The sequence below is a fragment of the Neolamprologus brichardi genome, chromosome 23 (assembly GCF_056152115.1).
Source record: "Neolamprologus brichardi isolate AB-2024 chromosome 23, ASM5615211v1, whole genome shotgun sequence".
Lineage (NCBI taxonomy): Eukaryota > Metazoa > Chordata > Actinopteri > Cichliformes > Cichlidae > Neolamprologus > Neolamprologus brichardi.
Window position 1 is genome coordinate 8,377,481 of NC_142125.1, and position 126,787 is coordinate 8,504,267.

The window sequence follows — 126,787 nt, forward strand, 5'->3', positions numbered from 1 at the left end:
ATTGTGCTGGAAGCAGCCATCAAGAGCCATCAACAAAATTCTCACGTGTGGGACTAATAAAGGTTATCATATCTTATGACTGTGATCATAAGGGAATGGACATTGTTATTGGCCCTGGCCTTGGAAGAAGTGAACCAGCCTTCCTTCAAGCAAATTAAACCGTGACAACACCCACATATGATTAGCTGTCTGGGAACCTGTGTCAGCCTTCCTGCATGTAAATTCAAATTTGACAATCCACTCAGACAATTTGTCTGTGAAGGTTCTCAGTCATCCAGGTCATCGTAGTCAAAGGAGCTTGCAAAGAAAAGCGTCTGGACTTCTTTAAGTTACTTGAAGACGTTTCACCTCTCATCCGAGAGGCTTCTTCAGTTCTAAGGTCAAATGGTGGAGAGTCCCAGATATAACCCTAGTGGGAGTGTCCCCCCACAGAGGGACAAAAGGACCCCCTGATGATCCTCTAATCGCCTGAGCCAAGGTGTGGAACTGGGTGTGGGTCCCAATCAGCCAGAGTTTCGGGTAAGTTCATTGTGAAACCTGGCCCCACCTTATCATGCGAATTCCTGAGGTCAGATGGCCCAGGGTGTGAGTGGGCGTTAAGGCGTCTGGGAAGGGATCTCAAAACTGGATTATAGATGGCAGAGAGTTGGTGTCGTAAACCACCGCCTCTGTTCAAAGATGGTCGCTCACAGTGGACATAGATGGCTTCTTTTACTCCTCTTTCAAACCATCTGTCCTCTCTGTCCAAAATGTGAACATTGGCATCCTCGAAAGAGTGTCCTTTATCCTTAAGATGCAGATGGACAGCTGAATCTTGTCCTGTGGAGGTCGCTCTTCTGTGTTGTGCCATGCGCTTGTGAAGTGGCTGTTTGGTCTCTCCAATGTAGAGGTCTGGGCATTCCTCGCTGCACTGTACGGCATACACCACATTGTTAAGTCTGTGTTTTGGCGTTTTGTCTTTCGGGTGAACCAGTTTTTGTCTGAGTGTGTTGCTGGGTCTGAAGTACACCGGGATGTCATGCTTGGAGAAAACCCTCCTGAGTTTCTCTGATACACCGGCTACATAGGGGATGACAATGTTGTTGCGACTTTTTTAAAGTCAGCAAAGAGGCACAGAAAAGAAGATCAGACACCAGCGAGGGAGGATAAGAAGGACAGGCGCAACAACATTGTCATCCCCTATGTAGCCGGTGTATCAGAGAAACTCAGGAGGGTTTTCTCCAAGCATGACATCCCGGTGTACTTCAGACCCAGCAACACACTCAGACAAAAACTGGTTCACCCGAAAGACAAAACGCCAAAACACAGACTTAACAATGTGGTGTATGCCGTACAGTGCAGCGAGGAATGCCCAGACCTCTACATTGGAGAGACCAAACAGCCACTTCACAAGCGCATGGCACAACACAGAAGAGCGACCTCCACAGGACAAGATTCAGCTGTCCATCTGCATCTTAAGGATAAAGGACACTCTTTCGAGGATGCCAATGTTCACATTTTGGACAGAGAGGACAGATGGTTTGAAAGAGGAGTAAAAGAAGCCATCTATGTCCACTGTGAGCGACCATCTTTGAACAGAGGCGGTGGTTTACGACACCAACTCTCTGCCATCTATAATCCAGTTTTGAGATCCCTTCCCAGACGCCTTAACGCCCACTCACACCCTGGGCCATCTGACCTCAGGAATTCGCATGATAAGGTGGGGCCAGGTTTCACAATGAACTTACCCGAAACTCTGGCTGATTGGGACCCACACCCAGTTCCACACCTTGGCTCAGGCGATTAGAGGATCATCAGGGGGTCCTTTTGTCCCTCTGTGGGGGGACACTCCCACTAGGGTTATATCTGGGACTCTCCACCATTTGACCTTAGAACTGAAGAAGCCTCTCGGATGAGAGGTGAAACGTCTTCAAGTAACTTAAAGAAGTCCAGACGCTTTTCTTTGCAAGCTCCTTTGACCACTCAGACAATTGCCTGCCTGAGGACCTGTGGTTTGCACCTTCAGGGAGAGAGACCAATCTGCAACCAATTGTGCACACCTGTGCCTTCAAAAGGGCTGAAGAACTTTCATTCAGAGGCTGCTGCTTTGAACCGAATGTGCAGTTTGCCCCACATGCTTCTGTCTGTGAGCCTAGCTTGTGAAACCCTGTTTAAGGTGTGGAATTTGTTTGAATAGCGTTTCTACTTGTACGTGAGCAAGTTATTTTTGTATTGGTTATTTGCCAAGTAATTTGTTGTAAATGTCGCTATCGGTTTTCAGTTCTGAGTTTCTTTCTGTAAATAAAACTTTGTCTTAACTGATCTCGTTTATGCTATCTTCCCTGTCCCCTAGCAAAATCGGGTCATAACAGACATGTTCAGCAACAATTCTCAGGAAGGCTATGGTGCTTAAATGATGTTCAGTAAGTGCTAAGGAGCTCAGAGTGTTTCATGAAAATATCCCCCATGCCATTACATCACTCCAACCAGCCTGAACCATAAATGCATTTAGATCAAATTCTGACCCTACCGTCAAAATATGGCAGCAGAAATCAACCAGGCAACATTTTTCAAGCCTCTCTTATTCACACAAACACAAACAACCAAAGTCACTTAAATCAGCTTTCTGCCACATTCTGATGCTCAGTTTGAACTTCAGTAGGCTGTCTTGAACACGTTTAAATGTCTGAGTACAATGGGCTGCTTCCATGTGATTGATTAGATATTCACTTGAACCAACGGTTGGACAGCTGTGCCTAATTAAGTCACAGCTGAAAACAGCTAAAAGTCTTATACCATTAAGCTCACATTTTATCCATATATCTCTTTTGTAGATTTTAGTACAACAGTTTAATGGTGGACAAATTAGCAGTCACTACTACTACTACTACTACTACTACTACTACTACTAATTATTATTATTATATTGTAATTTTTCAGGAAAATTTCAAAATACAGTAAAATATTTTCTTCCACACAACCACACACACCTCATTCTTTCCTCTCCTTTGCTGAAATGCGTTAAACTATGAAAACATTTCTCTTTGTCTGTGAGTGGGCCAGAGTTCAAAGCAATCACCTCTCTTTGGATTTAGAAAATAAACAGAGATAGACAAATGGAAAAATGTTTCTGATTCCAGCTTTTCCAGAAGGGAATTCAGTGTAGACTGTCCTCCAGGAAATGATGGTTACGAGGCAGCTAGGCAGTTTAGTATTCAGAGAGTCCCAGTAGAAGTGACCAGGCCAGGAAACATGTGGATGCAGTGCATAACACACAGCCCTCAATCATCTCCCTCAACCCTCCTGAATCCATGCCAGCATCAAAACACAGCCTCCTCCCTCCTCATCAAATGAAGCACTACATTCATCACATGTTTGAAGTTCTGGAAAAATACAAAAATGGGACACAATCTGATGTTAATCAGTTCCAGGTATTACCTTTATCCCTTTCCTCTTTTCAAGGCAGCAGTCCTAATGTAAATGTCATTTGGGTTTGGTATAAGCTGCGCCCTGCTTTCCTGACATGTTTTTGGCACTGTCCCAGATTATCTGTTTCTTTTTCCAAACCTTAACAGATATCTTTGGGTAGGTAATGGAACCCGATCCACTGATATATTTGACCCTGTAAAAAGGCCCAGTCTGTGTCACTAGTAAAGCTTAATACTTTGATTATTTTACAGCTGTAATTTATTTCCAAGTATTAAAAAGCTACCCGATCAGCATTGGAGGGACATTAGTCATTAGTAAGGTTTAGTCAGTACTGCATTTCACCATTACTGCTCCATTTTCAGCCTGTTCCAGGAACTGCAAACTTACATGAAAAAGCCTAAATATATATATATATATTTTGTGAATAATCATGATGACTAAAATGCCCAAATTGTAACACAGTTGTTACATTACTTAATGTCTGTATTCAGTAATCAAGAGATCCTGTAAATTTGCAGGTTATTAAGGTGACATTAATTACAGAATGACATTAATTAATTAACCGGTTAATTAATTGTTCTATGAATATCTTAATATTGTTTTATTTGATTATAAAATAGCAATATTTTTTTAATGCATCTTCAAATTCATGATATCAATGCAGTCTTTTGTTACACAGTTAGACAACACCATACTGTATTTGTAAAGAGGGGGACTTCATATAGAAATTACATTAAAATCATATTTAACCAACATCCTTGATATCCATTGTCTTTGTTTTAAGTTCACAAGCTGCAGCACACACAAACAAAATGTTTAAATATTTTTTTACTCGTCGAAGAATACATTTTTAACTGCGTCTGTAATATAGCGATTTCAGCGCATTTATTAATTAAACGTATTGTGCTTTCCACTGTTTCTTGTATTTACAATCCTCCCACTGAAAACGCTGCGCCCAGATGAAAAGAATCGACTTTCCAGTTATGCACCAAAACTGATTGAAGATTTGCGTTAAGGAACAATTTAAAAGTTTTTTCCTTAACAAAGTGGCTGTTAAGCATAAGTAGCCAGTTTGTTTTGTTGATTGAGAATCACGCAAAGCAACTCCAGCAGGATACACGTGTGGAGCACTGTGATTGTATGGGAATGCGTGGGGTCTGTTCGCTGGGAGTTGTACGCCTCTTTACGGCGCTGGCACGGCTGGCAGCCTTAACCCAATTTCCCTCGGGATGAATAAAGTATGATCAACATGAACTTTCACCCGAAGTGTGGCGTTGTAACTGTGTGTTCTAAAAGAAGCGTAAAAAAATAAAGTTATTCTCATTCAACCATAGTAACCTGTTTATTTTAAAGTTGGTTGTAGCAATAGGGAATCTACAATCCTTAAGGATTTAGTTATTATTAGGCCTCATGACTTTGGTTCTGTGACCTACTGCCTGTTACTGTTTTTTTTCGTTCTCATCGGTTTCTATTTTGACAGCACTTGGCATTTATTTAAAACTCTTGCGAAAAGGATCCGAAAGCACATTTCCTTCAGCAGATGGCAATCAAGGCAAAAATGGATCTTGGTGTTGGTTTCATATCGGTGAGACCTGAATGCTAATGTTGCTTTAGGTCACATGGAGGAGAGAAAAGCAACTCTTGGGCTTCTTTCTACTTTTATGCAGGAGTGAAAACAGGTCCTTAACCCTAACTTATGAACACACGTTTTCTTAATGCTTTTGGTAATGGGATTTTCCTTTTAATAAATGTATAATTTTTATGATTATCACTCTAGGAGTCAAAGTTATGGTGTAAACAGTTTTACGACTCCTCAGCAGGGGGTTATGCATCCTGGCTGTCACTAGTTCTTAAGTCTCCCAAGTTTCTCTCAAAGTTCAGCAAGTCCTCCCATCAACTTGGCAACAAGCCCAGAAGTTTATTGCACGCTGCATTCGCCTTGGTAATTTTACAGAGAGTCAGAGAGAGAGAGACTCCTCCCCTGCAGGCAGGCTGCTCAGCCGAGGCGCGTCTCTCCATCCTCAGCCGCAAAAGCTCCATGGGGACACGCACAGTCACACTTTAGCCACTGCTGATCACCATCCACTGCAGGCTGTTTTTATGACTTTCAAACTTTCTCTGGGGTGGAATATGAAACAGCTTTTTTTTTTTCTTTAATGGATTGGTAATGAGGCAGTAGGATTATCATTATTTCTACAGTAACGTTATTAATTGGACTTTGATGAGGACTTTGTCCTTGTCTTTTGTCGGATGATGGCGCAGACACTGTCCGTCATTCCACTACTGGGCATTATTCTGGAAATCACTTGTTTTGCTGGTAAGATAATAATATTATCCCCATTTAATCGTCTACCTTAAACGTCTACCTTAAAAAAAGGATTAAGATGAGAAACATGAAATATATTAGATTATGATCTCTGTCTGATCTTTTTTTTTTTCTCGTTAAATCTGTTAACTCAAAGTCACCCTCCAGCTCTATAAAAGCTTTTGCCGCTTTTCTAAGACATTTCAAACACTTTGTCCTCAGTTGTTCTATAGTTTTTGTCTTTGCTGATATCACTTTAGAACTGCAGTCCAGTTTGAGGAAACATTTAAGCAAAAGCGTTTGAACTGTGGCCTGATTACTTGTTTTTATGTTGTAAAATGTAAATGATAAAAGTACCCCGTTTCTGCTGATGTGCTATGTTGTTCAACAGTTTAAACTTTTTTTTTTCCTTCTGAGATCATTAAGGCCCACTTCATCAGCTCAGCTCAACACTTAGTTTTTTTTTTTTTTTCCATACAATGTATTATGTCCTTTAGGGCCTCACGGGGAGGTGGTGGGCAGGCTGTATCCTCAGAAACAGGAACCCCACCTAAGGCACACTATGCTAGACTATTGAGCCTGACCCGGCCCATCTTCTCCTGCTTCCTGTTTTCACACAGCTCCGCCATTTGCTGCAGCAATGGAAAAAGGGCCCTATGTAGCCAGAGACTCAGATACAAAGCACATCTTATAATGGAGACTGTTTTTTTCCTGTGCTCTACTTTCAGTTTTTACCTTGTGCCGTTTGATTTAATCTTATGTGCATTTGTTTAAAACAGCAGGGCCATGATCTCTGAAACCTTCATTTAATCATTGTTTGTAGAGACTTATGTCATCACCCTGATTGTGTTAAAAGTAAGTCATTGCTGTGACTGATTTGTACTGTTAATCTCTCCAGCAGCGGAACTGCGGTTTATATCTGATCCACCGACACTAAATATCTATGGCATCCATAGGATGAACAAATCTGACAACCTTGAACTAACATGCAGGTATGTAAGGCTATGCATACACCTTACAGACGCTAGTGTTGGGGAAACTGGTTTTACAAACTTTTTACTTCACACCAAAAGATTTGCCAAACAGCAAAACTACCCTAGAACTTATTCATGCCCCCGTCACATGCAACAAATGTGTGCGTGTCATTGTCTCTGTTCAAAAGGTGCCTGCGCAGTATGTGTTCTCAAGAACTCCTTATATAAACAACATGAACATCTGACTGGAGTAATTGTTTTTTTACAGGAAGACCAAGTCAATAAATGAATAACATTTAAGTAAAAACATGGCCATTTGATAACATTTTGTAAAAGTTAGATGTTTATGGTGTTGGTAGTTTTTGCCAGCTGTTCACTGGCAGGCTTGAAAACAAAGACCTGGTTTTAGGCTTATTATTACAATTAAGGTAAGGTAAGGATTAGACATATACAGATGTGGCCAGGAGTTTACATTCATCCTGGAGATGAAGGTCATGCTACATTTTGGCTATTAATGATTACACAGCATTTGTTTTTAATGATTAAAACAAAACAAGAATAAGGTGCACAATTTTTCCACTTTATTTAGTCTTTTCTTTAATCCACACTGTCAAAAGTAAGAACATGCATGCTCAAATATATACATTGAGATAAATCCTTTAATAAGAGATGCTGAAGGTTCTACAATGTCTTTTAACTTTACATGTCCAAGGCCTATTAACTTGTAATCATGATTGACTACAACTGGTAGTTTCGCTAGGCTCGCATAAAAGAGATTTATTTGACAACACTCATTGGACTGACCAATACTCAGACCAATGGGAAAGCCCAAGGAACTTAGGATTTAAGATGGAGAAGTGTAGATTTACACAAGTTTGGAAGGTATCTTGGAGTCATTTCTAAAAATCTGCAGTTTCCAAGATCATCAGTTCCTACAACTGTACATAAACACAAGTTATTAGGATGTGTCACCACTTTGAGAGGAAATTGGTTAGGATTTTCAAGAACAACCCAGGGAAACCACTAAGGCTCAAACCTGCCATAAAATGGGAACTGCTGGAACAACAGTGTCATTGTCTCCAATGAAGTGAGCTGTACATCAGCCTGGTGGTCAGGTGCTGATCAAGAAAGAAGCCCCTGCTCTTAAATCAATACCTTCAAGCTTGACTGAAATTTGCAGCTGCCCACATGAACAAGCAAGAAACCTTTTGGAGAAAACTTTTATGGTCAGACAAGAGAAAGATTGAGTCATTTGGCCACAATGACAAGAAGTATTGTTGGAACAGTAAATACGAGACTTTCAAATCTAAGGGCGCTGTACCATCTGTCAAGCAAGTTGGTGGTAGCATGATGCTCTGAGGGTGTTTTGCTGCCAGTGGTACTCTTACATTGTACAAAGTGGATGGAATATTGATGAAACACTATCTCTAAATTGTTCAGCATCACTAATAGTGGACAATGATTCTTGGAACAGGTAAAGTAGGCTAACATTAACCTTCTAGAATGGCCCTCCCAAAGCCCTGACAAAGCCCTATTAAAGATTTATGAACTACTCTTAAAAGAAAGATCTGTGCAAGGAAACCAACCAGGTTAAATAAAATTTACCAATTCTGCCAGGAAGAGTGGTCAAATATTAACCCAGAATTATGCCAGAAGCTTGTTGATGGATACCAAAAACATTTGGTCCAGGTGCAACTTGCTAAGGGACATTTCCCCAAATATTAGTGGAAATGTATGAATATATATGAGCCTCTATGTATAACTTAGACCCTGTGTGGATTATAAAAATCCCAAGTAAATTCAAACTTTTGTACCCAATCTTGTTTTTAAAGTAATTAAAGGTATACAGTTTCAAGAGTTCATTAAAACCCCCCAAATACCATGGCATTCTTGCCTATTTTGAGTGTATATTGACCATAGCCTATGCTATTTAGTGTGATTTTCCCAGAACTGTAACTACACTTTTCACCAATAGAAACCTCAGCAACTGTCTATATATAGCAAAATGTGGACTAAACACAGTATTGATAGCACAATGATAGTGCCGTCATGAAAGTGTAATAGGTTATTACCGTATAGTTGACTAATTTTGCTAATGCAGTAACTAGCGTTCTTCCAGTGTAAACATTCAGCTTTTTCTATTGTCATAGCTCGGAAAGTAAGTGTATAGTTTCAGAGTTGTTTATGACGTCATCTCTCCTTCCTGTGTTTCAGTAAAAGTAAGTAAGACTCAAAATTTATTAGCTTCATGCCTACATGAACAGCTCCGTTTCACTCTTAATTGTAGAGCAAACTTTCTCCGCAATCCTCAATATAGCCCTTTAAGTTCCACTTTACTTTTAATCATAGACTGTGGACGCAGTTGTAGATTCTTAGATATGAAGCTAATGTGAACGTACCTTAAACTTGCATTCTCTCTGATGGTTAGCAGGGGGCAGCTACATTAGTTGCAAAAACAACCATGTAGCTATATTTAGGAAAATTACAGTCTGCTCACTTGATCTCTCACATTAGTAAAAAAATCATGAAGAAAATAAAATGGAACTTTTCATAGGCAGATATTACAACACTGGAACAATAATAGTAATTAGTAAATACTATAATTTAATATACTGTACTTTCTTTTGCTTAAAGTTTAATGTAGTGTTAGTAGTTGACTACTTGAGTCAAAATGTAAATAAAAATTTTGATAAATGGCAAACTAACTCAAAATGCAGATAAACTACTAGATGTTGTTTACTGCTCCCCATCACTGGCTAAATTCACCGACTCGCTCATGTAACATGTGCAGTATAATTCTCTTGTTTCTTCTCCTGCAGAGGTCGGCAGAATTTGAGGTGGACCACACCTGCTATAAGCACTCGTTACTCTATCAGTGACTGCAGCGGATCAGGACTGTTCTGCAAAAGGCTCACGATCACCAATTCAACTGTCAATGAAACTGGACAGTATCAGTGTTTCTACATAGGCCTGAAAGCTGAAGATGGTAAAACCTCAGCAGCAGTTTATGTGTTTGTTCAAGGTATAACTCTATTTAAGTTTCTTCTTCTTTTTTTGTTGTTGTTGTTTTATTTTTTTTTATGTTTATTGCACTGTGTTTTTCAAGCATCCATTTATATAAAGGAAAATATGGGATTTATCAACTTCACGCACTGAAATACATCTACTATTGTGATTTGTTTGTTAATTTTTAGATTATAAGGTGCCATTTGTGCCATCTGAAAAGGAATATGAGGTGGTGTTTATCCGTGAAGGGGAGCGAGTGGTAATACCATGCCGGGGCTCGGTGGAGAATCTCAATGTCACACTAAACATCGTAAGAAGCTGTTTCTGGTCTTTGTTTCTTGTCACTAAAGCATTTTTATGAAGATGTAGGTTGGTAAACAGTTGTGTTTACCAGATGTGGTGTTTTATTTACACGCTGTGCTCATGTGTAAAGCAATTGGTGTGGAATTCTTTAAACATTTCTGTTTGGAATCATGAAATTTGTGTGTTTGTCAGAAGTATCCAGTAAAGGAGTTTCATCCGGATGGGAAGGATTCTGTGTGGGATGCAAGGACGGGCTTCACTGTTCCCACTCATCTGATCAGCTACGCTGGTGTTGTGTCCTGCCAAACTCGTATTGGAAACGAGACATTTAAGTCCCCGCTCTACATTGTGGCTGTTGTTGGTAAGATGGAAAAAGATACAAAGAGAAGTTATCAGTTGTCAGTTCCATGGCTGTAAAAACACCCATATGTGACTAGAAATAACACCAAAACTTACTGGGAATTCTAATTTTGACTTTGTAAGGGGAAAGACTCTCTGCACCAACACTCTGAGCACCAGAGTGTTGGTGCAGAGAGAGTCTGTAGTCTCCGGAGAACAATAGTATGTCGATTTACTATCTTCCCTCCTTTTTCCGCAGGATACAAGATTTATGACCTCACCCTGACCCCCAACAATGTAAGGCTGTCTGTGGGGGAGCAGCTCATACTCAGATGCACTGCATTCACAGAGCTGAACGTGGGCATCGAATTCAACTGGACACACTCTGGTGGGGCTCTGGTCAGTACCCCACACTCTTCTGTTCGCATTATCGTTGTAAACCTGTAATGAACTTATGTAACAGTCTTAAAGAAAAGTTATATTGCTCATGTCAAGAAAGTACTAGCTGTGGATTATTTACAAATACAAACTACAGAAAAATAATTATCAGCACCGGTGAAGCCCCTCAGTTTATCCATTGTCTGAAAAAAGAGACACGTCAGACAACTTTCATAGTTTTGGATCCCCCTGAGAAACAAAAAACTTAAACTTATTTTGGGCCTAAGATGCCAGTATCAAAATTATTAGAGGATATCTGCTCTCAGAGGCATCGTAAAGATCTAAAGAGTACAAAAATGGTCTGAAATTGATTATTTATAGCAGTCTTAAGCCTGAACTTTTGGCTCACAATAATTGTTTTTGTATATACACTGATCTCATTATTTGGAGCTTATTTGGAACATTATTTGGAACTTTTTGGAACATAAAATTTGAGCATTCTCCATTGTAACAGTATAAACATGACTGAAAATAAGGAAAAGCGTAACAGTCCACCTTTAGGTTGGCCTCTTTGACTTACTGATGAGAAGAGACTGAGATACCAGAAGTGCTGTATCTCTCTTCCTGCTGTCCTTGCACAAATTCATTACTTCCTGCTTTCAGGAATCCATCAGCCTTCATCTTGTACCACCAAAGTGCAAAGGTGACCAGATGTGTTTTTGATGTTCTGACTGCTTACATTACTGGGAACAATAAGCTGTCTGGACTGAGGCAACACTTGATCTTTAATTTCTGTAAAACTAGAAAAAAAAACCCTCCCACATTCTGTTATCACAGCCATTATGAGTGCCACGTGAGTTTAAAAACTGTGTGTTTATACATTATGTCTTCCCTCTGTCAGACTTCGGTCAATGGTTCAAGGCCGCCCCACACAATTCCCCACAAGAAGAAGCTGTGGAACTCTCTGGAGCTGTCAAACACGCTGATCGTGGAGAATGTGACGGTAGCTCACGGAGGAGAATTCATCTGCTCTGCTTCGAGTGGGCAGATGGAGAAAAGCGCTTCGGCATTTCTTACAGTTTATGGTGGGTGCTCTGAAAACAAAACACCTGTTATGTTGGCTGAAATGCAGCCTTCTGGTTGAGCCAAGTTCAGCCTTTACTAGTTTGTGATGTTTCCAGTTAGGATGCTTTCTGTTCCTACTTAGTAAAAAGTTATTCATGGGAATTTAACATCACTGGTTTCCTGAGGAACTACAGATGTTACTGTAGATGGTGTTGACTGTAGTACTTTGGATTGTTAGCTAAGGCAGATGCCACATCTTTAATCTTTGTCTCTGTTAGAGTGGCTTTGCCTGATTTACAGTTAAAAGTATTCCTTATAGACAAGTTGTTTTAGCTCCTCTATCTTTAAACCAACTATTTGTTTGATTGACTGCCCTTTGCAAACACAAGGTTTGAGCAGCAGGTGGGTGAGGCTTTGTGCTTGGAGAGATGTGTCTGAGATGTCTCTCCTCACTGACATCAAACAGATCCTAATAATTAAAACCCTAATTCAGCCCTCTTTGAAACCCCTGAATTTCTGCTAATATTTTTTTTAACATTAATAATATTTTTCATCTTTATAAACTTGTTTGTGTTCTTTTCTCAGTCTTTTTTTTATTTTTTATTTTTAGCTTTTTTGCACAAATTTAATCTCTCACAACATGCTGTTTATTATTTGTGCATTTATCTTGATGACAGTCATATGGGGCAATTAATTTTAAGTATCACACCGATGCAGTTGAATTGTAATATTATTATTAGTAATAATAATACTTGTTCTTGTTCTTATTCCTATTATTGCAATCAGTTATGCTTTTAAGCCATCTAATAAATTTTAATACCACTTTCAAGGATTTGGAAATGGTCTAAATTGAAAATCTCTAACTTCCATTTCCTAAAATTACATTTGTTCAGCATCAGGAGAAAATTACACGTGAAGTTTGAGATAGATTTTCCTAGAAACAATTGCAAAATCATAGAATCAAATGAATCATTTTGTATGGTTTGTATGGTCTCAGATAGTTTTGGGTTTTTGCTTCATTTGAAGCCAAAATAATAATTGTAAGAAAGTCATTAAAAAATTGATCTTTTCTTTAATTTTGTGATTTTTGTATTTCCAGAAAAACCTTTTATTGATATGGAAGAGCCCTGGACAAAGGTGTGGGAGGTAAATGTGGGAGAACCATCTACATACATCCCCGTGAAGTACTCAGCTTACCCTGAACCCATCATTAAATGGTGTGTTCACAGCAGTACTTGCTTTATGCATAGCAATTTCCATGCATTAAAGCTACAGTTTCAGAACTGGATGGATTTTGTAACTTTACTCTTACTTTGTGTTCCCAGGTTTAAAAATGACCTCCCATTGAATGACTACAGAATAAAACAGAAGAGTGATGCCCTCGTCATACGTGAAGTTAAAGAAACAGACGCTGGCATTTACACAGTTATCCTGACCAATAAAATTACAAAAGAGGAACAGAGGCGCTCTTTCCAGCTGCTGGTCAATGGTGTGTTTTTTTCCTCTTCTTTCCCTTTTGCATTCATTTTCGGCTGCCTGTTGTGGATATGACTCTACTTCTTCCTTTGCAGTTCCTCCTTGTATCATAGAGAAGGAGATGGCAGTGGACACTGATGTGTACCTGTACGGCAGCAGCACGACTCTGAGCTGCACCGCTCGTGGATTTCCTGTACCTACACACATCCAGTGGGAGTGGATGTCCAAAGAGGACTGCCCAGAGGCTTTCATGCAAGTCAACTCTTCAGTGTGAGTGTAAAAGAGAAACAAAGAGGCTATTTTCATACTTAAATGTTAAAGTTGGGACTTTGAACACAGTTGAACTTTTTCACATGTGGCACAGTTAGGTTCAGGGCAGAAAGATACATTCGGTTCGGAGCTTTTTTTTTGTGTATGCATGGAGTAGTCACATGACTTTGAGTCACTCATTGTCAACAGGTTGTTGATATAGAAGAGGAATAGCTGCTTTCGTGATGTTGACCAAAACAAGAGGGGAGACAATGAGAGCACACTGTGACCCGATGCAAATCAGCGGATGTGATTCATTCTCTTCACAATGTCCATTTTTAGAACCATGTCAATTATTCAGACTTAGAATGTGCTCACTAATTTTGGACAACTTGTACCGACCTAGTGTCTGTGCTCACTCGATCAGCTGTTTAAGATAACAGCCCTGCCGATGCAATATTCAGCCGGTTACACAACCACCTCACGAAAGACTCCTGTTGTGATTTCACAGTGTTGATAGAAAGGAGGATGGTGTGTGTGTGTGTGAGGGACCAGACAACACCAGCAGCAGATTCCTTATCATCTTTCTACACATCTGAGCACTTCCTCTGTCCTGCACTACGTTTCCTGTTGTTCCTGTCATGTTCTTTTTCAAAAAAGAGGTTCTTCCTGCTAAAGCTAAACCTCTTCTTATTACTTACTTACTTTCTTTCCCTGTTTACTAAATTTTATGGTGTTTCTCGCTGTATTTGGGTGTATTAGCAGTTAAAAATGTGAATAAAAATTAAACTAGTAGGATTGGTAAATAGAAAAAAAGTGGAAAAACAAGTACTTAGCCGTCATTCTGAAAGACCTGCCAGCTTCTTTTCATCTTCTTTTTGTGTATCACTTGTCAGTGCTAATTCGGTGTATCAGAGTGAAAGAGGAAACCGCTGTGCAGCTGTTTACACAGCTGGTGTTTTTGCATTTAATAAAAATGTAAAAAAAAGATCAGAGCTGGATATTTGTGTTTTATGATTCTTCTGCTCACTTTTGTCCATCAGGTCAAGACTTGTTAGGTCTGAATCACAGCTGAAGGAGTGCACAAATTGGAGAGATGTCAGCAACAGAACTGGTCACAACCACGTACAACCAATTAGAACTGACACTGATCAAGCTCAAAAGGTAACAAAAAGTCTGTGATTACACCATATTTTCCCTTTTGCTCCAAGAATTTTACGATATCTGAACGATACGGTATTTGGAGTTCAGCTAAATAATAGTTACTCACAGATGAAATGTATTTCTCTAGAAAATCACGAGCTCTTTAAAGATTCAGAAAGCTGAGGCTCACGCCCTCTACAGATGCACGGCTGCGAACAAAGTAGGCAAGGATTCACGTGTCATCTTTTTCCACGTAACACGTAAGTTCCATCCTTTTTTTTACCTCTTAAAAAGCATCTTGTTGTAATCGTTTTGTGTCTGATGGTGTGGCTTCTGTCATCATTATAAACAGCCTTTTCAGTATTCTTCTTCTTCTTATATCCTTACTCATTCTTTACCCATGTGTTTCCATCCCTAGGTGGCCTTGAGGTGACTATGTCTCCCTCTAACAGGCCTTTGGAGGAGGATCATGTCATTCTGCGGTGTAAGGCAGACTCACTGATCTACGGCAACCTCACCTGGTTTCGTGTGACCAACGTTTCCAAGTCAGAGCAGGGAACATTGGCGCAGCCTTGTCGCTCATTGACTCTGCAGCCTACTCCACTGTCGCATGCTGTCCTGACCCCCCAGCCTGGCACCAATGTGACTCTGGAGCTGTCACTTCGCAATGCGTCCCATCAGGATGAGGGCCTGTACGCCTGTCAGGTGGTAAACATCATCACTGGGGAGAAAACCTGCCTGCTACACAGTGTTTCTCTCAGAGGTGAGATGTACTCACAGCATTTTCTTTTTGTAAGGAATAGGTCAGGGTTTGTTAAGTGAATCATACATTTGTTTCAAAATAATCTTTATAATTCTGATTTTTAGACCTCGAGGCTCCAAGGATCCTTAATAACTTCACTGACCAAAAGGTTAGAGTAAGTTCGACAGTCACTCTCCGCTGTATGGCTGCTGGGACGCCAAACCCGACTGTTGCCTGGACCAAAAACAACCACACTGTTGTGGAGAGCTCAGGTGAGACATGCGCAGCGTTTCACTGAAAACTGATTTACTTCATGAGTTACAAGAGCTGCAAAACAAAACATTTGGTTGCCTTTCAGGTGTTACTCTGAATCAGCAGAACCGTAGTCTGACAATTCAGCGTGTGACGAAGGAGGACAGTGGTCTGTACACCTGCACTGTATGTAACAGCCTTGGGTGTGACACAGCACAGGCCTCTTTGAGTACTGAAGGTCAGTCACTAACTAAGATGATGCCAAATAACAAGTAATACATTTCATTAAAAGTATTTTATTGTAACTCATGTCTGCTTCTTGCAGATGCTTTTTAAAGTGTTTTTGTTTCTCTCATTGGGGTTGTGTTTTGTCTTGTTTTTTGTCCATCTGCAGATGGTTTTTTTAATATCTTTGTGGTTATTTCTTGCAGTTTCTCTGCGTGTTGCATGTCATTGTCATTGACTCAGGGTCTCCCTGACCTTCTGGGCCCTTGGGCCTGTCCCGGGTGTCTTGGGTTGTTTGTAATACATTCTCAGCTTAAAATCAGGAATATCTTATTGTCTGTGTGAAAGGTTTTGGCCTAAACCCTTTGGCAATTCCACCAAGAGTAAAAAGACTGGTTTCACAAATTCACATCGCACATAGTTTTTCTTTTTATATGTCAAAGATCTAAATAAAAATAGCCTCGCTTCCTCATGACAGGAAGCTACCCCAGTTAACGCACATCCTTCTGGGAGTATCTAAATCTAAAACAATTAAGAGACGGCAGGACAAAGGGAAAGGCCAGCCCTGCCTGAGCTCCAGCCTCTGCTCTCTCGTCCACAGTCTTTTTGTACCAAACACAGGGACACAGCGAAAAACAAACAAATGAACTGACTAGACGCAGAGCCTACGTGACCGTCTCCCCGCCAGCAGAATGTGCACCCGGTTACAGTAGCTCACAATTCTGCTCAGGCGCCAGCTCTGTTAAAAGAGGGGGTAGAGGGACAGACCTTCTGACAACAAAAGCCCTGTGTATGAGGATGGGGGGAGGCAAGCAATTGCACGTCACTTTAATAACATTTTTTTTTTATTTTGCATATTACAAAAAAGTAATACTCACACATATGACCAGCTTTTAACTAAAAAAAGGAATACCTAACCAGTAAAAATGGAGAGCTTCTATTACAAATATAGCATAATGATGTAAATGGCCAACAAATAATATAGCCAGAGAGTAAGTGAAACTAGCACATGTGTCTGTGGGGGTGTGCTGTTAACGAACAATTTGTGATCAGAAATCTGACTGTCCATCATGTCTGTCATATTCACAAAGGGATGAGAAAAATCCCTGCAAACAACCCTTTAGTGTAACCTTTTCTGACCCCATCTGCCCCCCAAATAATTCAAGCTCAATAGCAGTGGAACGAAAGGGCCCATTACAGCAGCGACACACTACAATGGCTCTGATAGACCTTTTCCAAGTTGTCTTTGGCAGTAGTTATTCATTCTGACTCCTGACCATTTGTTATGACTAGATAAAATATCAGTTTGCTTACAGTCCAGATTCCAACAGTCTCCTTTCTCCAACCTAAACACAGACATACACATGTGAACAGGCCAAAAACAATGATAAACCTGTCTGAACTTTAGGAAATGCTGCCAAGGCACCTCACTGAAATTATAACCAACATTCCACTGCGACTGTTTTTTCCTCAAACACGGGCCTCAAATTTGTCATGCATGCAGTAAAATCTGTTCTGTGATACCATTACACATTTTATGTCGTGTACCTTTAAATTCTTATTTTAAAAATATTCTTTGTGTATATCTTAGGTGCGGAAGAGAAGACTAATGTGGAGCTGATTGTTCCTATTGGGTCAGTGGTCATCGCTATGTTTTTCTGGTTACTGATCGTCTTCGTCATCCGCGGGAGAAAGAGAGTAAGAACTTCCTCATCCTCTTTTTCCTGTACTTTTCTTTCCTCGGATTTCCCCTCCAGTTACGCACACGGATGATGTCCATTAAAAAAAATGACAAACACGGTAAAACTGACGAGTACAATGACACGCACTGTAAGGCATTTACGGCTGATTGGAAGTGACTGCTCTGGCCCTCAGTAGCCGCTCTCTTTTGTATCCAGGAACAACAGGGAGTCTCTCTGCTCCCCTAAGTCACGTAGGCCCACCACACTGAGTAGGCCCCTTTTATTGAATGGCCACGGGAGTCACTGGAAAACTGTTGTACACTTTGATTGCGGTGAAAGGGAATAACTGAGAGAAATGGCAGCTCATTAATTTACATGTTACATCTCTGCTTGTCTTTAAAATTTGCCACTGCGTCACTGTTTCAGCCAAATGGAGTGGATCTGAAGACCGGCTACCTCTCCATGATCCTTGACTCAGAGGATATGCCAATGGATGAGCAGTGTGAGAGGCTCACCTACGATGCTAGCAAATGGGAATTCCCCCGGGACAGGCTGAAACTTGGTGAGACATGATTATCATTCAAACAATCTTTGAGAAGACTTGTTAAAACAAACATCTGCACTGCTACCAACCAGTGTCTACCTTATGAAAGTTTCTAAAGTTTCTAAAACATTACATGAAGTTACAGCCCACATTTGATTTAAACCGTGCTAACAACAGGACCAAAGAATCATCGATGTCTGTCTTTCAGTGTTTTGATCACTGGCCAGCCAGAGGCAAAAATAGGCAACCATGAGATTCTAAATATTGTTTTAAAGCCCATAGACCAAAATGTGGATATGGCCCCAGTGACAATACTCACAGATGACGTTCCCTCATAAAATTCTAGGTGAACACTGATGTTAACAAGCCAGTCAATCAAGACTTGCACCATATACATCAAATAAAACAGAAAGTTCAAGATCAGTGCTGTGATTTGAAACACTTGTTTTTGATACTTCCTGTCACAATGGCTGATAAGATGCTTGAGATGGTCAAAGCAGACACATTGACATCCCCCCCCCCCCCCACAAACAAACAAAAAACAAAACAAAACCTGATGACTTTTTGTCTGTTGCCGTTTTGTCGTTTTGAAACTGTGCCAATATTTGGATAGGAGAATGATATTTAAATGGCTAATGCTAGCACTACCAACTTCTGAGTTCTGAGCTGCTATTTGAACTGGGCTGATAAGTCTAGCTGATGAAAGCGAAGTGGTAATAAGTTCCAAAGAAAAACTGCATCACACCTGAAGGTTCTGGTAGCTGTCGTGTTAAGTTTGAAGCGAGGAGCAGTCAATAGAGCTGCTGAGTGTAGGACAGCACAGGGCAAGGGTGTAAGGATGAAGGAGGTATGATAGATATGGGGTACCATGTAACTGAAAGCTTTAAAGTGAGAAGCAGAATCTTTATTGGATATGTTAGCAAATGGGGAGCTAATGAAGGTGTAATATTGTCAGTAGACTCTTGCTGTAGAATTCTGTATCATCAGAGTATCTCAGAGACCTTTACACTTACCTAGAAGTGTAGAAAGATCAGGGAACAGCTCAGCTAACATAAATGGCCCTATAGCATAGTGGGTTACACATTTGCCTAACATGTGAAAAGTCCCTTTAGTGTTGTGTCACGAAGGCCATCTGAGCTATCTGTGGGTGGCTGTAGCTCAGGTGGCAGAGCAGGTCAGCCACTAATCAGAAGGTTGGTGGTTCGATCCCAGGCTGCCTCCTGGCTGCATGCCAAATATCCTTGGGCAAGATACTAACCCCATGTTTGCCTACTGGTGGTGGTCAGAGGGCCCGGTGGCGCCTGTGCCCAGCAGCCTCGCCTCTGTCAGTGCGCCCCAGGGCAGCTGTGGCTACAATGTAGCTTGCCATCGCCAGTGTGTGTGTGAATGGGTGAATGACTGAATGTAGTGTAAAGCGCTTTGGGGTCCTTAAGGACTAGAAAAGCGCTATACAAATGCAGGCCATTTACCATTTTACCATTTACCATCTGCTGTGGTGACCCTTTGTGAATAAGGGAGCAGCTGAAAGAGGCTTCTCCTTCATGTTCAGCATGCTAACAACCATCATACCTGCCAAAAGCTTTTTTTACCACCTTAGTTTGGCATTTTAAAATTTCTAGCACTGTCCTCACTAGTTGCAATATTTCAATTAAAAACTAGTTGTTTTAAAATCATAAGTACTAAAAGTATTTTTTTTTAGGGATTTTGGTCATGACAAACATTTTACTTTAAAGGTGACCCACTGGGACGAGGGGCATTTGGCCAGGTGGTAGAAGCAGCTGCATTCGGCATTGAGAAAGCGACCACATGCACCACAGTTGCAGTCAAGATGCTCAAGGGTTTGTATTTTGTCCTCCTTTTATTACACACAGCGAGCAAACACAATAAAAAACCTTCAAACACGCAGAACTAATGTTATCTCTATGTGCAGAGGGAGCCACAGCAAGTGAGTACCGCGCCTTGATGTCAGAGCTGAAAATTCTCATCCACATTGGACATCATCTTAATGTGGTCAACCTGCTGGGGGCCTGCACGAAACCTGGGGGTCAGTCAAACCAAGTGCATTATTTGCATTATTTACTTTAGCTGACTAAGCATGTCCTAAGCATGAATTTGAATCTTATAATCTTTATAAATCAACATCGGTGTGCCATCTGTTGTCCTTTAATGTGTTAATGTTCATTCTTCCTTCTGATAATTAAACTTCTTTCTCTTCCTTCTGCTTGCAGGACCGCTGATGGTTATTGTTGAATACTGTAAACATGGAAATCTATCCAGCTACCTTAAGAGCAAGCGCGGAGAGTACAGCCCCTACAAGGTAAATTATGTGTAACCCACATGCACCCAGTAAACCACAGTCAGTCCTCTGATGTGGTTTACAATCCAGATGGTTGCACACAATCAAATAGACTGACCGATCATTAAGTGGTAGTGCAGTTCTGTACTCTCCACAGATTGTATCTAACATGAACCATATTGCAGGAAATACAAACAATTCCTGCATGAAATGTTGGGATTTTTTCATTAGTTTAACCTTTTCTGTGCTGAACAGAGGAAGCGAGTAAATAGCCAGAGGTGGGTGACTGCAGAGGAGGATGTGACTGAAGGGGATCTGGGTCTGGGGAAGATTGCCCAGCTGGACATCTGCACAGGAACAGCGGTCTGTTCTACCACTTCAGACAGGGCTTCAGGCAGCAACATGGACATTCAGAAAGGTTCTGAAGACAACTTAGAATAACATTACTGTGGTGCCACTCAGGCTTCGTACTTATTCCTGTGAAATCTCGTTATTACAGAGAGTTCAGATGATGACCATCTAACCATGGAAGACCTGATAAGCTACAGCTTCCAGGTGGCCAAAGGAATGGAGTTTCTGTCTTCTCGCAAGGTGAAATCACAAGTGTCTGAATTTTTTGGTGCACAAATCTGCATTGAAAGTGGAGATATTACTTAATTCTTCCATGCTTTGAATGTAAATGTCTCTGTTTGGTCGATAGTGCATTCACAGAGATCTGGCGGCCAGAAACATCCTGCTTTCAGAAAACAATGTGGTGAAGATTTGTGACTTTGGTCTCGCTAGAGATGTCTACAAAGACCCGGACTATGTCCGCAAAGGAGACGTGAGTCCTCTTAACCGATACTCCACCAGTGTGTCCCTTCATTAGAAGCACTAATCTAATAGTGCTTGGGCTGCCCTCTTGCTGTAAATCAGTTCTGACCAATTGAAGCTGAGACTCAAGGTATCCTGTCACACCATTCACCAACACATTACCTGAAGTTCATTTTAGTCAATGTTAGTGCCAAATAGGATCCTGTCTTGGCTTCTTCAAAAAGCTCATCCTGTTGCTTTCTCCTCCCTAGTTAAATGATCCTTGTGCACCCAAGTGTTCATATGATTGAAAAGACAGTGAAAGTCACCAAAGCTATCTGCCATTCTTCCATAGTCAGCTTCTGATGCTCTAGACCTGGGTCAGCATGGGCGTTCTGACCTGTCTGATATCTTTGTATCATGTTCACCTGCCATCCACTATATCCATGCACATTAACAGATACCACTGTAATAGGATAGTAAACGTTATTCACTTTACTACATACTCATTTACACAAATAAAGCATAAGAAGGAATAATTTACTGTTTTATTGTTACCACAGGCACGTCTCCCTCTAAAGTGGATGGCTCCTGAGACCATATTTGACCGCGTATACACCACGCAAAGTGATGTTTGGTCCTTTGGCGTCCTTCTCTGGGAGATCTTTTCCTTGGGTAAGGATTAAGTTTAGAAGTAATCAAATAACACTGCTTAATGACCACTTTATATCTGCAATGAAACTTCTGTAATGTCTTCTTCAGGGGCTTCTCCTTATCCGGGTGTTTGCATTGATGAATCATTCTGCAGGAGGCTTAAGGAAGGTACCAGGATGAGACCACCCGAATACGCCACCACTGAGATGTAAGTAGACAGCGACGGTTGAACGATTTACAGAAATGTAACTTGAATCATTTGCTCGTATTGCGATCCTCATTATCCGTATTCACAGATACCAGACCATGTTGGACTGCTGGCTGAATCGTCCCACAGACAGGCCAACATTTACCGAACTGGTTGAACACCTGGGAAACCTGCTACAGGCTAGTGCCCAGCAGGTCAGTTCAGGCCTAAACAAAAAGGCAGCAGTGTTCATAAGTAATAGGATATTTAAAACATTGTCAGCTACAAAGAAGCTTCCTTAGTTTCATCTCTTTCTCTGTGCTATTGTTACATCTGTGCAGCGTACCCTGAATGCCTTTTATGGGAGCTTTAGCAAGTTTTTTTAGGTGAAACAAAATCAAAAAGCAAATGACAACAAATATGAAAACATCACATATATTTGAAATGGATTTATAATGTGGCTTATGTATTAGATTTTTAAAGGTTATATCTCTAATTGTTTATGTATAATTATTTAATTCAGTGTGTATTTTGAGCCAGTAACGTACTCTGTATCTCCAGGATGGGAAGGACTATATACCTTTGACAGTAGGTGAAGCAGAAGAATGCCAAGCAGCCCCTGACCCCAGGAGACCGTATAGCAGGCCCCAAAGTGGCGAAATTCTTGAAGCCCGGCTTAACTATGACAACCCATCATCTCTTGGGTCAGCGTCATGCTCTTACCTCCTTCTGTCCACTGCCTCTCTCATTTTGTTAATGCTAGAGCACTCAGTTGTGGTTTTATTGACACATCCTCTTTGTACAGGTTGTCCCAACAGAATGAGAGGTGCAGTCGTCCCCTCAGTGTGAAGACATTTGAAGACGTCCCTGTGGCGCACAGCAGTGTCATGGTTAGTGTAAAACTACACATTTAACAACCACCTCATTCATAAAACAAGAGCACAGTTTATCTACTTAGTACAAAAAGTCTTCAAAAAGTCTACAAAGAGCAATCAGCACCTTTAGAAGGAACAAGATTTTATCTGTCCTGAGTTGTAGCTCTCCTTTGAAATGTTGAATTGTTGAAACGCTCAGAAGCATTTCCAGTTTTACTGGACTTTACACTTTTGTGTTGTCTTGTGTTTAAAGGTTTTCTTAGAGTTTAGTTAAAACAACAGGATCACTGATATGGGAAATAAAGATTATTTGTTAGCCAGAGAACACTTAATGGATGTGACATTTTAGCAAAACCCCTGACTGACATTTTGGAGAATACAAGAATGCAAAAAATCTTTTGAACTAGGACGATAACTTTCAGACGAACAAAAAAATCTAATTTGTATTAAGCAAAACCTTTTGTGTAATAGAGAAAACCCCCCTCAAATATCTATTAATGAATTTTCTTAATTGCTTAATATTTTTACAAATACAGCTAATTGATAATTAAATAATCATTCAATTCCCATTTCATAAAAAAACAAAAGTGGGCACTAACAAATGTGATTGAAAGTTAATACCTTCCCGCCATGCAGCAACCACTTAAGTTCATTTAAGTGCTGTCCTCTTGGCAGGAGGGTCACACAGACAGTGGCATGGACTTCTCACCAGAGGAGATGAAGGGTCTGAATCAACATCTACCAACCACACCCAACTTAAGGTGGGGACTAAGCCTTTGCATGCTTTCTTCGAGTGGTTTATTTCATATTGTTTTTTTACCCTGTGAATCTGTCTTAAATGTGTCCTCATCTTGCTTTGACTCTTTAGCCAACTGTTGCGGTGCAAGAGTAAAGAGTCTCTGGGTTCGGAGTCATCCAATCAGACGAGTGGATATCAGTCAGGGTACCACTCTGACGACGCAGACACCCCAATATATGCCAACGAGGAAATCATCATGAAGCACAAAATGCTGAAGAAGCCTCCTCTGCCCAAGACGCCGGATAAATTCAACATGGAGATCCGCTACAGCACGCCGCCAGTCTGACCCCATTTTTTCCCGCAGTCTTTTCACTGTACAGTATTCATTTACTCTCTGCGGGTATTTCACACAAGGAACGATACAAGTAATAGAACTTCACGTGTTCACTGTGGAGCTGAGATATTTTCACAAGCGATACTATAATTATTCAGCAGAGAAAAATGAAGGTTGTATGATAAGTTTGTAAGTGCTCTCTTTGGACAGCCGGAGAAATGCTATCGTGTTTACTCAGCGAGTAAAAAAAAAAATGTCTAAGGTGCCCAAATGTGAAGGAATGCCTACTTCCTGAGGCACAATCCGCCCACTTCCTTTACTACAGGAAATGGGATCTGGAATTTTTAGATAATTAAACCAGCAAATATTTTCTTTCAGTCTTTTATCCTTTTTTATTGGTGGCACATTGAATGGCTGGTAAGGAGGCAGTTCTCTGATATCGATATTTTTAGAGTATTATTTGTACAGTTTCTTTATTCATATTACTTGCATTATTTTATTGAAAAAACATTAGTAAAATGGCATTAAATGTAAGTAGTTTCATAAAATAAAAATAATCATCGATGAAAGCTCTTCTCGTGTGTTGTTATTTGTTTCCTTTAAATCACTTATCACTTATTGTTCATCCCAGTATGATAATTCGTGAGTGTTTGTCTGTTTCTTTGTGTCATACATGTCATTTCCTTTCTGCGTCAAAGCAAACAATGTTTTCCCAGCCTTGGTCATTTATTGTTCATGTGTGTGGGTGTCCTATTGGAACAATGCCCTTCTGCCTTGGTTATTTTCTTTGGTGTATTCAGGTCTCGGTGCCCATAATAACAACCAAGGTCACTGTGGCCACAAACACATTTAAAGTGCATATTATTAAAGCAGGTTTGCAGGCTAATGGCAACGGTTGTATGCCACACTTTATTCTGAATCTTATCATCTTCCTGGGTTGCTATATGTATTTTTAAATAGCTAATGTTTTTAAGCCTTGTTGCTGCAGTCACTGAGGTGGGGTTTAAAAGCTGAGTGGGTGATGAATGAATGGGATGCATGACAACAAAACATATTTTGTCTACAATCAAGGACAACAAGCCCAGCTAATTATAGCATAGACTGGAGGAAACGATACAGTCTCCCTGGAGTTGTTTCCAAACTTCAACGCGGTTATATTGTAATTCAATTTAGGAGGATAGTCCAATACAGATTTACTGAAAACGACAAATTAGAACTTTTAAACCTAATTTGTGTAATGCATATTCTAACTGAGATCTGATCAAGGGTACCAATAAAGCAAACCTTATTCATATTAAAGAAAAGTATTGACTGTATAGGAATTAAGCACAAGTTGCATTAACCTCATTCTATTAACTATAAGTGAGCAACAGCGCCCTCTGTTGTGGAAATGATATAGCTACACCCCCCCCCCCCCCCCCCCCCCCTCAAAAAATACACCACCAATTAATTGTATGAAAAAGAACTTTGCTGGAACATTTAAAAGACTGAACAAGATTTATATCTGCAACAAATAAACGACAACTGTCCACTGCAGGAACTTGGAGCAGTTTCCTCAGGAATGGATTAGCAGGCCAAAGACAGAGCTCTGCACGGGCAGGAAATACCTTGGCATCCACAAACAGACTGCCTGTGAACATCATCTCGTGTTACACCCCCAACAAACCAGACTGCCAGCTCACCAAATGTACCCAGGCATAAAAGAAAACACATGCAGACAGACATCCTTCCCCAGCATTAATGCCTGAATTATGTTTCTGATGTAATAAAGTTACAGGAAGACTGCAGATGTGAAATGGCTAAAGATGGTATTCTGAAACATAGACACAGAGTCTGAAAGGTGTAGCCAATGTGGAAGTGCTGTAAACCTGCATTCTTTTATGGCCAACAGAAAGATGTGGGAAGAATGATCTCTCAAATGATCTCTGACTTCTATAAACACTCTTCTAGGGAGTTTATCATTTTAAACACTAGTTTCAAGAGTTCTTTGCAATATGATATTCATTTGATCAAAACAAAAAAACTTGTAAAGTAGCTTGTCTGATGGCCCTCCACTCCTCAGTGGTTCTTTCCGCTTCTCTCGTCTGTCCTCTTTTTTTCTCTCTCTCTCTCAGTATGTTTGTGTGAGTGTGTTTGGGTGTGTGTATCTAACCACACCCTTTTCTTGCAGGAGTGGAATAGCTTTTGGTTTCCTGCCGTTTGTTTCTACAGACCTGAGGCTAATAAGCTCTCTTGTTTGTCATCAGGTGATTGTCTCACCACTATTTTGATTGAGGAACGCCTTCTGTTGTTGACTGAGTTTTAAGCTATGTTAGTCAAACTGGCTCCTCATGTGGTAAGTATGATCTGCTTTTGCACCTTGCCTGCAACTTACCAGTTTTCTCCTCTGCATAGAACACCTGGTTTTGCCCTTGTGAGAGAGAATATTCTGGTAAAGTATCTGTGGAGGAGATTTCTGACTTGGACCTGAAGCCAAGTGGACCCTCTCAATATTGTAAATTAAGTTAATTAAGTCGCTGAAACTGATCTCTCAGAGTCCTGTGTTTGGGTCCAGTCTGCACATTAGTTATGACAGAGTGTGCTTACCATTGGACTGACAAGTTTCTAGGCATGTATGCAGTGTCTGCACATCGTGGACACACAGGCATCTTGTTTTAATGACACAAAACAATAATTTTCTTTTAATGATGATTTTAGGTGGTTTGAAAATGATCTGCTTTAGGTTTCAAAAGATAAACCTTTTCCAATGGTAGACAGCTTGAAAACGACAAAAGTCCAGATTCTATTTCATTTTAAAAAGGACAAAAAGCACTCGTAGAATTAAATTTGATATACAGTACATGAAATCTGAGCTCTTGTGCTAGTAGCAGAATTCTTCTGATATGTCTGTTGGGGTACATCTATTATATTGTTGTTCTATAAATATAGCAAACAAAAGTTATCACCACTTAAACTATAAAACAAGAATTCTCATTCAGGGACTTTGATCTATCATTTACACCACTGAGGGGCAGTAATGTTCTAACATCCAGTCTAAGATCACAAAGAGCCAAAGGGCTCTTGATAGGTAACTGTGCACCTCAATTTTGAAACCCCAAGGTCCTGATGGTATGCAACATCAAGTATGAGCATGAAAACAAAAGAGGGTAGCAGCACCATTCTGGATCATACAGGCGATCTACCTTGCTCTTTCACTCATCTAATTATATTTGAAAAGATTAGCTGAAACATTTGTGCACACACACAAAGTCTGGAGTTGACAGAATGCCTTGTTAAACTGTCAGACCTGCGTTAGTGCATCACTCACAGATAACAAACTGTGAGGTCTTATGACCAGGATGTCATCAGTCTGTCAGTGTCTAAATGCCTGCATAGATCGAAAAAAGAGTGAGTCAAACTTTTAACAAAGAGGCTTAGGTGCACGCACCGCCTCACTTGCAACCGCCATCAACCTATCTATCTCTGTCTATATATGTACATACACACTTATTTACCGTTTCACTCATGCTTGTTTGACTGACACCTTAATCTGAAATGCCTCTCATTTGCCCTAAGCGTTCAGAGGCTGGCTGTCAAGATTGCTTTCCATGATACACATACAGTATTTAGCAGCAAATTAACTCCTGTGGCATTTATCGGAAGAGGTAACCTGGAAGCAAAATGTTATGAAATCTTCTAAGAAAAACCATGGGAAATGGATGCCAAGGGAATATGATTGAATTACAACATAATTAACAAATTAAATCAACCACAGCAAAGAAAATATCATACCGAGTGTGCAGGGAGACCGTGGGATTTAAGCTACACTGTCGACTGTGCCTAGAAGGAGAGCTGAGGTCTGACAGGAGTGGGAGATGATATGGAGTACTGTTGGAGCCTCTGGGCTTGGATTGGAAGCAATGTTTCTATCAGTCTGTCAGTCTGACCTTCCAGCCTGTGGGATATGCTGCTCAGTCACAAGGAAGATCTCCCTCCAATATGCAATATGTGTGACAGACTGAGACCTGCCAACTAAGCTGCTGATGCAGTGCTCACTGAAGTCATACCTGTGGTTTGCAAACTTTCCAATGTAATCAAATGCATTTCCGTTGCAGGGATAATTATTATTAAATGGTGAAAAAACAGCTTTACTTTTATTCATTCATTCTTGATTTAATGTTTATTTATTTAACTGATGTGCCACCCATCCTCTAGTCAAACCCAAGATTCCTCTTTAATGAAAAGCAGACATCAGAATTAAGGACAGGTACAAGCACACACACTGATTATAATTTGCCACCACATGTTTGAGCTCAAGTCACAACATAATCCTCAACTGCCAGAAATCCAGACCCACCAGGTATAAATGTAAATTAGTGGTGTGATTGTAAAGACTGATTTTATTCTCGTAAACACTATGCTAGTGTTTACGAGATTAAATATCATGGGTGATATCAGGAACTGTTTACAAAAGCAGAAACATACTTGTATGGCTTTGATGTGTCAATTATTCACGTCACAGCGTTGCAGGAAGCTGTCGGGCATTTGTGAGCAGAGACCTGTATTAAATGGTGCTTAGAATCATACACATTAACAAGCTGGAAATTTTCTTGAATCAGATTAATATCCCAGACAGCAATATGAAAAACTGTCATAAATTACATTACAGAAGCTTTCAGAAAGAGATAACATCCATAATTTGAATACAATAAGATTAAAGTATTTTTTTAAGCAAGAGGTTCTTTTGTCTGGGAGAAAAACATGGATGTAATAAAGTTGTTTTATCACGTCAGATGGCTTGGGATAACGACATTTCAGAGGCACATCACATGAATAATGCATGCTGAAGAAACAGGCAGGATGATATTTGAATGTACGTTTATTTAATGACACCAAGCCTCAGATTTCCCATGGTACTTTTTAGTCACATCGCTTTGTTTTCAAAAGGGAGCATGAATAAAATGGCCCAGCTCCAGCCCAACATTGTTAGTGCAATACTGCTATCTCCAGCTGGTATCAGGTTATGAACTGAATGATTCCTTCACAACCGTGCTGTATATTCACAACAATTGATTGCACAATTATCCATTATGTATTGAGCAGAGCAGGATGTGCTGCCACACTGTTATTGTGTGTCTTCCTACAAGGGGGTTGAAATCTGCAAAGCCAGATAAGAGTGCCGGCCGGACTGTCCATTCACAAATTTCTCATGAGGTCACTCAACTGTTGGATATTAAAAGCCAGTGGGGTGGCTGTGGTAGTGCTGGTAGAGGACGGGCAGTAAAAACAGTAATAACCCAGAGGATGTTTTTCTCACTGTCATGATAACACTGCTAGTTCCTTCCTTAGAAAAAGGAATGTCCAGGTACTGTAAATACACTTCATATCAAGGAAAAGAAGACTATCGGTGTCACAATTACCTCTTTAGGTTTGTGAGTGTGCGCACGTGTCTTTGGTGAGTAATCGCTGAGAAGTGTTTTTGTGCCGGTCAAACACAGCTGTACAGGAAGTAGACCCTCTTAGGTTATCACTGCTCTCACTGGACGCTCACGTCATTGCCCAGCTCCGCTGCAGATGTGTTTTTCTGTGCCCCAGGAGGGAAAACACGGCAGGAAAACTATAGCGGTGACAGGGACATTGCACAGAACGACAGTTGCACAATTCCTAAACACAAAGTGATAGTCAAAAGATCATAATTCATAACTGTTGCATTCCATTCCTGTTAAACTGTATGTTCATGCATAGACATCAGAAATATTTTGTCTTTCGCAAGAGATAAGCAGTACTGTCAAAACACTGTTTGATGTGGGGACCACATGCCTGTAGCTGCTGTGTTTATGCTAATTCCAAACCAGCAAAGCATGACTTTGTAAAGAAGAATTTTGCAATAAAATCCCTAAATGTGAATGTTCTTGTTTTGCTATTTAAAGTGACTTTTTTAATGAAGTGAAACAAGATGAAACTATCTACATCATTATGGTAACAATTATGTGTTGTGTTTTTTTTAAATGCAAGTGTGTTGTGGGTTACATAGAGGGTGGTGATGAGTTTAATAGCCCAATTGCTGGAGAAATCCCATAATTGGAGAGCAGATTGTGCTTTTTATGCTGCACTACTTCCCTTCTTCCCTTTTCACATTTTTTTAATCTTCACAAGATTGATTTTGTATCTGGTATTTGCTAATGGTGCGTTTTATCATTTAATCTGGAATACTTTTTAATGCCACACAGATACCTGGCAATGTTAATCTGTTCTTTATTTTGAAATGCACAGCCCCTGCTAACATTTTCTTTCACCAAACGAAAATGAGAAAAATCCTGCACTTGTGTCCTTAATGTCACCATCTTTAAGGGATATTTTGACGGTTTGCATGGGAGAAAATACCATGTCGGGTTGTTGCAATGACAGATGTTCAAAAGCTACACAGCAGAGCATGACATTTAACAGGTGATTTGGGCATTTTGCAATATTGTACTGGGGAAAAGGTGTTGACTTACTTTAGCCTCCCCCACCCCACCACCACACACACACAAGTCTCACAAGAAAAAGCAACAAACCCTCATACATCTTAAATTAGCACTGTAGTCTCCAGCTCATTTTTTTATTTTTTTTATCAGACTAGATTCTCAAGTGTCACACAGTCACTGATGTTGCTTATTTAAGAGAAACTGCTTGTAATAAAAGAAGATGGCCTTCCAGGATTTGGAACAGTCAATCAGGGAAAATGCAGAGTGCTGGGTATATTTCTAATTCAAACTGAGTACATTAATGGAGTTAATTTAATCTAGACATAAAATACAGATTTTGTTACCATGCAGGTTATTGGTTGAAGAGTAAGTTCTTTGGTTGACTAATAAGCCAGAAAGCTTTACTTTGGTAAGAAACACTTGTATTTGTTTACTTAATTCATGTGAATATACCCCCTGCCTCAATAGACAACACGCATTAGGAGGCAGTCTTATTGTTTCAAAGTAGGCTCTCTCATCCTGAACCTCTGGGGCCAATGTCGTATCCATATGTGCAAATCTATCTTTCCTGCACAATGTCAGAATAGTCATATATACGTGAACTGGGCTGTTAGTGCACTGACACTCTGATAGTCTCCACATGTTTTAACTTATTCTGTATTTCGTGAGATTGTGAGGTTTTGATCAGATTCTTCACTGCTTGTCCATCACTTTTCCTGTTTTTCCAGCCTTGGTAAAAAATAGGGCAGGTAGCAGAAGCCACGGAAGAGTGGGACACTCTGTCAAGGATGGCACAAGATTAATTTCCTAATCTGCTACAAGCATTTTCTTGTCCTCTCTTGTTCGTTTTCCCTTTAAAAAGGTTCACTTGGCACCAATATTTTACTGTATACTGCAAAGTATTCTCCCTTCACTTCTTCGTTGTTATGATTGAATATGATCTTTATCTCTGTGGGACCTAAAATACTGGGAAGTACCTCTATGTTTACGTGCCTGAAAAGACCCGTGTGAAAGAAAGATCTCTATGATTATATGTGTCCATTCACTAGTGTAATGGAAAACATGTAAGCATACATGTTGACATACATGCAGTTTAGTTCAAGTGGGAATTTTCTATCCAGTAACTTGAACTCCTTTATTTTCTGCAGTTGTGATAGAGTGAACATGAAAGAAAGTGACTTGGAGCAAAAGTATATGCAAGAGTCACCAGCCAATGCATTGTTATGAGCATAAATAGGATTGTGAACTACAGCAGTTGGGCAGAAGATCTCACTCACTGGCAGATCAGAGTTTTAAAAACTTTAAATCAGGAAAAAGAAAAGAAGACAATTGTGAATGTTGTACACCAACCCCATCTTGACTCAAACCAGATGACTCAACAATGTGCTTATTGGCTCTGAAAGTTTACTTTATTTCTACGACAGTTTCCTCGCATTGTAACAACTTAAAAGCATTCCTGTGGTTGGCTCAGCTGACAATTTGACATGTTTCATCAGGAAAGGCACAGGTGTCAGCAATCATACTGATGATGACTGATCTGCATTTGAGTTCCCTGTGCATTGTGCCAAATTACCCACTAGCTAGCCATATTGATATTGGGGCGACCGTGGCTCAGGGGGTTGGGAAGCGTATCTGTAACTGGAAGGTCACCGGTTCAATCCCTGGGCTATCTGTCCTGGTCGTTGTGTCCTTGGGCAAGACACTTCACCTACCGCCTACTGGTGTTGGCCAGAGGGACCGATGGCGCGATATGGCAGCCTCGCTTCTGTCAGTCTGCCCCAGGGCAGCTGTGGCTACAACCGTAGCTTGCCTCCACCAGTGTGTGAATGTGAGACTGAATGAATAATGGCATTGTAAAGCGCTTTGGGTGCCTTGAAAAGCGCTATATAAATCCAATCCATTATTATTATCATTATTATTATATTAAAGCACCTTATAAAGTAGACTGGGCTTTAATTGTGTTAGATAAGACATGCTTTTATAAGTCCAAGTGTTTGCTTGTATTTGTAAGTTGCTAAGAAGATCTTAATTTAGTTTATTTAGTTAACTTAGCCAGGTGTCATATAACAACAGTGGTCCACACATTCAGCAGGTCGCTTATGGCACTTACAAGAAAGTGGTCTAAAGTTAATGGAGTAGTTGAACATATTAAGACATGCTTGCTCTCTCTTAGATGGAGCTTGGTTTTAATTGTTCTTTTTTGAACTTGTCTGAGGAGGGTGGAATGACATTAAGATGAACATGACACACAAACTCATCAATGTAGGATTGGAGGATGCGTGCATGCATGTGCATGGATATTTATTTAGTCGTAAACAGCTCAGATTGGAGGGGAAGGAAGACCGATATCCTAACACTGAAAATAAAGAAAGCAGAAACAGGATGTTTGGTGTGCACAAGGGGAGATAACGCCATTGTGTCCAGCATGGTCAGTATGACAGCTGCAAGTGCTGTGCCTCCAGTCAAGTCATTTAATCCATCTAATTTTATTTGTGATAAAGAGTTTTATTGGTAATAATAATATTGATAATAAAAATTGTTATTATAATGCAATTCCTCCAATTTTTGAACTGTCAAAACACAGATTAATTTCATCATGTCATCCATGCATCTCTTAACCACTAATCCAGTTAAGGGGCTTTGAGGCGGCTGGCGCCTATCCCAAATATCATGGTCATGGAGTGAGATTTGTTAATCATTACTTTCCAAAATCTTATTTTATTGAATTTATCTTGCATAAACAATGTCTGATTAAAAAAAAACATTCAATAAAGTCTTTTTTTCTTTTTAGGTCAGTCACCTCCAAACCACTTGTGGAGTGTAAGTCAGATTTAATCATGTTATTATTGTTGACATTGAATGTCATCTGGACAGTCGGCCTTCTAGGAATCCAATAATGTTCAGTTATAATAATTCTATAGATGATCCAAAAACATTCACTAATGCATTCAAAAACATATCACAGTTTAACATGTCTGGCAAAGAGTAAAAGGAGAGACCAGGTCAAATACTGATTATATGATGAGACACAGGTGAGAACAGCTGAAAACAATGAAAATCAGGTGAAAAAATGAGGGAGGGGCAGACAGGAAATAAGACACAGGTGGAAAATATCAGCAGAAGGAAAAAAGACAGGGTGTAAAAGCATAAGAGAATGGTAAATGGCCTGTATTTGTATAGCGCTTTTCTAGTCCTAAAGGACCCGAAAGCACTTTACACAACCTATCATCCACCCATTCACACACTGGTGATGGCAAGCTACATTGTAGCCACAGCCACCCTGGGGTACACTGACAGAGGCGAGGCTGCCGGACACTGGCGGCACCGGGCTCTCTGACCACCACCAGTAGGCAACGGGTGAAGTGTCTTGCCCAAGGACACAACGACCAACCGGCAACCTTCCGATTACAAGGTGAACTCCCAACTCTTGAGCCACGATCGCCCCGTGATAAGAGAAGAACAAAGAAAAGAATTTACCAGAATATACCATGGGGCGACAGCACAAACACATAGAAAAGACAGAGGACATCTGAAATAACAAAATCAAAACAGGAACCAAAGCTCAATAACATCATAAAAGCAGAACAATAACAAAGGGAGTCCTTCCCACAGACAAGGGTTTGAGGGGTGAAGCTGCGGTTAATGTGGTCTCGAGTCACATCCAAGTTTTTCCTTCCCACTGTCGCCAAAGTGCTTGCTCATAGGGCGTCATATGATTGTTGTGCTTTTCTCTGTATCTACTGTACAATATAAAGCGCCTTGAGGTGACTTTTGTTGTGATTTGGCGCTATATAAATAAAATTGAATTGAATTTTTAAAGTATGAAAGTGATGTTTTTCCTTGAAAAATAAGAGCTATTATAATTAGAAGAACAATTAGAATGATAACCTATCATGCTTATTTCTAGCTCCACATATGTGTTGTTGGACTCTAGATTAGCTTAGTGTGATTCATATTCAAACAGTTCCTGACAATGAAGAGCAGTCTGATGACGGAGCTTTTTGATGAACCCATTATCTGAAACTTTAGCACTAAGCGTCCACCCTTGTAACTAATACACATGTAACAACTAGTCATTATATATATTTCACCACGCTTGCACATCACTACTATGTAGAAAAAAGTCTTCAACAGTGACTATTCATCTCTATTAATTTAGCAGAGCAGTCTTCACATGAATCAAAGCTGCAATAAATGACATGTTTATGTCGTTCTGGAACGCTAACGTCGTTATTTGTTGTCTGTAGTGCAGAATAGATTGAATTTTAACCTGTCATGACAAAAGTTGGTCAGCGTTCTCTTCTTAAATACCACTTGAGAATGGAAAACAGCCTCAGGTCTTCTTTTAATCTAAGCAAACATCTAGATATGCCTCTATCTAGATTTGTCATCTTTGACGTAAAACAAGCATGACATCACATACACAACATAATTTAAACTGTCGCAAACTAAACCACTTGAAGGTGTCAGTATCATTACTGTGCCAAGTTTTTTCCTCGGGATATTTTTCAGTCAACTACTTGCCTGAGAACTGGAGCCTCTCCCTGTCATTGGGCTAGAGGCAGCACCCATCCTTAGCAGTTAGCCATCTAATCACAGGGCTAACACAGAGAGAATGAAAAGAACATTCATACCTACAACCAATTTAAAATCACCACGTAACCTAAAAAGCATGTGCTTTGGGAAGAAGCCAGAGCACCTGGAAGGAATGTACACTCCGCACAGAAAGTCGTGAGCCCGGTTTCAGACACGCACAGCTCTTCTTGCTGTGAGGTGGCAATGCTAACCATTGTACTGTTGCACTATTTTTATCATTATTATTACTCTTTTGTCACATTATAGTGTTGCCATTTGCTTTTAACAACTATGCTGTCAGTACAGCCTTGCATAATATTACTAAACTAAAAAGATGATTCTTTGCCCTCATAAAGATGAAACAATAATTTTGAGTAAAATGCAACTGAAATATATACAATCAAAGGTTTATTTATGCAACTGATTAATCATTACGGTAAAGTACTTGCTATAAACCGAATGTACGCCAATCAAATGAATTTCATTTGATCAGAATCTGTTAAATTTAAACGTTTACAAAAATAACAGAAACATATAAGAACAGCGGTGAACAAATAAATGATAAGGAAACATTTAGGATAATGAAATTAATTAAAGTATTTTTTGAGTTTTAAAAATGCAGTCTGTGTTTGTGTGTTCCTTCAGGTACAAGGTACTAGTGAAACAGTGAAGTACAAATCAGGAAGTGATGCTCAAGTGATTCATGTTTGAAACAGAATATTGTTCAGACATACAAGACACTGCACAATGGTTTGTGCTGGGGTTTTCCAGCCCTGGAAGGCATATATTCTGCAGTTAGAATTACAAGGTAACAAATAATAGTCTGTCAACCTTCGACAAATACTTTCAGAAGTTTACTGTACAGCAGAGTCAGGTTTGGGTCAGGGAGCTGCTCACGTCTCATCTAATTGATGGCATTCTCACTCCAGTTTATTGCCTTTGGTCACGCGTGCTCCCACAGCTTTCCTCTCACATTTAGACCATATTTGAAGGGGATTAGAGGCTCTGACAAGCTGGGCCCTGCAACTGTGAAAAGTCATTTCACAGTCCTGTGCGTTCATCACCTGACCTGAGGAACTACATATTACGTGCTTTACAATAATTCTCAGTAAACAAGAATATTGCTTCAAAAGTAGAATACATGCTTTACGTAATTAAGTATAAGTATCAGTAACACCAGCTTTTACAGATAGAGTAACCCTAACCCTTTACCCCATGGTTTAGAGATAATTTAAATTATTATTATTATTAGTAGTACTAATAATAATAATAAAATAGCTTTGATGAAATGTATTTATTTGCTTGGTCTGTTATTCCCAAACTGTGTTTGGGGTTACTTGCAAAGAGAGAGAGTATCTGAGCTGCTCTAGAAGAATTTATCTTTAAGCTTCATAGATAAATTTCATGTAATATATCTGCCATCTAATAATAAAATGGGCCATTAAACTTTCTAGGAGAGAGAGAATTTAAACATATACATACACAGTGGAATCAAGACAAGTCGATGTTAGACAAAACAGTGGATCGAGCAAAGTTAAACTTTAAATGGCATGTTTGACAAACTTAACTCCGGGTGAACGTCATGAGCTGTGTGCAGTTTTCAATGAAACTGGAGATTAAAATGAAATGAACACCTTGCTTCAGTCAGCCTTGAAACACAAACTAAATATTTAATGAGCAGACAGGTGATACCTGCACATACCAGTGGAATGTTCCAATGAACAAAAAGGCTTAAAAACATGTCACAGAAGAAAACACCGAACATCGAAAATGTATCTCCTGATAAGATAAACTGATAACCTCTATAGGTATAATTATTTCAAATTCATGAAACTATGAGGCCTGTTGACAATTTATAGGTTGAATGTGAGGGAACCAGATGTTTCCATGACTCACACTGGAGACTGAGAACTGTTTTGCAGAAACTTTGGCTCACTTTTATAGAGATGTTGCCTGGGTCCAGGAAAACGATGTTTAACGAAGTGATAATTCTGTTTGATATCTGGCACAGAAATGTTAGCTAGCATAGTTGCCATGCTGTGCCGTGAGCTGGCACCAACAATGTGGCATCAGGTTAATGATTACCTGAACTGCACAAGGATGTTGACTTCTCTCACTTGACCTTTGAGAAAGATAAACACACTGCAGGAGAGTTTTTCAACTACCCCTCTTTATAACGCTGATTATAAATTTCCAGTTCGCCTTTTGGATTAACTTTAGCCTTTTATAAGTAAACAGAAGTAAAAAGAGGACCTGAACAAAAACAAACAAACAAACAAACAAAAAGAAAAAACCCATGACAAATACAGATGTTTCCACTCAGGTGCACTGCACACTGTAATGTAACGCCCGTAGTTAATTGGGTTTTTGACTCTAACTTAATTTCTATTACATTTTTAAATATATAGATCGTGCTTCAAGTATTGTAGGGTCTTTGAAATAAAAAAGCACTTTGAGATGATATATATGTAAATAAAATTGAAGTGTAAGAAGTACTTATGTTGAGTTACTGAGTTGTACTATCTGCCCCCATACTGAAGAGTATAGCTGTGCATTCTTCTGCAATGGTAATTGTGAAGATTCATGGTCCTGTTAATGTTCAAATCCTTTATATAGTATTGTTGTTAACTTGTGTTATGTTCATATTTAGATTCTTGTGAATTGCTTTGTGGTTTCCATGGTATGTGTAGTCCAGAACAGTGTAAAGGTTTAGCTGGAAGTGAAGAGCTACAACCACTATGTGGTTATTTTTTAATATATAAGCCTTTACAAATTTTGAATACATTGTCATTTAAAAAACAGCCTCATTAAATTAAAGTTTTTTACATATCAGGACATAATAAAAATAATTAACATATTCTGAAAATGAGGTGAAAACAACCTCAGATGGACTACAACACATGACATATTACACTGTATCATTGTTTATTCCACAAATATCAAGCCAAAATGCAGAAGTACTTTATGAAAAACTAGGTACACTCTTAGTGCTTCCATAGGAAATAAAAGGGTACATAAGTTAATCAGTTGCATTTGGTTATCATGAGCAAGGTGTGAGCACCTCCATAAAAGCAGAAGTTTTGACTGATCTGGAACATGCAGGTGTGCTTTAACAAAGAGGAAAGATACCCATTAATCTGAGGAAGGTTATAAGGCCATTTCTCAACAATTTGAAGTCCATTATTTTGCAGGGAGAAAGATTATTCACAAGTGGGGAACATTCAAAACTGCTGCCAGTCCTTCTAAGAGTGGATGTCCCCAGCAAATTCAGCCCAAGTTCAAAGAAACAACAACAATTCCAGTGCTACATGCCAGACTGTACAGGCCTCAGTGAGCATGTTAAATGTCAACTAAAAAAAGACTGAACAAGTATGGCTTGCTTGGCAGGGTTTTCTTCTCATAAATGCTAAACTGCATCTAAACAAACTGCGAGACGTACAGAACAATGGCCTTTAGACAGTTGAGACCAGCATTCATGAAGAGAAGAAAACAACAACAAGTTTTCCACAATCTTTCTGCAGTTTGATTTTCTTTGTGCTAAATAAACAATGACATGATGTAAAAACACTTGGCTCAAAGATTAAAATCTGAAGTTACCATCCACCAAATTCGTGAACTTACTTTACTGTATGCCTGCTAGATATCAGGATTTAACCTCTGTGAGCATGGTAATCTACTGACATATGCTTTTAACTTGTAGAAACACTGAATATAAGTTCAGCTTCAGTCCTGTTTAAACCAAGCAATGTGAACAGGTTTTAGTTTTTTTCTGCAGTAGTGATTTATGTTTGTGGTTCTGTTAAAAGCACGTCCCATCGTGTCATAAATTAGTGTCATAAATCTCTTATGAAATCCAATGGTAGGATCCAAAGCAGGATGTGAAATTTTGTGAGGTTTGTCATGTTATATAAGTGAAAACTATGCTTTGATTGAATGGCACAAAGAAAAAGCAAGTATTTCCTTTTGTAATTAAGTAGAAAGATATGCTCTCGTATATAGTAAACAAGATCTACCATGACCATCACATCATGGCCCCGGGAAGACACTGTTCCTGATCAGGAAACAGTGTGGCATTATATCTCCTATAAAACTCCTATTTGTGGAGCAAATAAAGCATAACATGTTCATTAGTGAGGTCTTCTGACTTTATAAGGTAGAATAGATCTCCTCGTGTTTACACACTGAATCAATTTAATTAAGTAATTGTACATCTGTTATGAGAAAAACTCTATAAAATACTGCAAATTAAACAAAGTCACGCTTGAAGTTTGCTCACTGTTTTTGTATTTACAACAGAGTTATGGAAGCCATCTGCTGGGGCCCTGAGCCCTTCTGCCTGAGAGTTGCCTGTTAATGACCTGATACACAGTTATAGGAACAGAAGGTTCACTCTTAACACATGAGGAAGTGCAGTGTACCTTAGATAAAAAAATTTTTTTTACCATACCCACACACACACACACACATGCATACACACGCTCCTCCTCACCCACCCAACTCTGCCCACTCCCTCTGCGGTCTGTGTATCTCAGAGCTTCTGGCAGGCAGGCCACAGGAGCACCCTTCTTCAGCCCTGACAGGGTGCACAGAGGGGTGCATGTTTCCTGAGCAGCTTGAGCAAATATGGGAAGTGGTGGTGACCCAAAAAATTACCCATATGCTACGCTCCTTTCCATTTTCAACCCGACACATCCGTTAACTGCTAAATATGTGCAATAAAAACAATTTGGAGGCTTCTAGTGTTATTCAATTTGTGCAGTTTAGTTTGAGAGGTATCTTTTTCTGAGAAAGACATTATGTCACGTTATTACTAATGAAGTAGTAAGCTCCTCACTCAAGTCATGGGAGTCTTGTGGGTATGGGAATGTGTTTTGGTGTACATCAAGACAACCCTTTTTTCTCTGAGTAAAGACTCGATGTTATCTCTGTTATATATTCGCTCGCTGGCGAAAGACAGAGCTCGCGCATCACATGGTAATGCATGAAGCATCACATGATGCTGAGTAAAGACACTGTGGTCAAGGAGGTCATTTAATAGAGGCCCCGGAGGGATATTGCTGAATGTTTCTTTCTGGAAATACAATTATGATTAGTCAACTTCACAGATACTGGAGGCAATTGTGTTACTGGGTATTGCAACAATATTTTACTTTCTGGAAAAAGAACAGACTGTTATCATTGTTTATCTCCTGAGAAAAGGCATTGAGTCTTTGTAATGGCCACAATCCACTAGTTTTTCTGTTTCCTTCTTACCATAAGCTTAGAAACACACTGGAGGTTTTCATATTAAACCGCCAGATTTACCACAAACAGCTTCCAAATGAAAGTGACATGCTTATCAAATTTACAGCCGCAGCAAGGAACCGCAACGCGTTGAGCAATTGCAGACACAAAATATTGACAGGGACGTTTTTGCACACAACACATGGGTTACAAAGACATGCTTTGATGTTTTTATTTATTTTATTATTTCTTTCTACTTTATGATGAAACGTATCATTTGTGTCAGTTTTGTCTGAGCAAAACAGAGGATTATTAAAACATTTTTTGATACTGATTTTTGTTTAGAAAGAAAAGCTGCATTCAATGTCATTGTAAGGGATTATTAAAGTATTCTGATTCTGACTGATTCTGATTCTGATTAATAATGGTGTGATATGCTTTGGCAAACGTTTTTGCTGTCGTAGCAATAGTTTTCAAAAGAGTGCAAACCTGTTAATCCTAGAAGAAATGCGTAAGCCTAGAAGTCAGTATATCTATACACTTGCATAAGTTATGCAAAGAGAAAACCGGTTTTGTGACTGTTGTTAAAATGCAAAACACTAGCCAATCCTGAGGGTAAGATAAATGTACTGTGGGATTAGTTATATGTGTGAATTTAAAATGTCTTGTTTTATGCTGTGGGAAATCTGCTAAAGATCTATATTTCTACCAGTGTCCTAATTACAGATTCATCGTAACCTTTCTTTCTAAAACTTCCTAAAGTCTGACTAACAAACATCTTTGCCTCAATGATGGGATTTCCTGGCAGTCTCTTATCAGCTAGATCCTGAAACAATGGACTCTGCCCCCGCAACTTTCTGCACCGGGTCTGTCTGAGGGGCTGCTTCAAGTGCTGCTGTCCTCCTCGTGGCTTTCCCCTCATGAACAGATGTCCTTTTCTGGGTTCAAGCCAAAGGATTTAAAATACAGCAGGAAGAATGGCAAAAATATCAGATATTGTATCATCTGTAACTTTATTTGGCAAAACTGAGATCCAGTTAACCTCAATTTTCTGGTAATGTAGAGCTTATCAAAATCACTTGTGACAGCGGCCTGAGGGCAAAAACCTGCAGTGAAGATTCATCCCCACCCAGGTGGCAGAGAAACATATCAGCCTAGAAACATAACAATTTCCTTTATACTAAGCCATCATGTGTTCTCTTTATTCTAATGACTTAGTATAAAGAGAGTTAAAATTGCCAGGGCTATACAGTAAGTTGAATTGTGGGAGCAAAGATGTAAAATAAGGACCAACATTGGGAATTCAATATACACAAATTTTATTTACACTGACACGTGTAATAACAACACATCAAATTTACAGAATAACTCTAAAGCTTTTAATAAATATTCAGCAAAATGCAACCAAAAGCTCTTAAATGAGAGGGGGGGAAATGCAGTTACAACTGATCTCTCTATTATTCTGAGACATCTTCTTCCTGGTTGTAGAATTGTATTGACTTTGTGATGATCACACATGACCATAAGGAGCAGTTCAGCTTTGGCAGTTACCAAGTGAACTGGCAAAACTGGCTGAGATAATGAATTAGCTAAAATTAGCCAGAGTGAAAAGTTGCAGTGGCAACACAGACAGAAGCAATTTCTCAAGTTGAATCTACAGTAGGAAGTTTGTGCGCACATAAAACACACCATAATAAAATTCTGTACCATATCCTCAATAAGATAAACATCTTCAAAAGCAATGTTACTTTAAAATATATGCACATTTATATTTACAAAAAGACAGAGCAGTAAGACTGTGGGGTTTTTGAAGCCTAAATGACTTGATGACTCTTTAGTAGTGGCACCTCTTGACAGTAATCATACAGACACATGCAGACACACACACACACACACACATACACACACACAAGCATAGAACAAAGCACACATGTTCATATACTCAAACAGGACACTTTCTGGGTGCTCCTCATAACATCCACCACAAGGAAGAGGGGGTTTCATAAAGGTCTGGACTGATACAGACTACTGGCTGAGAGGTGCTGAAAGTCCCGCTTCTGGTGGAGGAAACAGCTGGATACAAAGAAGAGAGGTACTGCTGGGAAACCAGCTACTGGCCGGAGAACAATGAGATGACCGACACGCTGAATTCTGTACCCAGTGTCAATATCTGAAGTTAGAGCCTGGAAGACCCTGTGTTTTCCTCTTGCTTGTCACCTCAGGGAATACTGCAGTCCACTTAATGGCATTTCATATGACTTTAACGACTGTACTGCAATACAGAAGTACAGCGTTAGCATGGGGTGAAAACAACTGCCTTTCTGTTTCCTTGTCCTTTGTGAAGGGATAGAAGGTGAAATACAGAGAAAACACAGCGCAGAAATGGCAGTACCTGTCTCATGCTTGTAAACAAATATCATACACTGGATGTGGCAGGAGAGGAACTATATCAACCTTAACAGCTATTTACACCCTTAACAGGAGAACTCCAGCAATGCATCTGTCAAAAACGACCTGCTTGTCTAAGAAAACTAAAATGAAGACTTAAAGGCTTCAGGAATCATCTCTGTTGTAAAGAATGATCTAACATCTCATCGTAAAGCATCATTACCTATACCTATATACAGTTAAGCAGTTAAAAGTCGAATAAATGAAAAGCGTACCATCTCTCTGAAGACAACTGTGTGTAAAGAATAAGTGCTCATTCATGGTAATGTGGTAATATGGTTCAGCAAAGACAGGTGTTTAGTGTCTAGGAAATGACCTCCAGTATACAAAAAAGCAGAAATATGTTCTAACTAACATGAAGCACTTACGGACTCTAAGCATGGCATGACATGCTGTCTAATAGCTTATACACCAGAATCTTATCATCTCATTTTCAATTGGCCCCTGAAAAGTAGCTCCTTCATGTAAAATAGATCTAAACAGATGGGTATAATACTGATGATAACAGAACAGGATATCAAAAAAAAAAAAAGTAAAAGCTGCATTAGTTAGTATGTGGAATGATGAAGTTCAAGTGCCTTGAGTGCTTTTTTTCCTCCAACAACTGCAACAGCAAACCACAGTAAAAATAAAAATGCTACATACATTTTCATGAAAGGAAACAACAAACAATAACAAAACATATAAATGCAAAAAGTATATATATATGTATATATTAGTGCTGTCAGCGTTAATCTCGTTAAAATGACATTAACGGCATAACTGCATTAATTAAATCTCTGTTAGCGAGTTAGCGCAGATCGGCCCATGCGTGAGTCTGGACAGCACTAACGCGTTAACAAGCAAACCACGCTAATGAGCTAACCGCGCTAACGCATTGACGCTGTGCAGCCCCTTGCTAACTCGCTAACGGAGATTTGCCACGTTAATGCGGGTTATGCCGTTAATGTAATTTTAACAAGATTAATGCTAACAGCACTAATATATATATATATATATGTATATATATATATATATATATATATATATATATATATATATATATATATATATATATATATATATATATATATATATATATATATATATATATATATATATTGGGAGAGAGTAAGGGACACTCCCCCCACGCCCCGGAATAACGCAAGAAACAAAAAGAGGTAAAAAAATAAAAACACCAAAACAAACTGTATGAAATGTGTAAGGAAAAAATTAACTGGAAAAACAAAACAAAACTGATTACAGTGTAATATGGTTTTACATAATGACAGTTTTAGAGTAACGTTTGATGTCCCTCAATTCTCCCTGGTGCCTTAACAGTTCCTTCCTGGAAGCAGGGGAGCATTAGTCCAACTGTTCTCCCTGTAGTCGTCAACAACAGTGGCAAAGATAAATGCCTTCCTTCTGCAACACATGACAGAAAAATGCTGCTGGTACCAGGTTGAGGAGCAGGTGTAGTGGTTGGGTGTTGTGGCGGATCATTACAGGCACTTTATGAGGCAGCCAGACAGGTCGGGTGGGTTCTTACACCCACTCGGCTGACAGGATTGTTCCCTCCAGGAAGACCTCGTGTTGGACTAGTAAGGGCTGAGTTGGAGTACTGTTACTGCCGGCTGAGTTGAGATGGTGAGACGCTGGGCTCTGAGAACTCTGCTCCTCCCTTGCTCTAGGCATCATAGGAAGCATGGAGCTGAAGTTCAGATAAATCTAAATATAAGACGAAAGAGCGAAACAAAAATCTGTGAGGGTTGATACTGTGTACTGGCGTGTTTAACTTTAAACATATCAGTGATCAGTGTTGTCTCATCTACACAATTACTCTGTCTTTTAGCTGTGTTGTTTTCTTATTCAATCTTTCTTATTTTTCTTTTTTCTTTTTTTTTCCTCAAGATTAAAACCAGGTTTTAGGCAGAGCCTAAACAACCATCAACAGCATTGTAATAAAATTCTACAGCTCTGTTATCTTGACAATTTTCATACGGGATGCACAATTACTCATCATATAATGCCTCTGCAGGAGACTTCACAACACATCTCTAACACATCGTGTCCTTTTCAAGCATTCTTGCTGTTTCTAGGATGGCTGTAGCTCAGGTGGCAGAGCAGGTCAGCCACTAACCAGAAGGTCAGTGGTTTGATCCCAGGCCCTCCCAAATATCTTGGGCAAGATACTAACCCCATGTTTGTCAGAGGGCTCGGTGGCGCCAGTGTCCGGCAGCCTCGCCCCAGGGCAGCTGTGGCTACAATGTAGCTTGCCATCACCCGTGTGTGAATGGGTGGATGACTGAATGTAGTGTAAAGCGCTATACAAATACAGGCCATTTACCATTTCTAACTTGCTCGTTCTCATGTTTGTTGTCAGTAATTGCTGCTTGTGCTGTTACTCTCTCTTAGACATTAGGCTCCACATGTATACATGTGCAAGGCCTGGGTCCATCCAAAATTAAGCCATACTCCTAAATATAAATTATTTTCAAATGTAATAACAATCCTATTTTGGCTAAAGTGGTCCTGTCACACAAAAGATAATACGGTATGAATCACTGCTTTTACTATATTTAATATGATTCCAAAAATGAAATGATATCTTGTTATTTCTAGGCTTGTCTAACAATAATTTCCTGTCCTGAGCCACACAAGTATATATTGTTTCTCATTGTTTTTCATACGATCCTCAGTTTAACTTATCTATGCTGTTGCCATTGGCTATTTCTTAACTTAATCCCAGAAGCTAGTTGGTGTGAAAATATAGGAAAACATTGTTTATTTGATTAGATTTTTTTCTGGGGAAGAAACCCCAAAACTCAAACCAATTATGTATGTTCCTGTGTTTGGTTCCTACAAAATCAGCTACCCATGAGTGCGAGTCATCACAATCAGTAATCAATACTATAAAAAAAAAGCATTTTTGAGCACATTATTTTTTATTAAACCCTACCAACTGGAACAAAAGTCTATCCAAGCTAAACTCACGGTCTGTGGGGTATTCTGGGTACATTATTTTCAGGAATGTTGCCTTGGATAATGAAAGAAAACAACACTCAAATGTTGAAACTTACACGTTTAGTGGCATCTGACAGCTGCTGTTCAATCGTTTCCACGACCTTCCTGAACGGGGGTCTGTTGAAGGGGTCAGCATCCCAGCAGCACCTCATAATCTCATACCTGCACAGCAGTAATCAAACATACAATTATTATATCCTGTTTCTTTTGTGTCTATTGTTTTCTGTTCTCACTTCCATCTGAAAGTTTTAACACATCCTCATTTTTAGTTTTTATTGTGAAAAGCCAAGTACAACAGGAAGACAGAATGCTGCTATTGATATCCTGCTCATTACACTCTTTCCTAGTCTCACCACCTCCATCTGTCTCACTAAATCTCTCCTTTTGATGATCCACATTTCAATTCAACAAAAACTCACATTTCACTGGGCGCAAACTCTGGGGCATCCATTCTGTATCCTTCTTTTATTAGTTTGTAGAACTTGGCGTCCACCTGCATACCAGGGTACGGACTGTTTCCTATGTTCAGCCGAGATATTTAGTTACATTACACACTTGTGAAAACACACAGATAGCCAGACAAACACACATAAAGTGGATGGAGAGACATACCCAGTGAGAAGATTTCCCAAAGCAAGATGCCATATGACCACACGTCACTCTCGAATGTGTAAACACACTCAAAGATACTTTCTGGAGACATCCATTTCACTGGCAGACGAGCCTGAAAGGTAAAGTGAATATATGGCAACTTGCAATAAATTACAATGTGACATGAAACCTTTTCCTGAAAATGTTTTTTTTGGCTGGGGACAGAAAATGTGCAACAGAGGGTTGATAAATGAATAGCCTAGACAAAGTATGCAGAAGGTATTTGCCTGGGGTCCCAAAGAACACCCAGAGCTCGGCACAAATTTGTGAGGCTCATACCTCACAAATTTGACAATCAGTTTATTGGCTGTCATGCATAGAGAAATCAATTTGGGATAGAGGTCAGTCAGAAATAAGACTACTTGCATAAGAGATGTAAGTGTTAAAGTTTGTTCTTTTTAATAAAGTACTGTGTTTGCAGCTATCAAGCACCTGAGGGATACAGAACAACTGAGGCCACTGTTGAAACAAGGAAAAAATGTAATATGCTAAAATAAAACTTTATCGCAAAGAGATTCTTCTGTAAAATGTAAATTAAATACAGTACAGGTTCTCCATAGACAGATAAGATCAGGTACCTACACTGGCTTGGGAAAAATACCCGTAAGCTACTGTGTTCACAAAAGCTCGTCTTATAGACAGGTACGTTGGATGACTCCTGAATTTACATATCAGGAAGTGTGGCAAGGCAAATAAACCTCTGGATTTACAATTTGAGAACTACACAAACAAAAGCTTCCAGTTTTCCGGATTTGTCTGTATCATGTTCCTGCGAATCCATTACAAGAGTAGAGTTCATACTAGCAACCTGGCTAAAATCAACAAACAAACAAACAAAAATCTTGTTCAAGTAATCACTTATAAAGTCCAAATCTTTCCTTGTGACACTGTTGACTAGCAGGAATAGACTTTCCTGCTAGTTATTTTCTAGCACGTGAAAGTTTTGCTAGTGAATTCAAATGAAGCATCATTTAAACTAAATCTCACTTTCTAGTGAGCTAGAATAGGTCATAAAGAAGAAATTTGTTTTTATAGTAGGTCTGAATGGTGATGAATTAAGCGGATGACCTCCAAACCTATCAAACAGTCTTATCCTACTCCAAACTAGTGATACTAAAGATGTATCACGCCTCTAATATTATATCCCTGTGTGTCCTGCAGCTAGTGCAGACTTACATTGCCTTTGACGACATAATTAGAATCTGTGGTGATGTCTCGGGCAAGGCCAAAATCACAGATTTTGGCCACTCTTCCTTCAGTCAGCAGGATATTTCTGGCAGCCAGGTCTCTGTGAATACACTGAAAAACAAATGCATCATTACTTATACAATCCAGTGATACATGATACATGTTACATACATTAACAGTTAATCACATAGTCATGAATGAGGTGCTTTTTCTGAATGCTCTTTGCTACTGAGCTTCCGCACTTGGGTCTGTAACATACAACCACTGACACCGATACATGAGAGCACTGGCCTCAGTATCATTGCCTCCACAACCAATGAATTTTTCAGCAGCTTCTTCAACATCCATTTTGGATCTGTTTACTAGCTGTGGAAACATGATCCATGCGCCACGTTAAAAACGTCAGATTATCAGGCATCAGAGTTTTATCCACAAATCTAATTTGTTAGTCCATGTAAAGAAAATGCATTTTATACATGGTAGAAAATAAATAGTGAAACAAATGTGGACTGCCGTTTGTATCCAGCCTAATATTGTCATGACTGGACATCAAAACCTGCAGCACAGTTATGAGGAAAATGGACAAGAAATACTGATCTTATGCAAGCAATATAACCCTATAGCATTAGCTCAAAAGGACAGAATGTGGGGTGGTAATGATAATGTTAAAGGTGTATAGAAATTTGGAGTAAAATCCTCCCTAGAATGTTCTGGAAGGACACCAAATTTTTTTCGCTGTGAGTGAAAAAATCAGAACATATGTATTTTCCTGCGTTATATGGACTGCCATTAAAAAATGACATTCAAGTGGATGCTCACACTTTTCGAGGCTAAGAACTCCATGCCTTTGGCAACTTGGTATGAGAAACTGAGGAGATCTTCGGTGTCCAGAGACAAACCGTCATCAGCAAACATCTCATTCTCCGTGTCTGCTTCAACGTAAGGACCACCTGAGAAGACAAACAAAATAAAGATGATTTTTCCAATGTGATGATGTAACCACCTTGGCGTGCTAATAAAGATAGGAGAAATTTGATGAATGGCTGGCCGGCTTGCCTTTGCGTAGCGAGTTTCTCTTCTCAGAGGATGAGCTGACCGGTGCGTTGCCAGCAACAGAAGGCTTCATGGTCATGTAGCTGTTCAAGCTGTCACTGTGAAGAGGAAAGGAGCAGTCTAGTCTCAGCTGAATACAGCCACACATAAGCATGCTGCTGTCCAAATAACTTCCTCCTACGCACGTTCTGGATAGTAAATACTAGTTCTGTTATTTCCACGGGACAATAAATCACTTTTTAAAGATAAAAAAGAACCTGACCCATCTGTGACTCTCTGCTGCATGACGTTGCGGTTGTAGTAATCGTCCTCAAGCTTAAAGCAGATGCACAAGTCTCTCTTTCTGCGTAGAAAGTTGAGCAGATCTCCGAAACAGCAGTATTCTGTGATCACCAGGGTAGGACCTGCAGTACAGTGAAAATAAATCTCCTCAAAATTTGCAGCAATTTATGAAGTTTACAACTTTATTCCAGTCATAAACAATAACGCAAGCGAAAATGGTTGCCTCACCTCCAACTGTGCAGGCTCCCAGCAGGTTGACAATATTTATGTGGTTTCCCAAGTAACTGAGGACTTTCAGCTCTGACATTAGTGCTTCTTTCTCTGTGGCATGAGCGCTAGCTGTGGAAAGAAAAATATGCAATGCACTCATTATTTAGTGAAATATTAAGGGTACACTGTAGCCAAACTCCTGTTAAGCAGTGCTTGCATATCATGATCTGGTATTTGCTAGCTTAAAATACATAATTGTTGAGAGCTAAATGAAATAAAAGAGCTCTGTTGAAATTTTTTAATATAGCTATATAGCATAGCGTGCAAACCACCAGAAAAACCATGTAATGACTCTGTTTACAGGCATCTGCAGGCAAATTATGTTTTCATTAGAATTTCTGGACAGCGTGAAGCTACTGTGCACATTTCTCACATAGTCAAAACAGCTACACAGTGCTTATCCCACTTTATTTGCATGTGTCTTGACAGCACTTACATTTGAGCATTTTCACAGCCACAGTCATGACTGAATCTGCTTTGGAGAGTCCATATGCAGTGGCTTCCACCACTTTTCCAAATGCACCAGATCCCAGAGTCTTCCCTAAAAAATGGAGACAGAAACAAAACTGTTAATCCCCATCCTGTTTTTTCTCCAACAAACAAGTTCCATGGTAGTGTTCCTAGGACAACACCAGTTTTAACCCCCAGGCTGTGTACGTAGGCACCAGGACATGCAGGATCCTGTTTAAGGTTTGTTGAAAACACCCAGAATATGTCAACAATATTGTGTTTGCAGTGAGGGAGTGGGGTTTCATCATTAATGAACTGTGGGACTGGTTAGTAAATAAAGACCACAGACATGGCTAAGCCCCTAATGCTGTGTCCATACACAGAAACCAGAGTGGCTGTCAATCAATGGGAACTAGCCTGAGGGTGGCAACGATGATGTCATACCCACTGGACTGTTAGGCTTTATTACAGATACAAGCCCCCATTTATCTTCATATCATCCTGCTCCCTACTTACACCTAAGACATGGCACCCAGAACATAAATTTTAGGGCTGCAGTGTGTCAGAAATTATGGATTAATGTAATTACGGGAGCCTAGATACGGAACACAGTACAGATTTTGGTAAATAGGTTCCGGATGCTCACCAAAGCGCAAGTTGTTTCGCGGAAACTCCCACTGGTCATCGTACGGTAGCTGGGTTGGGTCAATGTCCACATAGTCGTTTCCGATAACTTTCCACTGAATCTGATATTTGGGTTTCTAATGTGAACAATAAGACGCGGAGATATCAAAATACAATTCATGTATTAATTACATGTGGCATCTCTCTGGTCTTTCTATTCACTTGTTTATAAATGTAATCAAAGAGGGTGGGGCATGCAGGAAATGTACAGTGCTTTCTTACCTGCATGTACTTGTAGAACAGCATGATAAGGATGAGGCAGAGGATGCCTGCTGCTGAAATGGAGCCAATTAGCAGAGGGGTGAACAGGTCATGTGGAACTCTTTTCTCTGCAGAGAGACAGAAACAGTAATGTTTGATAGAGCCAATCGGGGAATCTTTTCAAGGTTTGTCATGTTTACATTCTAAACGACATTGACAAGGAGGCATTAAGGTAAGCCAGAGAAGTCTAAGTCAAAGTGAAGCCCACTTTGATCAAATAACCACAAACTAATCCAATTATACAAGTATACATACTGTGGAGTTCTGTGCTTTTATTCTTTCTTTAAAAAAATGATGCACTTTGTTTTGCTAATTGCTTAAATTCACCTTGTTTTTAGTTTGGTTTTTTTAAGCCGCAATGTTGTCCTTATTTTTTACAGCTGTGCTGGGAATAATTAGAAGTAATCAGTGTTCTGTTCCGTTGTGTCTGGCTCATTGTGATGCCTTATTGTTTTGCTCCTCTGTACAGTGGGGTGTAATAAGCTCTTTAGCGATAAGAAGCTTTCTCTCCACTTCAAATCTGAGAATGCAGAGTCTGCAGGAACTAATCCCCTGTAAACCTGTCAGTGGTTTCTAAAGCTCTGCGTGTTCTCTGCTGCAGCTCACTGACACCTCCGAGCCTCCCACAGCACCACAATGCCCGGCATCGCCAGGACTCCTACTGTGCTCCACAGTCTCAGCGCCTCCGTCTGGTCCGCTGTTACTCTGTAAAGCAGAAAAATCCTGGGCACACACTCCCAAAGGCCTGTCCTGTCTGGCCACAAACACTCGTCTTCCTCATAATGCTCGCCCACATACCCGCTGGAGCCACAGTTAGCCCCTGTGTCTTGCATAAACCCAGTCCTCCAGGCTCATTTGGGGACAACTCAGCTCAGACTCAGACTACTTTGAGGACACTGCAGAGCAGATGGGGAGGCCGTTACAAAAAAGTGGTTTTAGGGTCATGAAGTAAACAATGGACTCACCAAATGCTATCTGAGCCAATCATGTCTTCACCATTGTTTACCTAACAGATCATAGACGAACAACATCTGGTAGGACTTCATTTATGGGTTAATCCCTGCCAAAGTCATGTTTTCAGTAAATATTTTGCTGAGGAATTATCCTTCCCCTCAGTGGCGTTCACTGAGGGGAAGACCTGCTTAGATAACTTAGTGCATGGAGTCACAGACAGACTTTGCCAGATCTGTAATTTTTTTGTGTTCCAAAAAGTAAATAAATTCTTACACCTATGTCCTCTGTTGTTGTCCTATAATATTACGAAGAAAGCATGCAGAGGATTGCATCACTTCAGCAGCAAAACATGTGAACTGACAGACGTCAACGCCTCCTTTAATTCCACAACCCCTATTTAGACTACCTGTGCTGCTTATGTATGACTGGATGTATATCCGTGAATTCAACTCACCACTAATAGAGTAAAGTATGTAGGCTTGCTCTCCCTCCACTGTAGCCACACATTCCAGAGTATTGAACCGTGCTCTGCTGATGTTCACCCGACTCTCCACCTCTGTCTTCCCGAACATGGGACTGAACAGTGTGATGGTGATGACATTGAGCTCCTCCTGGGTGGAATTTACCTGCTGGGAGCACCTGAAGGCAGAAGATTATATACTGTTGACAAAAGAGTTGATGGGATCATCTAGATTTCCAATGGTTGTCTGTTGTCTGGAATCTCTTCTGTATGTCTCTGAAAGATTACTTTCTTTAGGCTTTAAAACCCTTTCAAATAACCTAACTTTACAATATGCAGAACCACAGAAGCATGCATTTCTATTTTAGTACAACAGCAGCTGTTAGTTTCACCTTTTGTGATGTCTTTTTGTGCTCATGAACCAAAGATGAAATATTTGTAATTAACCTTTGACAGTACTGTACTAATAAGAGTAGCAGTTATTTAAGTGCTCTCTGGTGATAGGCTGACTTAGATCAGGTTACTTTCTACTTGGATATACATGCCTTACATGCCTTTAATGAGTGTGCATGTAGTAAGCGTTAAGTGGATTTGACTACAATTTAAAAAAAAATGACTGGCTAAAGTTTGGATTATCAGCAGTGATTCATTGACCCAGCTGCTTTGGATTGGTATTGCTACAGCAACCCAGGGCTCCTCCTTGAGCACACTTTATGTTTGACACAAGATGAACCCTGTCCACTTGTAGTACCAACCAATCACAAATCAATACTTCTCAATCCCCTGTCACATGGGAGGGTCATCTTATGACAGTCAACCAATCACAGGTCAGCCCAGTCAAATCCCTCAATCTCACATTCCACCGTCATCATCATTCCTGACTCTTTCCAATGTGTCTTTAGTGTGACCCTTAGGACCCTTGACATGCACTTCATTTCTATCATGTTAAAGGTTGAATATGGAGATAAAACTCCAAATACATAAATGGTTAGTGTTGTGTGCAAACACAGTGCTAAAATACGCAGTAAACGACCAAGAATTCTCCGAAATGCAAAATGAAAATGTTGTATTTAGAAAGATTTAGTATTTAGAAAGTATTTAGTTAAATTCACAGACGTAAGCCTCATTGCCTTGCTTAAGCCATGAGACTTTTTTTTAGAAGACATAAATCTAATAATTGGATAACATTAGAGAATTTTGTTTGTTGTACACAAATTACAGAGCTGCTATTGATTTTGGTTTGGCAGGTTTTCCTTTGTTTAGTCAGTTTATGAGACAGATGACCGATCTGGCTAATATGAGTTTCCAACCAGTATAATTACTTTAGGCTGGAGTTCTAAAGTGCAGCACATACCATTGGACTCTGCCTCTGCTAATTATTATTTTACTTTCTGCTGTGTTACAAATTGAGCAATTATTTTGTATTTATCACAATGAAAATGTGTAGTTTTCCCTTGAGGGACCACATCCATTTTTTCATTTTTGCCAACTGAAATGATTAAAGCCTTACTAAATCACATCAGTCAGTCATAACGGAAACTCTCTAGCTATATTATTTTATAAAATGTTGCTCAACACTTAATCAGGGGCTTTGAGGCCATTGTTTGGTCAGATATGTTTGGCAGTGCCCCAGCAGCTGTCATTGCTAAACTTGGTGCAGGAATGTATGACATGACATTTCAAGATGCAGCCCCGTCCGCAAAAACATTGAAAAAAGCAAGACAAACAGAAACATCTTACGAGAAGTCACAACCCTTTAAAAAAATATTTTGACATGTTGGTAACAGTAAGTAGTAGTCAGTAAATAGAAAAGAATTTTAGAAGCTTTAAAAATCTCACCTGGCATATGGATGCTCACAGTAGTACCAGGTGATCTGGGGAGCAGGGAACCCCTCAGCCACACAGCGCACCTGTCCATTCACTGGGCTGTCAATCGATACAATTTCTGGTTTACCTGATAAACACAAGTTAATGTCACAATGTATGTAACAATGAACAAGCAGGAAAAATATTGGTTTAAGCATTAGCAAGGTATATTTGCAAGGTGTGGTGACGGTGGAGAGCTGGACTTCATTCCACACAAAGTAAGTGTAAAATACACTATGGGTGGGTCATGAAATTCATCCCATGGCTTAAGGGAATATGAAACCTTTCAAAAAAAAAAAGTGAAAACAACTTACTGATCACAAAGACGGTGAATGTCTGATTTGCTGAAGCATCACCATTGGAGGCTTGAAAGGTGTAAACTCCACCCTCTAACATTTTCAGCCGCACTAGCCTCAGCTCACTGATGTAACTAAACATAAAATAATTATTTTATTAGTGCATTTGTTGATTTTTAAGATTCAAATATCACAGTATTCCATTCAAGCTCTAATTGCGCCAAAACAGGAAAGAGCCGATTCTCATTCTCATCTCCCACTCTGGGAGAAAGAACATAAAATGTTCAGATATTTGCATTTTATATTGTAACCATCTTTTCTTTGTTTTCTGCTCTTTCATGTGCATCTGCAGTATGCATATGAAAAATATTATTAGACAAGTATTAAATCTTTTCAGTCTTTTTTTTTTGCATCTATTCACTGTTGTGGCCACTGTAGTAAAAGAAGTTTTTTCTAGTTATCGGTATCAATTGTATCAATGGATATTTACGAGTTATATCAAAGTCAGGCTTAAAGGTTGCATCAGGGTTTTATTAGGAACAAGTCTCGGCAAACATCTTGAAACTAGTCTGGGCGTCTTCTTCCTGTTGTAATGCAGCATTACCCCAATGAAGTTCAATTCTAATGATCATTGAGACATAAAAAAGTGTAGTAATAAAAACATATCTTCTTTGCCAAAAATAAGTATTTTAAAAGCTGTTCACCCTACAGGATATACTCTTATTATCTTTTTTGCTGTTGCAGAATTTTTTAACATATTTCACAATGCCATATCTCCTGACAGTAATATTGAGGGTGGGAGGCACGCAGGATTACATCAGAATACACATTTCTATCTGCAGCATGTAGGTTACACTCCAGATATATAATGGTTTTATTTCTCAAGACAGTCATTCACAGTCTGACAGCTCCTGTTTCACAAGAAACCCCAGGGCACTGTTTCAACTGTATATTTAAAGGGACTATAACCTGCAGCTAAACCAGAGATTCACCTAAAATAAACTTGGCTGAATGTGATGTTTCCATCTTTCCAACACTTAGATAAAAACAAAGCAAGTGTGTGCTTGTGTGCTGTCACACCTGTATTCATCACTGTGTGTGGTGATCACATGGTCAGTTGTGTTTCTCAGCTCATGGCCTTTAAAGCTCCAGGAGATGTGCGGCTTTGGATAAGCCACTATTCGAACTTTCAGGGACAAACTCTCGCCGGAGCGGACATTAAAGATGCTGCCGTTTGTGGGCATTAAGTCGATGAATCCTCTTTCTGAAAAATAAGAAAATTTAATTGTTGTCAAATTTGTAGATTAATGCACCGAAGTCTGAATTATCTAACTAGTGCTGTTCTCATCCAACACATGCACTCCAAAGGGTTAAGATACATTTAAATGTGAGGGGTTTAAAGTAAACACCTCACAAACTGTTTGTAACTGTAAGCAGTAGTTTGACATTTTGGTTCAATTTTAAGTTTTAACAGCAGCAGAATACTGAAAATAGATCTCATCAGGAGTTGGGAGAAAATGTACCACTATATACTGTATGCTCTGACTGATCTGGTCTGTTATTTGGGGCATGATGTTACTTACGTATATTATTATTATCACATGCCAGATAATCTGTGGCTGTTTCAGGAATATTCAGTTATTTTGTTGTCACCATAAAATGTGACTCTAAGTGGTGATGGTCCATGAGAGTTCATGATATACACAATACTGGTGCCAGATGCATTAACGTCTTTAAAGAAAGTTGAAGTGATAGTACAGAATGAATGCTATTTTGTTCCCTTAACTTCTTGTACAGTGGGTTAGATTTAGTTCAGCCTAGTTAATGTCTATCAATCACAGTGAAATATATCTTCTCATTTAACTGTTATGCTCTTCCTTTTTTCTAGTCATATCTGTACTGCTGCAATGGTGGATGCTTATATAAAACACTGGTAAAGTTTCAAACAAGGTATGTTTAAGTATTACCAATGAGCAAAAAGCTCAACATTAGTCAGGTTTGTTCTTATTCTTGACTCTATATGATAAATGACCTGTATTTGTTTTTGCTGCCCTGGGGTGCAGTGACAGAGGCAAGGCTGCCAGACACTGGCGCCACCGGGCCCTCTGACCACCACCAGTAGGCAACGGGTGAAGTGTCTTGCCCAAGGACACAACGACAGAGACTGTCGGAGCTGGGGCTCGAACCGGCAACCTTCCGATGACAAGACAAACTGCCAACTCTTGAGCCACGATCGCCCCATGACATTAATGAGAGAGAACATGCTTAATATGATCATATAAGGTGTTCAGCTTTGGATGTGAGTGTAGAAACACCTACCTGATGTTCACATGTTTTGTTTGTGAGAGGCAATCAGAAGAAAACGATTTTTTAAAAGCATGAATCATACAAAGCTTCATTAGTAGAATCAAAGAATACTAATACTGTTGGAAATTAGTGTATTGGGTTCCCTTTAACTCGTTTAAAACACTGAAAACTTAATGATGCAGCAAATGTTTGAGGAGAATATTTCACAAAAACTCAAAACAAGAATCCAAATGTGTTTTTATTGCCACCTGTGAGTGGCAACAGAATTGTCGAGATTGGACAGCTGAATTCCATAACAATTAAGTTCATGTCCAGCTTCAAATGCAAAAAACAAAATGACATCACTTACTCACCATATACATCGAGCCACACCGACTTGCTGCTGACCCCTTTTCCATTCCTAACTTCACATATGTAACTCCCAGCATCCTGCGGCCGTACTGCATCAATTTGCAGTGTCGTTCTGTGGCTATTGGCAAATTTTTCCATCAGGGATTCTGAAGAACTGCCAACCTTTGCTGGTTGCTGTGGATACCAGACGGCACCCTGTCAACGCCCAGAGATCTCTAGAGATTAACCCTGTCTGCATGTCTATGCTCACCAAGCACAAACTACCACATGCACACAACCACCTGCATGCAAGCACACACACCTACGGTAGCCCACAAGGTACACTGCAAGGCATACCTGAAGCTTAGACATTATGGACTTTTTAAAGACAGGCAACAGGAAGACGCAAGGACGAGGCTGTGCTACCAGTGAAAGATTCGCCAATATTATAAGGGACTTGATTTAATTTCCTTTGAATTATTTTTTCATTTTGGAGCACCAAATTGTAGCAGCTCATTTGGAATGGCAACAAATGCAGAATTTTAAGGCAACTCAAAAAGGGAAGCAGTTAAATCTTTCACTGACGGCAAAGCACACAGCAAAGACAAAGGCAGAAGGTTCTCACCGAGCCAGGTGGGGTGACCCACGTGATGTTGATTTCTCTATTGGCATTACTGGTGTTGCAGGTGAGGGAGAATCTCTCACCTCGGGTCAGAATCACTCTTGTGGATGGTTGGAGCTCAACTACAGGAGGCGCAGTGGGTACTGCAATAAACCAAACCTCATGTGATGTCATTCCTTTGGTTGATTTTAGCCAAATCGAAAAATGTACATATGCTGCACACCCACACTATTTTACCTGGTACAACACTCAGGAAGAATTGGCCTGATCTGACGTCCTTTCCATGGAGTCTTCCTGCACACACATAGCAACCTTCGTAGGCCTTTTGTGTGTTTTGCAGGTTTATGCCATGCTCCAGGCTGGCGGAGAACTGGAGACCAGGGGGCAGAGTTTTACTGGAGCATGTTTCCAGGTGCATATTCTCCAGATCTGGATCAGTTGCCAGGCAAGGGAAGGAAGCATTTTCTCCCTCACGAGTAACATATCTATACACCTTTAGTTTTCTGAAGGGATTTCCAGGATCTGGCAAAAAAAATAAATAAATAAAAGAAATTGCAAAGGTAGCATGAAAGCAGGGTAACAGTATATGGGTATTTGAACTTTTTATTATAATAATGGGGATGTAATGCTGGATATCCAGTTCCTTTATATACAAGGAACAATGTACTTTGCTGTGACAGTCTTTTCTGTTTCACATTATTAAACCTATGTTCCTAATAATCTCCAAATTCAACTATGAAACCACTGAGATCTCAGTGGACCCGCTGGGTACTGTGAGATGTTGACTCTATTGATTGGTTTGCTCGGATAGATTCTGCAGATGCTTTATCAGACTGGGACTGAGGACTTTCTAGGCTGGGTCAATGGCTTTGCATCTCCAACTAATTTCTGCAGTTAATTGTCTTGCTGGGGAAGGCTCATCTCAGATGTTTGAGGTAATTGATAATATAAACTAGAAACTGTTGCTACTTAGCTCAGACTTAACTGGCCATGCACTTTGTGCTGTTTGTGCCCAGTGAAATCTGTCTTAAGTCACACTGCTATTACCATGGGAACCATAATTGTTGCCAAAACAACCAACAACCAGGACTAACATGTGAAATATTATCAATCTGTAGATATTCCTTTTGAATAAGTTCCTTAACGAGAAAACAGGATGATCTTCCAACACAATTTAAACGATTACCAAACAAAATACTTCTCAATATTTCTAAATATCATCTGCTAAGCAGTTCCTGCTTGTTGCCTCAAAGGTAGATGAACGGATTGTGGAGTGAATGATCAGCACATGATAGAAGCCAGCAGTGATGGCTTTGGGCCAAGGGGATATTGGGTCATGTAGAAGAAGAAATACAGTAAAACTCAGTCATACACTCAATAAATAGCTCTGGTAGCTACTGTACCTGTCCAGGGCAAAGTCACAAACACCTTCTTCTGCTAATACACCCACACACATAGATTTTGTCTACTTTTCCCTGCAGCCTGCGTACACTCTCCTTTCTCTTTCTCTCACACAAAATTACCACACAGTCTCGAAAGCGTTTAATCACCAAGAAACATTTAGGTACCTTTCACATAGACGTAGATGGAGGCTTGCTCCTTGGAACCCTCCTCCTGGCAGATATAGCGACCCATGTGAGTAGGCAGAGCCTTCTTAATTGAATATGTCAACATCCCATCGATGTTGTTTGCTGCCAGCAGCTTTGACCTCTCCCGCTTCCACTGTATCCTGTTTTCACCCTGGCAACGTAGTTTGAAGGGTTCGTTGAGCTGGATGACAATGTGGGGTCTGGCAGGGGTGATAGTGGGCTTTGTATCACCTTGAATGGGAAAAAGAATGTATTTAAATGAATGCCACGGGTATGAAAATGCAAGAAAGTGCAAAATCAAGGCTATATTTCTTAAGCCTTCATATGAACTTAAGGCCCTACAGTTTATTCATTTGGAGATTTGTTTTGTTTTTACTTGACCAAAGCTATTGTACAGCAGTAAAATGTTTTCAGCACTGTGAAATCAAGATGTTTCCACTTATATGGCCCCACAAGCCTCCCATGCATCATGAAAGCTTAGGGATAAAATCTCTGATGTAAAGTTAAACATAAGGGTAGCCCACACCAAATTTCAAAGCAAAAGATTTATACTGGCAATCATTCACAATTTGACCAACAGGGACACGAACTTTATGTGTAAAACTTCTTCAGTATATTTATTTGTTCTCAACATTTATGACTTGTGACTTCTTGAAACAACATGAATTGTACTCATGGCTTCTGTACTCAGGATGTCGCTCCACAAAACAAGATGTTTTGCCAAAAAATTGCTTGTCAATCAATGTCTGATTTTTATTGAAAGATGCTAGGAGACCAAAAAGAAAGATTTTCACAAGAAAAAATTAAATCAATCAATTTATTGATTAACTTAAAAAAACAAAACAAAAGCACCCCTTGAATTAATAATAGGGCTCTCTGATGGATCCAGACCCTCAAGCTGAAAATGACTTTGCAAAACATTTATCTGCATCAGTGGTGTAAGTAAAACAGCTTCAGAATATGTAAACTGTTCTACGATAGTTAAAAGAAATGCTTTTCGACTGGCATTATAAAGCAGACTGGTGGTGAAAAATGTGCCACATGCGAAAACACTCAATACTTAATATGTGCTTTTTACCAGTCATGGTATAAAATAAAACAAATGCCTGTAGCATGGTCTGTATTTAAAGGGGTGGGGGTGTAACCCAGAGTCTTAATCTGCTGCACCAACTGAAAACAGGTGGGGAAAGATTGAGTTGCTTGAGTAATGTTTTTGTCCCCTGAGAAAACATGACTGTCTTTATTGAAGCCACTTGTGATAAACACTATAGGACTGTGGCTGCAGCAGCAGTACAACAGGAATGAACAACAAGGTTTTTATGTGAATAGATGTGCTCTTTCCATCCTTTTAAGTGTTTATTCATTTATATATTTATAAAATATATAAATGAATAAACACTGTTCAGAGAGCCAGTCAGGCACTAACAAGCCATGAAGAAAGACACTATTGTAAGAAGGATGTGTAGCAAGAAAACATTTATCTTAAATGATGAAATACAGGGAATTTCAGGAATTGCAGGGTATCAGTATACAAATACACCCTGTTAAGAGACTGTAAATAATACCAACATTGCCCTGAGTTCGGGATATTAAAACGTGAAGATTTGGATATCAGTATAAAAGAAGGAGATTAATTTACATGCGATGTATATTAAGCCTAACTGAATATTCATTGCGTTTATTTAGTTGATCTGATTTATTATATCCACCAAATTTAGAACAAACACGGTAAAACTTAATTAGGTCCACACTGTGCGTAAACGGGCTAAAGGCACACTTCGTGGCGTGCCGTATTGCGTCATATGCCAGGTAAGCTTGTGCGCGCTCGCTGGAAATGTGGCAGTTATTCGAAGCCTCTGGTGAAAATGTCGTGAACATCAACCGTCCCCTATGGGCGCATTATATGCTGCCAAGCTGTCGGTCAGATGGAAGTCCACCTGATGCCGCCCTGAACTGGAAGAAACTCCGTAGGCGCACCATGTGCGCAAAGGAGCGCAAAGTTAAACAGCAACACTCGCGGTTCACCGCTTTTATAAACATGCATGGCCAATGTCGGTTTTTCATAAATTTCCATAGAGATAGCTCTGGGAAAATCCCAAACTCTGTTTCCTAACAAGATTTAAAACAACAACAACCCAAATCTAATTTAAAAAATGACAGGCTGCACATCAATCCACTTAAAGCGACCAAAAAATTGAATCGTGAAATTTTAATAAACTGACACTGAGTATTTTTAAAAGGCAGTAAAGATATTATTAACTGTTTATAGACGATTGTCCTATTCGGCTGGACTCTGAAGATGATGCCAAGTCGTAACAGTTGCAATGTGTTTTTGATATTCATCCTCAGATCAAAACACAACCAACCCGGAGCGCAGGCGAAACGTTTTACATTGCTCAGTGTTAAAAGTCACACACGTGACAATATTTATCTAAACAAAAAAGTGAGAAATTACATGTGAATGCAGTCCTGCTTTCGACAGGCGTTTTGCATACTTCCTGTGAATCATGAGACGCCAATAAATTTCCATACTGACGGTTATGTGCAGCTCCAGGAAAAACAAACGGCTTCATCGTGCACAAAATGATCAAGAAGTCTCTTTGAAGCTCACTCTTGCACATTGTTCAACACTTTATCGTTTTGATTACTTTTTTTTTTTTTTTTTTTTTTTTTAAATAGCGCCCTGTTTTCCCAATATAACATAAAATATTAAAGTAGCTCCAGCGCCCAGATCGTCCGCATTAGTATCCACTTTCCTCATTAGGTTTCTCTGACTTCGGGTCGTCTTATTCAGCACCCTTCAGATCTGACTACTTCATAGAACAAAGAGAAGTACGGAAAAATCGCGATGGGAGGCAAGTGCAGCGGTACGGTTCGCTATATTAGATTATCTTTATCACACTGGGCTGCAAAATAGCAATCATTAAAACAGAAACCCTTTCTTTGTTCAAAATTGAAAAGCAACAGTTGTCTGCGTAAACTGGCGCGTCAAGTGTAAAGGCTCAGTCTTACCTGGATGGAAGGTTAGCTGTAAAAACACAGAGAGAAGTATCCAGTGGTATTCCATAGTTATCATTCCATGGGTCTACCTGTGAAGGTGAGCCAATGCCTTTATATGAGTAAGGTAGCTCTTGTCTGCTCGCCTAGCGCGTCGGAGTTGTGGGCAGTTGACCGTGGGCTCTGATAGAGGCGCACTTAGAAGTCTTTAAAGGCACAGATGCTCAATTCATCTCGCAACAGCAGCAGCCGTCGCCAATCTGCAAACATACTGTTCTCCTGGGGAGCGCCAGAGGGGACGGAGCAGGCCGACCAGGTATCTCTGACTGGCTGTGGCGTCAACAACATGTTTATAGGAGCCAGTGGTGGAGCCTATTACTCACACGATACAGTGAAAGAGGGAGGTGTTTGTGACCTGCAGTGTGCTTCCCAGCACACACACACATATGCACACACTGAACTCAGAGAGAGACTGACAGATCAAGACAAGGGTATATGCAAGATGGCATATGCTGTAGATGATGTTATCGCTGATGTAGCCCGCATGCACATGCTTAAGATAATTTCACTTTTTTTTTTAACCTTTTACGTATGAGTGGAAGTCAGATCGATAGATGTGCATTTTTTGTGGCTTTTGTTTTTATCAGATAAGAAGTCTAACCAAATGACTGTACACCATTAGCATCCATTTCAGCTTTAATCACACTAGCATTGGTCATTTTTCCCACGGCTTTATTATTTTACATGTTTTTTCACCAGACAACTCCCTCCTCCTAAGAACAGATATGACTAGCCCTGTGAAACTCTCTCTCTCTCTGTCTCTCTCTGTCTCTCTCTCTCTCTCTCTCTCTCTCTCTCTCTCTCACACACACACACACACACACACACACACACACACACACACACACACTAATGTGGTCTAGTTTTCCATTGCCTGTCACATCCATTGCTTTCTGACTGTCCTATTTGAAAGCACGTGGCAGCGCGATTTTAGCTAAAAGCAACTGTTGCAATAAACCACAATACCGTCCTCATTAAGTCGATTAGATTTACTCTGTGAGTTAATTATTCATTCATAACGCACCCAATCTGTCATCGTGTTCACGTCAAATAGGCATAGAACATTAATTTTGGCCAGTGGTAGGAAAAATGGGCTTCTTTTCCTTCCTGCAAAATGTGAAAATATTTTCAGTATATTCAATTCAAATGAATGCAAAATTTTCATTTTTCTTCACCTTATTAAACAAAGATTTCAGGTCTTGCCTATGTCATATTTAGTATTTGAGCATCAGACTAACAGATCTGTCTAAAAATCACATGAATTTTTTTTTTTTTTAAAAAAAGCCAATGTTTAGTTTTTAAACTATAATTTCCATAATTAGACTTTGCATTTTAAGTTGCACTGCTTCACAAAAGCGCAGCACGGTGGCACGGTGGTTAGCACTGTTGCCACACAGCAAGAAGGTCCTGAGTTCAATTCCACCATCAGGCCGGGGTCTTTCTGTGTGGAGTTTGCATGTTCTCCCCGTGTTTGCGTGGGTTCCCTCCGGGTACTCCGGCTTCCTCCCACTGTCCAGGTGGGTTAATTGGTTAATTGGATAATCCAAATTGCCACTAGGTGTGAATGTGAGCGCGAATGGTTGTCTGTCCCTGTGTGTTGGCCCTGCGACAGACTGGCGACCTGTCCAGGGTGTACCCCGCCTCTCGCCCTATGACAGCTGGGATAGGCTCCAGCGCCCCCCGCGACCCTGAAAAGGATAAGCGGAAGCGAATGGATGGATGGATGCTTCACAAAAGCAAAATAGGGCTGCAACATTCAAATAACCCCCAACACACACAAACTAAACCCTTGGTTAGATTTATATCAGATCTAGTGAACCTGCACAAGCAAGCTCAGGCCATGAATGGCACTGCCAGCTCTTTGAAAATAGTGCCATGAAATCTGATATGTTTGCTAAGCAAGCAGGTAATTACTAATGACAAAAAAATAGGGATTAAGTTAGCTTTCCGTTGATGAACATATATACTTTGGCTCACTCAGTGCATCATCTAAACAACGTTGGTGTGTAGAATGTATTTATAACCAAACCAGGATGTGTTCATAGTGGTGAAGGACATCTGTAAATATGTATTTGATGTTGTTGCGTGTTTACTTATAGAGTATATGCTTGAACCACAAAATCACTGCATGTCAAAATGACATGCAAATAAAACCTGCAAATACTCTGCTGCGGCACATTATTTTAACTGATAAGAAGAACTCAACATGCACAAGTGCTCCTGTTTTTCATCTGTGTACAGTGCAGCAACTATCACACAGTTTCGAACAAGCTCTATGTGTCTGAAAAAACATATTTGTGATGTAAATATTTTAACAACATAAAAAAAGAAACGAATTTCATCCTGAATCTTCTGACATTTAAAAGCCTCTCCAATCAATTCTTAAAAAAAGAGTATCACAGACCTCGCTCTAAGGCTCAAATAGCTAACACATTGAAACCAAATCTCTGATTTAACTTGCTCGAAACATTAGCTCCTGTGAAAGATCATTCAGTTACCACACAGCAATTTTTCCATTTTGTATACGTTAGGATTACGAAAAATAAAAAACCCAAATTGTCTCATTAGCATGTGAAACATGACAACTTGTTGTCAAATCCACCATATTCTTTGTGTGTTTAATTGAAAATTACTTGTCATTCATTCCCCTTGTGGTCGAGGAAATGACTAGACTGTATCGCAGCTTGGGTATTGAAGATAATGAATTAAAGATTCTTCTGAGAGTCACAGTGCTAACACTACTGATGCAGCAAAGAATTAAGATTAATGAGTTAAGTCAATGCAATGAAACACACAAACAACAAGGTTTTTAACATATTTGCAAAAAAAAGAATATAAAAAAGCAAAAAGTTGTTCCCCAATATGTCATAAATATAGAAAATGGAACATGCTCTGAAAGAGTCTATGAACAAACCTTTGTTTTTCTTCTGTAGCCAGAGCACAATTTCCACCCACAAAACCATGATTGTAATATTAGAATGTTTTGACTATTTCATGTCCAGGAGGCATCAATATCCCCTCTAAACTTCCAGAACAAGGTTTTTACTGTCTCTCTCCCCTAAACATTTCCTGTGATGAACACAGTACAGAAGAGCAGGAGAAAACACTGGGATGGAGAAGGAAGTAGGAACCTGACACTTGTTTTCATGCTGATTAATATTTTGGACTCCCGATCACCCTGGGCCAAGGACACAGTTTTGAGCCAAACCATAATTGCTTCCAACACTTCACTGAGAGTGACTAGTGAAATAAAGATGTATGCAGGCACATTTAAACTTGTGGAAATACACAGATAAAACGATTATGACGGGAGAGGGGTTTTGGTCAGGATACTGAGGCTTGTAAGAACTTGTGCATGTGATTTAGTCAACAACCCCTTAGAAGCCATCAGCTCAGTACCAAAGAATCTGATACCAGAACAAAAGCTCTTTGTTTCTTGTTTATAAGAATAGTGTACAAAATGGGCAGGCAATGTGTACTAGTACAACTAGTACTTTAAATATTAGTAGTAATTCAAGTTCTAGTTCAAGAAAATTTAAATTGCAACATATAAAACTGAAAAAAATGAAAATGCATCAAATCGAAATAGCAGGCAAAGCATGTAGCTTTCATCACAAGCACTTTTTCCATTTAGTTTTTCATCTCCATACATGAGCTGCACCAAGATATGTTGAAGCGCTAAACTAAAATAGGCTGATCTCGCAGAGATACCATATGTCGTGTAAGAACCAGAGCCAGTCAAATGAAAGAGCAGATTGAGATGTACGTTTGGGTAACTGGTCCACCTCGTTTCTCTGATTATTTTCTCATCAGCCCAGTAACTGCTGCCTGTGCTTTTACAGAAATGCTCTCAAGTCCTAAAGTCTCTTTCACAGTTATGTTTGATGTACAACATCTGTGCTTCAGGCCAGGTGTGTCTTCACTACAACTAGCACTGGGAGATGCCAACTTTCTGTCATTTGCGTATTTCTAATCTCTTACTCTGTGATCTGTAATTACTGTGTTTTAGTGTTGAAAAAAATTCAGTTGATGAGTTGACATTAGGTGATGTGACATATATATTGCTTATGCCTATAATTTACTGTCCTTTTTCTTCTTGGAATTATGAGATTATAAAAAAAATGTGAAACACTTTCATGAAGCTGCAGAACAACAAAATTTATTTCCTGCTAAGAGAAAACAGATGTACACTGAGGGCAATGTATGTGTGTTTTCGAAAAGGCTTGTGCGTCTCCTGAAATGTTTCCAGTAACAAGATAGAGAGAAAGAAAGGGAGAGAGAGCAAGAGAGACAAAGAGCGAAAGAGAAAGAGAGAGATACAGCTCTTTCACAATAAAAGCCTTTGTTAGTGGCCCCTTGATTCATGCCTTAGGGTTGTGCTAATTGGTATGTGAATGTGTATGTGTGCATGTGAAAGATAGAAAAAGTTCTCATGGTTTCTGTTGAACATCAAAAATCAAACAGCAGTAACAGATTGTTCCAGTTTTTGAAACAAGAAGGAATGCTGGAAAACCTTTTTTTCCCCAGTTCTGAGTTGTCAAAGCTTGTCAAAGACCTGTAATTTAGCAAAGAATGAATCTTAATAAATGACTTGCATAGAGTCACAACCCTAAATCCCCAAATCTTCTGGGAAAAGAGAATAATTAAAATCACAGTCAGTATAATTATTTTTTAGGGGTTCTAATAGTAATTCCTCCATAGCCATAAATGCAGTGTTGAATCTGCTGCCAAATATTGGTTGTTGGATGATAGCACCCTATATCTTGTGATTAACGCAAAGCTGAATATGGTTATACAACAGGAAATATTTGTATGACAGAGGACATATTTGGTTCCATGAAATATTTCATCGGCCTTGTAATGAGATACACTGTCCTGGAAGTACAGAGAGCTGAAAAAAGACAAATTCATACCCAGGTGGAGGTGCTGTAATTTGCTCAGACGTGTTTTAGAATGAGCAGAACAAAAAGGACTGCACAAAGTAAAATCTTTTAAACAAAAGAGAAACCAAAAGCTGAAAAACTTCTGTATAAAAGAGCACCAGTGGGTAAGTACTTGTTGGTGCTATTTTCTTTTTATGTTCATGTATTAGGCAACCGGTTTTCTAAGTATGATACACAATTACTTTTATTTTAATAACTGTAATGGGTGGGGATTTAATTGACAATATAAAATGAGTTTTCTCAGAGAGACAAACTGACTTTGACGTCAGTACAAGGCTGATGAAACAATTTATTTCCTGGGAATTCCTGTTCGCATCAGGATACCAAACAAAAACACACCGCACTGGTAATTACCATTGACTGACATCAGCATAGTTAGTAACTGCTCCCAGACTGTCCCAGGAATCAAAATTATGAATAATATAATTAAGAAATGAGCAATTCCTTTATTGATGCTTGGAAATATCAGAAGGTAAAGGGGTTCAAGAGAACACTACCTTACTATGGAATTGGACATGGGGCTTTTTGAATGTAAGGTGAATATCTTATCCACCACAGCATGGAGCCACTAAGTACTTAAAGGTGATCATTTGCTTTTAAACTGCAGAAAGACCTGAGAACTAAAAATACTTGTGTTTTTGTTAACCATACTGCATGCTCAAAGTTACAGCCACACTGACACAGACGGTTAGAGAGACTGAAAACGTGTGCTAGTGTCCACCAACCTTAAAAACAAAACAGAAGAAGTTTACACATCTGTGTATTTTCTGTTTCTAGTGTTAAACATGTGAGATGTGATGATAGGAGTGAGGTAGTTTATGCTTTTCTTCAAAGGTCATTGATAAAATATAACTGATATCGATTAGCTAGTTAATGACACTCCTCTCATTCTGAAGCCTACAGAGAAAACACTTCAAGTCTGCTAGGTTTGACAAAGAGATCGTTTGAAAGAAGATACATTTTGCTTCAATTTACTGATAAAATTTTGTCTGTAGAGTGAAAAATGTGTGCTTAGCAGCAGGCTAAAGAAAAGATTTTCAAGCCTTTTTCTTAATATTCAGAGTGAATTAATCACCAAGCCACAGGGAGGCATAAGCCAGTGTACGCCTAGTGTCAGTTCGAGATAAATGGGAATTGTTGCATCATGAAGGGCATACGGCATAAAATCATTTACAAATTAAACATGCAGATCATCAGTAAGATTGCCACAATGGATTGGGGTCATTGTGATGACCACTAGAGGGAGCAACTGAAATAAGCAAGAGAAGACCTGGTGCAAATTAACAACTGGTCCAACAAGTACAAAAGCTCAACTACCACATTGTGTGTAGTCAGAGAAACCTGCAGCTGGTTCAGTATAGACTGAATATCCATGTAATTGGCATCATTACATATTTTATCCTGCTTATCTTGCTGGCATGCTGCTCTTTAAATTCAAGAATATAAACCGTAAGTCAGTTTGGCATTTATATATGTATTCATATATCTTCTAAACATCATTTTCTACATCTTTATGCTTCAAAAACTGTGCAGAGCTTTTGCATTTTATCTTAGGATGATGTGCAGCACTTCTAACACTGTACAAAACAAAGGTTTCATCACACTGTTTATAATACTGAGCTTTGGCCAGTCTTATCAGCCTATGGTGGGGGTCTGAAGAAGATGATTTTCATCTGAGGGAACTGCTGGTGAAGATTGTAAGTCCTGTTTGATCCCTGGGATATGCATTGGTCCTCCTGATGTTTCTGATATGTCTTCTGCCTTAGTGGATCAACAGGACATCTGGCACAGGAAGTGTGTAATGAAAGAAGGAAAGAGGTTTCTCCCAGGTTGAGCCCAGCAGCCTCCCTTATTCCCATACTGTCCCCCATGGGTGAATATAACTATTTATGGTAATGCAGGTTTCAGGTCCTATTTGCTGGATAAATGAAACCTTCTACTCATGCATTTTTAAAGGTCATGTTTTATTAAATTTTTCTGTTTCTGCATTACTAGGCTGTAGAGTGTTTTGTGAACATATAATGCCTGTAAAAATGTTTTAAACTTCAAAATGATTTGATTCATGATGCAATCTAATGCTAAAATCTGACAAGGCAAGGTATATTATCCGGAAAATTCTGATATTTACTGTCACTCTGGGCCTCTGTGGAATATTTGGTTGATGCTATTTCATTGTCTAAAATGACCATAATAAAACTAAATATGCATTGAAACATGTTGACTTAATAAAAAGAGCACAGGTGGGTAAAATTGCTAACCAAAAGGTACGAACACATTTTATGCCTTTGGTAACTGCTAAATTAGTTAATGCACTAACAGTAGAAGCAGCCAGGTTAGGTTGCAGTGGTTGAGTCAAATGGGTGTGTGTTTGATACAGCAACTCCTTCCCATATCACTACTGTGCACACTAGCTCCAAAAGAGCAAGATGGCATCACTTAAGTGGGAAACCTTAGTTTTAATTGTGTACAGCGGAGCCAGGTCCTCCATCTTTTTTGGAGTCATTGACCCAGACATGACGGCAGGACAAGAAAATCATGGTTTCAGCCTAAGCTGATAATGGTCAACTGTAACGTTGAGCTGTCATAAAATAAATGTTCAAAATCTATGGTGATAATACCTTTAGCTTCCAGAGGGAGGCTTGACAGAATTCTCCTAAACACTGAAAACAAATGCTCTGTTTACTTAATTCATATGTTTTAGGTGATGAAAAGCAACCTGCTGTTAGTGTTACAAATGTGTGGGACATGCTGACCAGACATTACAATAATGCTGTCCTTGCAAGCTATCACCAGAAACGCTAGCCAGTAAAACATATTATTCTTATTTTATTAATATACGACAGCAGCTACCAGTACAAATATGTTGCCATGCCACCGGCCATGCTATCTGCAGCCCTCGTGGATGAGAGCTGATGGGTTAGTGGAGCAGCTTCAGCTGGCTTTAGCCCCCAGGCTAGCTGGACTGTAGCACTAACTATGGATGTTCACTTCAATCCACATGAAATTCAATTTATTTAGCACCAAATCGCAACAACAGTTCCCTCAAGGCCCTTTATGTTGTAAGGTAAAGACCCATAATTTGCTAGTTGTTTGAACAAGAGAAAAACGTTAAAAGCTCACTAGTCTAAAAGAGAGTTTTATGTCTTTTATACGAGTGAACTTTCAACGTTTTTCTCAAAAAAGATTGCGAACCGAGCTCGCTTTAAATGGATGACGGTAATTAATGGCCAAACAAATATTTCCCATGTGTTTTAGAAGCTATATAAAACATTAAATATGTTTCTCTTGAATCATAAAATGCTTTAAACGTAATTGAAACCTGCATCACTTTGCGTCATGTATAAAGCTGCAAACACACACAGTATCAGAAGAGCTTGCAGAGCTTAACCAACCTTTGCAGTGTTTCTTGGTTCCCATACAAATGTCCACAGCCCAGTACAAAATGCGGGTAATATAACGAAAAACCCTTTTAGGTTTGTACAGAAAGGCAAAATTAATGTAGAGAGGATGAAGAAGTCTCTGTGTTTCACTTTAAAAGTTGTAGTGTGAGGTCTGAACCCAGTAGAAAAACAAGAATATTGATAGATTACCCTCACATAAGTTTTGTGAGATCAAAGTGGGTGATGAAGTGACAGATTTATTAGTCTTTATCAAGAAGTATTTATTTAACCAGTTATTTTATTTTTATCTAGCAAGTTATATTCTTTTATGAACAGGAGCATTGTAATTTATTTTAGCATGTCCCCTGGCTGCTCCTCCCTGAGCCTGGTTCTGCTGGAGGTTTCTACCTGTTAAAAGGGAGTTTTTCTCTCCCACAGTCACCAAGTGCATGCTCATATGTGCTCATTGTTGGGGCTATCTCTGTATTATTGTAAGATCTTTACTGTGCTTTCACTATTTTATTGTTCAGTACTTTGGTCAACAACTGTTGTTTTTAAAAGTGCTATATAAATAAAATCAACTTGAAACTTGAAACTTATAATATGAAGAATACTGAGGACATTTGGTCCTATAAAAATAACATTGAAACAAAAGTTGCACACAGAGATTTTGTGTAGTTCCTTGTCTTGCAGCAGACTTCACTGAAGCCCCTGACTTGCAAGCAGTTTTATTTATGAACTGTCAGAGGTGGGGAAAGTGGCTATGAAAATGTAATCTTCTCCTAAGTGGTTACTGGTTAGAATGAAAGCAGTGTCAGGCTGAACGTGGATCGTGGGTGTAATAGACGACTTTATAAAGGATTTGTTTCTCCAGTCACCGGGTGTAACGAGTTGACATTTCTATTTGACAAGCAACGTGAAGCAACCGACACCATCAACTCCCTATTTAAAATTTACTGGTCTAGAAATGAGAAAGCAAGCTGCCCCTTGAAAGCCATAACTCTAATGTGTGACATCCCACCTTGCTACATCCATGTTTAGTACAGTGTATAAACAGAGTTGTGAAGTTAATACTTTAAAAACTGCTATGTCAACTCTCCTTTGGAGGCAGAAGCAAAACGTGGTGTACAGGATTAAGTATTGAAATAGATGTTTTTTTCCCCGGATTCCCACAGACTGGCACACTGGCAAACAACAGGGCATTTGGGCTGACCAGGAGGTCAGTTTACGGGCACTTGGGTTGTCGAAGTGGTCATATGATTTGACTTTAGGGCAGAAATAAACAGGGAAGTGTTTTGTTATAGAACAGGCACATCCTGGCTAACATAAGGCATTCAGAGAAAAACACTGACACACATACACAAACACAGAAGAAAAACAAAAAGCACTGGAAATTAAACATTTTGTCCACACAATGTTTGAAAAAACCAAAGAAATTGACATCGGGAGACTAAGTAGGATGACAGGAGTGTGCTTGGGAGTAAAAAACAAGAGACAATACTGGCCACGACTTTGAATGATTTTACCTCAAGATGTGATGGACTCTTGGCCACCATCTGAACCAGAAACCATTCTTGGAAATTTGTTTTTAGAAGCATTTCAGGATCTTTTCTGTAAAAACCTGGAACAAATAAGCGACTATTAAGCTTTCAGTGTTTATCAGCGTCAACCTATGTAGTTTTGTAAAACAGTGACAGCAGTCAAAACTAACAATTACAAGATAGTAACAAAACAAAGATAGGGAAGAATAATAGGGAGCGGTTTTTTAGGATGTTGCTATTCCTTTGCACAGAATATCCAACAAATTAAATACTGTTAAAACTCTAGTTTTATTTTTCTTGCGATTACCTTTGTAGACAGCTCATGTTTCCCAGGACTGTTGCTTTTTTAAAAGACCACAGAATGAAAAATGAGCAGTTATCACTTCTAGTACCCCATGGTGGGAATTGTCAACTTTGCCCTTCCTTCAATTTTATATGTATCACATGAACTTGTTGCAATCGTTTCCAAATATAATGCTGTGTTTGTTATAGGCCATAAACCTATCAGCGTGATACTAACAGACTGCAGTGAATGTCTGTGAGTCACAATAGAGGAAGTAGCAGGTTGGACACAGCTATATTTTAATTTGTGCGGGGAGGTGCAGCTGACACTTATGTATCACTTATGTAGCGAGAGTGGGCTATTTTGTTTCCAGACTTTAGACATATTTATGATCTAGATGCAATTTGCTATTCCAACTTTGAGAAAAAAGACAGCTTTATGTACTCCACCAAGGTTAGTATGATACTTTACTCAAGTTTCCTTGAATTACATTGAAGCAAATCTGTTATTCCCCCCCCCCCCCGGCCTTTTGCTTTTGTTTAAAATCTTTTCAGATGATAGGTGAAAAAAATCCCTGTGAGATACAACTTTAGAAGAAATTCCTACAGTATTCCTTACAGGCCTCATTGACTTATACCAATAATAACACAGCCAGGGAATGCAGACTCGACAACCGTGTCCGTTTGTGCATCCAGCACAATAGTTATTAATACACAGCCAGGACCAGAGTTTAGGTTTGCAGAACTTGATTATATCTGGAAGCCCAAGAACAACAGAACACAGACAAAAATAAATGATAAACTCGTGGCTTATTCATGGACAGTTGACCAGCACAAGTGTTGTTTCTTAGTGCATGACTGGTTCATACACATCTGCCTCAAATACAAAGGACAATAAATAAAATCGATAATCCCCCCTCCTCTGTTTGTTTTAATCCTCTCTTCTTTTTCCTCTCTCTGATGTTTAATCAGTAGCATAAGTTGCAAGTTTGAGCATATTACTAACACAAACTTAAGCATCAAAAATACAATACTGAAACAGATAAAGATAAACTTGCAGTGTAGAAACACTCCACTGGGGTCCTTTAGCAGTATAGGGTGTGGTTTTTTGCTTATCTGCAGGTGGAGTTGTGGGACAAGATCATTTAGGGAGCAGTGCCAGCTAGAGCTGATTGGCACAGCTGCTGTGTATTTACTTACCAGCTTCCTCCTTTTTTATGTAGTAGTGAGCTGGAACCTAATCACAAACAAGGAGCACTGTCACACACAACCACAGCAGATTATGGTGTTTATTTCCCAGTCAAGTCTGTATCTGAGTTGTGTGGAGAGAAATTGTCTAGAGACAGATATCTACATGTAAATATGTTAAAGCAGTAGAAAAGCCTATTGGTATTTGCTGTTACTGTTTCTAGCCCAGGTTAAATTGACCAAACACATTTGGGCAGGCTTTGATTTCATCAGGATAAACAGCTTTTGTCGAGAACAAATGATGGATTCCATCTGGTGAATCTATTGACTGTCTTCTGATGTCAACTTTGTTTGTTTTTTTGTTTATGCTTTTTAAATCTATCTACATCTGTAAACAACAAAGAAGGATGGAAACATGAATTTTGGCTCTGACATCTGCACCGCAACACCAGCTTTGAAATACAGGCTTTTGCCTTCAAAGAAAGACCCATAGTAGACCATCCATCTCTAGTGCTGAGGCCCAGAGGTAATGCAATCATCTACAATATTTACAAAATGGATACAATGTTCAATAAAAAAGGCTTAAAGCTAGCATTTGAAACCATTAAGTCACCAGGAATGTTTACTGAGTTTGGCAAGCAAGTGGGGTCATTTTCTCATCTATGCCAGCTATGCCCAGCTTTTATATAGTTTGTGCTAACCTGTACATACACAGAGCTACAGCTGACTCACTGGATGTGCTGAACCAAGAAGCCGTAATACAATTCATTTCACATTAACATTTTGAAACAAAAAAAAGAAAGTTGTCGTCTTGCTCACCAACATAATATTATAAAAGATCACACTCTTTTCTTCATCTTCTGTAGGAGATTATGATCATTATTTTATTGGATTATGTCTCATGATCTCACACTGCTAAATTGGTGTTACGCGTTTTGAAGCATGTGTTCAGAATGTTCCTTTGACGTAATAGAAGTTTTTACATGGAAACATAGAAGATTTTGTTCTAATTGGAAGGGTTGATAATCAAGATGTGGAACGTGGAGCAATACCTCCATAGTCTGTTTCACCACCAAGGCTGCTCAGCTGATTGGAAATATTGGTGCTTCAAGCAAGTTGGCTCGTCTACACGTCAAGAGGAATATTTAGGGGAACAACACGACTGAACAACTACAATCTATCTATCTATGACAACATCTGATTTTCATGTGATATATGTTAAAATCCCACGCTCGTATCTTGTAATATCCAAGTTTTATCAACATAGTAATTATCCACAGAGGTTTCCATTTTGGCTCCATCTGTGACTAACAACTGCAAGTTATTGCAACAAAGGTTCACAGTCGATTTTCATAAAAGTGTGTTCTTGCTGGCTCTGGGATGTGGTTTTTCAGATTTTCTTCATTATCAGTTTAATAACACTTGCACAGATGAAGCTTGAATGAGGCTCTAGAGATCAGAATCACTATTTAGAATATATAATACTTTACCAAGGGACTTATTTGAAACTATAGAGAAAGTGTTACTGCAGTTAAAGTTTTTAGGAGAGAAGAAAATAGGAGAAATTCTGACATAAAATTATTTATGGTACTTATTTAAGAATACTTTGATTCGTATTACAGGGTAGTTTAAGGATGTAAAATTAACTGATAGTCTTTTCGCTGGATTTCATTGTTGTAGGACATTTTAAAATGTATAGTGAGAGTTTTTGTCAGGGGTTGTGTGTGGAGGCGTGGAAGAGATGACCCAAACGCAGGACTCACGGTGCAGAAATGATGAGGATTTATTGGAGCGGGTGAATGAACAAAGCAGGAACGGTAGAACTGACTAGCTGACTGAAAGACTGAGTGGCTGGCTGAATAACTGAGCACTAACGGGAACGACAACATAACATCAATGACACGACAAAGAACTGGTGAAACCGAGAAACTTAAATATACAGGTTGAATGATGACAATGATTGGAAACAGGTGAGTACAGGGCTGAACATAATCTGACTAATGACACAAGAGACAAGCTGACACGGGGAAAAAACAGGAAGTGAAAACATTGATGTGGCAACATAACCTAAATGTGACAAAACTGAAAACACTGGGTCACCGACCCAGGAACCCTGACAGTTTTTTTGTTAAGAATGAATTCTCTATAGTTTTTTGTTTCTGTAGTCTTATTTACCAGTGTATTCCCAGTACATATGGTCTTAAGGTAGATTTATGAAAAAAACAGCCTACAATACAAAGATTTATGCATCTACATATCTACAACTATTTTCTGTTCAAATAAAATATATATAGGGAATTTTAGTATGTTAAAAGTTGTGAGTATATTCATAAACTAATTTTTCTTTCATTCATCATTCTAAATCCCTCGAATCTCATTTCAAGGTCTGAGAAATGTAACATGAGAGATCACAATGAAATTATTTGTAGAAAGCATGAATACATTAATTCCATTTTATATATTAACCCCCTGCTGACGCTTGACTGAAGCAAAAAAAAAAAAAAAAGCAAGAAAAAATAACATGGAAGTCCGAATAATTTAATGGAGATTTCCACTGTAGCTGAACAATTATGATTGCTTTGGATGACTGCAGCGCCTTGGTGTCTGTTTTGTTAATAAATACAGTTCTGTATGCTCATGGTATGAGCAATAAAACACTGACTGCAAAAACAATGTAACAATTCTCGAAGCAATTTATTCAGCAGCTGAAACAGAGAATGTGCAACCTGCTGCATTTTCTTCCAGCCAAAGTTGTGTGACTGCCCTGACAACAGTGAAAGTAATCGTGAAAAATCTAATTAACTAAAAATAAAGCCGCAGATAGCCTTCTTCCTAATTTTGGAGTTTTATTTTATTCTGCATGTGTTGTGAAATGATGCTTTGTCTGTCTTTTTATACTTTTACTGTTTGCATGTATTTTATAAATTGTAGTGTGTCAGGCTCTCAGGCCTTTATTGTGTAACTCAAAAGTTTGACAGAAACTCTCATGGGAGCACCAGTATCCTGACAGGATGTGAGAGATATGAGTTAATATGGAAATTTCTTGTTTAACTAGCAACACAAGCTGCTTTTGTTTCATAATTAACTTGATATTCCGAGGGACAGGATTCGAGTTATGAAAGTTAATGTAATTCTCCTGTCAGGAATTGAGAGACATGTTTTTGTTAAGTGTTCTTTGGCAAGGTTTGCTTTTTTGTAAAACAAAACACAAACAAAAAAAGCACCAGAAAGCTACTCAGAGAATAATTCCAAGTGTTGTCTGTGCCCAGTGTTGGAGAGTAACGGAATACATGTACCGCCGTTACATATTTAAAATACAAAATATGAGTAACTGTATTCCGTTACAGTTACCGTTTAAAAAGGTGGTATTTAGAATACAGTTACTTTGTTGAAATAAATGGATTACACGGCGGTACTTCCCTGTTTCATATTGTGGCGGGTCAGACTTGTTTGGGTTTTGTTTGACAGCTACGTTCTGTTGTTCCAGGTGGCAGCGTTACGGTTGCCATGGTTACAGGGTGACGCTCTCTCTCTCTGCGTGTTTCCTGGGTGAGAGGGGCCTTTTTGTTTTTGTTGTGCAAAGCTAATAGGCAGAATGCTACCGGTATAGCTCTAACGAATGTAGCATCATAGGCAGTGTAGTCCGTGCTGCAGGGAGAATGGACTGCCATACATGTTATGTGTCTGTGAGCGAGGGAGGGAGAAAAAGGAAAAGTACGAGCTGTCATCGAGCAAAAACGGGAGCTGGAAGCATGTAAATATAATAATAACCACTGCAGCCAAGAAGAGTGCCTGAGGAGCCCAGTTGTAAGTAAGCTATTAAGACTCGACTGTACACCGTGTTCGTGTTTTCCTCCAAAAACAATAAGTTCCGTTGGAGCAGCCTTTCAACGCCTCTCTCTGTCTCTCGCTAGCGAAGTTGACCCAGACAACAAAGTAAAGCTAGTTTTCGGCTACGAGCCACACAGAACCCACCGTATTAGCCAGAGGTCCCTTTACTACGGTTCGGAGCCGCGGACCTTCAGTAACAGTAATAAATCACAGCAATTGTACATTCATGTAGTTGTTAACAGCATGATAATATATTATATATATATATATATATATATATATATATATAATATATATAAATATATATATATATATATATATATATATATATAATATATATAAATATATATATATATACAGTGGGGCAAAAAAGTATTTAGTCAGCCACCGATTGTGCAAGTTCCCCCACTTAAAATGATGACAGAGGTCAGTAATTTGCACCAGAGGTACACTTCAACTGTGAGAGACAGAATGTGAAAAAAAAATCCATGAATTCACATGGTAGGATTTGTAAAGAATTTATTCGTAAATCAGGGTGGAAAATAAGTATTTGGTCACCTCAAACAAGGAAAATCCCTGGCTCTCACAGACCTGTAACGTCTTCTGTAAGAAGCTTTTCTGTCCCCCACTCGTTACCTGTATGAATGGCACCTGTTTGACCTCATCATCTGTATAAAAGACACCTGTCCACAGCCTCAACCAGTCAGACTCCAAACTCCGCCATGGCCAAGACCAAAGAGCTTTCGAAGGACACCAGGAAAAGAATTGTAGACCTGCACCAGACTGGGAAGAGTGAATCTACAATAGGCAAGCAGCTTGGTGTGAAAAAATCAACTGTGGGAGCAATCATCAGAAAATGGAAGACATACAAGACCACTGATAATCTCCCTCGATCTGGGGCTCCACGCAAGATCTCATCCCGTGGGGTCAAAATGATCATGAGAACGGTGAGCAAAGATCCCAGAACCACACAGGGGGACCTGGTGAATGACCTGCAGAGAGCTGGGACCAAAGTAACAAAGGTCACCATCAGTAACACACTACAACGGCAGGGAATCAAATCCCGCAGTGCCAGACGTGTTCCGCTGCTGAAGCCAGTGCATGTCCAGGCCCGTCTGAAGTTTGCCAGAGAGCACATGGATGATACAGCAGAGGATTGGGAGAATGTCATGTGGTCAGATGAAACCAAAGTAGAACTTTTTGGTATAAACTCAACTCGTCGTGTTTGGAGGAAGAAGAATACTGAGTTGCATCCCAAGAACACCATACCTACTGTGAAGCATGGGGGTGGAAACATCATGCTATGGGGCTGTTTTTCTGCCAAGGGGACAGGACGACTGATCCGTGTTAAGGACAGAATGAATGGGGCCAAGTATCGTGAGATTTTGAGCCAAAACCTCCTTCCATCAGTGAGAACTTTGAAGATGAAACGAGGCTGGGTCTTCCAACATGACAATGATCCAAAACACACCGCCCGGGCAACAAAGGAGTGGCTCCGTAAGAAGCATTTGAAAGTCCTGGAGTGGCCTAGCCAGTCTCCAGACCTCAACCCCATAGAAAATCTGTGGCGGGAGTTGAAAGTCCGTGTTGCTCGGCGACAGCCCCAAAACATCACTGCTCTTGAGAAGATCTGCATGGAGGAATGGGCCAAAATACCAGCCACTGTGTGTGCAAACCTGGTAAAGACCTATAGTAAACGTTTGACCTCTGTTATTGCCAACAAAGGTTATGTTACAAAGTATTGAGTTGTATTTTTGTTATTGACCAAATACTTATTTTCCACCCTGATTTACGAATAAATTCTTTACAAATCCTACCATGTGAATTCATGGATTTTTTTTTCACATTCTGTCTCTCACAGTTGAAGTGTACCTCTGGTGCAAATTACTGACCTCTGTCATCATTTTAAGTGGGGGAACTTGCACAATCGGTGGCTGACTAAATACTTTTTTGCCCCACTGTATATATATATATATATATATATATTAAATATATATTGATTATATAACGGAATACGTTACATAATACATTTTGGGGCATGTATTCTGTATTCTGTAATGGAATACATTTAAAAAGTAACCTTCCCAACACTGTCTGTGCCGAATCAATGAAACTGCAGCCGGTGCTCTGCAAAAAACAGGGAACCGGGCACATGAGAAATATGCACGCTGTTAGTTAGCCTCACGGTTGTGTTGGGAGACAGATGCACTTTGATGACTTCCATGAGTTTATTTCTATCAGTCTGGCATATGAAAAGAGTATGTTTAACCCAATTTAAGCCTGAGGCTTCTAGAGAGTACCCACATAGCCCACTGTCACCGATCACATGAATCTAAGGGTGTCATCCCCAGGCCAAGGCCACAAGTCAGTAAGCACATGACTACTACATTGGCTTGGTCGCAAGCATGTGAATATTTCAACAAAGACAAGCAGACCCATCAGAGAAAAGACACGGACTGAAGATACTATGGCACACAAAAACAGTTTTATGCACAAACAAGAGCTGGAAAACAAGCCACAATTGCTTTGAGTAAACATTGTTGTATCCAGGTCATATCTCCCCAGAGGAAACAAGAGGCACAGTGTTCCAATTCAAACACTATAAAATTGAACTAAGGAGGGGGTTTAGTTAAAATATATATATATACAAAAACAGTCTTCCCTTTGAGATACAGGGGCTGGGTATGATGCCGGGCCTTTTTGCGCTCTGAAAGTCTGAAAGACCCTTTGGGGACTGTCACTGTCAGGCAAAGCAAAGAGTTGTCCAGTACAACTTTAGGTTTAAATTCATTGATCTCCTGAACTATCCAACTAGGGTCACATCAGCAAGCTTATCACCAATCAACCTGTGCATGTCTTTGAAGAGCACTCATTGAAAACCCCATGCATGAACAGCAGGGAAATGTAAACACCACACAGACAGACCCTCCTCTGACCGCAGACCACCCCATGCTTTTGAATTTGACCTAAATTATCACGGGACTAACTGTTTATAAAAAGCGTATCTGTAGTTTGTCATAAAACGCAAAATATGAAACAACAATTTAATTTGAAAAACCTAGAAAACTCAAATAAGTAACTGTTTAAATTGGCAAAATAAAGGTCTGCACGAGAACAGATTTTGTTTATATTTTTAACTTTGACCTCAAGAGATTACAACAGACAAATGATCATTATGACCAAAAAAATATAAATATATTTTTATAAATTGACTGTCTTGTACAAAGAAGTCTAGGAGCAAAATGTGGCCAAATGAAAGTTGTCTTGGTAAGAGTAAATATAAAAGAAAATCATAAAAATGCATTTTGGGCTTCTGTACTGTCTCAGCCTGGAGCTGTCTCATATGATTCCTGAAAGCAAACCCTCCACACAGTCATGAGTTTGCATGATTTCTTGGCTTACAGCAAGTTCTCAACAACAGGGCTTGAGTCATTACAGCTATAAATTCGAGAGATCACTGCAGCATATAGCCTACTGCATGCGTGTGGGTCTTTGGGTGGTTAGGCTAAAGGTACAGTTTGTGTATTTAACATAGTTGCTGTTTGTGTTCCCCTCTTATTGTGCATAATAAATCAATTGCGATATCTCTTACGATGATGGTGCTTTAATCTGGAAGTGATGCTCTGCTGTTAAACAAAAAGCCTGGGAAGCACACGCAGGGCAGGCCCCTCAGTGAAAAAGCTTGAAATGAGACACCAGCCTTGAGGATGTACAGCGGCCAAGAGACAAATATGCTTCGCAGCAGATCTGTCGAAACCCTGAACTGCTCCTGGACCTGTTTTCCCCGAGGAGCACAGGATGGAGACCGCACAGACGGCAACAAGGCGTCGAGTTTCACGAAGGAGACTGATGTTACATATCAAACAAACCAAAGAGATTGCTAATCTAATTGTCTCACACTCACTCGTGCAGCCAAATATATCAAAATCAGATTCTCTCTCACTCTCGCAAAGTAAAACATTATACAATTAAATTTCCCTCAATCTCTTTCATGACTTATGATCTGCTAAGGTCTCGCTGAGTCTTTCCATATTGTTAAAAGAATCTTTATTTATCATTGTAAATCCAATCAAGTGTCAGTTTGGTTCTCCAAGCATTTGGTTGATGAACAGTGTTATTGGGTTCTGCTTTGTTTATGACGTATGTGTTATTCACCATTCCATTAGCAACTCAGAGAAATGAATTGTGGAAAGGTCGGGTACACCAGAATCCTTGGAGTCATCTGATTTGCTGCATATTTTGCACACTAACTTTCCAAACAGCTGTGTTTGTTTTATTTTTATTTTCTGCACTTAAGGTGGGTAAAAGTCTAACGGCTGTGACACTTTAGACAGCGACGAGACTGTTTCACTGGACTGTTTTGAGTAGCTCTAAAGAATGAAGCATATAGTGGGAAGTTTGTCAGCAGCACGCAAAATCGCCTAATAAATAAGCAAGCACTGATACAGTCAACAGTGTGTGCCTTTGTTTTGTCTCGCCCCTTGGCGAGAGGGTTATCTTTTCACATAAGCACATTTGTTAGTTGGATTTGCTTAACATTAACTGCAAGTGTGTGTGTGTGTGTGTGTGGACAATCTGTTAGGACATAAAACTCACACAGTCACATTGGGAGTACTTGCCTACCTTTAGAAAACACTTCATTTTGTGGTAAAATCTTGGTTTATAACAACATTAAGGCTTGTTAAACATGGTAAAAATGTTTGTTAGACATGGTAATAATGACCTGCTAAAGCTCTAACTGAGCATGAGAATTGGGAAGAAAGGTGATTTACACGACTATCTGGCTTAGTTGTTGGTGCCAAACAGGCTGGTCTGAATATTTCAGAAAGCGCTGATCTACTGAGATTTTCCCAAACAACTCCTATTTAGCACCATTGCTGCTCATAACAATAGCAGCAGTTCTCTGAAAATACCATGTCAGATGTCAGAGGTCACAGGGAAATAGCCAGACTGCTTCAAGCTAGTGAGAAGGCAACAGTGGCTCTATTGGTTACAGCCAATGCACGCAAAAGAGCATCTCTGAATGCAGAACACGTCAAACTTTGAAGCATATGGGCTACAGCAGCAAAAGATTACACCGGGTGCCAATGTTAGCTAGGCTGAATTCTGACCGAGTTAACTAAGGTTAGAACTCACACTAGCTCACCAAAATGGGACAATAGAACATTTTTAAAAGGGTTGCCTGGCCTGATGAGTTACGATTTCTGCTGCAGCATTTGGATGGTAGGGTTAGAATTTGAAAGTGAAAGCATGAAATCCATCCTACTTTGTATCTGTGATTCAGGCTGGTTGCGATGGTGTTATAGCAAGTGGGATATTTTCCCGGCACACTTTGGGCTCCTTCTTTTACATCAATTAAACAGCACAGTCTACCTGAGGATTGTTGCTGACCATGTCTGTCACTTTATGACCACAGTGTATCCATGTTTTGATGGCTGCTTCCAACAGGATAACGTGCCATGTCATAAAAGTAAAATCATGTCAAACTGGTTTCTTGAGCACGACATTGAGTTCATTCCATGTTTGATGATGTCATGCCAATATGGACCAAAATCTCTGCGGAATCTTTCCAGCACCTTGTTGAGTCGATGCAAAAAAGAACTGAGGCTGTTCTAAAGGCAAAAAAGAGGGTTCAACCCAGTAACAGCGAGGTGCACCTAATGAAGTGTTTAATGCATGCACACCTTTGACATTGCAAGACAACATCTGTTTTTTTCTAGAAGAAGTTTTTCAAAACCTTAATATTTAGTGACCTGGGGCGAATTTTACAAGTTGACAAAAAGATGAAACCTATAGAAAAAGTTACATTTACCAAAATACCTGTTGACTTGTGGACAGGGTCTTATATGCTCTCCTTTCTAATGTGTAGCAGTGTCACTCTGCTCACTGATTGGTTCACCCAATGACAGCTTTGCACGAAAGCAAAACATGTCAGAAACTGTAGGATTAGATATATTGCCAAAACACATCATTAACTTTCTTTTCAGTGAATTCTCAACACTGCCATGAGGTTTGCATTTATCACATAGTGAAATAGCTCAAAAATGTTTAGATAGTTTTACATTACACCACTGACCCCCTCCCACTTTCACACATGTACTCACTTTGGTAATCTTTTGACAAATCCTCTGTCCTTATCAAGGTGAAGTCCTTATTTTGTAACCTTGTATTTCTAGGACTTGTTTTTATACTTCGAAGTTTTGTTGTTGTTGTTGTTTTTTTTTTTTAAATATGCACTTTATGTTGCAAAATAGTGAAATTTAATAGTCATGTGATTATTGACTTGTGGCTTTGGCCTGGTGATGGCTCTCCTGTGGTTCCAAGAGAGATTGTATAAACGTCTTTAAAAAATGTTCTCAGTTGATTGATCACCTCACTAAACATTTTCCCAATGAGCCCCCGAGTTTGAAGTGGTCTTTAATGCATCATTTTGCTTACTGTGTAAATTATTTTCTCATATATAGCAATACAGATGATAAAGCAGGATAAATGGTAAATGGCCTGTATTTGTATAGCGCTTTACTTAATCCCTAAGGACCCCAAAGCGTTTTACACTACATTCAGTCATTCACGCATTCACACACACAGTCACACACTGGTGATGGCAAGCTACATTGTTTTACGCTTTAGAGCTACGCTGTGGGCATGAGGTTTCCCCAGTTTTTTCCCCACACTGTTTTACCCTTTCTGTTGTGGTTTTAGGTTAAGTGCAATTAACCGTAAACTTGTTAGGCACAAAACATCTCAAATAGTCGATCAATTTCCAAATATAAATATAAGGCAGATAAAAGGCTCTTTCAAATGATCAAGATTGGTTATGTCAAGCTGTCTTACATATGCTCTCTGGTGCGTATGGTGTTGGTAAGTGGTAGATGCTATTTCACATCACCTGCTTTGAAATAATAGAAATAATCGTCCAGTAACCACTGTGTAAATTTTCCTCTCTGAAATCGTTCGAGTGCATTGTGAATTTACAATTTGGTGTAATCAGTTCAGTGTAACACAAGTCAAAACTAGATACTATGCACGCTAAGCCATGCAGGAAATTAGAGCAAGGTACGAAAATCTCAAGTTCTTACTAGCATGCTAAAACTCCTCTCACATTTGAACATATCTTCCTTCATGTTGTTTTAGTACACATGAAACGGCCCAGCTAATGTCAGGGTTCCTGGGTTGTTGACCCAGTGCTTTCAGTTTTGTTCATGTTCAGTTTATTTTGCCACTTCCATGTTCTCACTTCCTGCTTTTCCTGTGTCAGCTCGTCTCGTGTTATTAGCCAGATTATGTTCAGCTGTGTACTCACCGGTCTCTCATTATCATCCTCATCAGTCTGTGTATTTAAGTCCTCTGTTTCCACTCATTCACGGTCGTGTCATTAATGTTGATGTTGTGTACGCTGTCCGTGTTTTCTATCCAGCCAGCCAGCTTAGTCATTACAGTTTAGCCAGCTATCTCAGTTCAGTCAGCCCTCTGTTTCATGTTCTGCTTCATCCATTCATCATAATAAATCACCAGGCTTCACCTACCTGCGAGTCCCGCGTTTGGGTTCCTTCTTCCTGGCCTCCACACAAATCCTGACAGCTAACTGGGTGATTGGCATCTTTTGAATTTACTGACCTTAATGAAAAAAATGTTCTTTGTATAATGTCATAGCTAAAGGCACAATCTCCTTTTGGGATTGAATTAGTCTTGTTTTCACTGTGCAGTTCTGCAATGGTGTATGGGAAAACATAAGCTCTGTTGCACAATGGAAGGCCAGCAGATATTGACTCCCTTGGATAAAAGAGCATTTTATTTCCTTTTAACCGAAACAGGTTTTTGAATTCAGGAATGCAAACAAGGACCAAAATTTGATCAGATATATTTCATGAAATAAAATGTATTCATACATGCAGCCGTTCCTTCTGTTATTTTATTGCACAAAGTTCACCACAACACTTTGCATGCATGCCTGCATGTCTCACGGCAGGCAAAGTTGTCTGAATGGAGCATTTGTTATCATCGTTGGGGGGTTGGGTTGGCTAGTATTTTTCCACCACTCGAACAAAGTTTCCAATGCGAATAAAAATAAAACTTTAGGAATATTATCTTTTTAGAAGCTAGTAACAAATACTTGTTTTGTTTGCAAGCACCTGCCTGCTGACAGAGACAAACAGGTTTTCCTAAATGCAATAAAATTACAAATAGAACAAAACAAAAATTGAACATAATGCTAGTTCATTTTGGTTATAAGACAATCTGCATGTGGAGTATTTTTACATGCGGGCATGTTTACTAGAGGTTTATCAAAACAAGACTCTTCAGAATAAGCTCCTTTTACAGCTGTGGGTTTGAGCAGATATTGAACCTTTTGTGTACAAGTACAGGTCCGCCTTCAGGGTTCAACAGCTTGAGCAAACAGAAGACTCAAAATAAAACTGGGAAAACAGGCCCCAAATAAATAAGTCAGAAAAGTTGCTTTTGCTGTTAACAGTGTGTAGCAGTGCAGATGGTGATAAAGTTATAAAAAGAATACAACCAGAGTGATAAAAAAAAAAAAAAAAAAATCCATTCCCAAACGGCAAATAGCTGGCAATTCACCACAAATTAATTTGAGTTAGTTATTGCTTTATGGCAGAAAACAGCTTCAGATTGCAGCTCTGGAGGCTTAAGGCTCTAATGGCCTACAGGTGCACATGGTTTTGGAGTGATGCCGGCACAGCTGCCTCTTTCTCAAGCAACATCCTCATTACAATAGCTATGGTTGATTGTAAGGAGGTGGAGAGGGGACTAGATCTACCCATGTCCGCATGGTTAGGCTTACACAGATCTGCATTATGTTGCCATCCCCCTTTTCTTCATAGGCCCTCCTGAACGCATATAGCATTATCTTGATACTACCTCCCCCTAGTGGAGGGTCGGTCAATGACAGCCAATACTCACTTGTAGTGTCTCCAAATGCAGTTGAAGGGGTTTTTTTTTTTGTTGTTGTTGTTGTTGTTGTTGTTGTTGTTGTTGTTTTTTAGCAGTGAAGCACACAAACAGACACTAAAGCACGGACAATGATAAACTAGAACAGCACCATGTATGACCTTATACTTTATACTTTTTACGTTTAGTTGGCAATTTCACAAGGTGATTCATGAGGAGATATCTTCGCCCCCCTGTGGCAGTGTCTTAGATTGCACAGTATATTGACACTGTTTGGTGTTATGTTATCTTATTAACCTCTTTTTGGCACATAAAATATGAGTGATGTGAAGTGATACAACTAAGTAATTTGCTGAAACACTATGCTATTATGCTAGTTATTTCACATTAATAGATATTTGAAGTTCCACTTTATATTTAGATTAACATCATATTAAAGGTATATAAATACAGTTTGTTCTGTTGTAACAATAAGTGTCCACCTCTTTGTCACACTGTTGCTTGCATGAAAGCAATGACCAGTTGGGGTCACTTGAGATAAATTAGAATTTACATTTTGAATCAATGCTTTTGAAAATAAGATTTTGTAACAAAAGATGAAAAATAACTTATCTTTGTCTCACATTAAACTGCTGACCACGCAGTGACATTTTTTATGCAGAAATTGTCTTTCATGTGTACTTTAATACTTTTACTCAGTAAAATCTGTGTATAGTACTTCAAGGAGAGGATCAGGGTATTTCTTCCATTGTTGGTTATTTGTGTATATTTGTTTGTGTGCGTATGATGACACTGATTTAGGCAAAAGGCAATTCTGTTCCTTTTGCAAGTTATATTGGTTTATTAGAATATTGCAGTCAGATGTAGGGAATCAATGCCATTTATATAATTATTCTAATTATTTTTCTTTCGCTGCATCTTCATGGCATGTTATATCTCTGTAAGCACATTTTTTAAATTGTAATCACTTTATTTTTCTTTATTCTGCATTGAAAAATGCCTCAGAAATAATTTTCTATTCCTATATATTTTTTGTTTGGGTGTGCAATGCTTAAAAATCACAAAGAGCAATAGAACATGATTTTTTTTTTTACATTATAAATCATTTATTGAAATATAAATCATCTGAATGTACATGATGTAAAATAATGAAGCACAGTATTGAATCATCATACTGGGTGTGATTACCTTTACTTACAGGTAGGGTACTGACAACAACACATCACTCAACCGCACCACAAACATTCACATCCATACAGCCTGCCATAAGCATCTAAGACCAAAAGTAGACGAGAGCTAATTTGTCAGCAACATCAAACGACAACAGTAAGACAAAAAGACAGGAAAGTGCAACAACCGTGCGTAGTTTATGTCACAGTCAAAGAGAAGGAGGCAGTGGCACAGCTGGTTCAGCAGCAGGAAGATACAGAGGGTTATAAAGAGTCTACAGATAATTGATGTATGACATCATATAAAAATGAATCTGTAGTTTATCTACTGTCTTCTTATAACTAGAACCTGCTAATAGACGTCAGGACAACAGATAAAATATGAGGTTAGAGGATGTAACCTTCTGGTAAAGCACTATATACTTTTTATTGGCCATGCTGACATATTTACTGATACAAATGTCTTTTGATCTCTATTATTTTATGATTCCCATATTTGCATGAGAAAACTAATATTTTTGACTGTCTACTGTGATGTTTTAATGTTTCTCTGACTGAAGAAGGGAGAATTATCTCCTTTTTTGTAATGGATTTTACAAAATTATTGTCTTCAATCGGGTGAATAAGGGTGGGCAAGTTGAATATGTGTTTATAAAATATTTGAGTGCTATCCCAATAATTCTTTCTTATATAACAACTCTGAAGCTATTTACATTACAATCACACTTCGTTAGACAAAGCCTATATGACAGATACGACTGGGGACTTTATCTGAGAACAAATGTTTGAATTTGTATTTCTGCAAAAAGCGCAGCGCCAAGAAGCAACTCAGAAGCTCATTTCTACGAACCATACAAACCGCTGTGGTCAAAATCTACTCGGTATTCACAAACTAAACATGTTTATATATTGATAAAGTAAAAAAATAAATTTGAATTACTGTATGTACTTAACCACTGAATACATTAAATGGTTATATACAAAAAAAATGCACATAGTCCAAATTTTGTGCTTTGAAATCCAAGTATTGCTACTGATTGTACCAGCATCAGGTGCTTCTCTTGCAGCAGGCGAGTATGGAGTGTGTTTACCTGCCAAAGTTGTTGCTAGTGTTGGAATCATATAGTTTAAATAGTGCACTATAGTGGTTTTATAGATACCATATGAATGACGTCCCGCGGTGTTCAATCAAAGTTCTGACTAACATGTTTAATTTGTCCCTTGTTGCTTATATTGCTGTTAAAAGAATGCCCGATAGAATAAAGCTCTGCAAAGTACAAAGACAAATTTGATCTTTTTATCTAGATGTCTCCAACACACAGGCTCTGAGTCTTCTGAGTTCTTTAAGGTAACCTTCTGCTCACTCTCATCTCCAGCCCACGGGGATGGGGGGCAATGTCCGAGGGGTAGCGATGTCACCACAGAGTCATCCAGATACTGAAGTGGTTTTGTTCTGTCCTCTCTCTCTGATGGGGTGACTGATAGGAGGGATGGCGGGGCTAGAGGGTTGACAGAACAGTCTTTGGTTCATTTACAGGTCTTTCTCTAGATTCCCATATCCTCACACCCTGTCTTTTCTGCCAATGCTATATAGGCTGAGCAGTTGTCACAGAAAGCTGTCTTCCACCAGGTCACTACAGTCTAGACACATCTCATCCAGCAGCGTGATGTCCTCCAGAGTCTCACCTTCACGCTTAGCAAAGGTGGAACTGCTGGAGCCTGTCTCAATGGCGCTCTCTTCAGATGTTTGAGAGCTACAGGGGGCATAAATAACACACACGTTAGTCTCGTTTAAAGTGTAACACTGTGAACTGTAGCAAAAGTCACTGACTTTTACCTGTGTCTGTTCCTCTTTCCATATTCTTCGTCAGATATAGGGTCCAGGTCAGGAAGGGGAATGATGTAGCCACTGTCAGAGCTCAACCGCTGTTCATCAAAGCCACTTTCTCTGTCCTTCAGCTTCCCCTGGTTTTTGTAGGCAATCCCAATGTAGTCCTCATTTTCCATGCATACCCGAGTAACCGCAGGGTGGTCGCTCTTCAGGAACTCGTGGTTTACTCTTTCGTATTGCTGAATCAAAAACAACATGGGCCCATTAGAACTAGATACCAATACATGGTGGAAACAAAAGATATAACTTTTTCCTGTTTGCACAAAAGCAATGATGATTCAATTCACAGAACAACCATAGCACTATGGAGCCACAGGACTGGAGAAGTGCGGTATGTTGTGTGTAATCACTAGCTAGCGATCTAAACTGAAAATTACATATCTGATGCTAGCGTGAGGTGCTAAAACAGGAGCTGGTTCGTGTTCTGCCACCAGCCATTTACACTGTGGGGAAGGGAGAGGTAAGGCCGGTTTGATGTGCCATGTGTAGTGGGGTCATTAAGACTGGGTGGTGGAGGCAAGAACTGGGACTGTGTCATTAGGCCAGACGCTCTGACATCCAGCTGCTGCATTTGAACTCTAATCACTTATAGGTTTGTGTGCTTGCATGTGTGTGTGTGTGTGTGTGGTTTTTTTTTTGGTGTTTTTTGTTTTTTTAAGAAAAAGCGAGAGAGCTTAAAAAAAAAAATTCCAAATGCAGAGAGAGTGGAAAGGGCTTTAAATACACAGCTTGCATTTTAAACACATGCTTGGTAAATGATACCTAAAAAGCCAATAAACAGCCAGAAAATGAAAAAAATAAAAGGGCAACAGAATGCACAGGTCCAACCATGAGGTCAAGAATGAGCAGAGGTAAATCTTGAAAGCAGGTGTTAAGTTTCCACAGAGCTCTGAGGCTGTAAGAGGTCACAAGGAGACTCACCCTCTTGTAGCTGGAGGGTAACAACGAAGCTACTGTTTCACTCAGACCCAGGAAAGATGGCCTCTTCTCTGGCTCACTGTTCCAGCACTTCATCATCATCTCATACCTGAAAAAGCAACAAACATGTGATCTGATGCAATCGTCGAGAACATACAAGCTGTCTTGCACTTTGCAAGTTTATCTTGACAGATTCGAGATGCTGTGTATCACAGCGCAGAAATGAACACCCCAACAAAGCAACTGTATAACCATTACGTGAACCCCTACATACACATCATGAGGTGCATGCTCTGGTTTTGACATCCTGTATCCACTCTTGATCTTGTTGTAGAAACTCGAATCCACCACCATCCCTGGGTACGGGGTGCCACCTTTGCACAGAGACATTTTCACGTGAGTTTCTCGACCAATATTTGGATTTGCTTTTCTTTTAACAGAGGTTTGCTGGGACTCACCTAGGGAGAATATCTCCCAGAGGAGGATGCCGTAAGACCACACGTCGCTCAGAGTGGTGTACAAGTTATCAAAAATACTCTCTGGTGCCATCCACTTCACCGGGAGAAAAGTCTGTTTTCCGGCAGAAACAAAATCTTCAGTTACTGTTGAATCTGTTATTTTTAAACTACAGTATAATTTGTCCGGAAAAGAAACACTTACGCTCCCTTTGGATACATAGTTGTTGTCATGCATGATGTCTCTAGCCAATCCAAAGTCACAGATCTTCACTATCTTGCCCTGAGAGAGAAGGACATTCCTGGCTGCAAGGTCTCGATGTACACACTGTTGAAAGAAAGTAAGGAAACCTGATTAGCACTTCATTGAACGACATAGCTGTTCTCAGTTCTCTCTTAAACTCATATTCTCTTTGAGCTCAAACCAGTACACTCTGCTCCCATAGCTACTCTCTCAAGCACATTTTTAATGCAGTTTCATAAGGCTTTATAAAGCATACTCTTTGTGTATACATGCCAGCTGGAGGGATGTCTGTGACCACTGGATATTTAGGGATAATAACTATGAAGCTGAATGAAAAACTTCTGGCTGCAGTGTGTCCCTGTCTGGTAATTCTAGCTCTGGCTGTGCTGCTACTATATTCGGTTCCTGGCCTCTCGCTGGAGTGGGCTCAGCAGCCTTCACGGGACTGCTTATCACACAACCACTGATTTCCTTAGTTCGCCCCTTTGGCCAGTATGGCTGTCTTCATATAGGTCAAAGCACAAAACCTACAACTTGCGATTAGTGCAGAGGGAAGCAGGGGAATGCAAGGTTGTAGATCTGTGCGTGAAAAAACATTTCTTTTAAACTTACATTTTTGGAGGCAAGAAACTCCATGCCTTTGGCCACCTGGTAGGTAAAGCTGAGCAGGTCAGTGGTGGTGAGGCCTTCATTTACGTCGTCTGACAGCATGATTTCCATTTCGCCTTCTGGTTTAGAAAACACACACAAACACACCCTGAAGCGTTATGCGAGTATATGTTCAACGTGTATTGCAAATATAGCACTGCCTGCGCAAACCTGGCTTTTACTAATGGCAGGGAGAAATGAGGCATTATTATGCATGTGCTGCAATTATCCTCTCCATGTAATTGCAGGGTTTTACCAGTCCTAAAATTCTGACAGGGTGTACCCCCTGGCTAAAACACTGACTCAAACATAGCACCAAGGCCAAACAAGTCCACATCAATAACTCTGAGGGCAGAGCAAGAAGCAGGACAGGAAGACGGTGCGTACCACTCGAGTCTTTCTGCGAGGGTGGATGGTCATAGTTAGACCGCTGGATGTCTGAGTACTTGGAGGCATTGCTCATCTCCAGCATGGGCACATACTGAGTGCTGTCAGCCTGCTTCATATCCATGTAGTCCCCTTTGCTTTCAAATGACAGGATCACATAACTGGGAGCAAAGACAAGAAAGGAACGTTGTTAGTGATGGCAACCTATAGCAAAAATACATTCTACAAATTATGTGCATGTCAGTTTATATGTGTGTGTGTGTGTGTGTGTGTGTGTCCTTAAAATCCTCTCACTCCCCTAGGCTGAGGTTAGAGGAAGATGTGGTTGAGGATAACATGGTAGCCAGGATTAAATTGTGTTATGGTCATTTTGAGGTGTGGTCACTGTGAGTCATCCATCAACACAGATGAGCCTCAAAAGAGAGCGAGAGACGGCTGCTATTTTACCATGAGGATTTGGGTGGACACAATTAACAGGTACCTCCATAGTAACGCAATTAAATTGAAAGCGGAGACCACTTCAGACTGTGATCTGATTAGGCAAAGATGCCAGACAACCTCCTCAACCATGGAGAAACTGGTGATAGAGTTACTGATTGGGGGCGAGATGGACAATGTGAGTGCACGTGTTGTAAACGGTTGCTTGGGCTTGTAAAGACTTGAGGATGTTTGGTCTTTTTGCAAAGTACCTTTTGATAACTGTCTGCATGGAAACAAAAATATCATTCCACAAATGAAAATACATTATTTGCGACATATGTACAGATGTGAGAAATATCTTCTATATGTTGTACCTCCTGCTGCTTTCATCTGCAGGGTTGATTCCAAAGATATCCAGCTCCTTCTTGTTCTTCTCGGGGTTCAGACTGAGGAAGTTCTCCCTGTTCTTGTGCAGATAGTTAACCAGGTCCCCATAGAAGCAGTACTCAGTGATAATGTAGATAGGGCCTGGGAACAGCACAGAAGATGAAGTCGTGCATTGGCGTCAGTCTGCAGGCTAATCTTATCAGAGGCTCATAAAAGGCTAAAAGCACAGTCAAGAGGGCAAGCCTCCACTTTCCCATAAAAAGCCTATTAAAATACCACACCCAGCAAGAGCTGAGGAAGGCTGTCAATCTTTTTGGGCTGTTACGATTGTAAATGTCTGCTGTTCCCAAATCTAAAAGAGTGTTTGTGTGAGTGCGTGCATGCAAATGTGGGTGTTATTGTTTGTGTGTCTTTGTAAAGTGGTGACTAAATTACATAGGAGAGGCAACAGTGGTTATGATAAACAGTCATTATACTACCTTACATGTCTGCTTATGAAAGTGTGTGTGTTTATGTGTGTGTGTGCATGTGTCTCTATGTGTGTTTGTGTTTATATGTCTTTATGTCCTTGGTTCGTGTGGGTTATTTACCTGACTTGGTGCATGCTCCCAGGAGGTTAACAATGTTGAGATGGGGTCCAAGATGAGTCATGATCTTGAGTTCAGACATCAGGGCCTGTTTCTCACTGGAGCGTGCTGTGGCTGAAAGACGGTACAGCAAGCATGACTATCACACACTTAGTCAAACCAACAACAAGCCACTCAGTCCCATATCTAAAGACCTTTATCATAAGATATGGGACTAAAGACAAAAATATTTCTCTGTAGTGTCCTGTCTTCACTATAGTGAAAACTATATTTTTCTTGTCTTTACAGCTTTCACTTTACCACCCCCTTGAGTTCCTTCAACAAATAAAATGAGCTGTCAGCTGTTTTCTCAGTAAAAAAAAAAAAAAAATATATATATATATATATATATATATATATATATATATATATTTTTTTTTTTTTTTTTTTTTTTTTTTCAAGGCTTATTTTATTTACCACTGAATTGGCAGCAATTATGACATGGCAACTGTTAAACTCACGTTTCAGCATTTTCACTGCCACCTTCATGACAGGTTGGGAGCGGCTGAGCCCATAGGCGGTGCCCTCTACCACCTTCCCAAAGGCTCCAGAGCCCAAGATACGACCTGTGAAAGACGTGACAACAGGGGATCAGTTTCCTTGTAATAAAAACAAAAGAAACTGCTCAGGCATACAAACACATCCATACACTTTGCATGCTTCTGCTCTCTCATCTGTGACTCTTTCCAGTGATTGACTGTCCCCTTGATCACTGACTCAAAACAAATCCCAGGCAGAAAAACCTCAAGCTGAATTAGTTTATCGCACCCTAACTTCAAAGAAAGAGTGAGCCATCCTGGCTGGAACATCCCAGCAGGGAGGCCACAGAGCCTCTATAGAGTTAGCATATAAGAAATGACTGTCAGCTCACCAAGCACAAGTCTGTCACGGGGAAACTCCCATCTGGAGTCATAGGGAAGCTGCATTGGATCCACATAGATGTACTCATGACCGTCTGGGCTCACAGATTCTATGACCCTCCAGCGGATTTCATATCGTGGTTTCTGGGAGACAAAGAACACATAAAAGATGGTTAATTAACCTTTGCAAATTTACTTTTGTTCTAACAGAATTGGGGTCTTTGTTTTGCAGATCCACCCACAAATTAAATTTCCTTTATTGTCTTGAAAGGAAATTTTAAGTTCAGGAGCTGATTATGCAATATCCAAATATCTAAAAGACTAACAGTGTCCAGTTGAAAGCTCAGAGTAAAATCTGCAGTTCATTATGTATGCTGAAAAAAGAGAAATGGATGAACTGGTGAGCAGGTGAGAAGTGGGGATAAAATGCAAAAATGATCACAACAATACCTGTTTCCAGATAACAACCAAGACAATGAGTGAGATGATGACAATGACCAGGAGCACCAGCACAGCAGCAGCTACAGTCAGCTCAGGGTGAGGGCCTGTTCAAGAGGAAATCCAGCAGTCACACATGTTAAATGGATCACGCATTAATCACGTGGATGCAGCATGTCTACTGAAATTCTTGCAGTGAAATGTGCTTTATTTATTGCATAAGAAATATGAAAACCACAGGGTGCGCAGAGAGTTAAGCCAAAAATTCATGTTGAGAAAACAACACAGAAGTGGGGGGGATGGGGTGGAGATGAGGAGCTGTTGCAGGGAGATGGGGGTGAAATTGTAAAGCTCATTTGAAAGGACCAAATGGCCTAGTGATTCCTGGAGTCCCAAAATTAGCTGTCAGAAGAAGAGCCCCTTCCTGATGACCCACCATCAGTTGTGCCACTAAAAAGTCATCAGCTGACAGCTGCTACAACACTGGCAGAGCTAAGCTAGCCCTAAACAGTCTTTACAGAGCACATCACACCCCGAGCGTCAAAAATTAAAGGAAATTTGGAGGATAAAAGGTGGAAAAAACAACATAATTTCAAAGCTAGGTTAAAAAAAGGAGGTTATTGAAGAGGATGCAGTGAAATATGTTTGTGTGCTCTCACCATTGGACACCAGTTTGACCTCCCTGCTGACAACAGCCATTTCGTTCCTGGCCAGGCAGCGCACTGCCATTGTGCTTTCCAGATGACCAAACAGGACCTGGCTCTCCAGGTTATTGTCTTCATCAATGTGTGAGTCCAATGTGATCTCAGTGGAGTTGGCAGGGATGGGCGCCCACGAAGACGAATCATTAGCGCAACTGGATGGTAACAGCAGTAAAAAGACTATGTAAAGCATGTGTGTATATAGAGAGGTCCAGGAACAAATGAATGTTTTCTCAAAGAAGACTGCACGTACTGTTTGATATTCTTGCAGACAAACCACTCCACCGTGGGTGTCGGCTGCCCTCTGGTAATGCAAACCACAGACTGGCCTTGAGGTGAGCCATGGTGAACGTCCATCAGATCAACAATGACTGCAGGCACTGTAACACAGTCAGTGTAAGCATGAGAAAAAAAACAGACTTTAACTGAGCCTAAAAGGTTGTCAAAACAGTATTCATGGGAATTGATTTCTCTGACCTTTGATTTCAAGGATTAAACTGATATCACGACTTTGGTTTCCGTTCTCCACCCGCATGGTGTAGTTCCCGCTGTCCTCCTCCTTGGCTCGGATCAGGGTGAGAACACTCATGTAGCTGTAAAGAACAACACAACCAGAAGTTCCAATAAGCACCCAGTAGTGACAGCCCACAGTCGCATCAACTCTAACTAATTAAAAGGTAAACTAGCTAATGCATGAGAATTTTACTTTGAGGTTGTCATTAGCTCTGCTGCCATTAGTGGCGTTTCACCTGGTTTCATTGATCTGCCGAAGGCTGGTGGAGATCTCTGCAGTCACATAGCTGAGTGGGTAGCCATCTTTAAACCAGCTGACATGAACACTTGGGAAGGAGTTGACAACAGCCCTGAACTCACAGACTTTATCCAGCGCTGCAGATTCGTATTCTCTGAACTCCGGCTTGATGGACAAGAACTCACTTGCTGTGAGACATGAAGAGAGTCCAAAAGATAATCAGTAATATATCATTGTAAAAAGAAAGACCTCAGAAATAGTATACATGATATTCACTCTGGATAAGGGAGGTTTTATACCATAAACTTGAATTGCTAGTTGTTTCGTCTGGCCCCTGTTACTCAGTATGTCAGTGATGGAGCAAGAGTAGATGCCGCTGTCTTTGGTTGAAGCTTGTGGGATGGTCAGGGTATAAAAGATCTCCTGAGTTCTTTTATTTTCTCGCACTGTTTTTGTACCACGATTTGCCTGCCAAACAAGAAAGGAACATCAGAGATGCTCAGCTACAAGCAATTTTAAAACAACATTAAATACAGTTGGAGTCAAAATGACGTGTGCATTCACCAGTTTGCCAGGATACTTCCAGTGATCTTCCAGAATCTCAGATCCCCGAGCCAGACAGGTGACAGTTATTGTGTCGCCCACCAGCAGAGCGGTCTTTTTTGCTGTCAACTCAACATCCAGCTCATCTGTGATACAACATTTTATCGAGTTAAAATGATGGTGTAGAGGCAAATCTTGATCAAAGAAGTTCAAGCTGAAAGCTTAGAATTAACATGTAGGATGCTAAACTTGTGTCTTTGTCTTACATATTCACAAACACAAGAAAACACACCTGTCCAGCCATGGACGATGTATTCCTCGCTGTAGAATTCGTGTCCATTTATGACGGCCTTGCAGACATAGGTTCCAGCAATGAATATCCCCAAAGCGCCCCTCTTGCTGTCATAAATACTAGGCACAGGCTGCTGGGTGTCACTGTTAATCAGAGTCACGTTAGCATTTGGATCGGACACTCGACACTGGATCTCCATCTCATCGTATCCAGACAGGACGTGGTTGCCAAAAGGTATCAGTGATTCCAGAAAGGGGACATCGGGGTCTGTGTAGGAATAAAACAAGATTATCACACCAGAAAATAAAATCAAACACACAAAACACACAAGCTCAGTTTACTCCATACCTGGAACATAAATGTAGATTCTGCTAAATTCTGCTGTATCCTCAGTGATAGTTCTACTATAAAAGCACGTATAGTAGCCAGTGTGGCTTGCGGTGGCACTATCCACTGTGATGGTGCTGAAATACAAGCCGTTGGGGTCCTCCTGCGTTTGCTCCGATAAATTGATTGGCGTCTCCCAGCCCAGTTTTTCCTGTCCATGACAGGTCAAGGTGAAAGGGGTGTGGAGAGTAACTACCATCTCGTCCAGCTCTGGCAGCAGCACAGGGACTGAAGATGATGGGATCATTCCTGCAGTGGGAGCTGAAAGAAGACACATACAGTGGGTCATAAATCTTCTATAGGTCCTAAATACTCTATGGTCTGTCAGTCTGTCTTTCTTACCTTTCACGTGCAGGTTAAAGGAGAACTGAGCAGTATGAGAGCCACTTTGAGCAATTATGGTATAATTTCCATTGTCTTTTTCCAGAGGGTGTCTGAATTTCAAAGTGCTCATATACCTGGGTAAGAAAATGATAAATATCTATAAATTTTAAATAAGTTTCCCACATGTGTAAAGTGAGCATTATGGTGACAGCAGCTCATCCATCTTAGCATGTTGACAGAAAACACCCAATCTAGCTCTGCACTTTTACGCTAAAATCACATTTACATCTCATTGTCATACATGTCTTTTTTTTTTTAAAAATGTTACTAGTTTTGCCGCTACTTGTGGGAGATGTTATGTTGGACAACCACCATAAGACCTTCAAACTAAATGTCAATGTTAAATTTTCCTGCATAAAAATCTAATAACAAAAAATATTTTTCCTCACCGATTTCCTCCCTGGTGGCTAGTCGTAGTAAAGAGGTAGTAGTTCACTTGTAAGTCTTTGCCATCTTTCATCCATGTCACTTTGGGGGCTGGGTATGCGTCAATAATGATAGTAAACTCTGTCTCCTCAAAACTGTGGACAAATTCTGTGGATAAAATGCCACTGTGGTCCATGGCCACAAAGGAATTCTCCTCTGCAAAAGGAAAAAGCAGAAGACTGCAGGTTAAAATGGGTTAAAGTGAGTGAGGAAAGTTAACAGTGGTGCGAGTCAAGGACTGGGAAGAAGGCACATTGACAGGGAGGCTGAAGGTGAAATGAAGACCTGACGCACATCTGTTGAACCCATCCTATAAAACACAGTAGCTGATGCTGAAAGCAGCAGTGATGTTTTATGGTTGGATAGCAGAAAATGACTTCCACACACTGCTGAAAGCACTTTGTGTACATATGGGAAAATACAAATTTGACCTGAATGATGATGAGAATGTTAAATATATATGATATAACTGATTTTAAGTCGGCCGTTTACGCAGTTATTCACATTATTACAGCTCTGCTGGAAACTCATTGGTGGTATCTAGGAAAGGTTTCTGGGGGATGACTCACCAAAGACCGTCACAGCCATCTTTTTGACTCTGACCTCACCGCGTTTGTCTGTAACAGAGCACTCATAAGTGCCGCTGTCCTCTGAGGCGGCTCGTGGGATACTGAGGATGTAGACGACCCGCTCAGGAAAAGTTTCCTTCATCAAAACTGCATCCTTAGCCTATAGACACAAAAGAACAGTGTGAGATCACCAGAGAAAAAAAAAATATTAGCAATATGATATCTGAATGTTGTAATTCACAGAGTTTTCCCTTTTGCAGATACAACATCTGCATATCAGAATCTGTACGTCTGGTGCTGAAGGCTAATGGTTAAAACACTTGCTAGGCCACAGGAGATAAATTAGGATCACAGAGGCTTTTAAAGAGCCTGTAATTGCAGCTGAGACCAAAACCAGGAGTCATAAGTCCTGTGTTCCTACCCTGACCATCTCTGGAAAAGGGCTTAAGGGAATCCCATGCAAAATGTGCACATAGATTAAGTATCTGAATATAAACAAACTTAAGTTACAAATGCAACTTGCTCTGACCCTTCAACGTAACACTTTAAAAGCATTAAATGTTTAGCTGGTTTACAGGAGCAGATAACATCTGTCCGACATGTTTCAAGGTCAGTGGGGTCAAAGATTTACTATGGTTTCTCTTGCCCTTCTTTTAAACTGCTTCTTTCCCTCAAGATAGCTGTGGCAGTTAACTCTATGCAAAAGTGGTGTGTTTGGCTTAGATCCTCACAATAAAGAACCAACCTTCAGTTGCTGCTTTCCTAACACATAATTTGTAACCACTAAAGGCTGTCCTCTGAGCTATATTCCACTTGCCACTGCTAGCTTTGGGTCCAAAACCATTATTTTCTTATTTAAGGCTCAGTACTGCTTGCTTGGAAATGACATTGGGTAGAAGGACACACTGCAAGATGAAGTGGATGAGTGGCTGAAGCTGTATAGGAGACTAAATTTAATTAAAATGGGAAAACACAGAGGGAAATGACTGCATCTTGCCTGTTTTTTAGGATGGAGCCACTGCTGTTGAAAGTCCAGGCCAGAAGGAACGATGCATGTGATGTTGAAAGGCTGTCCCGCTCGCAACGTCTCTTCACTGGCTATTATCTCCATAGGGTCTAAAGGGGGACCAGCGGAGAGCATTTATCAGCAACACAATCTCTCACATCACGTGTGGCAGCCTGATTACCATGACTTGATTTATCGCAGAGTGGTGGTTATACACCAACACACACAAACACACAGAGAGTGCAAACATGCATGTGAAGTCATCCCACTTCTGTAATAATGACATAATGTCATGCAGTGAGATCACCCTGTAGCCTTCTCTTCATAAACAGGAGTGTTTCCAGCTGTTCAGTTATTCTTTTTTTTTATCTTTATCCTGCCATTTACCATGTCTATAGCTCCTATTTCTTTTTTAGTAAAAAGAGAGTATATCATACTACAACTACACTTGTCTTGACTTACCATTAGACATTACAGTGTAAATAGAACTTCGGAATATCTGGCCATTCACAGTGGTTTCACACTGGTACTGCCCAGGAGATAGGTTGTTTGAGAAGAAGCCTTCTTTGCTGTTGTATAAGGCATGCATAGCCTCTCCACTGGGGACTTTTCTCAGGATGACATAGGAGTCCCAGTGAGACACACGACATGGGATGTTGAATCCATAATTGTCCATATTGTCCATGGAGACAACCAGGTCTGTGGGTAACTCAGGGACAAATGGAACATGTGGATCTAGGTACAAAAAGAGGATTTTTATCATTTGCTTCATGACTTTGTTTTGTTTTTTTGTTTTGTTTTTTGCTAATGCTCTGTTAGAGTCAACCTAATATTCTTTAAATGTCTCTAAAGCTGCATTAACAAATTCACTCTGTTGGCCTATTTCAGCTTTATTTGATAGATTCGGTGAGGAAACGACAGGAAAGCGGGGTCAGAGAGAGAAAGGGGAAGACATGCGGTAAAGGGGCACGGGTGGGACTTAAACCCGTGGCGGTCGCCCTCAGCCTATGGCATGTGGGCGCCCGCTAAACGCAAAAAACAGCATAGCATATGACCAATATATTCACCTGGGACAAAAACATAAATTTCTGCTTCAGCATCTTCCAGTTCTTCATCCGGGTCTTCATATTTGCACGTGTAATAACCCGTGTTTTCTACAGTTGCGTTGTCTATGAAGAGTGTTGAAGTGTAATACCCCGGATAAACCAGGACGTTTTTCGGCAGCGGTTCCTCCCAAACCACGTTTCTTTTACCGGTGCAGCTTATATTGAAGATGGAATTGCGCTGTAGGACAAACTCCTCCTGGTTAGACAAGATGGTTGGTGGAGGCAGTCCAGAGGTAACTAAGAGACAGTTTGGTAAACATCAGAGAAACAGCTGGGAAACTATCAAAAGGATTTACCTGCAGACTGTTTTACTTACCTGAAACCAAAACCACCAAACTGCCTCCAAAGAGGACAAACGTCTTCAGCCAATCCATGACTATGGATGCTTTGACCTGTAAAGACAAACGGTTATTTACTAAAGACGAGGACACTTTATCCGATCTTACATGATTTATCCGATTTGAAAGCATTAATGTTTAAAAAATGGATCAGTGGAGTTTTCACTTTTGAATTTTGACTTCTACTTCCTTTAAGCCCGACTTTAAGTAATTATATCGACCCCATGCGTGCACATTTCTGGTGCCACACATTGCTTTAGTGCTGAAACTGTACACATGTGAAATTTATTGCAGATATGCATCCATTATTTTATTAAGAGGAGAATTACTATTCGCAAATTGTGACTCGCATTTCTGCCGTTAACCCTTTGACCTGAACCATGAAATAACTGCCAGAAATCTTTAATTTTTTGATAACGGAGTGTTTGTTAGACAAAATATATAAAAATATATCAAATTTTAATCTGATTATATATGATATTTAATTTGTATCACATTTGCTACACAAGCCATATTTTTGCAATTTAGTCATTAAAAAGTTGTCATGCAATTCATATCATTTTTGAGGGTAAAAAAAAAGTCACGCTGATGATGTAGAAGTCTCAAAAACTCACAAAAACACATGTATCAAATATGATACGCTGGGCTTTAAAGGGTTAATAACAACGAGGTACTTTGAATAGGAGCCAGTGGTGGCTGCTCACAATCGATAGAGGGCGACACAGTCCGCCTTATAAGTGCATCGGAGCTAATCCCCCCCACCCTTTGCTTACTCGCTCTCCTAAAGCTTATCTTTTCGTTCTATAAATGCACATTTTAGTTTTTGCATGGAATGTAAGCACAAATTGGTTGCACATTGTTCTGTTTCTCCCCTTTTTGCTACAATTCTAAATGTACCTACAAAAACACTGTTATCAACTGGATAATCAGGTCTGATACCTTCTTAAATTTAGCCCATTACTCCGAACAATTCTTTACAAAGATCGTGTTATGTCTGGCTTTTTCAGGTAGCTCTGCAACTATGATCCCCATATTCTTTGAAGCTGATGGGCGATCAGGGATTTTTTTTTTTTTTTTTTTTTTTTTGTAAATCAGGGGGAACGTAATTTGAGTGGCTCACTCAAAGAAAACTCTGCTAAAGATTAAGCTCCCCTTCAATTAACCAATTAACTCTCTTTAAGTACTTTTCTTTCTTTTTATATCTCAAAATAGGTTTTACATGTGATGGGGAGGTCTAGATTCCATTTTCTGTAACTTCCCTGGTCCCAGACAATACAGCTGCTGGTCCCTTTGCTGTTTCCTGTGGCTGCCCGCTCTGGCTCAGTCGAAAAGAGCTAAATTATCCATGGGTAACCTGGGTTTGTTTAGCTCTATAATTAGCGCGCCCAGTGTGCACAAAAGTACATATTCGCGTGGGAATCAGTTGACAAAATGCCTAATGCCTTTGGCATGTTTGTGCACTCGCGTTGTCTCAAACAATTTCGAGAGGGGATTTTTCAATTGCACTGGCTTGGCAAGAATTCTGTAGCCACTGCGCGTAAATCTGACTGAGCCTAAAGTGGCAGTAAGACTTCGTGCACGTCTCGATCCACTTTTATTTCCTCTGCTCTCCCAACAGGAGACTCAACAAATGCGCCACAGAGCAAACGCATCCTCCGCTGGGTTTGGACACAGTTGAGCAACAGCTGATATTGGCTTATCTCAACTTTCACTGGGTCGGTTATGTACCATAATTTTCCATAAAAAATTAAGAAACTGTCGAATACAGTTAAAATGTTTTAAATTCTTGTGAGTATTCACTCTTGAAATTCTGACCACAAGCGGTATTCCTCTGTTAAACCCGTTGGTGACATGTCCCTAAAAGTTCTTCCTTTCTTCTTTTTCTCCTCTTGGATCAGTTCAGCCTCCACTCGAAATCTCCAGTCAGCCTTATTGAAGTGCAACCAGCACAGATTTTCCATTTTAATTCCTCACATTCCTGGGACAGACTAGAAAACAATGTGATGTACAATTTCCAATGTGTTTCTCATTAAATGCCAAGCAGCATCCCACAATGGAGCCTTCAGTCTTCGAATTGACACCTCCAGCTGTGAGCCTAAAACCGAGCGCTTTTATCCAGCAGAGTCAGCATGATCTCTCCGCTTGGCGTCCAGGGGTGAGACCATATGGTGCAAGGGGGAGAGGAAATCAAACCCCAAAATCCTTTTGGATTGTTTAATGCAAAGCCTGCATACAAATTGCAGGGTCGAAGGGCTCCTTGCGATCCATATTAAGTGAATGCAACTTTTAGATCAGCTTTTCTATTAATATGATACGAAATGATATGGTGCATTAATTGGCTAAACTAATTAGGAATACAATTAAACTCAATCTAACCTTACAGAACAGTAATCTACTGTAGATTCCCCACTCTTTAATTATATCAAAACGAGACAACTTTTCAAAAGACTAAGAAAAATAGTTTCAATCGACCCCTTAATTACCTTATACTAATCCCTGCTTTATATTCCTTTCGTGTAAGTATATCCACAATGAATTGGTCACTCCAAATGCCGCAGCATAAAGGGTCCTTTGCAGCGGTTATAATCCTCAGAGGTCCTGCTCTGTGAGAGCATATGTGCCACCCTCTGTCCGCATCCACGACTGCCTTCACTACTGCGCTCCAGCTACATCGACCTGTAACTGATTCGATGTTACAGTCCACCCTCCTCCCACCGAAAAAAAGTAATCATCTGTCTCAAAGTAAATAACTCCCAGGAAATGACCCCCACCCCCCTCCCTTTCTCTTCTTTCGAGCTCCGAGACCCTTTTCAAAGTAAGAGTCGTACGTGTATACCCGCTGAAATCTGGGCACAAAATGGCATTTTCACTGGACTTTAGTCGGATACGAAAACTTCTGAAAGTAAAACTCTTCATGAGCTATTTTTGGGGAACCTATGTTGTATGTGATGATGTTTAGCTTTGATGGATATGGTATTTTGTGACTAATTGTATTACTGATTCATGTTAAGAAGGGTTTTCCTCAAATTAAAACTTACTTATCTATGTTTTCTTGCAGGATCCCCGTAGCCTACAGTGAACACAGTTCTCAGTCAGAAACCGCGAACTGCGGCTCTCGGAACGCATAGAGGGCGCTCCAACACCACCATATCACCACCTACCTTTTCGTCTTTGCTTCTTCTCTCTCTCTCTCCCTCTCTCCCTGACTCAAAGGACAGAGCCTTCTCGATGAGGGACACACACACACACACACACACACACACACACACACACACACACACACACTGGCACACGTCAGTCAGCTGTTTACCGAGTGCTCATCCAAGGCTATTATTTTTTCACCGTATCTCCCTTCACCCCGGGCCTCTCCTGGTGGGCTCACAAAGAAGAATGGGTCCCTATGAATCACCTATCTTTTGGCAAAGCAGAGGGGTATCAGACCGTTGTCTTTGCATGGAGCAGGGCCTCGGGGCCGATGTTTCACACCCCACCCCTCCCACCCCCCACCCCAACTCCATACGGCCCCTTGGCGCAATTACTTCCACATGTTAGGGAAAAGAACTGTGTCCTTGTTCTCCAAACAAAGGATCTCAACTTCGGAAGGCAGAGCTTAGCTTAGACCTGTTTTTGCCTCGTTTTGGGGGGATAAAACTGCTCAGTTTCAACAGTTCTAACATAAACGTAAAACATTACAGGTAAACTGAAAAAAGTTTTACTTCCTTATTTCTTCGTGTGAATAAGTTCAGCACAAAATCAAGCAAATACCAGGCTTCGCTAATAGATTTCTTAAGAAAAAAATAATCACAACAAATTACAAGCACAGCAAACGCCTAAATATTCCAGATATAGGCCTACACTGCATATAACTCCAGAGTTCCTGCGTGGTGACTGTCTTGCCACCAACTATCCACCAGGGGGCTTTGACAAAAACAAAATATAGCGGTATTAATTATATGTTAACAGCAACGTTCAGTTGCTACATAACAAATAAACACATACAAATAAATAATATATGTAAATAAATAAAAGACTGAGAAACTAAAATCGTTACACCCTCCATTTGATGTGTGTTTAAACATCCCTTTTATGCAAAAAACAGCTTCTTGCCAGAGCAAACTCAATGCACCACTGAGTTTAGCAAACATCGATATACAACATAACATTTCGTATCCTAGACATGATAAGTACTTAAATGGAGTACTTAAACTACTGGATGGACGATGGCCTTTGGAGGGCGGTCCTTGCGGGAGCTGTCCAGCGTGCTGAACTGAGCAATTACTAGTGTTGTCCGTAACCTATTCAACACCCTCTTTTTTTATAGCTCTAACCTCTCTATAAGGTCAGGCATTAAATTGATTTTTATAGATCATAGAAAACGAAAACAGTGCATGAAACACAACACACTAAACATTCACCAGAATCCCGCATTATATTACGATGTATATATATAAACAATTCCAAAAACCTCCAAACAGTGTAAACAAGGAAAAATGGGATTCATTTTGGATCAGCAATACAATTGTCAACAATATATGTAGTTAAGTTCATTTAAGCCGATATTAATACAAATTTATGAGGTCTCCATAGCTCTCCATGTGTGAATGTACCTGACCCCGTTTATTCAAAGATGGATGCAACCACTTGACTTTTTGAAAGGTCAACGTAATAATTAATTATCACATCCTTGTCTTGCACACACACACACACACACCTACACACACACACACACACACACACACCTACACACAGAGAGAGAGAGAGAGAGAGAGAAAGAGAGAGAGAGAAAGAGAGAGAGAGAGAAAGAAATTGGCCACCATATAAATGTATTAGTTAATTACTATACTCCAAAAAAGTAACCTAGTATCATAATTTCAGATCCATGTGCTTAAGTGTAAAAACGTTCAGGTGTTTAACGTGAGATCAAAGCGTGTGTCCCAGAGGAAACCCGTTGATATGTGATTTAAATGAATAGAATAGATATATGTGCGGACGGTGAATGCTACACTGCTGATAAATAAATTAAGTGGACCTCTCTTGGAGGAAAAAAAACAGACAACACCCCCCTCGGGTACTTCAGCTTCTTCCAGCCCATCTCTCCGCATGAGACAGCAGCTGCACCAGGCTCAAAAGCGCTCTTATTAATTGTCTTTTGTCATGCGTAATTGCTGTATTTTCAATGGTGGCCGATGCAGGACGACTTTGGAGGGCCCTCGTTTTTCTGTGCATTGGTTGGTATAGTCCCTTTACTGCAGAATTTATGCTCCACAGTCTCAGCCCGGCATTATTTCAAATGTCTGTGTAACCTCCGTGTGATCGGAAAAGTTCGTCATTGTGACAGTTATAGAAGAGATAGCCGTTCGACCTGGAAAAAGGAGCTTCAGCCCATCATTATATAGACCTTACAGTTTGAGGTCACGTCCCGTGGGACTGAAAAGGGGGAGAGTCTTTGTCGAAACTGTGGTTTATTCCATTGTTAATAGCTTTAAATGCTGCACTGGTCTTTCACACCTGCAAGGGAACTCTAATTCGATTAATAGGAACTTCAATATATATTCATTAGATGGCTTTCCCCCAATAATATATGATCACCAGCGGGATGTGAATGGGGACCATTTATTCCTACTCTGAATGGGCCTGCGTGGGACCAAAACTTCACCTGCTTCCCCTCTCAATTAGGAATGTATCCCAAACTCTGACAGAAACGAGTTAAATTAGGCGTCAGCTAATTTCCAGTGGCCCCTCCTACGTAATCCCTCCTCAGAGCCTTTCCATTTGAGCGTGCCCCCTTTAATTCACCATAAGTTGAAAGGTTCAAATAGTGCCTAATGAAACAGTGACTAAATCGTTCTCTGTCGCTCGGAGGAACCCTGTAGCTGTCTCTCAAAGCTCTCTCAGCACACAGCCGTCGGGGGTCCTGGGCTAAATGCGAGTCCCAAGGCAGGACAATCTAACCTGTCAAAGCCTTTGCCCACTTCTATATATACTTGTTCTGTGGTCTCAAGCAATAGCAGCATAATCAACCAACGTGGGACCGAAAACGCAATTAAACTCGCTTTGGACAACCAAAATCTTTTCAAAAGCGAACATTAATGGACTATTGGCTGCTCCCCGGGGGCGTTATCGGGTACCCTTTTGTGGTCACATCTAAGGAGAAATTACACTTTCATAAAGCTCACTTCATCCATTTTGAATTAGATAGCTAGATCTTGTAAATTGAGCTGCTTCATAATGTTCTTAAATAAAATACGCACAGTGGACATTGAGGTGTAACAGAATAAGACCACTGGTTAGGAATGACAGCTTAATAATGATAGCTGTCGTGACAGAAACACCTTAATTCGGTAAAATGCTAAAAGATAACTGAACTCACGGTTTAATGAGCCAGAGGCTAGGAAAGTACAATGTCTTTGTAATACAATAAAACAACTTTATCTTTTTTAAGGTGGAATTTTTAAAAAAAATATTTAATTGTGTTTAAATTAAATTATATAAGGGGGGCCTTTTTCATGAGATTATAACGAATGTACGTTTGAAACCTTGTAATATTTCACTTATAATACTGAATATTTACATATTTTTAATGGAAAAGTGAAAGAAAATCATCCCTGCGAGCAGTTTTTAAATCAACTCGACTCTCAAAGACGCAAAAATTAGTTTTTCCACTTTGTATTCATTATCAGTGTTAGAAATATTAGAGATTCGGGTGAGCATGTGCATAATCAATCATAGTAAGTCAATAATGACAAAATATTAGGTCAACTCGTCATGTTTATTTCAATAAATACAGATATACAAAGTTTACAAATTGTTACATACAGGTTTCTGGTTTACACGTCAGACCTTTACTATTTCTTGGGGTTTTCTGTGCTACACGTCACTGACTGTAAAAGTATTTCCGGCAATAACTGAAATCATTTACTGGGGATAATTAACAAGGTAGTGTAGGTGAGAACCTCAGGGGGATCCACATAACATCAGTCACATAGTTGGTCATGTTCCCAAATATTTCACGAACACCTATCCACACTGGTTTTTAAACATTAAACATTTGTTTTGAGCATTATAAAGAACATGGAGCGAAGAACAATTAATATTTGCAGAACTTCTTCTCAGGCTTCATGCAGCAGATATTTGGCTCAGGGGCTGGGTGATGCCGTGATCCATAAATGCAGCAGGGCAGAGGATGCGCCAGCAGTGGAACTTGTTGAGCCGAGTTGCTCTCAGATGGGTGACACCTCTTTCTCTTCAGAGGCTGAGGCCGGAGATAGAGACTCCTCGTCTTCTGACCTTGAATAGTCTGTGTGGCCGGTTGTGCATTTGCAACCACTGTGCGCGCTCCTTTGGGTGGCTTTACCCTCCTTCTTGTGCTTCACTCTGCGGTTCTGAAACCAGATTTTCACCTGTTTCTCTGACAGGTTTAAATATGTAGCGATTTCGATTCTCCTGAGTCTAGAAAGATACATGTTCGTGGAAAACTCCCTTTCAAGTTCCAGGAGTTGCGTACTTGTAAAAGCCGTGCGCATCCTCTTGCCATTCTGTATGTGGTTACTCTCGGAGGCACCTGTTAGAGGAAACAAACATTTTTTGAGTCATGTTTTAGTTCTGTACTTCCTCTGTGAATGAGCGCTCAATCCAAGACAGGCGAAATATCGCGCGTAAATCGTCGTGCGTAAAAACAAAGTGCATACCATTGATCTTACTGCTACAAAGTACAACACGAGTTCTAAAAAGTACACAAATATGTGCCGGACAGTAGCTCTAGTCATGAGCCGAGACAGTAGAAAACACGTGCTTACCAATAGAGAGACAATGGTATCTCCTGGGATCTGTGACGCTGAAGGTGGGCGTGCAGACAGGTGTGTGTCCAGGGTGAGCGAGTGCAGGAGACTGCTGATGTGCTATTCTCTGACAATACTGTGGCTCTGCTCCTGGAAACTGACTCTTCAGCATGGGAATGCCGCTGCGGGAAGAGTGGATGTGGGATGTGACGCACAGTGGACAAACACAGAAAGTCCCATTTTTCCTGGAGGGGCACACGGGAGCGGTGACAGTCATTACGCTCGGAGAGTGCATGCTGATTGGAATAAGGAAGTCTTGTCCTGGATGCTCAGTTGGTCCAGGTCGCACCGTATCCTTGATTATTAAAGAATCAACATAAAATGACCTCGACATGGCTGCGTCGCTGATAAGTGATCACTCGGTGAGCAGGATGATTGCTGCTTCTCATCTGAGCCCCTCGGGATTTCCAAAGGTGCTTATGTTTGATGGTCCAACAAAAGAGAGCCCGAGGAGGGTTGGCCCTGCAGCGTCACCCACGTGCGCACCCGGCTCTTGGGGTTTATGCTGTCAGTGACCTAGACCACGTGATGTCTTATATGGGCCTCCAATCACAGCTTCAAGATTTGCTTTTTTTATGCCGAATTTACAAAAGTCTTGACTGGTAACATAACATAATCAGGAATTTTTATTTATTTATTTATTATTTTCAGAACTGTGTAGAAAGTTCTTTTCAGCATATTCACGCTGACTGAAGTATTACTTTGTAATACATTTGAAACAAAACCTTATACACATTATATATATATATATATATATATATATATATATATATATATATATATATATATATATATATATATATAAAGAGAGAGAGAGAGAGAGAGAGAGAGAGAGATAGCGAACGTGCTGGTGAGATTTGAAAATTCAAACTTGTCACTACTGAACAGTTGTTTGGAAACAGCTTCAACTATATAAATAGATTGAGATTGTTTAGTATCCATAACACTTCAAATTTCTGACAAAACGTGCTTTACATACGCAATTCACTCTTCTTTTTTCTTTTTCTTTTTTTTTCAAATTTGACCTGCAGTCAGTTATTGGTTTATTCACATTCTTTTAAATTACTGATAAGTCTGACATAGAAATGAACGATATATGGCCAAGGCTAAGGATTGATAGTTCGCAAATGAGATTTAAGGAATTGTCCACGCGACCATAAGCAATAATTGCTTTGCAGACTAATCGTGCATTGAATCCGGTTGGTCCAGGTTTCACTTCTAGCAATTAAAGAATTATGAACTCATGGCGAGTCTGGTCTGGGGTTATTTGACGGCGATTAGGATTCAATTAGAAAGTGTTTATAATGGCCAGTCTGTGCGGGGGTAAACAGGCAGCTATTTCAGAAATGCGTTAATCCCTCATCTTGTGACAATAATTAGCGAGTTTGATCCCCAGGCGGGTCACCGGTAGGTTTAGCTTCTGCTTTCATCTGCCAAATAACGCCTCGAACCTTCACATGTGAGCCGTCAGCGGGGTTAAGGTGCAGACGGTACAGGTACAACACCGCAGATATTAAGTTGTCCGCTGCCTGTAGCAAAACAAATAAGGCCAGAAAGAAAAAAAAATAGAAATAGCCTCATGTGGATTCCAACTTTTAAAAAGTTATTTATTTGTCACCATTTTTTTTCTTGAAAAACCTGCTGTATGAAACTCATCATCGCGGAGCAAACACACATGTTTACAACAAACAAGGCAACTGAAGCATTTAGTCAGCTGTGACTTTCGATGCACTCTTTGAGAGAATTACAAAATCTTTAAAATCCAACCATAATAAAGATAAAAACAGACATGTCAGTCACACAGACAGTAATTGCTCTAATAAAGCGAATTCAGCGTTTGACAAGGAAGACGCGCAGTTGTTATGGTACAGATAACAGTCCTGAACTAGAGAGAAACGGAGAGAGAGAGAAAACGGGAGAGAGAAAGTAAACCAAGCGGAATGATGCGTGGCGCGCGCCCTCGCCTCACCATGCGAGGTCTAATATTATTTTTCCATAATTTTGCACGATAAAATTTCATTGTCTATTAAGTAATCCTACAAATGAGATCCTTTATGAGGCTATAATGAGTCCTAATTGCCAGGACTAGTGGAGCCACGTGGAAGGATTTAGGAAGCATTAAGCCGTCGGGTACTGAGCACAGGCTGTTACCTAGCCATTACTTTCATAATTCAAGGAGAAAATTAGTCCATTTAAGGGAAAAATCCTTTGATTCTCTTTATTCTGCTCGGGGTGACAGGGCTGCAGTGCATTTTTTTTGTCCGCTTCGGTTAAGAAGTCGGTGCAGTAAATGGGGCCGGTGCAATATTACTGGGTGTTTAAATGTTAGATTAAAAATGAGAAATGTGTCCAACTCCCGAGGCCCCACCTCCCACTTTGCCTCTTCTTTCTCCCTAACGTTTTGCGCCTTTAGTGCAGCAGTACCCTCCACTATTCAACCCCTTTTCAAATCATGCTGATGGGCAATTAATCAACGGCCCATTCAATGACTTGAAAATTAAAATTAAAAGAGGGGGATTTTTTTTTTAAGTTACATCCCTTCTGAGATAGGTGCAAGTTTGTTTTTTCTTTTCAGTCCCGTACAAAATTTCCAGTATCAAGTTCATTAAATAGGTGGGTGTGTATGTGTGCATATCCAGCTCCTCCCAGTAGTAAAAACACACAAACTTATTAAAGTGCGCAGCTAAAGTCCCCCCCATTCACCTCGCATCCCATGCCATATTATACCGTGAAGAAGTCCATTAATGTTTTGTTCAACAAGCGTCATTAACTTGTTTCAACGCCTTTTTACAAACCTTGCATTGTTGTGCAGGGCCAGTCTGCGGCCCATCTTGGCCAATACAGTCGATGATTTGCCCCTTTATTAGTTTCCAGGCAACAGATCCTGAATACCAAAACTCAAAGGAAACACTCTGGTTCTCCATATAGATCTCAGTGGCGATGGGGGGAAATGAACAATGATCCCGTGGACAACATAATGCCATCCAATGACTTTTCATTAACAATTATCTGGTTGATGTGAATAGCAGCTGCAGTGGCTACTCTCCATCTCAGAGCAGGGGAGAGAAAGAGGCTTGCCCCTGAATAGTATCCTGCAGGAGTTTGGGGGGTCATGGTCTCCATGAATGTGGAATCTAATTTATATCTCAGTGAATAATTAGGTTTCTATGCAAAATTGAGATAGAAATAATTACATCTTAAAATGGTGTGACAACTTAGCCGGATAAACAAAACAAAGCAGGGCCATTTAATGTCTCTCATCAGGAGTTTTTGAACTCTTTTAGTTCCCTGATCAAGATCAATAAACGGCATTTCAAGTTTTGTCCTAAAAAAAATGGATCAGATATTCTTCTTTCAATATACAATCACAGGACTGTTGTGTTGCAGCTATATCCTTGAAAATATCTACAAACTGTTTCAGTGATTGGGTACACACAACACTGTTAAGGAGCTCAGGCTTATAGAAAAGTAAAGTGACAGCTTCAGTGTAAGAAGAGGCTGCTGAACAAAGCCAGCGAGGGCCCTGTTGATGGCCTATAGAGATGTCCTGCACCAGGCTCCCTCTAATTAGGGAGACACTTCTCAGCCTTACAGAGCTGTTCAGACCAGACACTCCAGTCTGAAGTGTGCCCCTACATCAACGAGTGTGTCTGGATGTCCACACTCGGTGTAGTATGTGTATGAGTCTGTGCTTCGTAGCGCACACAATTAAGGAGTCTCGAAAATGAGATAAACAGCAACTGATAGTGACGCCGATCACGCTTAAGTTCCCAGAGAAATGTCTTTATTAGAGCTTATTGTTAGAGCCCTGATTTGTCCCTCTGCCTGCTCTGTTGTTTCCAAAAGACTAAGCAAATGCCATTAGAGTGAGTGCAGCACAGAACAGCCCTTATTTCAATCTTTTCTTGCTTGAGTTGTCAAATAGTCGTGAATTTCAGTCCTTATTGTAATAAGACGCTATTCCATTGTTGGTCACTTAAATCTACACTGCAGGGCTTAGGAATCATTAACTGTAACGGCTCACTACTGAGGAGGCACACAGGTTTCCAAGAAGATCAAGATTCTATTTATCTCTGTTAATGATTGGCCTTTTAGCAGAATTATTCACGTTCAGAATAATGCCATTAGAATAGCTTTTCTGATTTCTTAGTAGATCAGCACATTTTCAGAAAAAGTCTAAATTTAAAATGTAAAAACAGTCATGGCCTAATTGGCCCCTTTTTTCTATTGCGAGCTCCTGACTTCCAGTGAAACCTAAATCAGGAAATGAGTTGGAGAGTGAATGACAGCAGTACCTCCATCCTGTCTCCCGATTTAAAGGAGGTGATATTGTAGCCTCCTTTTCTGGCTTCTGAAAGGGGAAATCCCTGGGATTGAGCTTGTGTGCTGGAGCGGAAGCAGACTGGAATGTGTGTCCAGGCCGCATCTTTTGTCACCAGCCTGGGCCATGAATAGACGTGGGCCACAATCTCTCTGTTTATCAGACTGTAAGGAAGCAAACAAACCAAACTGTATCATCCATGTTTTTCACACCTTATACCTGTCAGTTGCTCTCATGCAGTCACCGTGTATTTTTACACGGTGGTTATTATTGCAACTTACAGTCAAAGTAAAAAAACAGTATAGCCTCTATCAGTTTTTTTTTTTTTTTTATCAGGTTTTACATATTAGGGTATAATGAAAAAAACATCTGGTGCTTAGAAAGTCTTAAAATGAGGTAAATGTAACCTCAAATGAACAACAGTGCATGACATATTACGCTGTTTCATTACTTATTTTAAAAAAAATTAAGCCAAAATAGAGAAAGATAGTGTGCAAAACTAGTAGCACCCTAACTGCTTCGAAAGGAATTAAGAGTAAGCAAGTAGCAAACAGGTGCTGATAACCAAATGCACTTGAAGCTTGGTGGTCTGTTAATATAATGCTAAACAGGAAAGAGATCAGCAATGATCTCAAATAATTAATTGTTGCTGGGAGCAATTGGAAGACTATTTCCAAACAATTTGATGTCCATCACTGTGCAGTCAGAAGGATTATTCACAAGTGGAAAACACTGAAAACAACTGATAGTCTTCCCAGGAGTGTGGAAAATGCATGTGAACAAACCTCAAGACTCCTGCAACAAAGTGGAGATATTTGGCTATGATGCACAGCGCCATGTTTGGAGAAAAACAAACAGAGCATATCCGCACAAATACCTCATACCAAATATCAAGCACAGCGGTAAAGGAGTGATGATTTGGGCTGCTTTTGCAGCCACAGGACCTGGGCATCTTGCAATCATTGTATCAACAATGAACTCCTCTGTATACCAAAGTATTCTAGAGCTTGGCTGTAACTTGCTCATGCAACCCAACAAAGATCCCAAACACAGCAGCATATCTACAAAAGAATGGCTGAAAAAGAAAAGAATCAATTAGTTGTGTGGCTCAGTCCAGACCTCAACTCAGCTGAAATGCTCTTATAGGACTGTAAGAGAGCTGTACATAAGCGAATGCAACAAACCTCAAGGAAATGAAACAATATTTAAAGAAGAGTGAAGGTGAAAATGCCTCAACAATGATGTGAGAAACTGATAAAGTCATAAGAAAACCTCAAGTTATTGCTGCTAAAGGTAGTTCTACAAGCTACTGAATCATGGGGTACAGTTAGTTGACATTAAGGACATAATGTAATGTGTCATGTGTTGTTTTGTATTTATCTAACTTAAGACCTGGCAAGAACTGGGTTGTTTTTTTTTTTTTATTATGCAATGATATGAAAAACCTCACAGTTGGCAAAGTATATTTGTCACTATTGTGTACCTGTGGGTGTGCCCTTTGGTCATGCCTTTTGAAAACACACATGCAAACAAACCACTTTTGCTTCTTTAGTGACATGAGCTCAGTTTGTCAAATCCATATTTGCTTTAGTTTTAACAGGGTTTATTTTGGCTTATCTTTTATAAAAGCAAGCCTAGGTAGACCTAAATATAAAGAGTGGTTTACATCAATTATACAAACTAACATACTTCAGTTTTTAATTAATATTATAGTATTAGCAAAACTGTAAAAGATTGATATTTGTCTAGATTTAGTTTTAGTATTTCAAATCAGACTGTCTGCATCTTTTAACATTATAAGTGACTGCACTGGGCTCATATTTTTGCTTTTTTTTGTTTTCCTGCTGCACTTGATTAGTGCTGTTTGCTTAGATAAGATTAATGGAATGATTAATGTTTTTTAAAAATGATGGTGCTTTGTTTGTTTTGTTTTTGTTTTTATTAATAAACAAACGTGTAGAAATTACACTACAAATCACAGGCTGTATCATGCGTTGCTGCAAAATATCTATCTGAAAAAGTGTCACGTTGAGTAGAGTCTGTCATTATCTTGATCCTCATTATTGCCCGTTAGTGTCTCTCAGGCAGCTTGTCGCTTGCAGCTTTTCCCCGTGTTTGAGGTCAGATACGGTCGTCCACAAAAACACAAACTTGTTTCTTAATTCAGATAATGTCCACTTTTTTTTCCATCTGTTACACATATATTGAAAGATATGTAGAAGTTAAAGGGAGTTAGAGAAATCCACTGTAAGACTGCATTCTGAACGTTATTCCTCTCATCTGAACAATGAAGAACACATCAATCTTAGTTTCCAGTTTAGTCTTCCTCGCTGTTTGCATTTCAGTGTTCATTTAAATTCACTCCTCTGTGCAAACAGCATCCAAATCCTTTTTTTCTCACTTAAAGAAAATTTAGATTCAGTAAAAGGCTGCAGAAATGACATGATGATGGTTACTGTTGATTTGCTATCTATCTATCTATCTATCTATCTATCTATCTACACACACACATATTTATATATATGAATTCATGTTAATTAGGTTCAAAGTATTCGACAGACTATCACTGCTATGTAATGCACAAATTATGCTTATAACAACCAAATGTTAAACAGCCTGCTCTAAAGATCTGGAAAAGCCACCTGTTCTTTTTTGTGTGTGAGTGCATCCCATGGTGATTTTTGTAAATAAATAAATAAGTAAATAAATAAATAAAAAGTCCGAATTTGTAATCACAATCTGTTGCCTGGATCCATTCTTTTCCCACCAGTCATAATATGGCATCAAGCACAGTGAGGGCATCACAAGGTCTATTAGCAGAGAAACTAACCTAGTGTTTTAAGCCCAGCAGAGCTTATTATGTAACATGCAGCTAATTATGTGGTAGGTAATTTGGAACATCACATGAACTGGCTAGTGTTTGCTGGGAAGCATCAACCAGCCTCCAGCCTCTGTGAGTCATCAGGCATAGCAGCAGCAGCAGCAGCACAGGGCCACCCTCTGCAGGAACAAAGCCCCGGAGCTTGTTGCAATTATTATTAACACCTTGAATCAGTTCATAATATCATAATAATTGCACAATTAAATTACCATAGGGATAATCCCAAATGTGTAACTATGATCTGTGCAAATGTAAACATTTTATGTGCTACTTAGTGAAAGCTTCTGGCGTTTTCATTTATTGAAATATATTTGCATTGGTTCAGCAGACTGTTACATTTTTATAAATGTATTATCATCTACTAACAAATACAGCATACATCTGAAAGGATTAAGTCTTTTTATTTATGAAAAGGTGCTTCAGTTAGGCCAATGCACTGACTGAAAAGTTGGTGCTGACCAACATATAACAACTTCTTATGAATTTATATCTGGTCTGTGACCACAAATAAAGTTACTAATAAAGGTCATAATTAATGCTCAATAAAGCGATATATATTTTCGCTTGTAACTGAATTGGTTTGGTGATTATTTCTAAAGTAATAATTTAGTAAAAGTTACTTCAAAACTGTATTAATGGGTGTTGTTTGTGACGTATACACACACAATAACACATGAAACTGCAAAATAAATGAAAAATCGTTCAAGTGAATGATGAGTTGAAGTTGTTGAAAATGATCAACTCTAAAAATATATTCTGAAACAAAAAATAAATACCATTTATTCATTTAGAGGAGAATATCCATATCAAACATGAATTTCAAAGTTTTAGAAGACGTTTACAATTTATCAGTGTCAGGTACAATTTTTCTTTTTCTTTTTATAAAGCCATCTAACTTGTTAACATAGACATAAATACAAAGAAAAAAATAGAGACAAATGTAAGGTAATTGTTTTTGTAAAACCACATAAATTGTATACAGTCCAGCATCTGATGTCTGAATGATAGTAATTTATTAATGAAATACTACTTTGCCCAAATAAATTTAAACATACACACATACGCACACAGCTATGCCATCACAATTCCACTTAGTATTATACTCTATCATGACAAATACACTTGAATTCCTTTTTCTCATTTTCTCACCACATTCATTCCCAAAAAAGGGGAAAAAAACTAGAGATTTTGTACAACAGTTGAAACTTGGATCAGTGTAACTTGTCCATCACCTCCGTCATTATTCACTCTTTTCCCCTCAATTTCTCTGGAAACAAATGAATTAATAGAAATGAAACAAGTGTTGACATCGCTTTGTTTGCATTTCCAAGTATGGTGAGCTTGCTTTTGAGCGTTTATAGACAGCTGAGGTCAGGGGTAAGGGTGCCTGTCTGCATCATCCCAGCTCTGTGCCAGCCAGATAAATGGAGAGTGTGTTTATAAGCTGTCTGAGCTTTTTGTGTTTGCACAGAGTCACAACTTTGTATGGGGTCGAGGGGGAGTACGGGGCAGTTAACTAAGATTTGTATGCAGACTACATCGCTCAACCGCCCCCCTGGTCCACTCTATGTCCTCTCACCTGCCTGTTGCAGTAAATCATAGAGCCATCAAGTGAAGCGTGTTGATGGGCCTGCACGTGCAAGAGCTTTGCTGCACCTGTCATGTCTGTGTGTGCGCATAAATGTGTCTAAAGAAAGGACTTGTTTCATGGTTTCTGTGGATGTTTACGTCTCTGTATTCACATCTTCTGTCCGTGTGATTCCTCTTGGAGGTCTGAGGGTCGGCGATAAGAGAGTTTTGGATATCTGCCTAATGCCTTGGTAAATGTGTGTGCATGTGCACAACCTACTGTGTTAGTAGTAGGGACTGAAATAGAGGTAGCTGGGTGTCAAACAGGAGGTCTGCAGATGCCTGTCCGGCTGAGTGCTGCAAGGTCCCTCCTTTTGACAGAGTATCCATTCAGAGTCAATGAGCTGGGTCAAAGCCTGCACGTCAGGCTGCAGCTCGGCCGAGCACTGGGGCGGTCCAAGAGGTCAGTCTTATTCACATGGCGCTGTCATGCAAATGAACCCACCCACGCTTAAACAACTCTTGGAATTTTTATGTGTGCTCCCTGGCCTTTTTTTCTCCATTTCTCCCTCATTTCCCTACTTTCCTCACTCCCTCTTCTCCTCTCAAAATCTCTCTTGCCTGTATTCACAAAGTCATTGACGAGACATTCAAAGCTTTTTAAATTGGCCAGCTTCATTGTGCCCGCACTAAAGTAGGGGGGAATGGAGAGAGGGAGAGCGTAAAGAAAAGTGGGCCTAAATATACTCCGGTCTGAAAGTAGTTAGATCATGTTCTTTTCATGGTCCGATTAGAATCAAATCGATCCCCCCGCCCCTCCTAACACTCAAAGGTTTGAAGAGGAGCGACCAAACAAAGATTTCTTGGCTTAGACAGGGGTGATGAATGCCCAAACCTGAATGCTAAACACACTCTTAAAAGTCTTATTCTGACACATGACAATACCCATGAGAGTAAATTTGTTTTAAGTGTGAGTGAGAGATGTTTGTGTGGATGAAGAAAAGATATCTCTACAGTGACGATACTGTAGGAGCATCTCTGGATGAGACCTGATCTGCATATAAATCAGGGAAACACACAGACCTCAGTGGATCTTCTCTTAAAAAAAGGCTCTGAGACTCTTGATGACAAAGAAGAGGATTTCACACAAAAGTACTTTATCAAAAAGTGGTATTTTTCAATCAAGGAGTATTTTTGTGTGAGTTTTCTTTAGGACGAAGGTTACATACACGAAAGACAAAGAAGTGAGTTAGTGTTAGGAAACTGGCACTTTGGCCCGAGGATGTCAGATGACAGAGAGAATTACAGCTGGACGCTGCGGCGGTCCTCTGGGGAGGCGTTTTGAACTTGGTGACACCCTTTCTGCACCTGCAGCTGTAAAAATCATCTACTTATTCTTCATTTTTTTTTTGTCTTTTTTATGGGTTTGTGTAGTTTTTGAGGGAAACAATTACAGCATCATTTTGACCTGATGAGCAAAAAATAAATTGCTTGAGTTTTTGATTTTTTTTCCTCTTGAAAATCTGGCAAAACCAGCCCTAGTTCCAGCTTTTTTATGATGTCTTTTTCACAGAACCCAGTGGATTTAAATCAGTTTAAAGTCTTAGAAGACAAAAAGAAAAGTTTAAATCATCCAGAATTGGAAAGGGAAGTTTTTCACTACAGAACAATATTTTTAGGCATGCTTACGTTTAAAATTATAAGGTGAAAAAGCTGTTTTTAGCAGTCAGTAAGTTAAATCAATTAATAAACTGGCAGGTATTTTACTTTATCCATCTCATTTATACCAGGAATGCAGTTTAAATAATGATGATAGCCTCCAAAATCATAATCAAAGTTAAATCAAAACCTGACTACTAAACTGTAGGCCTCATTAGTTCTTTAAAGGTATACTCTGTGGATCCAGAGACTTCACTGATTAATGAATATAACTACCTTTTTAGTGATCCAATTTTTTAAAATCTGGTTCATTTTTAAAGCACTGATTTCATACAGTAAAATGTGAAAAGCATGCAACTCCCCCAAAGCTCTGTGTGAAAGGCTTGAATAAAATCGCTGTGGAAACACTTCCCCCTTTTTTCTGTCTGACTTCTGGTTTCACTTTCTCTCTGTAGGTATCATTAACCTTTCATAGTCTTTTGTTTTTGTTTATTATATGGTTTTGTTATATCTGAGTCAAAGTTTAACCTTCTTTCACTTTTCTATATTTTTTGTTTTGTTTTTAAAAATTATAAAATTATTACCCCTGGATAAAAACATGTCCTCAAATTTATTTAATACACTCTGAGAGCAAAGGGAAAATGAACAACATGGCATCTGCTGATAAAAGAAAATGGAAACAAGCTTCTTTGGCCCCATCACTCGGTCAGAATGAGATTTATTAAAGTAAAGCAACTATTTTCATTTTTACTTCAGATGACTTAAAACTATAAAGTGAATAAAAACATTTCTGAAATTTTCTCAATGCTTAACAATGTTTCTCCCATTTCCTTGGTGGTTTTCTCTTAGCATGATATATTTTTAGCCAGCCCAAAAGTCAAATATTTGACCCCCTTTTCTAATGTTGTAATATATAATGTCTTGTCTTGTTGTTAACCAGGATTTAATTTACTCATGTCTTATGACAGGAACAGAACATAGATTTTGGTCAAATAAAGGCTTTCATTTCCTTTACTGTACACAGCAAACCTGCTTACTGTTAAGCATGCACAAACACTGTTTCTATGCCAGTAAAAATCCTATTAAAATGCACCTTTGGTATTAACTTTTGGAATGATGCAATAAGAAATCCAGCCTGGTCCTGACGCTGGAACCTCCAGGGTAGAAAGGGTTTTTGTATATATAATTATATATATAGATTTTTATTATATATTACTGTATTTAACAAGTGATGCAAGTAACAAGGCTGATATATGTAGTTGTGTTTTACTCAATCGGAGGTCATTGTTGGTTCTATTAAACATTCTGTGTGAATAAACAGGTATAAATGTTTTGTCCTTTAAAGTAGCGTAGACTTATAGCTATTATAAATTGTATTCAAACTGAGAGATTTTTAAAAAAAATTTTTTATTGCTTTTGCTTTAGTGAAAGAAAACACATGAGTCTGAATTTTACTAAAAAAAAAAGGCACATGAGATTATTTCCATTAGTTGGGATAATGAAGCCATGTGAATTCTAATATTTGCATGTTTCACTCAGTGTAAACATCATACAGCCTCATGCGGAGCTGGAACAAACTGATGCTGTAGACAGTTTATGATGTGGTCAGACAGTTTGCAAAAAAGATTGTGCAAATAAAGGGGAAAAGACAGGGAAACCGAAGCATCAAGGTAAATGTATACACATTGGCCCCTTTCAGTCCACATTCTCTACTTTCTCCTCCCCTCTCAGTTCTTTCACTGGAGTTATAGGAGCAGTCTGAACTTATAGCACGTACCATGAAGTTGTTTGTGTTCTGAATCCTAGGAGAAGCCAAACAACTCTCTCGAAGTTGGTGGAGGTGGAGGGACAGAGGGGTGGGACCACCCTGCAGCTGCCCCCTTCTCTCCTCTCTCTCTCTCTCACTCCCACCTCATCCCTTCATTCCCTCTCCTATTCATCCTGCAGCTGCAGTCTTGTGGCTCTCTCTCACTCTGTCATAAAAAGTTTCTCCCTCTCTTTCTCTATTTGTCCCTGAGACACAAAGATGGATGGAGAAGCTCCTGGAATGGGGTCCACAATAGACTGTGCCACAAGGTGAGCAGCCTCAGCTGCATACGGCTCAGTGCTGCCTTTTTTAGCTCCTGCGAGGTTCCTTACCCGACTGGAGTATGTGTGTGTTAAGGGGGGGTTGAACGGCACAGTATGGCAACAGATGCTTTTGTTCGGCCAAAAGTCTGAAAGGGGCCTTGGGTGGGGGGCTTAGCAGTGTCAGAGCACAGAGTCATTTTTCTCTCACTCTGCCTCTCTTTCTCTGTGGCTCCCTCTCCCCAGCTGTGCCTGCCGTGGCGGCTGAGCAAGAGGAAATGCAAGGGCAACGGCATGATGGAATACGTAAGTGGGGCGCGCGGTTTTGGCCTGTTTTGTGGGCGACTTCATTAAAGGGTCGTTTATCTGGCCTGTGATCCCATTGTCCTGGGCCTTCTTTATCAGACCCGGTGTGTCAGAGGGGTGTAATTGGCTGATTGGCCACGGTCTGCACATGCTGAGGTGATTTATAAAGCTGTGAATGGAGCTGACTCCTCTCCGGGCAGCACTCCCTCTCCCATATAGGAGACACTGCACTGCAGAATAACACTGAATAAATGCAGAAGAAATGTGAAAAGGATGAAACGTCCCCAAAGCTCTTTGTGCGAGTGTGAAATCAGAGGCTTGAATAAAGGGCGCTGGAATCACTCTTTCTCTTGTCATCTATTTTCTCCACCTTTATACTCTGTCTGACTTTGTTGTTGCACCTCTTTAGACGCTCGTCTTCTCTGTGGTGCTCACCCGCCTCCCCCCCCCCAATTTCCTTCTTGTTTAATCAGTTGGTATGAGTGAAACTTTTCTTTTACCTTTCCTACAAACTTTTGTCCTAATAAGTGAAGAAACATGGGGCATACAGCAAAACTGTTTCATTTTAGTAGCATGCTTGTCTTTTTTATTTAATATACTTATCATAACATTTTAATTCTAGGCTGTGGAAAAGGGTGAGTATTTCCTTGCATAGAATTAACACAGACAAGAACAAGACATGAAGTTTTTTAGGTATTCAGCACTGTTTGACTGAAAGTCATTGTCCAGATTTTGTGCTTCCAGGTGGGAGTGCTGGCATTGCGTGTTCCCGTGGTGTCCAGAGGTTGGCTCTTAATGACCTCCTAATTAAAGCAGGCCCTCCTCTCAAAGGGTTGATCATGTAGTGGAGGTCAGAGGTCATTTACAGGGCCGCTGGTGGCCAGAGTTCCTGCTCATACTAATTGTTTTCCAATATACACAAATGAGCACATGATCATTCTGATCAACTATAATGGTAAATCTGATTTCTAGTGGAATCAGCAGACGAGGCTCTTTTGATATTATTCCCAAGCATGATTTATTTTTATTTATTTTTATTCTATTTGTATAATTTTTTTTCTGTTGACTTAAAATGACTTCACCAGTGCTTCTTCTTTTACAGCCGCCAGTCTCTCTCAGGAAGTTTTTGCATCATCCCCCCACAAAACCTGAGTTCATTAAGCCAGCCTAAGTGTTTATCTAAAGGCTAGACGAGACGACTTAAATCTCCAACAAGTGTTTGTTGACATGCAGATAAGGTCTTGCTAACACCATTTAAGGGTAGACCCTCACTTATTAATGCTACTTACTTACATACTGCTTAAATGGTATAGATTGTAACCTGTTTGTTAAAAAGAAAGTTGATTTTAAAAAAAAGAAAAAGAGAAAAATAATGCAACTTAAGAAAAACAAACAAAGACAGCATGTGTTCCATCTTAAACGAGAAACTTAGAAAACAAACATGTTTTTCTTTGGCAACTACTCTCTCTGGAAGTTCTCTGGAACTGGGCAAAATCCTGATGGAGCCTCCTTCCACAAGCAAGAGAAGGCCAGGCGAGGAGGAGGGGCCTGGCTTGGGTTTAATGTAGCTGATTGTGTTCCCATGAAAAAAGGAACAGTTTCTTCTGTGTTAATTTTCAATTTTGTTGCTGTCTGTGTGCCCACCCTTTGTGTCCAATTCTTCTTCCCTCCCTAACAGCACCAGCACCCCTCTCTTTTTTTTTTCTTTTCACTTCTTCTCTCGTCAGGCTGTCTAGATTATGTTGCTAAGGAGATTTTTTTTCTTTCTTTTTTGCTTTTTTTCACCGTTTCCCATTGATTTGGTGTTAATGCGTTTTGAATGCCCCTTGGTGTGTGCCGAGCACTGGGGGAAGGAGGGGTGCACAGGGTCTTGCCGAGTAGAGGAATTTAAATCTGAAGCATTTAGGTGGGGGTACGTGTGGGTTAAGGCCCAAATAGAGGCACTCAAGTGAGAGCTGAAGTGGTTTGCAGAGCTAAGGAACTTCTCCGGCAGCCGCTCCCCTTTTCTTCCCCATCTCTTTATTCAGGGTCACTCCTTCATTGGCAGCCCACAGGTGCACTGCCAATCTTCTCTTTTTATATCCCAAACCTAGCCCATGAGTAAAACAAACATATTATTTCCTTCAGCAAAAAAAAAAAAGGAAAAAACTTGAGGTCCAGCTTGCACAGCATATTAGGTGCACAACAATTCAGTTCAAGGTTGGATATAAATCATGGTTATCATGGGAGATTTTCGATGCGGTGAGGAAGCCTAAGAAAACACACCTTTTCATTTCTAAAGTGTAAAGTTTTCATGGATCATATTCTAGTCCCAGCCAAGAATCCTGTGCAGTTATCGGGGCGATCGTGGCTCAAGAGTTGGGCGTTCGTCTTGTAATCGGAAGGTTGCCAGTTCGAGCCCCGGCTCCGACAGTCTCGGTCGTTGTGTCCTTGGGCAAGACACTTCACCCGTTGCCTACTGGTGGTGGTCAGAGTCTGGCAGCCTCGCCTCTGTCAGTGCGCCCCAGGGTGGCTGTGGCTACACTGTAGCTTGCCATCACAAGCTACAGTGAATAGGTGGATGATTGTGTATAGTGTAAAGCGCTTTGGGGTCCTTAGGACCAAGTAAAGCGCTATACAAATACAGACCATTTACCATTTATGCCTCTGTTGTATGGTCATAGAGCTCATTGTGTACATACAGAGGGAACAGTCAGTGCCTGTGCTTTATGAAGCAGAAAGTAAGGGTGTGAATGTGAGTTATTCATGTAGCCAATCCAGCCTTCATGCAGTCAGCCATATTTTTGCCTCCTGTTGCAGGCATTTGTCTCTTCTTTCACACTCTCTATATTATCCAATAATGACATTTAAGTCTGATGATAGGTTGACTTCCTTAAATGTTAGGGCACTAAAAGCAGATGGTTAGGTAACTATGTCTATCTTTGTGTACATCAGAGGGCAGGATATGCTTTTTGTGCCTTTCACCTGGAGCTCATGTTAATTTCCACAGTTTTTCCTTAAAAACAACTGAGTGAGCAACATCAACAAACAACCTACTGAGTTTTCAGATTGAAAAATTAGTGTGTGGTTTGTTTTGGAATGCGGTGACAAATGATTTGACTAGTTAATGATGTTTTCGGTGATCTGCGGCAATAAAACTTTTTTGCACTGGGTATTGCTTTCTCCCAGTGTGAGTCATCGTCATTCAGTACCGTAATAGTTTATTAAAAACACTCCGCCTTCCAGCTTCTTCCACCTCTTGGGTGGAACTTGAACTTGGATGTAGACTGTTATTATTCTACTGGGACAGGAATTACTGATTTGGGTGTATCATACAGAAAAAGCACGTGTACCAAGCAGGCTTACAAGTTATTGTTTTTACAGTGGTTTTAGTTATGAGATGGTTGGAGCTAATGGTTAAATAGGTAGCCACCATAAACAGTGCAAAAGATGAAAAGAAACATGCATTTTGTCTTCCTGCATGCTTGCACGCCAATCTGCTTACTTCAGTTCATGTGCAAAGAGGACAACGCTAGAGTGATATACATGAGCTTTTGAGGAGTAGAGATATAGACATTTCCGCACTGTTGCTAACACAACCTCGACTCTTGGAAAGAATCCGCACAGACAGCATGCTAACACAAGGCTAGCTAAGAACCCAGAGTGAATGCTGACACCAGACCAGCAGCCAGACCCTAAACTTCAGCAGGTAACAAAAGTAGTGATGAGGAGACAGGCTTGTAGCATTGTAGCCTACCTGTCTACCTGTTCATGTTTCTACAGTAGAATCACTGTGACAATTGCTTTGAAGTCTCTTTGGGCTGTTTTTTTTTATCTTTGCTTTGTGTAGTTAGCTTTGTGTTCATACGTAAAAACTAAAAGAAGACTAAAAGAAGAGTCATATGTGTGTCTTCATTGGGATAGGGATTTGTGTTGGTATGTGGGACTGTAGCCTCTGATTTATATTGCTAACTGGTAATTATGAGATAATGCATTTCAGGTCAATTTGCAGAATAAGGTAAAAGTAATGTAATGAGCAGTGTAGCAAATTACTTTCTCCGTCAAGTAATTAAGTAACACAATGCATTACTTTTAAGAAAGATAACAAGTAATGTGTAATGCATTGCATTTTAGAGTAAAGACCCCAATACTGCTTACAGGTACATCATATGCAACCAGATGCAGTGCAGTCCCCTCAGCTTCATGTTTCATCTTCTCCTTTCACACACACACACACACACACACACACACACACACACACACCTATCTATGCCCTGAGCAATGTGAGAAGTGTCCCCACATAATGACCTTTCAGACCATTTCATTAACATCAGGGTTTAGCATAATTAGGCAATCAGAGATTTGCCTCCAGCACAGGCTGCTGTAGCAGGAAAGTTTTGACACCCAACTGCTGTGTATATCCTTTAGTTAGACCAGGAGTCTCAAACGCATTCTACTTTACCCACCCAGTTTGATCTTAAGCGGGGTCGACCGCCATCCCCAGTATATTTGTCACTTTTTTTCAGCTCAATAAAGGTCTATAGCATCATTTGGCATTTTATGCAGCATTAACAATGAAAATAAGATATTCTATTTAACATCTAACCCAAGCCCAGCTATTAATAAACGCTTGTAACCCCAAACAAAAGCTTTGATTTGGAATTCGGCAGCAAACAACACTTTGAAACGTAAAAAGTGGTTATTTGTCTCCACACGTGTATTTATGTTAGATAAAATTAGAGTTACAGGTGAATGCCTGAGGTTGTTGTCTCTAAGTCAATTAAAACTGTTCTACACCAGGGGCAGTGTTGACCTCTGACCTTTGACCCTGGTTTAACTAACTAGCACCAGTGTACTACAAGGAGACAAACACTCCCAGCTGCTGAGGATCTCAATAGTTTTCAACTGAAGGGGAGGAGAGGCCATTCTGTGGCAGCAGCTAAAGAAAGCCCGAAACTCTTGTACTCCACTTGTAGGAAGTCGCTTGAGACTGTTGTTGTCTCAGCAGATACAATGAAAGGTGCATAATATGTGCAAATTGGAAATGGTGCTTTGATTTACCAAATAATTTGAATTAATAAGGCATCTAATTCATTGTATTTTTGACCCCCTTAAAAACACATCAATCGCTTCATGAGGTCGGCCAGAATACACGTACCAAAA

At 39.8% G+C, this 126,787-nt stretch overlaps 4 protein-coding genes across 7 annotated transcripts; 1 reads left to right on the forward strand and 3 right to left on the reverse strand.

Moving 5' to 3' along the window:
* The first annotated feature begins 5,420 nt into the window (after positions 1-5,420).
* On the forward strand, positions 5,421-24,537 carry kdr (kinase insert domain receptor (a type III receptor tyrosine kinase)). Of its 2 annotated transcripts, none has more exons than XM_087835736.1 (30): positions 5,421-5,725; positions 6,612-6,705; positions 9,507-9,709; positions 9,882-10,003; positions 10,192-10,357; positions 10,595-10,734; positions 11,615-11,798; positions 12,878-12,995; positions 13,104-13,267; positions 13,350-13,524; positions 14,547-14,667; positions 14,795-14,906; positions 15,065-15,409; positions 15,514-15,660; positions 15,747-15,878; positions 17,457-17,563; positions 17,974-18,109; positions 19,825-19,929; positions 20,022-20,135; positions 20,320-20,408; positions 20,643-20,805; positions 20,887-20,978; positions 21,088-21,210; positions 21,743-21,854; positions 21,942-22,041; positions 22,130-22,235; positions 22,582-22,724; positions 22,826-22,910; positions 23,571-23,656; positions 23,764-24,537. In XM_087835736.1, exons 1-30 carry the CDS (start codon positions 5,659-5,661, stop codon positions 23,978-23,980), a joined length of 4,068 nt encoding a protein of 1,355 aa, XP_087691862.1. In that variant the 5' UTR covers positions 5,421-5,658; the 3' UTR covers positions 23,981-24,537. The 2 variants fall into 2 exon arrangements, with proteins under 2 accessions (XP_087691862.1, XP_087691861.1); XM_087835735.1 differs by having other exon boundaries at positions 5,422-5,725; positions 10,189-10,357.
* Positions 24,538-43,796: 19,259 nt separating this feature from the next.
* Positions 43,797-62,265, reverse strand: kita (KIT proto-oncogene, receptor tyrosine kinase a). Of its 2 annotated transcripts, none has more exons than XM_087836199.1 (21): positions 61,939-62,265; positions 58,906-59,157; positions 57,575-57,859; positions 57,341-57,480; positions 56,739-56,910; positions 55,159-55,342; positions 54,097-54,212; positions 53,756-53,870; positions 51,911-52,095; positions 50,464-50,570; positions 50,204-50,318; positions 49,544-49,648; positions 49,066-49,176; positions 48,818-48,959; positions 48,559-48,653; positions 48,322-48,452; positions 47,491-47,613; positions 46,276-46,387; positions 46,083-46,182; positions 45,720-45,825; positions 43,797-44,367 (listed from the first exon to the last, which is right to left on the reverse strand). In XM_087836199.1, exons 1-21 carry the CDS (start codon positions 62,000-62,002, stop codon positions 44,185-44,187), a joined length of 2,943 nt encoding a protein of 980 aa, XP_087692325.1. In that variant the 5' UTR covers positions 62,003-62,265; the 3' UTR covers positions 43,797-44,184. The 2 variants fall into 2 exon arrangements, with proteins under 2 accessions (XP_087692325.1, XP_087692324.1); XM_087836198.1 differs by having other exon boundaries at positions 56,739-56,931.
* A 24,874-nt stretch (positions 62,266-87,139) lies between these two features.
* On the reverse strand, positions 87,140-104,181 carry pdgfra (platelet-derived growth factor receptor, alpha polypeptide). 2 transcript variants are annotated; one of them, XM_006790194.2, is made up of 29 exons: positions 104,166-104,181; positions 100,983-101,058; positions 100,628-100,903; positions 100,023-100,295; positions 99,552-99,670; positions 98,555-98,714; positions 97,949-98,141; positions 97,518-97,633; positions 97,137-97,436; positions 96,789-97,055; positions 96,518-96,642; positions 96,253-96,421; positions 95,952-96,141; positions 95,680-95,795; positions 95,456-95,582; positions 95,161-95,357; positions 94,514-94,608; positions 94,075-94,207; positions 93,665-93,769; positions 93,168-93,278; positions 92,565-92,718; positions 91,771-91,931; positions 91,348-91,463; positions 90,697-90,819; positions 90,495-90,606; positions 90,311-90,410; positions 90,040-90,145; positions 89,065-89,297; positions 87,140-88,981 (listed from the first exon to the last, which is right to left on the reverse strand). In XM_006790194.2, the coding sequence occupies exons 2-29, from the start codon at positions 101,038-101,040 to the stop codon at positions 88,834-88,836; spliced, it is 4,383 nt and encodes a 1,460-aa protein (XP_006790257.2). In that variant the 5' UTR covers positions 101,041-101,058; positions 104,166-104,181; the 3' UTR covers positions 87,140-88,833. The 2 variants fall into 2 exon arrangements, with proteins under 2 accessions (XP_006790257.2, XP_006790256.2); XM_006790193.3 differs by lacking the exon at positions 104,166-104,181 and adding an exon at positions 103,488-103,690.
* A 3,583-nt stretch (positions 104,182-107,764) lies between these two features.
* Positions 107,765-109,292, reverse strand: gsx2 (GS homeobox 2). Its single transcript, XM_006790197.3, has 2 exons — positions 108,801-109,292; positions 107,765-108,565 (listed from the first exon to the last, which is right to left on the reverse strand). The coding sequence occupies exons 1-2, from the start codon at positions 109,174-109,176 to the stop codon at positions 108,225-108,227; spliced, it is 717 nt and encodes a 238-aa protein (XP_006790260.2). The 5' UTR covers positions 109,177-109,292; the 3' UTR covers positions 107,765-108,224.
* Positions 109,293-126,787: the final 17,495 nt, after the last annotated feature.

What these genes read in the sequence shown, in the direction of transcription:
- gsx2 (XM_006790197.3), bottom strand. Translation starts at nt 109,176, where the DNA reads ATGTCGAGGTCATTTTATGTTGATTCTTTAATAATCAAGGATACGGTG. An exon ending in ATACCATTGTCTCTCTATTG is followed by an intron (nt 108,566 to 108,800) that starts GTAAGCACGTGT and finishes TTCCTCTAACAG; the next exon opens with GTGCCTCCGAGAGTAACCAC.
- kdr (XM_087835735.1), top strand. Translation starts at nt 5,659, where the DNA reads ATGATGGCGCAGACACTGTCCGTCATTCCACTACTGGGCATTATTCTG. An exon ending in GGAAATCACTTGTTTTGCTG is followed by an intron (nt 5,726 to 6,611) that starts GTAAGATAATAA and finishes TAATCTCTCCAG; the next exon opens with CAGCGGAACTGCGGTTTATA. An exon ending in CTGGGAGATCTTTTCCTTGG is followed by an intron (nt 21,855 to 21,941) that starts GTAAGGATTAAG and finishes TGTCTTCTTCAG; the next exon opens with GGGCTTCTCCTTATCCGGGT.
- pdgfra (XM_006790194.2), bottom strand. Translation starts at nt 101,040, where the DNA reads ATGGATTGGCTGAAGACGTTTGTCCTCTTTGGAGGCAGTTTGGTGGTT. An exon ending in GGGAGCATGCACCAAGTCAG is followed by an intron (nt 92,719 to 93,167) that starts GTAAATAACCCA and finishes TGCTGTTCCCAG; the next exon opens with GCCCTATCTACATTATCACT. An exon ending in CTGGGAGATATTCTCCCTAG is followed by an intron (nt 90,411 to 90,494) that starts GTGAGTCCCAGC and finishes CTCTGTGCAAAG; the next exon opens with GTGGCACCCCGTACCCAGGG.
- kita (XM_087836198.1), bottom strand. Translation starts at nt 62,002, where the DNA reads ATGATAACTATGGAATACCACTGGATACTTCTCTCTGTGTTTTTACAG. An exon ending in ATTCACCGTCTTTGTGATCA is followed by an intron (nt 53,871 to 54,096) that starts GTAAGTTGTTTT and finishes TGTGTTTATCAG; the next exon opens with GTAAACCAGAAATTGTATCG. An exon ending in AGTTCTTAGCCTCGAAAAGT is followed by an intron (nt 47,614 to 48,321) that starts GTGAGCATCCAC and finishes TTTGTTTTTCAG; the next exon opens with TGTATTCACAGAGACCTGGC.